Source organism: Somniosus microcephalus, unplaced genomic scaffold (assembly GCF_052327205.1).
Source record: "Somniosus microcephalus isolate GS21.2 unplaced genomic scaffold, FLI_Smic_1.0 unresolved_chr1, whole genome shotgun sequence".
Taxonomy (NCBI): domain Eukaryota; kingdom Metazoa; phylum Chordata; class Chondrichthyes; order Squaliformes; family Somniosidae; genus Somniosus; species Somniosus microcephalus.
Window position 1 is genome coordinate 164,337,723 of NW_028225179.1, and position 144,179 is coordinate 164,481,901.

Sequence of the window (144,179 nt, forward strand, 5' to 3'; positions counted from 1 at the left end):
GAGGGATACATATTGGCCCCAGGACACCGGGGAGAACTCCCTGGCGAAATAGTGGCCATGGGATCTTTTACATCCACCTGCGAGAGCAGGCCGGACCTCGGTTTAACGTCTCATCCGAAAGGCGGCACCTCAGACAGTGCGGCGCTCCCTCAGTACCGCACTGGGAGGTGTCAGCCTGGAGTTTTGGTGCTGAAGTCTCTGGAGTGGGACTCGAACCCACAACCTTCTGACTCAGAGACGAGGGTGGAACTGGTGGAAGAAACCTGGGCGGTCAAAGCAGGCTGCGCACCCTGCAATGCAACAGCAGCTTAAAATATCGAGCTTTGCAGAAAATATATTGCTTAAACATTAGTGCGAGATCAATATTTATATTTAAAACAAAATGTAACCTTATGGATCTCAACAGCGTCCTTTAACGGCCTGCATCGGTGGTCCCTGTGGTCCCTGCTCTCTCTGCAGACAACACAGATCAGCTGGAGATCAGTTTCACAGAAGAGCTTCAGCTCTTCCCGGTGTTCCTGGCACTGGAGCGCCGGCCCCGTCCCTGCTTCTTCGCCCAGGCTCAATGTGCGAGCGGTGTCAGCCAGGCTGGACAGCGCCTGGTTGACCCGCAGGCTTCTTTTGGGACACAGCTCCTCACAGTCGGGGCAGGCCTGCGTCTCCGTCTTCCCCTCCTCTCCCCACTTCCGAGTGACACAAAGCCAGCAGAAGCTGTGGCCACACTCCAGCGTCACCGGGCTGTCGAAGAGCCCCCGGCAGAGGGGGCAAAGCAGCTCTTTTCCAAAACACTCCGCCTGCCTGCTTACAGCCATGCCGACAGCTTGAACTTTGTCCCCCTCTCTCTGTCTGTCTGTCTGTCTCTCTCTCTCCTGTTCTCAGCTGCTCGCGTTTTCATGCATGACGGTCTAAAATTGGTTTCACTTCCACAAACTGAGCGGTCTCTTTAGCCACTAGGCGTCGCTAGCAAGGCGGATTTTAAAAAAAAATATTCCTTTTATGGGATGTGGGCGTCGCCTGCAAGGCAAACATTTCTTATTGAGGCCAGCATTTATTGCCCATCCCTACTTGCCCTTGAGAAGGTGGTGGCGGTGAGCCGCCTTCTTGAACCGCTGCAGTCTGGATTTGAACTGGTCTCACTGATTGTCAGTCCGCACTTCTGCATTACTAGGTCAATGACCTTTCGTCAGAACTCGGAAAAAGCAGGAAATGGAACAGATTTTAAGCAAGTGTAGGAGTTGGGAGAGGGGGGAAGGTCTGTGATAGGATAGAAGGCAGGAGAGGTTAAGAAACAATGGCCCAGAAATTCGGGTCGGGGGCTTCCCGCGGGTGCAAGCCCCCGACCTGCACTTACCTAGCGCGCCGGCCGTTGAGCTGTGGGCCCCCATGGAATTGCAATCCTGGGCCTCCTCCACGCGTTCCATCTCTGAACCCCTTCTTTCAGGGGAACGGAAGTGCCGGGTTCCCACGCATGCGCAGTGCCTACATGAAACCAGCACTTCCATTGGGCTTACGGGTGAGTACCCCATGCGTACTCACCCGTGGAGACCCGAATTCCTGTGCCATTAAGAGATATTCATAGCAAAAGGAGATGGTAATGGGACAGGTTAAGAAACAAAAGATGGCTCTAGATGAAGTGTAAATTGCGCTGTGCTTCCGACATGTCTTCCTTTTTCCTCGACCGAGACTTCCCCTCTACTGTGGTTGACACGGCCCTTGACCGTGTCTGTTCTATCTCCCACACTTCTGCCCTCACACCTGTCCCTCCCTCCCAGAACCACGATAGGGTTCCCCTTGTCCTCACCTTTCACCCCACCAGCGGAGTGGGCCTTTGGCGTAGCGGTAGCATCCCCGCCGCTGGGCCAGAAGGCGTAGGGTTTCGAACCCCGCTCCAGACAGTCCCGGCAAGTGGAGTCGGAGTTCCGGCTCTAAATTCTGGGTTGACATCCAGTGGGATACTTGCGTCCGTGGGTGTGGGTGCCCCCCCCCCCCCTCGTATGGGTTGTGGGAGCCCGTAAAACCCTCCCGCCATAGGACTAACCACCCTAATGGCTGGTACGAAGATGGTTACGGTCACAGAAGGAGCGTTAATCGCGGCCAGAAATCCTTCCACCACTTCATACAGTTCCCCAAAGGAAACAGTGTGAAGACACGTACGACGACGACCCCACCAGCCTCCACATTCAACGGATCATCCTCCGCCATTTCCGCCACCTCCAGCGTGATCCCACCACCAAACACATCTTCCCCTCACCTCCCTTTTCAGCATTCCGAAGGGACTGCTCCCTCTGCGATACCCTGATCCTCACATCACCCCCAACACCCCTTCCCCTTCGCCCGGCACCTTCCCGTGCAAGCGCAGGAGATGTAACACCTGCCCTTATACCTTCCCCTTCCCACTGTCCAGGGCCCCAAACACCCCTTCCAGGTGAAACAGTGATTTACTTGTACTTCTCACAATCTAGTATACTGTATTCGCTGCCCACGATGCGGTCTCCTCTACATTGGGGAGACCAAACGCAGATTGGGTGACCGCTTTGCGGAACACCTCCGTTCAGTCTGTAAGGGGGACCCCGAGATTCCGGTCGCCTGTCATTTTAATTCACCGCTCCATTCCCACTCGGACCTCACCGTACTCGGGCTCTTGCATTGTTCCACTGAAGCTCAAAGTAAGTTCGAGGAACAGCACCTTATCTTTCGATTAGGCACTTTACAGCCTTCTGGACTCAACATCGAGTTCAACAGTTTCAGTTCATAACCTCGGCCCCATCACTTACTTATTTTTCCACATTTTTTTTTCTTTGTGTTTTCTTCTCTCCCACATGGCAACTGTCTTTCATTCTGCCAGCACAATTTACTCTTCATCTAGAGCCATCCTTTGTTTCTTAACCTGTCCCATTACCATCTCCTCTCGCCTTGAATATCTCTTAATGTCTCTTAACCTCTCCTGCCTTCTATCCTATCACAGACCTTCCCTTTTGTTCTTTCAGCCCCTCCCACTTTTCCCAGCCCCTGCACTTGCTGAAAAATCTGTTCCATTTCCTGCTTTCACAGAATCACAGAAACCCCACAGTGCAGATAGAGGCCATTTCAGCCCATCGAGCCTGCACTGACACATATCCCACCCGATCCCCGTAACCCCTACACCAGTTCTGACGAAAGGTCATCGACCTGAAACATTGGCCCAGAAATTCGGGTCTCCACGGGTGAGTCCGCATGGGGTACTCACCCGTAAGCCCAATGGAAGTGCCGGTTTCCTGCATGCACTGCGGATGCATGGGAAACCGTGCACTTCCGTTCCCTTGAAAGAAGGGGTTCAGAGGTCGAACGCGTGCACGTCAAACTTATGGTTTTTTTGCAGGTTTTTCCAGGAGGGTAAGTCTCCAGGAGTTACACATATACAGGAAACTTTGGTTTATCCGGAGGTTGTATGGCCGGAAACCTCGATCTAACGGCAGAAATCAGCAGCCGTTTTGTTAGGTTTTTTTTCTTTTCCTCGCATTTTTTAAACAGTCAGTCTCTGGAAAGCCTCTCTGAAGCTGTTGCTAAGCTTCAGAGACGCTTCCAAGGTACGGGCCGACTGTTTACAAGCTGTTGCTAAGCAACAGTGTTTGTTGTCAGATACGGAGATGAAAACCTCCGTATCCTTCAACATTAGCGCTGGTCTGTCCAGAAGTTTTCATAGATCGGCATCACGCCGGTCCCGTTGGTGCCGGATATCGCGAAGTTTCCTGTAAAAAGCAGGCGCAAAGCCCCGTTAGAAAATGTAATTATTGTTTTCAAAAATTTAAATTATTGTTTAAAATAGTTATTTTATATAATTTATAGTTATTTTAAAAATGTGATTTAAAAAAAAAATGTATTTGAAGTTTTAGTGATGTTTTGGGGCTTATAGTATTTATAAGTTTGACAGCCCTTCCTGTCAATTTTATGAATGAAGCATTCCCTGCTACCATTGGCTCTCCATGGCCCACGTGATCCATGGGGACGCATCGAACTAACTGCGCCCCTGGGATACGCAAGCACTGCGCGCCGGCAGTTGGAGCAGGCCCAGGATCGCAATTCCACGGGGGCCCACAGCTCAACGGCCGGTGCACTAGGTAAGTGCAGGTCGGGGGCTTACACCCACGGGAAGCCCCCGACCTGAATTTCTGGGCCAATAACTCTTGTTTCTCTCCTCACAGATGCTGCCTGACCTGCTGAGTATCTCCAGCATTTTCTGTTTTTACTTCTGCATTACTAGTCCAGTAACATAACCACTATGCCATCATTCCCTTGGGACAATTGAGGTGAGCTAGCCTATTCCCCAGGGCAACTAAGAGTCAACCACATTGGGTAGCACGGTGGCATAGTGGTTAGCACTGTTGCCTCACAGCGCCAGGGCCCCGGGTTTAAATCCGGCCTCGGGTGACTGTCTGTGTGGAGTTTGCACATTCTCCCCGTGTTTGCGTGGGTTTCCTCCGGGTGCTCCGGTTTCCTCCCACAGTCCAAAGATGTGCGGGTTAAGTTGATTGGCCATGATAAAAAATTGGCCCTTAGTGTTAGGGGGGATTAAATATGTGGGGTTACGGGGTTACGGGGATAGGGCTTGGGTGGGATGGCTGTCGGTGTAGGGACCGGGTGCTAGGGTTTGGATGATCAGCCATGATCTCGTTGAATGGCGGAGCAGGCTCGAGGGGCCGAATGGCCTACTCCTGCTCCTATCTTCTATGTTTCTATGTGTGGGAGGAAAGCCACATAAGGACAACAAGATTCCTTCCCAAAAGTACATTTGAACAAAAGAAGAGAACTTGCTTTCACTAGGACATTCCAAAGCGCTTCACATCCAATGAAGTACATTCTTAAAGTGTAGTCACTGTTGTAATGTAGGAAACGTGGCAGCCAATTTGCGCACAGCAAGCTCCTACAAACAGCAATGCGATAATGACCAGATAATCTGTTCTAAGTGATGTTAGTTGAGGGATAAATATTGGCCCTAGGACACCGGGGATAGCTCCCCTGCTCTTCTTCGAAATAGTGCCATGGGATCTTTTACGTCCACCTGAGGGGGCAGACGGAGCCTCGGTTTAACGTCTCATCCGAAAGACGGCACCTCCGACAGTGCGGCACTCCCTCAGTAATGCACTGGAGTGTCAGCCTAGATTTATGTGCTCAAGTCTCTGGAGTGGGACTTTAACCCATGACTTTCAGACTCAGAGGTGAGGGCGCTACCCACTGTGCCAAGGTTAACACCTGAACTAGTTAAATTTTAACTAGGGCTCATGGGATTGGGGGTAATATAGTAGCAGGGATTGAGGATTGGTTAACAGACAGAAAACAGAGAGTAGGAACAAACGGGTCATTTTCGGATTGGCAGGCTGTAACTAGTGGGGTACCGCAAGGATCAGGGCTTGGGCCTCAGCTACTCACAATCTATATCAATGATTTGGATGAGGGGACCAAATGTAATATATCCAAATGAAGCTCAGCGTAAGCTCGAGGAACAGCACCTCATCTTCCAATTAGGCACTTTACAGTCTTCCGGACTCAATATCGAATTCAACAATTTCAGATCATAACCTCGGCCCCCATTTCATTTTTACTTATATTTTATCCACACCTTTGTTTTGGCCCTTCCCCCCCCCCCCCTTTTCTCTCTCCCACATGGCAGCTGTCTCCCATTCTGCCAGCGCATTTCACATCTAATCTAGAGCCATCTTTTGTCTCCACTAGTCCTATCACCATCTCGTCTGGTTTTGAATACCTCTTAATGTCTCTTCACTTCTCTTTTGTTCTCTCCCAGCCTGGCCTTTAGTCTTGACAAAGGGTTTGACCCGAAACGTCGACTCTATTTTCTCTCCACGGATGTTGCCTGGCCTGCTGAGTTTTTCCAGCATTTTCTGTTGTTATTTCGGATTTCCAGCATCTGCAGTATTTTGCTATTGTAATATATCCAAGTTCGCTGATGATACAAAGCTGGGTGGGAATGTAAGTTGTGAGGAGGATGCAAAGAGGCGTCCAGGGGATATAGACAGGCTAAGTGAGTGGACAAGAATATATGTGGAGAAATGTGAAGTTATCCACTTTGGTAGGAAAAATAGAAAAGCAGAATATTTTTTAAATGGTGAGAGATTGGGAAATGTTGGTGTTCAGAGGGACCTGGGTGTCCTTGTACACGAATCACTGAAAGTTAACATGCAGGTACAGCAAACGATTAAGAAATCAAATGGTATGTTGGCCTTTATTACAAGAGGATTTGAGTATAAGAGTAAAGACGTCTTACTGCAATTATACAGGGCCCTGGTGAGACCACACCTGGAGTAGTGTGTACAGTATTGGTCTCCTCACCTAAGGAAGGATATATTTGCTATAGAGGGAGTGCAACGAAGGTTCACCAGACTGATTCCTGGGATGGGGGGATTGTCCTATGAGGAGAGATTGAGTAGACTAGGTCTATATTCCCTGGAGTTTAGAAGAATGAGAGGTGATCTCATTGAAACATACAAATTTCTTACGGGGCTTGACAGGGTAGATGCAGGGAGGATGTTTCCCCTAGCTGGGGAGTCTAGAACCAGGGGTCACAGTCTCAGAATAAGGGGTCGGCCATTTAGGACTGAGATGAGGAGAAATTTCTTCACTCAGAGGGTGGTGAATCTTTGGAATTCTCTACCCCAGAGGGCTGTGGAGGCTCAGTCATTGAGTATATTATAGACAGAGATCGATAGATTTTTGGATATTGAGGGAATCAAGGGATATGGGGATAGTGCAGGAAAGTGGAGTTGAGGTCGATGATCAGCCATGATCTTATTGAAAGATGGAGCAGGCTTGAGGGGCCGAATGGCCTACTCCTATTTCTCACTAAAGCCTTCACATCCTTCCTAAAGTGTGGTGCCCAGAATTGGACACAATACTCCAGTTGTATTCATACTCCTGGGTGTATTCATTACGGAGGACTTAACGTGGTCCCATCACATCGACGTCGTAACCAAGAAGGCATGCCAACGCCTGTTCTTCCTCAGGAGACTGAAGAAATTTGGAATGGCCCCCCAGATTCTCACCAACTTCTACCAGTGCACCATCGAGAGTATCCTGTCCGGCTGCATCACTACCTGGTATGGCAACTGCACCGCCACAGACCACAAGGCTCTACAGATGGTGGTGAAAGCTGCACAACATACTGTAGGAATTAAACTACCTGCTGTGCTGGATATCTACCCCGAGAGGTGCCGGGGGAAGGCCCCGAGAATCATCAACGATGCGAGCCACCCCAGCCACAACCTCTTCACCCGGCTCCTGTCCGGTAAGAGATACCGAAGCATACGGTCTTGTACCAGGTTTCGAAACAGCTTCTACCCCCAGGCCATAAGACTCATGAACGAATAATTTATTATTATTATTACTGCTGTTTTATTTATTATTACTGTATTTCTATTAGTATTTTTATCATTGCTATGCCATATTTATTCCAATGTTGGGAGGACTCGTAAAATATCAACATTTCATTGTGCAGTACACACGTCTGCTGCATATATGACAAATAAAATTGAATTGAATTGAATTGAGGCCGTTCCAGTGTTTTATAAAGATTCATCAGCCTCGATAATGAACTCAAGTCGCTGGAGTGGGTCTGTGAACCCAGAACCTTCTGACTGGGAGGCAGAAGTGCTACTCACTGAGCCACGGTTAACTCCTGAGCCAGTTAGATTGTTACTATAACTCAACAGTTTAATGGTCATTTTTACTGAGACCAGCTTTTTATTTCTAGATTTGTATTTTTTTAAAAATAAACCGAATTCAAATTCTGCCACTGCCATGGCCCGTGATGAACTCATCCTCTGTGGATTATTAGTCCAGGCCTCTTTACGACTAGAAACTACAATGCCAAACTTAGGTCTCGGTGTACTGCGGTATAAAATAAATTCGAGACAGAATTAAAAACAAACTGCATCCAGGTCAGAACTCAGAACTCTTTTGTGGTCGATATTAAGGATGTACTTACACTACCAGTTTAGATGGGGAGGTCAGGCTTACTTTTAATTCAGAATCCGACCCTGGGGTTGAAATCTCCAAGGCCCCGCACCACCTAGCACATGGCAACTGCCTCATCAGAAAACCGAGGTGGGCGGACTATGATTTTTGTGGACAATGGCAGCAACGAATGGAAATATCTCAGCCCATGCACCCATGAATTTCTGACAGGCCACCCAGCTGGCGATTCCCTGTGGGTGGCACCGGGGTCTGGGAAAATTCAGCTCCCAGTGTTCGGCCCATGTTTTATACATAAACTGGGTCTACCAGTCTGTCGGAAACACCCAGCCTCGGCTAAGTAAGGAAAGGTTTAATGGTGCTGGCATAATCCAGTTCGGACAAAGAGTTCACCCTGAAACACAAGAACAGGAGGAGGCCGTTTGGCCATTCGAGTCTGTTCCACCAGTCAATTAGATCATGGTTGATCTGTAGCTTAATGTCATTTACCTGCCTTTCCTCCATATCCCTTGTTACCCTTACCCAACACAATCAATTCGAGTCTTGAAATTTCAATCGACTGCCAGCCCCCACAACCTATTTGGGAGGGGGGCGGTGGAGAATTCCATATTTTCACTACCCCGAGGAAAAAGATGCTTCCTGACCTTACCCTTGCTACAGCTACTATGGGTCAGCTGTGGCTCAGTGGGTAGCACACTTGCCTCAGAGTCCAAAAGTTGAGAGTTCATAGTCCCACTCTAGCGACTTGAGCACATAAAGCTAGGCTGATACGCCAGAACACTGCACTGTTCGAGTGTGCCATCTTTCGGATGAGATGTTAAACCGAGGCCCCATCTGCAAAAGATCCCATGGCACCATTGAAGAAGAGTAGGGGAGTTATCCTCGGTGTCCTGGCCACTATTTATCCCTCAACCAACATAACAGTTGACCTGGTCGTTATCACATTGCTGTTAGTGGGACCTTGCTGTGCGCAAATTGGCTGCTGTGTGGATAGTGTGGATAAATGCGAGGTTATCCACTTTGGTGTCAAAAACAGGAAGGCAGATTATTATCTAAATGGCAATAGATTGGGAAAAGAGGAAGTGCAATGAGATCTGGGTGTCCTTGTGCACCAGTCGCTGAAGGTAAGCATGCAGGTGCAGCAGGCGCTTAAGAAGACAAATGGTATGTTGGCCTTCGTAGCGAGAGGGTTTGAGTACAGGAACAAGGATGTCTTGCTGCAGTTGTACAGGGCCTTGGCGAGACCACATCTTGAGTAGTGTGTGCAGTTTTGGTCGCCTTATCTGAGGATGTTCTTGCCATGGAAGGAGTGCAGCGAAGATTCACCAGACTGATACCTGGGATGGCAGGAATGACATATGAGGAGAGATTGGGTCGATTGGGCTTGTACTCGCTGGAGTTTAGAAGAATGAGAGGGGATCTCATTGAAACTTATAAAATTCTAAAAGGACTAGACAGACTAGATGCAGGAAGGATGTTCCCGATGGTCGGGGAGTCCAGAACGGGGGACCCCAGTCTAAGGATAAGGGGTAAGCCATTTAGGACAGAGATGAGGAGGAATTTCTTCTCCCAGAGAGTGGTGAACCTGTGGAATTCTCTACCACAAAAGGCAGTTGAGGCCAATACATTAAATATATTCAAGGAGGAGTTGGATATATTTCTTAAGGCTAAAGGGATCAAAGGATATGGAGAGAAAGCAGTGACAGGGTACTGAATTTGGATGATCAGCCATGACCGCATTGAATGGCGGAGCAGGCTCGAGGGGCCGAATGGCCTACTCCTATCTTCTATGTTTCTATGTGTTTCCTACAACAGTGACTCCACTTCCGAAGTATTTAATTGGCTGTAAAGTGCTATGAGACGTCCAGTGGTCATGAAAGGCGCTAAAGAAATGCAAGTCTTTCTTTTGAACACTCGGGAACGCCCTCATATTCTGGATTTCACTAGCATAGAAACATAGAAGATAGGAGCAGGAGTAGGCCATTCGAGCCTGCTCCACCATTCAATGAGATCATGGCTGATCATCTAAATTCAGTACCCTGTCCCTGCCTTTTCCCCATATCCCTTGATCCCTTTAGCCTCAAGAAATATATCTAACTCTTTCTTGAATATATTTAATGAACTGGCCTCCACCGCCCTCTGTGGTAGAGAATTCCACAGGTTCACCACTCTCTGGGTGAAGAAATTCCTCCTCATTTCAGTCCTAAATGGCTTACCCCTTATCCTTACACTATGACACCTGGTTCTGGACTCCCCGGCCATCAGAAACATCCTTCCTGCATCTAGTCTGTCCAGGCCTGACAGAATTTTATAGGTTTCGATGAGATCCCCTCTCAATCTTCTGAACTCGTGAGTACAAGCCCAATCGACACAATCTCTCCTCATAAGTCATTCCTGCCATCCCAGGTATCAGCCTGGTGAATCTTCGCTGCACTCCCTCCATGGCAAGAACATCCTTCCTCAGGTAAGGTGACCAAAACTGCACACAATACTCAAGGTGCGGTCTCACCAAGGCCCTGTACAACTGTAGCAAGACATCCTTGTTCCTGTACTCGAACCCTCTTGCTACGAAGGCGAACATACCATTTGCCTTCTTAACCGCCTGCTGCACCTGCATGCTTACCTTCAGCGACTGGTGCACAAGGACACCCAGGTCTCTTTGCACTTCCCCTTCTCCCAATCTATTGCCATTCAAATAATAATCTGCCTTCCTGTTTTTGCCACCAAAGTGGATAACCTCACATTTATCCACATTATACAGCATTTGCCATGTTTCTGCCCAATCACCCAACCTGTCCAAATCGTACTGGAGTTTCCCGACATCCTCCTCGCATCTTACCCTCCCGCCCAGCTTTGTGTCGTCTGCAAATTTGGAGATATTACATCCAATTCCCTCGTCCAGATCATTAATATATATTGTGAACAGCTGGGGTCCTAGGACCGATCCTTGCGGTACCCCACTAGTCACTGCCTGCCACTCGGAAAATGACCCGTTTATTCCGAGGAGCTCATCATACGGAGGCAGAGGGCACGGCTGAGGTACTGAATGAGTACTTAGCACCTGTCTTCACAAAAGAGGATGAAGTTAATGTCGCAGTAGAGGAGGGGTGAGTAGAGAAATTCGATAAAAATGGATAGAAAGGAGGTGCTAAATAGGTTGTCATCACTCAAAGTTAACAAGTCACCCGGTCCAGATGGGATGCATCCTAGGTTGCCGAGAGAAGCTAGGGTGGAGACAGCAGAAGCAGAGGAAGTAGTTCCTCTATCTACCCTATCGAATCCTTTTAATCATTTTAAATACCTCTATTAGGTCACCCCTCAACCTTCTAAACTCAAGCCAGGTTTATACAATCGGTCCTCATAATCTAACCAAGTCAACCTCAGTATCATTCTGGTGAACCTGCGCTGTATCTCCCCCCAAAGCCAACATATGTTTCATGATTAGGTTAGCATTTTTCCTTTCTTTCTTTCGAGGTGCTGAACATTGCCAGTATTTCAGCATCTGCAGTCATTTATTTTTGTTCTACCAGGCTGTTGATGTGCTGTAAGAAATGTACGCGGTGAAAGGTGCCGTGGGCTCAGTCAGCTGGATTGTGAGATTGCATTTAAGGCATTTTCTACTGGTTGCAACGGTATCGGCGTAGCATCCATTGATTGGATTATCAGATAACTCATCACTGATCAAAGACTGAAGCTGGCACCTACTGGTCCATAGGGTTGAACACCATGGCGGTGGTAGGGTCAGACAGAGCAATTTGAATATAGTTCATCCATTACATTGGAGGGCCTTTAGCTGGTTGCCATCAAGTCTGGAAGAATTCAGCCCAAGAAAGCACAGCTCATTCGATCGTGTCTCATCTCACCTTTAATTCGCATTGAAAATATAGAGTAAAACATGATTTAAATAGACATGTAAGGAGATCTACATCCAATACAAGTAAACTGGTACACAATTACAGAGACCATTAAGATCCAGAGTTTCGTATAGAATATGAACAACTGTGTAATTTTAATCCGGATTCGGGATTCCAGCATCTGGGAGTCGGTTCCTGCAGGTTGTGCAGTTAAACTAATTTTCTTGAGCCCAGTGAGAGACTTGTAGATTGAGAAACCCGCGTCAACATTTGTGTCAGAGCCCCAGAAAAAGGCCAGGAGCCACTCCTGGATATCCCAGAATCTGAAGGGGACTAAGGATCAAACACAACTTTAATCCCAAAAGACCCCTCTTCCCATTTAGTCATCAAGCCCACCCTGAGTTTGAGGAGACCGTGCACCCAGTCACCCATTATTGCACAAATTGTTATTGCACACACGGAGTTTGATAATGTTAATTGTCTAATAGTCACAATAAACCATAAAGCACCTTAAAGTAGCAGAACATTAAGAATATATAGGCCAGCTGTTTGGAGCCAGCGTGGCAGTGGAAATAATGGCACTGCCCTCAGTGCCCCTGGATTAAAGATGGGGGATGGGCGAGGGGAGGGGACAAAGAGAGAGGAAGAGGAAACGAGAACATCAAGTCAGCCTGATCGCTACTTGGTGACCATTATTGGAGAACAGTCATGGACGGATGTCCAGTGGGGAGAGGACCAGGCTCGGCGATACTCCCACAGTCGAATAGCTGTCTGGGTTAGGCGAGATACTGGCGGGCAGTCAGCATTTGAAGACAGCACGTTCAGGGGGGAAAAGGGGGAAGGAATTGGAAGGGGAGGGGTAACCACTGGCAGCTGTTCATTGACCTCTTGCTGGCAAGTGTGTATGTACACTAGACAGGATTGGCTGACCTGTAATGCGAATGCACACGCAAGAGTTTTACTTTTGCTACACGGAGAATGGCTGCATTGTGCCATTTCCTGACAGTAATTGGCAATCGGACATTGTGAAAGTCACAATCGATTTTATAAAAAGTGCAAAATACCACCATCTACTGACAATAGACACATTTAGCCAAACTGAAAAGCCATTCACCACATAATATAGAAGCACGGCGCGAGCCTAAAGCCACTCAAAAGATGAGAACGAGAAAAATCCAGCACCATCCCAACTCCTGACTGGACAGAGATGGAAGCATACTTGGTGTTCCTCGTCTCCGCCCTGCCTGCAATGCGTGGCAATTGACTGATGCATGAATGGGCTTCATGCTCGTAAATGAACAAGGTGCTAAATAAAAAAGGACGCAAGGAACAAAAATCTACACTTCAGTTCTTTACAATTTAAAAAACGAGAATGTATTCAGTTGAACCTGCTTTCAGAATCAGTCCTCTGTATTTGAATAGCCTGGGCTACAACTGCAAGGCAAAAATGACAGGATTCAACCCATTGCACTACCCCAATCCCTTAGTCACAAGATCAATCACATTACCCAATAAAATGATCTCAATTTTGCTCCCACGTCAAGAACTTACACCCATCCCATAATTACACTTGCACACAATGTTGCAATGCAGGCCCGTGGACCACAAGGGAGATGCACAACCTGTACAATCTTTGGAAAAATGGAAAGGCAACTCTTCCTTGAAGCCACTTTCTCCCCGGACACGAGTCATGAACAAATCCCCTAAAGTAAACACCCATCAAAAACCACAGAAATTGTAGCTTTATATATAAAAAAAAGGGGCAAATTGCATACAAAAAATACCTAGCACCACCCACCCACGTGGCAGCAACCCCAAAACACTGAATAATGTCTCTGCAGAATGACCCACAATGGTTTGGATGTGATCAACCATTTTGACATGGTCACTGTTTATACCCCACCTTTTACTGGCTATTCAGACTCTGCATTAAGTTTAAAAATACAACGAACTTTAAAAAGTGTCAACTGCAGTATACAAGAGTCTTGGGTTTTTTTTTGATTTGAAATGAAGCAGCGTTACATTCAGCCTTCACATTTTGCACAGTCTTGCTCCGGAGTTGAGGGAGGCTAGTTCCAGGCCAGTTGACCATTGCTGGCTCCAGTCCAAAGCGAGTTGTCCGCTGACAGCAGGGCACCTGGCAGTAAAGATCTGTTATGGCAGTGGCGACTTCAACTGTCCAGCCCGACGGTGTCCACAGCAGCGAATCTTCAAATCCAGGGCGTGCGAGGTAGGTCCCCCATCCCTGTGCCCTTTGTAGAGAGGCACTAAAGCTAAGTCAGGACCCGTACTGCACTCAGAGTAGCGACTCATGCCAGTTCAACAACTCACAAAGTTCCATGACAAATCTACATGGGCCACTTAGTGCAAATAATACAGGAAACTTTCGATTTACCGGCAACTAAATAACCGGAAATCTTGGTTAACCGGCAAAATTCAGGAGTAGGTTCAGGTAAGTTTTACTTCATATTGTACTTGCCTTCCTCCATCTGTTGCTGTGCAAGGGTGTGGCTGCAGCTGTTGCTAAGCTACAGAGACATTTGGAACTTGTGGCCATTGTTCTGAACCTGTTGCTAAGCAACAGGGTTTGTTGCTTTATACGGAGCTCTCAGCTCCGTATCTTTTACTATAGCTTTCGGTTATCCGGAATTTTTGATGAACCGGCACCACGTCGGTGCCGGATAAAAAAAAAAGTTTCCTGTAGCAAGATGGAGGGGAGGAGAAGGCAGGGAAAGGTTTGTGCGCTATTTCTTGCAAAACCACAAATGAGTTAGTTATATTGTGCTCAAGTACAATAGGAAATTAAAGAGGGAATCCTCCTTTCTCCTCCTCCCCCACCAAACTAGGTTTGAGGCTCCAACAGAAGGGGATTACTTTACATTCTCTGGTTATTCAGCTTCTGTCTTTTTGCTGAAACTGACTCTTGGCACATTGTACTCAGGATCCATGGCACGTCTAAAAAAAAAAAGGGGAAAAAAATGATGAATGTTTTAGAATTTGAAATACAGGAAACTCTCGATTTACCGGCGCCTAAATAACCGGAAATCTCTGTTAACCGGCAAAAATTCAGGAGTAGGTTCAGGTAAGTTTTACTTCATATTAGTGGCCATTCCTGGATCTGTGGCCGTGTAACCGGGGTTCCTGCACCTGTTGCTATGCAACAGGGATGCCTGGATCTGTGGCCGGGGTTCCTGCACCTGTTGCTATGCAACAGGGACGCCTGGATCTGTGGCCGGGGTTCCTGCACCTGTTGCTATGCAACAGGGACACCTGGATCTGTGGCCGGGGTTCCTGCACCTGTTGCTATGCAACAGGGACGCCTGGATCTGTGGCCGGGGTTCCTGCACCTGTTGCTATGCAACAGGGACGCCTGGATCGGTGGCTGTGTACGGAGCTCTCTATACCTCTCTGTAATCCGGACTTTTTGATGGACCGGCACCACGCCGGTCCCGGATAAAAAAAAAAAGTTTCCTGTAATGATATTCAGAACTGGTCCATCTACAGCTGGAGGAAAAGGAGGCAGGCAGATTTGTTTTTCAACTGCAGGCCCATCAAGCAGAACGGTCCCATTGAAGGGTCTCCACCCTAAAAGCTCAACCTGCCCCTTTCTCTTTCAGACGCAGATATACCTGCTGTGATTTACAGCTTTAATTTAAAATTACATAAAGGTTTCTGGGTGCATTGCTGGATGGTACAGGTGAGGAGACTGCTCAGCTCAATGTGTTTATTTTTAATTTGTTTTTTATGGGATGTGGGCATCGCTGGCAAGGCCAGCATTTATTGCCCATTCCTAATTGCCCTCGAGAAGGTGGTGGTGAGCCGCCTTCTTGAACCACTGCAGTCCGTGTGGTGAAGGTACTCCCACAGTGCTGTTAGGGAATTCCAGGATTTTGACCCAGCGACGATGAAGGATCGGCAATATATTTCCAAGTCGGGATGATGTGTGACTTGGAGGGGAACTTGGAGGTGGTGGTGTTCCAATGCGCCTGCTGCCCTTGTCCTTCTAGGTGGTAGAGGTCGCGGGTTTGGGAGGTGCTGCCGAAGAAGCCTTGGCGAGTTGCTGCAGTGCTTCTTGTAGATGGTACACACTGCAGCCACGGTACGCCGGTGGTGGAGGGAGTGGAATGTATAAGGTGGTGGATGGGGTGCCAATCAAGCGGGCTGCTTTGTCCTGGATGGTGTCCAGCGTCAAGCTTCTTGAGTGTTGTTGGAGCTGCACTCATCCAGGCTTTAAAAGGGCTAATCAGAGTGTGGCACACTCAAATTTCCACCTAATATGGACTTTTCAACTTTTGAAATGTCATGAAGGGATTCCAATCAGTAATGCACAAGAAAGCTCGTTGCAGTATGCTGGATAGGCGAGGGGCAAGAGCGAGTGTGGACACCTGGTGATTGACCCTAGCTCACCTTTAGCCTCCAACCTCAAAGCATCTGCTTCATGTTGACCTTGAGCAATGTACCGTCGCGCAGCTGCACCTGAAGGCTGGAGAGGACTCGATCTTTTTCTCGTCCATCTTCCAACAAATTCTGCTCCAGGGAGGGGAGAGAGAAAAAAGAGACATGATCCATTTTAGCGCCGTGTTACGCAAATCCTCTACATCCGAGCTGCAGCCTCAGTCACAGCAACAACCCGGGAGTTTCAAAAAGAAGGGAGGGGGACCCTCAAAATTGCACCGTCAGTTTGTTTACGGTAATGAGTTCTGCTTGTTGGAATAGTGAGCCCTGATAACATTGGTGCACGGTCTTGGAGCTACTGTGAAGCAAGATATCACGGTCATGAACAGGTTAGGCTCCCCCACTTCAATGGGTCATCTGGTTTGATAAACGCAATGACTCCCAACTACTTTCCTGCATTCTGCTCATGGGCCTAGCGAAATCTTGCCCCCAGCTTTCTGTCAAACCCGATTCAGTGCTTTAGTCTTTGTTTGAATCTCCCTCACCACAGCCAGAAAGGAAGATATGGCAGACCACCCCGTGCCAAGCTCCTGGGCCCAGAGACGTCCCAACACAATGGATGCGAAGCATTTATTGATTACCCAAGACAGGATAACAAGCGATTTATTCTTCACAAAATGAAGGGAAAGATTTTGAAAGCTTGGCTCACTCGCATTTTAACCCATTTCCCAAACCTCAGCACTGTCACTCAGCTCAATGGAGCACAGGAATTCACTAGGCGAATGTATGGAAATCAGATTAGTCAAGGGTACACAATAAAACCAAATTCTCTCTTCCATCCCCTCCTGACGGCACCGATTCCATGGACACCAGCTACCCTCTGGGACCCTAATCAAATCTCCATTATTGATGCGCCAGCCTCGACAGTTGTGTGTTGCCAGGCTATTCAGCAATGAAGGAAGCCTCAGACACAGACTTGTCCAGTGACTCCTACAGGAACGAACAACAACCAGGAAAAGGAAATCCTGGCTGATATTTTCCCGCCCCAAACCTAGACGAATTTAGGCAAACGTGCCATTCCCCACCTTTGCCCAGTTGACCTCCGCTGCCTCCTCATGGGAACTTCCCAAATTGTTTAACAATCCATTTACCCACTGAACGAGCAGATGCTGAACCCAATCTGTGTCAGGGAATAAGCACGGTTAAACTGGAATTTTTTGAGGACGTAACTGGTAGAATAGATAAGGGAGAACCAGTAGATGTGGTGTATCTGGACTTTCAGAAGGCTTTCAATAAAGGTCCCGCATAAGAGATTAGCGTGCAAAGTTAAAGCACATGGGATTGGGGGTAAGGTACTGACTTGGATGGAAAACTGGTTGGCAGACAGGAAGCAAAGAGTTGGAATAAACGGGTCTTTCTCCGAGTGGCAGGCAGTGACTAGTGGGGTACCACAGGAATCGGTGCTAGGACCCCAGTTATTCACAATACATATTAATGATCTAGACGAGGGAACTAGATGTAATATCTCCAAGTTTGCAGACGACACAAAGCTGGGTGGGCGTGTGTGCTGTGAGGAGGATGCCGAGAAACTCCAGTACGATTTGGACAGGTTGGGCAATTGAGCAGATGCATGGCAGATGCAGTATAATGTGGATAAATGCGAGGTTATCCACATTGGTGGCAAAAACAGGAAGGCAGATTATTATCTGAATGGCAATAGATTGGGAGAAGGGGAAATGCAACGAGACCTGGGTGTCCTTGTGCACCAGTCGCTGAAGGTAAGCATGAAGGTGCAGCAGGCGGTTAAAAAGGCAAATGGTATGCTGGCCTTCATAGCGAGAGGATTCGAGTACAGGAGCAAGGATGTCTTGCTGCAGTTGTACAGGGCCTTGGTGAGACCACATCTTGAGTATTGTGTGCAGTTTTGGTCGCCTTATCGGAGGAAGGATGTTCTTGCCATGGAGGGAGTGCAACGAAGATTCACCAGACTGATACCTGGGATGGCAGGAATGACGTATGGAGAGAGATTGGGTCGATTAGGCTTATATTCACTGGAGTTTAGAAGAATGAGAGGGGATCTCATTGAAACTTATAAAATTCTGACAGGCCTACACAGACTAGATGCAGGAAGGCTGTTCCCAATGGCAGGGGGAGTCCAGAACCAGGGGTCACAGTCTAAGGATAAGGGGTAAGCCATTTAGGACTGAGATGAGGAGGAATTTCTTCACCCAGAGAGTGGTGAACCTGTGGAATTCTCTACCACAGAAGACAGTTGAGGCCAATTCATTAAATATATTTCAAGAAGGAGTTAGATATATTTCTTAAGGCTAAAGAGAGCAAGGGATATGGGGAGAAAGCAGGGACAGGGTACTGAATTTGGATGATCAGCCATGATCTCATTAAATGGCGGAGCAGGCTCGAGGGGCCGAATGGCCTACTCCTGCTCCTATCTTCTATGTTTCTACACAATCCTTATTTTAGGAAGGTTTGCCTGGGGTAACGGTTACACCAAAAAAGGTCAAATTCGGATCCTTCGCCCTCAGATTTATCACATCTCACTGAATTTGAAATATAAAAATCGACAAGAGGTTTGTACCAGAATCATTCGATCCTTATCGTCCAAGAGAGCCTTCAGATGTGCCAGCTCAGTGAAGTGCTCCTGAGCTTCAGTGGATTCCTGCTTGGTCCTTTTACCCATCTCTTTGTCTCTGGCAGTGAGCTGCTGGTTGACTACGCGGACTTCCTGGGCTTGCATGGCAAGTGTTTCCGTGTGACGATCCGACATTTCCTGGTTGGGGTGGTAAAAGAGAAGATTAAAAAGAAATTTTTAAAAAATGACATTATCACCGCAATACAGAATATAGCTTGCTGGTTGGAGAGAGCAATGAGGCTGCAATGTATTTGACTGTATTCAGTTCGGCACAGCAAGTATCTCAGCCACAAGATGTCCCGTGGTTTGTGTCGAGATAACTAACCTCAGTTAAGGAGGCAGCAAGGGAACTACAACTGCGGACCGTGCCCCCTGGAGTCGGGAGAGGACAGCTGCCCACGATTCCCATCTCTGATCGCTACGCAGTGACTCCTGCTGCCCGTGGACATCAGGTGGAAGAGGCTGGGGTGCGAGGCAGCTGGATAACCGGTCAACGCACACATTCCAGGATCCAACATGAATAATGCATGTTCAGGCGACGTGCTAAAGGGTGACTAGTCCCTGTGGATCTTTGCTCCATCAGTCAACAGCTCGAAAGCAAAATAAACTCTTTGGTTATCATGGGATATGTGTTAACAAGGCTAGAATGCCTACAGATTACATTATAGACCAACTTCCTCCCAGTAGCTACATACACTGGCATTAGAACTTAAGAGCATAAGAAATAGGAGCAGGAGTCGGCCATTCGGCCCCCCGAGCCTGCTCCGCCATTCAATAAGATCATGGCTGATCTTCGACCTTAACTCCACTTTCCCGCCCGATCTCCATATCCCTCGATTCCCCTAGAGTCCAAAAATGTATCGATCCCAGTCTTGAATATACTCAATGACTGAGCATCCACAGCACTTTGGGGTAGAGAATTCCAAAGATTCACAACTCTGAGTGACTAAATGTCTCCTCATCTCAGTCCTAAATGGCCGACCCCTTATCCTGAGACTATGCCCCCTAGTTCTAGACACTCCAGCCAGGGGAAACAACCTCTCAGCATCTCCCCTGTCAATCCCCCTCAGAATCTTGTATGTTTCAATGAGATCACCTCTCATTCTTCTAAACTCCAGAGAGTATCGGCCCATTCTACACAATCTCTCCTCATAGGACAGCCCTCTCGTCCCAGAGATCAATCTAGTGCATTTATAGTGTAGAAGCACTTAATAAAACACCTCAAAACCAAAAAAAAGTGTTGATTACTTATGGAAATTAGTGTAAAGCACAGGGCAAACACCTAAAAGGAAAAGGAAAGACAATAAACTGAAGCTACAGGTAGACTATCCTTTATCCAAAAACCTCGGGACCAGCCGTGTTTCGGTTTTCGGAAAATTTCGGATTTCAGAAGGTATTTTATAAGACTGGGAAATTTGTCGGGGGTGGGGGTCGGCATCGGCAGGGGGGGGGGGTGGCGGTCGGGGTCGTGCGCACGACTTACGCTGAACGAAAAAACTTTCGGTTTTTAGAGGGTTTCGGTTTTCGGAAGTTCGGATAAAGGATAGCCTACCTGTATTGCAACAATGCATGGCTGCAGTGAGGAAAGCAAACAGATGTTGCGATGTATTAAAAGGTCGCCGTTGAGCCGAAATACTGAAGTAATCCAGCCACTGAATAAATCATTGCTGCGACCTCACTTGGAACACGGCGTAGGTCGAGAGGTGATACGATTGCGGTTTTTAGGATTCGAATGTCTCTGGATAATGTCGACCACGACGAGCTGTTTCACCTTCACCAGGACAGTAGAACCAGAGGACATGGCCAGCGCTCGAAGGAATAGAAATTCAAATCTAATCCGCAGAAACAAGGTTTCAGTGAGCGAGAGGTCAATCTATGGAACAGGCCTCAGAAAAATGGAAGTAATTGATTCGTTCAAATACAAATTAGATTTCGGAGTCACAGCACGAGACATGACATAATGGGCCAGTAATTCCTGTCCCAACGCGCGAGTACGGCCGGGGTACTCACGCGTCTGGCCGGAGGAAATGCTGGTTTTCAGCATGCACAGCGCATGCGGGGAAAACCGGCATTTCCTGCCCTCTGAACGAAGGGGTTCAGAGGCAGAATGCGCGCGACTGCACAGGCAGCGCGTGCGCAGTAAAATTCCTTTTTTCCCCCCCCCCCCAAAGTTGCGCGCGTGTAAAGGCCTCCGGTCTTTACGCGTGGAAAAACAAGACGCAAGTATTTCGTTTTTCAGGTAAGTGGGCTTTTAGTACAATGTAGAATTTTTTTTTCCACAGGTTTGTTATTTTTAAAGAATTTACAGGATGGCAAGTTTAGTTTTAGACCCTATTTTTTAAAAATTTATTTTTTTCAAAAAATTGATTAATTGTTTAAAACATTTTTTAAAACTTATTTATAGTTATTACAATCAGTGGAATGTTTTTTTAAATTTTATTTAAAGTTAAAGTAGTGTTTTGGCAGCCCATACTTTTCATGAGTTTGACAGCTCTTACTGTCAAACTCATGAATGAGTTTCCCCTCCCCTGATTGGCTGCACAGTGCTCACCTGATCCCAGCCGGCACATCGCACTAACTACGCCGCTGGATCAGGTAAGCACAGCGCGCCGACAGCTGAACCGGGCCTGTGACAGGAAATGCGAGCAGGCCCGGGCTTCAGATGTCAGCGCGCAGGGTGAGTGCAGATCGGGGGCGTGCACGCGGCAAGCCCCCGATCTAATTTCAGGGCCATTGCAATTGTAGCATGCTTGGGAGGAACAGGCGAGTTTGGACCCATGGTTACCAAAGCTCTCCACCACGGTCTTGTCATTTCGGGGTCTGATCGGAACAGGTTGCAAGGATTAGTCATCGAACCATGTGACTGCCGGGATGGTAGAAGGCAAATTAGAGGAACCTTGGTCTTTCTTCAACTAGCAATGACTCTGTTCCTATTCAGATCTCCTAACTCCACTTCGACACCACTACCCAAACCAGTGACCTGTAACACGGTCATGGTAAACTTGACTGAATCTCCACTTAACTGAATCTAAGAGTGACCAAATGTACCGAGGACAAGAGACTGCTTGGCTAAAACATTTGTAAAGTAAGTGATGTGTCGGTGCTTTTCCTTCAGAAGATAAGATCTTGAAAATTCTGTGAGAACCACGAGTCAACAACCCTGCAGATGTGAAAAACAATGACTCGCTCCAAACCTTGAATATCTGGCCTCTTAACTAGCGTCAAAACAATCGGGAGAGAGAGGGAGAGGGGGGGGAAGAGAGAGAGAGAGAGAGAGAGAGAGAGAGGGGGGAGAGAGAGAGAGAGAGAGAGAGAGAGAGAGAGAGGGGGAGAGAGAGAGAGAGAGAGAGAGAGAAGGGGGGGGGGAAAAAGAGAGAGGGAGGGGGGGGGGGGGAAAAAGAGAGAGAGAGCGGGGCCGGAACACAGGGCCGGAGTGCGAAGCCTGAACGGCGGCCGGAACACGGGGCCGTAAACCAGGGAAAGGCCAGAGGAGCAGGGCCGAGACAGAGGCCTGGAGACCTCTGAGGGGGAGCGGAGCAGCCGGGAGACACCGGCTCCCAGATGCAGACCAGGACAGTGAGTACGGGGCCTGGGGAGGGAGCCTGAAGCCCGGGAACGGCCCGAGGAGCCGGGCCAAGACAGAGGCCCAGAGACCTCTGAGGGGGAGTGGAGCAGCCGGGAGACAGCAACTCCCAGATGCAGACCAGGACAGTGAGTACAGGGCCTGGGAAGGGCCTGGAGAGCGAGAGAGTCCAGGGCCTGGGAAAGTTCGCGAGCTGGGAGAGGGAAACACCAAACCCGGGGCCCCAGAAAAGCTTATTCTAAAAGGTCAACAATATTTTTTACCTCTACACTTAAAAAAAAAGAGCGAATCAGAGGAGCCGCAGCAGCTCCCGAGGCGCACTGAGAGCAACCTCTTCCAGATTCCCCCCAACACAAAAAAAAACAAACATCGCTCAAGAAACAGCAGCTGAGAGCAAAACCAGAAACTCTTTTTGCTGACTGGTACAAAAAGTATGAAAATGTGTAATCTCATTTTTTACTCAGATCAGTCAGCGGCTTGGATCGAAGCAATAAACATACACTATCCCAGGGTTAAGCATGAAAGAACCGCTAATGGGTCCAAACTGAAAATAAAGAAATCAGGGGACCCTGATCGTGCAACCACGACTGTCAACATGTACAGTAACGGAACAATATTGGTGCAAGGCAACCTCGATGACTTTGAAACGGCCTTCAAGACACTGAAAGAAATAACAGAGGGGAAGGAACAGCCCCAGAGTGACTAACAGGGAAAAAGCGACACACACTCCCCCCACCATTTACAACTCACCAGGAGTAAATCAGCCTGGTCAGGAGGTGAGCGAGCCACACAGTTCTAACCAGACACTCACCCCGGGGCCCCACAGCCACATGGTACAGTTGACCAACCCCAGCGTAATTACCAGGGAGGAAGCCACACATACTCCCCCTACCACTTCCAGCTCACCAAGAGAAGAGCAGCCTAGCCAGGAAGTGAGTGAGCCCTCCAGCTCCGACCGAACACACACCCTGGGATCCCACAGCCAGATACAACTAAAGGAGAAATTTAACCAGCTGGAGACAGAGCTGGTTAAACTTAGAGAGGAGGTCCTTAAACTGAAAACCGACCAGAAAACAGCATTTTAACAATGAAACATGAACAAAAGCAAGAGAGGGAGAGATACAGGAGAGAGCTGAATTTACTTGGGAATCAGGTGAAAGAGCTGCAGAGAAACAAAGAGAGCCATAGGGGAGAGATAGCACCATTAGCCCAGCAGCCAGAGGCTAGAGATAAGACAATACAGAGCCCGACTGAACAACAGCAGCAGACACACAATACAGGGGGAGCCACACAGACCGACCAGCACACTGAAACTCAGTCTTCCCCCACCACTGTGGAACCACAGGCGAGCCACTCACAAGCGGAGCGCACACACCAGACACGACCACCCCCAGTCTAACACACAACCTATGAGTCCAGGCGAAAGCCACCAGCCAGTAAACACCAACAAGGCTTGACATCGTAATACTCAGACTCAAATGGGAAATTTCTATGGAGAAAAAGCTCTTCCCTAGACATACAGTAAAAAAGATCCAGTGCCCAACAACAGACAGAGCCCTGGAATGGCTGACCAAAACCCGATTAGGCTCCCCCCAACATATAATAATACACTGGCACAAATTACTTAAAGGCCCAGCAGAAAAGGGTAGCAACATCGCTCGGATCAGTGATCGAGAAGGCAAGCAATACATTCCCAAACACTAGAATCACTGTTTCCACACGATTGCCGAGAACAGACTTTAACAACAAAACAATCCATGGGATAAATGCCAGCATAGCAAGAGACTGTGAATTAAAACACAAACGTGCACCTGGCCCAACACCCCACCCTCGATGTGGAATGTCTTCACGACCGCGTCCATATCCACAGGAAGCGAATATCGATCTTCGTTAAAGCCCCGAAGGACGTCGCTTTTAACCGGGTCCATACCCAGACTCCAGGAGGGACCCCCCCCCCCGACCACCAGAGACCAGCGGGGTACAGACCAGGACTACTACAGAGACCACCACCACACCAACTGGGACCACAGAGGATCCCCATGCACAACAATGTCAGACCTGCACCACTCCTGTCTCTACAGGGAACAGGACCGCCCCCAGCCAGACAGGAGGGAGAGATGCTCAGGGCGTACGCAATACCTCAGGCAGAGACAATCCATTAAGAGACATAATGCAGACGCGCAGCAGCATCTACTTCTGCCTTATGGATCAGAAAAAGAAAAAAAAAAGACTAGTTGCTAGAAAGAGTTGTAACCAATTAGTTTCAGCATTTATAGACAATTGAAATGTTCTTTTTTTCCCCCATTTAGACACCACAAACACATATCATACTTTAACCTATCATAATAAAAGATCAAACTTAACATGAAGTCCTTATATATTTCGACCTGGAATATCCCAAGGTCTACGCTCTTCTGTGCTCGACGTGAAGAGTAGGACCCCAGAGTTCATAGATGAAATTAAAGATCTGGATATTATCATTTTACAGGAAACTTGGTGTAGAGGAGAAGGACACACTGGCCGTCCCCATGGGTACACAGAGCTGGTGGTCCCCTCCAATAAATTGCCAGGAGTAACCCAGGGCAGAGACTCTGGACGCATACTGATTTGGTTTAAAACAGAGCTTAAGAATTGCATCAAATTTATAAAAAAGGGCAAAAACCACATATGGCTCAAAATTAAGAGGGGCATCATCTCTAACACTCAAGATGTTTTCATTTGCGCACTCTATATCCCCCCAATGGAATCCCCGTACTTTAAAGAGGACACCTTCTCCAACATTGAGGGGAGATTATCCAATTCCAGGCCCAGGGGAACGTGTTGATCTGTGGTGACCTCAATTCAAGAACTGGCAAAGAACCAGACTTCACCAATAATCAGGGAAACAATTACATATTCGGGAATAACCACTTCGATATCCCTTCCCATCCATACAGGCATAACTGCGACAAACAGACAAATGCTAACGGAAAACAGCTCCTGCAGCTCTGTCGAAGCCTGGGTCTGTACATTGTCAATGGTAGGTTCACGGGAGACCTCCTAGGAAGATCGACCTATTGCTCACAACCTCTTGGCTGCAGCACCGTAGACTATATGATTACGGATTTGGACCCATCCTCTTTCAGAGCATTCACAGTCAAACCACAAACAACACTGTCAGATCACAGTCAAATTACTAAAAGAGGACAGAAACAACCAACACAGAAACACAACCCAGTAAGCTGTCTACAACACCCAAAAAATCCTACAGATGGGCCAAAAACAGCACGGGAAAAAATACCAGAAAGCAATTAGCAATCAATCAACTCAAGCTCTCTTGGACACCTTTCTGGAAAACATATACACTCACAATAAAGAAGGCGTAAACCGGGCAGTGAATAACCTAAATAATATTTTGATAATTTGGCAACAATGTCAAACTTGAAAAGTTCGCAAGAATAAACCCAAAACAAAAAACTATGAAAAATGGTTTGACCCACATTGAAATAACATGAGGAAAAAACTCAGAAAAATATCAAACCAAAAACACAGACAGCCAGAAAACGAGGAATTACGCCTTACTTATTGTCAGACACTAACACAATACAGAAACACACTCAACCAAAAAAGAGCAGTATATTAAGAATACACTCAGCTCCATTGAGGAATCCATTGATTCCAATTGTTTCTGGGACAACTGGAATACATTACACAATAAAACAACACGACGAATTGGCCATCCAAAACGGAGACACATGGGGAAAACCACTTTGAAAAATTATACCAGAAAAACACACTAAGCCCAGGGCAATACCAAATATGCAAAAAACTGGAAAAGCTGAATTGGCCATAAAAGATAACAAAACCCACAAGACTCCATAATAACAGAAAAAGAGCTATTCAAGGACCTGCGACCAGGAAAAGCTTGCGGTGCAGACGGCATCCTAAGGGAGATGATTAAACACACGGACGATAAAATGAAATTGGCTATCCTAAAACTCTTCAACTTGGTTCTGAGTGTCGGTTACTTCCCTGCTATCTGGAACAAAGGACTCATAACGCCCATATACAAAAGTGGAGACAAAGTTGACCCAAATAACTATCGAGGCATCTGTGTAAACAGTAACCTGGGGAAGGTATTCTGTAGTATCATAAACAAAAGACTTATAAACTTCCTTGAGGAGCACAATGGCTGGAGTAAAAGCCAAATTGGATTCCTACCAAACTATAGAACATCAGATCATATCTTCACCCTACAGACCCTAATTGACAAACATGTTCATCAAAACAAAAGCAAAATTTTTGCCTGCTTTATAGATTTCCAGAAGGCTTTCAATTCCATCTGGCACGACAGTCTATTCTTGAAACTTATGTTTTTCCCCCTACACCACTTTCAATATGATGTAATTAAATCAATGTATACAAACAATAAATGTGCAGTTAAAATTGGAGACAAACAAACAAAATACTTCCCACAGGGGCGTGGTGTGACGCAGGGCTCACCCATCTCACCGACACTCTAATTAATATTTACATAAATGAATTGGCAAAACTACTTGAACAATCTACAGCACCTGGCCTCACCCTATATGAATCCAAGGTTAAATTCCTCCTCTATGCAGATGACCTGGTTCTACTGTCACCAACTAAGGAGGGTCTACAGCAGAACCTGGATCTGCTAGAGTCGTTCTGTCAGACCTGGGCCCTGAAATAAACCCCCAAAAAAACAAAGTCCTTGTGTTCCAGCAAAGATCCAGACATCAGGGACCCAAAATAAATTTCACACTAGGAACAACTAAAATTGAACAAACCACTAACTACACATACTTGGGCTTAAAAATCAGTTCTACGGGAAATTTTCATCTGGCTGTGAATGAACTGAAAGAGAAAGCAAGAAGGGCTTTCTATGCCATTAAAAAATCAATCCAAATAGAAATCCCAATTAGCATTTGGCTCAAAATGTTTTAATCAGTAATTGAACCAACTGCACTCTATGGCAGTGAGGTGTGGGGACCGCTAACACAACAAGAATTTGCAAAATGGGACAAACACCCAATTGAGATCCTACATGCAGAATTCTGTAAAAGTATCCTCCGGACTCAAAGGAAAACCATAAACAATGCATGCAGGGCAGAACTAGGCCAATATCCATGAATAATTACTATCCAAAAAAGAGCCACCAAATTTTGGAAACACCTAAAAATGAGCAACCCCCACTGCTATCATTACAAAGCCCTGAAATGCCAAGAGAGGACCATAAAGAAGAATACCCTCAGTCAACTAGTCCTGGGACTCAGTGAAGTTACTACTAACACTAACCAGCCCCAGGACAGTGACATCGTAACACAAAGAATTCGACCCAACACAATCGTCACTAAGCAAAGGGAAAAATATCTGTCATATTGGACAGAAACAACAAAAACCCAAAACAAACTCAATTGCTACTTGGCCCTAAACAGACAATACAACATGGCTGATTACCTGACCACGGTAAAGGATAACAAACTGAGAAAAACCTTGACAATGTACAGACTTAGTGAACATAGCCTGGCCATCGAAAAAGGCACACACAGGCAGACCCGGCTACCAAGAGAGGACAGGATGTGCTCTCACTGCAGTCAGGGAGTGGTGTAGACAGAGATGCACTTCCTCACAGCGTGTGGAAAATATCAGGGTACAAGGGAGAATTTCTACCCAAAATTCACAAAAATATGCCCGGAATTCAGAAATTTGAATGATGACCAAAAACTCCCATACCTACTAGGGGAAGAGAGAAATTGTGCAACCTTAGCGGCACACTATGTTACAGCTTGCCATAAACAGAGGGACAACCACTAAATCTAAGAAAAGAGTATATACAAATTATATGAATGTATATTTATACACTCAGGGATATATCTGTTTATATACACTGTATGGATAGATCTGCGTTTATGTGTTCAACCATAAATGTTTTTCGATGCTTTGGCAACATAAGATGTACCTGACCATGCCAATAAAGCGATTTGAATTGAAATTGAAAAAAAGAGAGGGGGGGGGGGGGGGGAAAGGAGAGAGAGAGAGAGAGAGAGCGGGGGGGGGCGGGGCGGGGAGGGAGAGCGGGGTGGGGGGAGGGGGGGGGGAGGGAGAGCGGGGGGGGGGAGGAGGGGAGGGAGAGCGGGGGGGGGGAGGGGAGGGAGAGCGGGGGGGGGGGAGGGGAGGGAGAGCGGGGGGGGGGAGGGAGAGCGGGGGGGGGAGGGGAGGGAGAGCGGGGGGGGAGGGGAGGGAGAGCGGGGGGGGAGGGGAGGGAGAGCGGGGGGGGAGGGGAGGGAGAGCGGGGGGGGAGGGGAGGGAGAGCGGGGGGGGAGGGGAGGGAGAGCGGGGGGGAGGGGAGGGAGAGCGGGGGGGGAGGGGAGGGAGAGCGGGGGGGGAGGGGAGGGAGAGCGGGGGGGGGAGGGGAGGGAGAGCGGGGGGGGAGGGGAGGGAGAGCGGGGGGGGGGAGGGGAGGGAGAGCGGGGGGGGGGGGGGGGGGAGGGGAGGGAGAGCGGGGGGGGGGGGGGGGGGAGGGGAGGGAGAGCGGGGGGGGGGGGGAGGGGAGGGAGAGCGGGGGGGGGGGGAGGGGAGGGAGAGCGGGGGGGGGGGGAGGGGAGGGAGAGCGGGGGGGGGGGGAGGGGAGGGAGAGCGGGGGGGGGGAGGGGAGGGAGAGCGGGGGGGGGAGGGGAGGGAGAGCGGGGGGGGGGGAGGGGAGGGAGAGCGGGGGGGGCGGGAGAGCGGGGGGGGCGGGAGGGGAGGGAGAGCGGGGGGGGGGAGGGGAGGGAGAGCGGGGGGGGGGGAGGGAGAGCGGGGGGGGAGGGGAGGGAGAGCGGGGGGGGAGGGGAGGGAGAGCGGGGGGGGAGGGGAGGGAGAGCGGGGGGGGAGGGGAGGGAGAGCGGGGGGGGAGGGGAGGGAGAGCGGGGGGGGAGGGGAGGGAGAGCGGGGGGGGAGGGGAGGGAGAGCGGGGGGGGAGGGGAGGGAGAGCGGGGGGGGAGGGGAGGGAGAGCGGGGGGGGAGGGGAGGGAGAGCGGGGGGGGAGGGGAGGGAGAGCGGGGGGGGAGGGGAGGGAGAGCGGGGGGGGAGGGGAGGGAGAGCGGGGGGGGAGGGGAGGGAGAGCGGGGGGGGAGGGGAGGGAGAGCGGGGGGGGAGGGGAGGGAGAGCGGGGGGGGAGGGGAGGGAGAGCGGGGGGGGAGGGGAGGGAGAGCGGGGGGGGAGGGGAGGGAGAGCGGGGGGGGAGGGGAGGGAGAGCGGGGGGGGAGGGGAGGGAGAGCGGGGGGGGAGGGGAGGGAGAGCGGGGGGGGAGGGGAGGGAGAGCGGGGGGGGAGGGGAGGGAGAGCGGGGGGGAGGGGAGGGAGAGCGGGGGGGGAGGGGAGGGAGAGCGGGGGGGGGGGAGGGGAGGGAGAGCGGGGGGGGGGGAGGGGAGGGAGAGCGGGGGGGGGGGGGAGGGGAGGGAGAGCGGGGGGGGGGGGGAGGGGAGGGAGAGCGGGGGGGGGGGGGGAGGGGAGGGAGAGCGGGGGGGGGGGGGGAGGGGAGGGAGAGCGGGGGGGGGGGGGGAGGGGAGGGAGAGCGGGGGGGGGGAGGGGAGGGAGAGCGGGGGGGGGGGAGGGGAGGGAGAGCGGGGGGGGGGAGGGGAGGGAGAGCGGGGGGGGGGAGGGGAGGGAGAGCGGGGGGGGGGGGGGAGGGGAGGGAGAGCGGGGGGGGGAGGGAGAGCGGGGGGGGCGGGGCGGGGAGGGGAGGGAGAGCGGGGAGGGGAGGAAGAGCGGGGGTGCGGGGAGCGAGGCGGTGGGGGGAGAGCGGGGGGGAGGCGGGGAGGGGGGGGCGGGGAGGGAGAGCCGGGGGGGGGGGCGCCGGGGAGGGAGAGCGGGGGGAGGGAGGGAGCGAGAGAGCGGGGGGCAGAGGGGGAGGGGGAAGAGAGAGAGAGAGAGAGAGAGAGAGAGAGAGAGAGAGAGAGCAGAAAACGCTGAGTAACAGAGTTAACGTTTCAGGTCGATGACCTTTCGTCACAACTGGAGAAGAGAACAGAGAGAATGAGAAAGAACATTAATCACACAGTTTGGGACATGAATGCTGTGGTGTGTTGCCAGGTTTTGGGGTACAAGTGTTATTGGACACTGACATTCGGAGCCATCGTCCATCGTGACCTGGTCAGTTGCCAGTTGAAGTCATACGTCTATCATCGTTGAATTGACCTCTCATCTGGTAATAGTATGTACGTGGTTTTGCTTATAATCACCTCAGCTTAAAGTAAATGATTTTAGATGCTTGCTTGTGATAAGAATATGAATTGAGAACAGTTTGTATTCTGGAAATTACTTGTAACCTCTTGTTGATTTTTAAGTAAAAGAAGTTTCACAGATTCACTGGGTTTTGTGTTGTCCATTCCACGAGTCTGAACTCTATAAACTGTCAGACAATCAGAACATCTTACAGACCTCTACCACCTAGAAGGACAAGGGCAGCAGGCGCATGGGAACACCGCCACCTCCAAGTCACACACCGTCCTGACTTGGAAGTATATCAGCTGTTCCTTCATCGTCGCTGGGTCAAAATCCCAGAACTCCCTCCCTAACAGCACTGTGGGAGTACCTTCACCACATGGACTGCAGCGGTTCAAGGCAACGGCTCACCACCACCTTCTCGAGGGCAATGAGGGATGGGCAATAAATGCTGGCCTTGCCAGCAACGCCCACATCCCATGAATGAATTAATAAACTCTACACACCCCGGCTCTGATCCCAGCATTGGCAGCAATCCAGCACAAGTCCAGGAACACGATTAAACAAGCCAAGCATTCCTGAAATATGGTATTTACAGTGAGCAGTGCTGGGGAGGTTTAATTAAAGCCACAGAAGGCTCCCCGCAGAGGCTACCCATTAGGCTGAAGTTATCAGAGCAAACGTTAGGACTAGGCCGCACCAAGACAGTGATGCCTATCGGCATACCTTGATAAACTGATCTTTATCATCGACGTTGTTTAAAAGCTCCTCGATGACCTTCTCATGGTCAGCGCACTGGCGTGTTCGCTCTGCGAGGACCTCTGACAGAAGCCGTTCCTTCTCCTTCAGCTGCAGGCACAGGCGTGCGGATGTGTCGGAGCCATCGGTCAGACCCTGGCTCAGCAGCGAGTCAGAGAGGGCCTGCAAGTGCAGATAGGAGAGTCAGTGCGCAACAGGTAGGCACCGACGGCAAACCTAGCCGACAGCCGGCCCAACTTCAGACAGTGTCCCTTAGTGGGCGGAATCCGCATTACGACTCTGGGAGGAGCTCTTCGGCCACAGGAGGAGGCTTCTTGCGATGACTTTCCCTGTGGCAGGAGTCGGGCGTGTTGGATACAGAGTGAACACTTACAATTCGTGAAATAAAAACAGAAAATGCTGCGAATACTCGGCAGGTCAGGCAGCATCTGTGGAGAGAGCGAGAGCGAGAGTTAAGGTGTCAGATCGATGACCTTTCGTCAGAATTGAAATGTGGTAATTACAGTGAGCGGTTCCGACGAAGGGCCACCGACCTGAAACGTCAACTCTCTTTCTCTCTCCACGGATGCTGCCTGACCTGCCGAGTATTCCCAGCATTTTCTGCTTGTGTTTCAGATTCCCAGCATCCGCATCATTTTGAAAAGAAAGACTTGCATTTATACAGCGCCTTTCACGACCACCGGATGTCTCAAAGCGCTTTACAGCCAATGAAGTACTTTTTTTTTGGTAAGTGTAGTCACTGTTGTAATGTGGGAAACACAGCAGCCAATTTGCGCACAGCAAGCTCCCACAAACAGCAATGTGATAATGACCAGATCATCTGTTTTTAGTTATGTTGGTTGAGGGATAAATATTGGCCCCAGGACACCGGGGAGAACTCCCCCCTGCTCTTCTTCGAAATAGTGGCCATGGGATCTTTTACGTCCACCTGAGAGAACAGACGGGGCCTGGGTTTAACGTCTCATCCGAAAGACGGCCCCTCCGACAGTGCAGCGTTCCTTCAGCACTGCACTGGGAGCGTCAGCCTAGCTTTACTGTGCTCAAGTCCCTGGAGTGGGACTTCAACCCACAACCTTCTGACTCAGAGGCGAGTGTGCTGCCCACTGAGCCACAGCGGATACAATTGTTTTTACAATTGTGTGATACTGAATGAATTCGCAGTGGGGGAGAAGAGCCCATTGAGTGGGAAAAGATCATCCTGCCATGGATTAAAAATAATAATTTTGGAGTATGGGTGTTGCTGGCACTTTTACAGAAGGTGTTGAATAACGAAGTGGCTTGTTAGGTCACTTCAGAGTCAAACACGTTGGTGTGAGACTAGAGTCTGATATATACAGTAAACTCTTGTTTAAACGGCACTTTATCATCCGGAATACTTTAATAACTGGCAAAAATAGACATCTCAATACAAAACAACACCTCAATAACCGGTAATCTTGCCGATTCTACCATACATTTAACGCTGAAGGTAAGCATGCAGGTGCAGCAGGCGGTTAAGAAGGCAAATGGTATGTTGGCCTTCGTAGCGAGAGGGTTTGAGTACAGGAACAAGGATGTCTTGCTGCAGTTGTACAGGGCCTTGGTGAGGCCACATCTTGAGTATTGTGTGCAGTTTTGGTCGCCTTATCTGAGGAAGGATGTTCTTGCCATGGAAGGAGTTCAGCGAAGATTCACCAGGATGGCAGGAATGACGTATGAGGAGAGATTGGGTCGATTGGGCTTGTACTCGCTGGAGTTTAGAAGAATGAGAGGGGATCTCATTGAAACTTATAAAATTCTAACAGGACTGGACAGACTAGATGCAGGAAGGATGTTTCTGATGGCCGGGGAGTCCAGAACCAGGGGTCACAGTCTAAGGATAAGGGGTAAGCCATTTAGGACAGAAATGAGGAGGAATTTCTTCACCCAGAGAGTGGCGAACCTGTGGAATTCTCTGCCACAGAAGGTAGTGGAGGCCAATTCATTAAATATATTCAAGAAGGAGTTGGATATATTTCTTAAGGCTAAAGGGATCAAGGGATATGGGGAGAAGGCAGGGACAGGGTACTGAATTTGGATGATCAGCCATGATCTCATTGAATGGCGGAGCGGGCTCGAGGGGCCGAATGGCCTACTCCTGCTCCTATCTTCTATGTTTCTATGTCTATGTTACATTCTGTAGGTGAGTACCCAGTTACACAGTACATTTCTTGATTTTTTTATTTTTGTTTGTGTTAAAAATTGCCTCGGTAGGTATACCTCTGTTACTCAGAATTTTTCCATCAACCGGCACTGCCCTGGTCCCATAAGTGCCAGAGAAGAAAGTTTGCTGTAATTGGTCAGACCAAGTAAGGGACAGCAGGTTTCCTTCCCCGAAAGGACATTAGTGAACCAGTTGGATATTTACGTTTACCGATACCAGCGGTTTTTAAATCTAAAATTTACATTCTAACTACCATGGCGAGATTTGAACTCGCGGTCTTGGGATTACTCAGCTAGTCACACCACCCTGCCATACCTCCACGTCTTTGGCGCTCTTCTGCAGCGCCGCTTGGAGCTGAGCGATGATGCTGTCCTTCTCCCGCAGGGCGCACGCTCGCTTTTCATCCCACTGGCCGCAAACCTGCTTCACGCTTCTGCACAGCAGCTCCAGCTGCCCAAGAACGGCGTCCTTCTGCTTCAGGGTGTGGTTCAACATCTGGAAAGTGAAACGGGGTGGGGCAGAGGCTGGCTGAGCACGTCGGACTCAAATATAACCTGCCCAGACTGACCTTGCAACAGGAATCACCACCCGCCCCCTGCCCAGGACAGCACACTTCTCAAACTAAAAAAGGGTGCGATATTCTACTTGCGAAAGGAGATCTAATTTTTATACATTGGCCCAGAAATTCGGGTCGGGGGCTTCCCGCGGGTGCAAGCCTCCGACCTGCACTTACCTAGCGCGCCGGCCATTGAGCTGTGGGCCCGCGTGGGATTCCGATCCTGGGCCTCCTCCAACTGCCGGCGCGCAGTGCTTGCGTATCCCAGGGGCGCAGTTAGTTCGATGCGTCCCCTGGGATCACGTGGGCCATGGAGAGCCAATGGTAGCAGGGAATGCTTCATTCATAAGTGTGACAGGAAGAGCTGTCAAACCTATAAATACTATCAGTCCCAAAACATCACTAAATCTTCAAATACATTTTTAAAAAATCACATTTTTAAAATAAACTATAAATTACATGAAATAACTATTTTAAACAATTTAAATTTTTGAAAAAAATAATTTTATTTTCTAACGGGGCTAAAAATAAACTTACCTTTCTTTAAAGTATTTAAAAATAATAAACCTGTGGAAAAAATGTTTTCATTTTAATTAATTCACCACTTACCTTGTAAAAAGCAGGCCTTGCGACGGCTTTTTACATGTCTAACTTCTGGAGACTTACCTTTCCGGGAAAACCTGCAAAAAAAACGTAAGTTCGATGCGCACGCGCAGCCTCTCCTGCACACGTGTTCCACCTTCTTTCAGGGGAACGGAAGTGCCGGTTTCCCGCACATGCACAGTGCATGCAGGAAACCGGCACTTCCATTGGGAGACCCGAATTCCTGGGCCATTACAATTCATTCGAGAAGATGGTCGAGCGCTTGCCCTGCTCCCAATACTGCAAGCAAGTGTCCCCCTCAATTGAGCAGAGCGCTACTCGTGTACAAGGTCATAGAGTCATAGAGGCCCATCGTGTCCGCGCCGGCCATCAAGCCCTGTCTATTCTAATCCCATTTTCCAGCACTTGGTCCGTAGCCTTGTATGCTGTGGCGTTTCAAGTGCTCATCTAAATGCTTCTTGAATGTTGTGAGGCTTCCTGCCTCTACCACCCTTTCAGGCAGTGAGCTCCAGATTCCAACCACCCTCTGGGTGAAAAAGTTTTTCCTCAAATCCCCTCTAAACCTCCTGCCCCTTACCTTGAAGCTATGCCCCCTGGTTATTGGCCCCTCTACTAAGGGGAAAAGTTCCCTTCTATCTACCCTATCTATGCCCCTCATAATTTTGTACACCTCAATCAGGTCCCCCCTCAGCCTTCTCTGCTCAAAGGAAAACAACCCCAGCCTGTCCAGTCTCTCTTCATAGCGGAAGCGCTCCAGCCCAGGTAACATCCTGGTAAATCTCCTCTGCACCCTCTCCAATGCAATCACATCCTTCCTATATAGTGTGGCGACCAGAACTGCACACAGTATTCCAGCTGTGGCCTAACTAGCGTTTTGTACAGCTCCATCATAACCTCCCTGCTCTTATATTCTATGCCTCGGCTAATGAAGGCAAGTATCCCATATGCCTTTTTAACCACCTGTCCTGCTGCCTTCAGGGATCTATGTACATGCACACCAAGGTCCCTCTGATCCTGTCCTTCCTAGGGTCCTACCATTCATTGTGTATTCCCTTGCCTTGTTAGTCCTCCCAAAATGCATCACCTCACACTTTTCAGGGTTAAATTCCATTTACCACTGTTCTGACCAACCCGTCTATATCGTCCTGTAGCCTGAGGCTTCCCGGATAAGACTGTAACGCAAGAGGAACGGACCAAGAATACAGCCCGGTGGCGCACCAGAGGTGACTATGCAGGGGAGGAGGAAGTGCCGGAGGCCTGTTTTATGACAGGTACGCGTGGACTGAGGAGAGAGCAACGGCGGAGGAGGAGGATGGAGTGGTTAAGACACACAGTCAAGGTGTTGTGGGCAGGGCAGAAACTGGACTGGAGGGGCTCTACCAGGGAGTGAAGTTGGAAAGAAAAAGGAACGGTTGGAGATTTGGCGCTAGATCAGTGCAAAATTGTGTGTGTGTGTGTGGCGGGGGAGTGGTTTGAGTGTATATCCCTTTGTAGAGGGTCGATAAATGGCAGTTTTGAAGGAGTCGAGGTAAGTTAACAGGGAGCAAGTCTCCCTCGAGGGGAAGCGTCAATCAGCACGGCGGAGAGCACGGGCGCAGTCCTCACATTGATCATCTCCTCGTTGCGGGTCAGAACGTCCCCCAGACGGTGCAGGTCGTGGTCCTTCTCCCGCAGGGCCAGCCACAACTGCTGAACTTCGCTCTCTTTCTCCTCGATGGCGGTGAATTTCTCATCGGCAGAGCGCTTGACGAAATGCAAAATAAATAAATCAGGGGCAGCCACTCAAATCGGGACAGGGCTGTCATAAATCTCATCGAGAAACTACCTATGAAATAACACTGGACGGCCAGCTGGTGGCGCCGTCCAAGGAGTATAAATACTCGGGCGTTGGCCCCAGCTTGCCAGGGACATTTTGTAAAGACAAGGAGCTAGTGAAGTACAACTAGACTTCCATGTTCTGAAACAAGTTGATTAAAGCCTTGCTTTATACTCAAACCAAGTGCGTACTGAGTTTTATTACATCAAGGGCATGCTGGAGACACGCCGGGCTTGTGTCCTTCCAATCCGGCCTGCATGTCTGGAGTTAGGCCTAGAGTTATACGGCTGCAACCTTGCCTCCACTCCAATACACCGACTATCATCCTGTATCCCACTCAGATGGCCATTTAAAAAACATTTTTTTTTTTTTTTAAAAAGTGATTATGATTTTACAGGCTATTCGACTGCAAGGGCATCACAAACAACCCCAATTCTCGCCCCATTTGAGACTCTGGGCTGCGATCAGAAGTGGGGAATCCTGTCCCGATTTCTCCACTCCCTCCCTCACCCAGGTTGCTGCAGCCGATTGGAACGCCCCCTTCCGCCAACCCCTGCCGTGAGCCACCAGCTTGGTGCAAGAGCAGGTTCTGAAGCCGGCAACGTCGGCAGTGGAAAGCTAAAGCAAACTTAACTGAGAAACGATAGCAAAATACTGCAGATGTTGGAAATCCGAAATAACTCAAATTTCTCTCCACGGATGTTGCCTGACCTGCTGAGTTTTTCCAGCATTTTCTGTTGTTAACTGAGAAACCTATTAGTTAGCTTCTTTGCCAACAAGTGCACTTAAAAAAGGCAGCCAGTTTCACGGTTTGAGAGATTGGAAGTACTTCATCTTCAATCTGCTCAGCCGCCTCTCAAACCCGAGCCGAGTTCCTGCCAGGGCCGCTTATCTATTTTCTGGGCTGCACTGATTCAATCACCAAGAATCCCAAACTAAGGCTCCTTCAAGTGCCAGTCTGGCTGTTCTAAATAGAGCTTTGCATGCTAGAAACCGCATGACTTACAGGGCTGGACAGGGTAAATGCAGGGAGGATGTTGCCCCTGGCTGGGGAGTCTAGAGCCAGGGGTCACAGTCTCAGAATAAAAGGGGTCAGCCATTTAGGGCTGAGATGAGGAGAAATTTCTTCACTCAGAGGCTGGTGAATCTTTGGAATTACATACCCCAGAGGGCTGTGGAGGCTCAGCCATTGAGTCTATTCAAGACAGCGATCGATAGATTTTTAAATATTAAGGGAATCAAGGGATATGGGGATAGTGCAGGATAGTGGAGATGAGGTAGAAGGTCAGCCATGATCTTATTGAATGGCTGAGCAGGCTCGAAGGGTCAAATGGCCAAATCCTGCTGCTATTTCTTATGTTCTTATGACACCCTGAATGGTCCCCAGGCTAAGTTGTTGCATTTATATTACAGCACAGCCCGAGGTGAACGTAAAAGAAGACCTGTCTCCAACAGCGCTGCTACTGTTCCTCAGCTCTCCTGGAATACGAGTAGGCCATTCAGCCTGCGCCACCACCGCGCACTCCCTCCACCCACAGCAAGCAAAACCCAAAGGCCAGAAACGCAAGGGTGGCAATCACAACCTTTGAGCCCACTGGGCACGCGGCCGGTCCCGTGCGAGGCTACTCCAGCGTCTCCGACACCGCACCAAGTGCCACACTGCAAGTGCAAAACGGGGAGAGCTCAGTGCCAGCAGCCTCGTCGATGGGTGGAATCTCCGGTGATGATGGGGCCGAGGCCAGGGGGTGGGGGTCCTAATTGGTAAGCTACGCTGAAATTTACATCTACAGGAAACTCTTTATCTGGCACTGACGGGTCCGGCATGGTGCCGGTTTATCAAAAAGTCCGGATTACAGAGGGTATAGCAAAAGGTACGAGAGCCCCGTACACGGCCACAGATCCAGGCGTCCCTGTTGCATAGCAACATGTGCAGGAACCCCGGCCACAGATCCAGGCATCCCTGTTGCATAGCAACAGGTGCAGGAACCCCGGTTACACGGCCACAGATCCAGGAACGGCCACTAATATGAAGTAAAACTTACCTGAACCTACTCCTGAATTTTGCCGGTTAAGAGATTTCCGGTTATTTAGGGAGTTTCCTGTATTGCTATACCCATTTCAACAGTGATTTATGCTGACATCTCCCCGACGACCTCCTTAGCGTACGCCAGAGCGTAAAAATCAGCGTAAACAGTCGGGACCCAAGGAAGTATGAAAGTTAGCCTGAAGCCATCTAGCCAGATAAGGGGCACAGTCTGTCAACATGTTTAAGAAAATACGATCGTGGAAGTTTTTTAGTTTTTAATGTGAATTGTCCTGATGCTATCAAGGTGCATTGAAGCAGTAATACAGTGGAGGTCTGATGAAAATATACAATGCACCCATCCCGCTGCGCCCAAAATTCTGGACTTCATGTCACAGCTGTTTTTGAACTAGTAACTGCGGGAAATTTGTGCGCACGGCACTTTAACCTGTGGGCCGACACTATCTTAATGTGCCACGATGAGTGTGGGCACAGTGATCGGTCTACAGATGTGAAAGATCGAAGATGACACAAAACTTGGAAGTATAGTTAACAGTGAGGAGGATAGTGATAGACTTCAAGAGGACATAGACAGGCTGGTGGAATGGGCGGACATGTGGCAGATGAAATTTAATGCAGAAAAGTGCGAAATGATACGTTTTGGTAGGAAGAACGAAGAGAGGCAATATAAACTAAACGGTACAATCCTAAAGTGGGTGCATGAACAGACAGACCTGGGGGTATATCTGCACAAATTTTTGAAGGGGGCAGGGCAGGTTGAGAAAGTGGTTAAACAAGCTTATGGGATCCTGGGCTTCAGAAATAGAGGCATAGAATACAAAAGCAAGGAAGTTATGATGAACCTGTGTAAAACACTGGTTCGGCCTCAACTGGAGTACTGTGCCCAATTCTGGACACCACACTTTAGGAAGGATGTGAAGGCTTTAGAGAGGGTGCAGAAAAGCTTTACAAGAATGGTTCCAGGGATGAGGGACTTCAGTTATGTGGATAGACCGGAGCAGCTGGGGTTGTTCTCCTTGGAGCAGCTGGGGTTGTTCTCCTTGGAGCAGAGAAGGCAGAGAGGATATTTGACAGAGGTGTTCAAAATCATGAAGGGTCTAGACAGAGTAGATAGAGAGGAACTGTTCCCATTGGCGGAAGGGTCGAGAACCAGAGGACACAGATTTAAGGTGATTGGCAGAAGAACCAAAGGCGACACGAGGAAAAACATTTTTTACGCAGCGAGTTATGATCTGGAATGCACTGCCTGAAAGGGTGACGGAGGCAGACTCAATCGCGGCTTTCAAAAAAGGAAAAACATTTGCAGGGCTACGGGGAAAGGGCGGGAGAATGGGACTAGCTGAAGTGCTCTTGCAGACAGCCGGCACGGGCTCGACAGGCCGAATGGCCTCCTGCTGTGTTGTAAACATTCTATGATTCTATAAAATTTGGGCGTAGTGTAATTAGATGAGTAACATGCTAGCTCGGGAGTTACCTCAATCTTTTACCGCAGGAATTGATTTTTGCCTCAATTCCGTGCATCTGTGGGTGCAAATTCACAGGCATTGCGACCCCCCCCAAGCCGCATGGCGGAACTGCTTCGACAACACAAAGTACGCCAGGAAAGAGTCTCCAGTTTACCTCCAGCGCTTCATCTCGCTCCTTCAGCTGTAAGCGGAGCTTCTCGATCGTATCGGCCTCCACATCAGCCATGGGCCTGGTGCCACTAGTCAGCTGCTTGACTAGCTCCACACACTCCTGAGAGAGGTGGATGGATGGATGGATGGATGGATGTGCAGGGCAAGGAACAGAACAGGGAAACACAAACAAATACACAGTGTGAGTAGATTGTTTCAAATACTGCTTCGGCTCCATCGTACAATAGAAAAAAATAGACAGATACAAAAACAGGGAGATTCCCAGTCACTCTGCTTCGTTCCCAAAGGGATCCACCACAGAACAGTGGAACTAAATCAAAATCAAATCAAATCAACTTTTATTGTCATTGTTAGTGCACAAGTGCAGTACAACGAAATGTAGGCTTGCGGCTCCCGAGAGTGTACATTTAGATTAAGACATTTAAACATTCAACATACATTTGGCTTGTAATACATTAACATAAACATAACCGTAATAAAGTGCATTGGCAGATGTGCAGGCTTTAGAGTTTATTTGTGGAGTTCAGTAGGACGACAGCCCTGGGAAAGAAGCTGTTCCTAAATCTGGTCGTACGGGTGCGAATGCATCTGTAGCGTCTCCCAGATGGCAGGAGGGCGAACAGACTGTGGCTGGGGTGGGTAGGGCCTTTGATGATGGTCCGTGACCTCCGTAGACAGCGTTTCTGGTATATGTGCTCTATGGTCGGTAGCCGGGTGCCGGTAATGCGTTGGGCAGTTTTGACTACCCGCTGCCGGGCTTTCCGGTCATAGTAGCTACAGCTGCCATACCATACTGTGATACAGTTTGTCAGGATGCTCTCTATTGTGCAGCGGTAAAAGTTAGAGAGGATCAGGGGTGACAGGTTACATCCCTTCAGCCTCCTTAGGAAATATAGGCGCTGCTGGGCCTTCTTCACCAGAGAGGAGGTATTGAGGGACCAGGAGAGGTCTTCCGTGATGTGGACTCCGAGGAACTTGAAGCTGTCCACCCTTTCCACCACAGCCCCATTGATGTGAATGGGGGTGTGACTACCGCCTTTAGACTTCCTGAAGTCCACAATGATTTCTTTGGTTTTCTAGCCAACAGCTTAAAAAAAAAGGTTTATAAACAAGCTCGACAGTTGGGGGGGGGGGGGGGGGGGGGGATGATCAAGTGTGGCCCCATTTGCAACAAAGTACCCCACAACATCTTGTGACAGTGAGGCTCATTCCTCACACACTCCTCCTGGTATAGAAGTCCACCGCTTTCAAATGGAGCAACCCCGTCTGAACCTTCTACGCTGACCCGCTCCTTTTCGGGTACAACCTCCATTTGCTGCAGCTTGTATTCCTCGTCACCGCCCAATCTCCATCCACTGCTAGCCCTTCTCCTGTAATGACTACTGTGCTGGCCTCTCCATTTATCACACAGCACAGAAGGAGGTCATTAGGTCATAGGCCTATACTCATTGGCATTTAGGAGAGGTGATCTTATTGAAACATAGATTCTGAAAGGGCTAAACAGGGTGGATGCAGGGTGGATGATTCCCCTCGTGGGGGAATCTAGAACGAGGGGGCCATAATTTCAGAATAAGGGGGCACCCTTTTAAATCGGAAATGAGGAGGAATTTCTTCTCGGAGGGTCGTGAATCTTTGGAATTCTCTTCCCCAGAGAACTGTGGAGGCTGGGTCATTGAATATATTTAAAAGGTGGAGAGAGACAGATTTTTGAACGATAAGGGAGTCAAGGGTTATGGGGAGCGGGCAGGGAAGTAAAGCCGAGGCCAAGATTGGATCAGCCATGATCTTACTGAATGGCGGAGCAGGCTCGAGGGGCCGAATGACCTACTCCTGCTCCCATGTCTCATGTTCTTATGTTCTAGGGCCATTGTGCCTGTGCCAGCTCGTTGATAAGAGTTACCCAATTAGTCCCACTCGCTTGCTCTTTGCCCATAACCCCGCAATTTTTTTTTCCTTTTTAAGTATTTATCCAATTCCCTTTTGAAAGCTACAGGAAACTTTCGATTTACCGGCACCCATATACAGGAAACTTTGTGCTGTCCGGCACCGACGGGACCGCGCTGTTGCTGTTCCCTCAAAACTGCCGGACAAACCAGCGCTAATGTTGAAACATAGAGATTTTCAGCTCCGTACCTGGCAACCCTGTTGCTTAGCAACAGCTTCTAAACAGTCGGCCGCACTCTCTGTAGCGTCTCTGTAGCTTAGCAACAGCTTCAGCGAGACCTTGCAGAGCTTGACTGTTGAAAAAAAAAGCAACGAAAAGAAATAAAACCTACGAAAAGAAAAAAAACCCTAACGAAACAGCTCCTGATTTTTGCTGGTGGCTCGAGCTTGCCGGACATTTAGCCTCCGGATAACACAAAGTTTCCTGTAACCGGAAAACTTGGTTAACCGGCAAAATTCAGGAGTAGGTTTTACTTCATATTGTACTTACGTTCCTCCATCTGTTGCTGTGCAAGGGTGTGGCTGCAGCTGTTGCTAAGCTACAGAGACGCTTGGAACTTGTGGCCATTGTTCTACACTTGTTGCTAAGCAACAGGGTTTGTTGCTTTATACGGAGCTCTCAGCTCTCCCTATCTTTTACTGTAGCGTTCGGTTAGCCGGAATTTTTGATGAACCGGCACCACATCGGTCCTGTCCGTGCCGGATAAAAAAAAAAAGTTTCCTGTACTATTGAATCTGCTTCCACCGCCCTTGCAAGCAGAGTGTTCCAGATCAGGACTTGCTGTGTATAAAAATCTCGTCCCTCCCTCTGGTTCTTTTGCCAATTATCTTGTATGCGTGCCCTCTGGTTACCGACCCTCCTGCCAGTGGAAACAGTTCCTCTTCACTTACTCGATCAAAACCGTTCCCGATTTTGAAACACCCACTATTAAATCTCCCCTTGACCTTCACTGCTCCAAGGAGAACAACCCCAGCTTCGAGTCTCTCCACATAACGGAGGTCCCACAGCCCCGGTTTTCTGCCACAGCGGCTTCTCACGGCCTCCTCACCTGTAATAGCTGCTCCTTGCGGTGCAGCTCAGATGCCAGGTGTTGCACCATTCGGTGCTGACACTGCTCTTCACGGCTGCGCTCGCCAAGGCTTCCCTTTTCCCTCGATTGTAAACTCGGCTCCTGCAGGAAGGACACAGGACAGAAAAACCGCAGCAGTGATTAACAGAACAGTGCTGACATTTGGGATGATTGCGACTTCCTTGGATTCATCTTTGAAACCAGGCGTCACGCAGGTTCCTTGCAAATGTGCTTTGTTAGCCGAAATTTGATTAGATTCAAATGTCAAAACAGAAAAATTCAGAGGCGGTGCTCAGTCAAGTGACTGTTATATTGGTTCATACTGCGACAGCTTGGCTCCGGGCTAGCCCTCGGCTCCGGGCTAGCCCTCGGCTCCGAATCAGGTCACGGGTTAAAGTCCCGCTGCAGGTCTTTAGCCCTACGCAAGCGCTCCAGTGCAGTACTGAGGGAGTGCTGCGTTTCAGATGAGACATTATGAGGCACAGGAAATCCCATGCCCGGTGTTTTAGCCAATATTCATTCCGCAACGACCACCACCAAACAGGTTAACTGGTCATTGTCGCATTGCTTCTGTGCATAATTTGGCTACCAGATTGCCTAGAAAACAAAAAAAGTGAATGTATTTCAAAAGCCATTTGTCAGTTGTAAAGCATTTTGGGAGGTTCCAGGGCATTAGATCATTGCAAACCGTTTTGCCCCTTTATACAGATCAGGAAGATCCCAGGTTTGGAGGGCAGCCTGTAGGTGATGGCAGCTGGGACTTGGATAGGGGCACTACATTTGGAGGAGTGGGGCGGGGGAGAAAATCTGCCAGGATTCATATTCTTCATTGCGGTCCAGTGAGCGTTTGGATTTCAGTAAGGAGTAAGGATTGTGATGGAATAAACTGCGACAAGAATCAGCCATTCATGTGGAAATGACTTACGAAATAATACTGGGCGGCCTGCTGGTGGCGCTGTCCAGGGAGAGTATAAATACTCGGGCATGGGCCCAGCTTGCTCAGGACATTCTTTTACAGGAACTAGTGAAGGACACAACTAGACCTCCATGTTGTAAAACAGTTGATTAAAGCTTTGTTTAAGGCTTAGACCAAGTGCCTAGTAGTTTTTTTACATCACTCTCCACTTGCCTGGATGAGTACAGCTCCAACAACACTCAAGAAGCTCGACACCATCCAGAACAAAGCAGCTCGCTTGATTGGCACCCCATCCACCACCTTAAATATTCACTCCCTACACCACCGGCATACCGTGGCTGCAGTGTGCACCATCTACAAGATGCACTGCAGCAACTCACCAAGGCTTCTTCGGCAGCACCTCCCAAACCCGCGACCTCTTCCACCTAGAAAGACAAGGTCAGCAGGCGCATGGGAACACCACCACCTCCAAGTTCCCTACCATCCTGACTAGGAAGTGTATCACCGATTCTTCATCGTCGCTGGGACAAAATCCTGGAACTCCCTGCCTAACAGCATTGTGGGAGTACCTTCACCACACGGACTGCAGCGGTTCAAGGCGGCAGCTCACCACCACCTTCTCAAGGGCAACTAGGAATGGGCAATAAATACTGGCCTGGCCAGCGACGCCCACGGCCCATAAACGAATAAAAAAATTAGGCTTAGATGCGATGCCTCTACAATTGAATAGCCACTAGAGACGCTCACAGAGATGGCCAGCTAATGATGCCTGTGGAACCCCACCAAAGCAAGAGTCAGCACAAGGAGGATAAAGACAACATAGATAGGAGCAGGAGTAGGCCATTCAGCCCCTCGAGCCTGCTCCACCATTCAATGCGATCATGGCTGATCATCCAAATTCAGTACCCTGTCCCTGCTTTCTCCCCATAGCCTTCAGAAATATATCCAACTCCTTCTTGAATATATTTAATGAATTGGCCTCTACTGCCTTCAGTGGTAGAGAATTCCACAGGTTCACCACTCTCTGGGTGGAGAAATACCTCCTCATAACTGTCCTAAATGGCTTACCTCTTATCCTTAGACTGTGACCCCTGGTTCTGGACTCCCTGACCATCGGGAACATCCTTCCTGCATCTAGTCTGTCTAGTCCTGTTAGAATTTTATAAGTTTCAATGAGATCCCCTCTCATTCTTCTAAACTCCAGCGAGTATAAGCCCAATCGACCCAATCTCTCCTCAAACGTCATTCCTGCCATCCCAGGTATCAGCCTGGTGAATCTTCGCTGCACTCCTTCCATGGCAAGAACATCCTTCCTCAGATAAGGCAACCAAAACTACGCACAATACTCCAGATGTGGTCTCACCAAGGCCCTGTACAACTGCAGCAAGACATCCTTGTTCCTGTACTCAAACCCTCTCGCTACGAAGGCCAACATACCATTTGCCTTCTTAACCGCCTGCTGCACCTGCATGCTTACCTTCAGCAACTGGTGCACAAGGACGCCCAGGTCTTGTTGCACTTCCCCTTCTCCCAATCTATTACCATTCAGATAATAATCTGCCTTCCTGTTTTTGACACCAAAGTGGATAACCTCGCATTTATCCACGTTATATTGCATCTGCCATATCACCCAACCTGTCCAAATCATCCTGGAGTTTCTCTGCATCCTCCTCACAGCACACACGCCCACCCAGCTTTGTGTCGTCTGCAAACTTGGAGATATTACATCTAGTTCCCTCGTCCAGATCATTAATATATATTGTGAATAGCTGGGGTCCAAGGACTGATCCCTGCGGTACCCCACTAGTCACTGCCTGCCACTCGGAAAAAGAGCCGTTTATTCCAACTCTTTGCTTTCTGTCTGCCAACCAGTTCTCTATCCAATTCAATACCTTGCCCCCAATCCCATGTGCCTTAACTTTACACGCTAGTCTCTTATGCAGCACCTTAATCGAAAGCCTTCTGAAAGTCCAAATACACCACATCCACTGGTTCTCCCTTATCTATTTTACCAGTTACATCCTCAAAAAATTCCAGTAGATTAGTCAAGCACGATTTACCTTTTGTAAATCCATGTTGACTTTGTCCGATCCGGTCACTGTTTTCCAAGTGCTCTGCTATTACATCTTTTATAATGGACCCTAGCATTTTCCCCACTACCGATGTCAGGCTTACCGGTCTGTAATTCCGTGTTTTCTCTCTACAGGAAGCTTTGTGCTATCCAGCACTGACGGGGCCGAGCTGCTGCCATCCCATCAAAACTGCCGGACAAACCAGCACTAATGTTAAAACATACGGAAGCTTTTGAGCTCCGTATCTAGCAACAAACCTTGTTGCTTAGCAACAGCTTCTAAACAGTCGGCCGTAGCTTGCAAGCGTCTCTGTAGCTAAGCAACAGCTTTAGCTAGACCTTGCAGAGCCTGACTGGTGAAAAAAAAGCAACGAAAAGAAAAAAAACTTACGGAACCGACTCCTGAATTTTGCCGGTGGCTCGAGCATTCTGGACAGTTAACCTCTGGATAAACCAAAGTTTCCTGAACCACCTTTTTTGAACAGTGGGGTAACATTAGCTACCCTCCAATCCATGGGTACTGTTCCAGTACAAATGAAGGGGGAAGCAGGAGGAGGAGATGGAGATAAACTGATTGAAACAAATTATTTTTTTACCTCCACCTTTGCCCAAACTCCCACAAAGCTTCAAAGCACCATTAACAAAACATTGCTGCATCTAAAGGATTTGTAAAAAGTGTTTAAATACTGCCAGTATAATTGTAAATGGGGCTTCAAACTTAAAACAGCAGTGCCCGGGTCTGTTGCTATCAAGGGTTAAACCGAGCCTTCGCGTCACACAGAAACAAGCATTGCCAACGTTGAGCAAAGGTGAAACACGAGACTGTTCTGACAGATCCCTGCACGAACCGGTCTGTTCAGTGCCAGGAATAGTTCACTTAGCACTGGGTGTGGTGGCGTTCACTGAACCTTAGAGAGTCAACAGAGGGAGCAGAGTTTTGCTGCGTTTGTCCTGTTGGCACTGCAATATCATGAGCTTCTGGACTTTGACACGGACTCTCCTGCTGGCTATTTCCAACAGGCGAGTTCACCTGAAAGCAGACTGGAGCTCAGGGCCCTAGACTGGGGTTTGAATATACTGTCGGGACGGTCTCAGTATTTTCTTTTTCTTCGGCAGTCCCTCGGAACCTGAGGATGACTTGCTTCCACATTAAAGGGTGGAAGATGCCTGTGCGTGAATTCTTTTAACGTGGGGTGGCCGTTGCACACCAGCTACCACACGGGCTTGACAGAGTAAGGTCTTGGTCCAATGGCAAGGGGATCCAAGACGATTGGAGACCAGGCTCTGCTACAACGACCTAGCACACACACAAACATACTGCTACTGTCCTCCTCCCTCCTTCCCGCAGATCCTCTCTGCTTGGGTTTCGTAGGATGCATTGTGGTCCTCCCGACCTCGCTGTTGGCCCGTGCCGCACCTTCCCTGGGCCCCGACCCCACTGCTGGTCCACGCTGCGCCACTCCTGGGCCTTGACCTCGCTCCTGGGTCCCGGCCTCGGACATGAATGATGTCGTCTCTCACAGGATCAAGTTAGCACTGATATTCTCACGATCCCTGGCCCCGAGCTCCACTCGCGATCCACTAGATCACTAGTCTAGTGGAGAAGCGTAGTCTTGACGGCAGAGCGGTCTGGGAGTTTGGGAGCTAAGTTTAAGTGAAGAGCCAGGGCTCACTGAGAACAAAGAACAGGCAATGTCAGGGGATGGGCAGTGGGCTCAGGTAACTTTAACCTTGCAGTTAGGGATAAAAATGCACCCACTATTAGAGCCAGGGGAACTTAAACAGCAGAAGAGAGGAGACTGGGGAGAAAGAGAGCAAAGGATGGCAACGGATGGTCAAGGATGGCAAAGGAGCTCCCTAGTGTATCCTGTGTATATTACAACACAGAAGGCAAGCATTTCATTAAAGAGAGAGAGGCTCCAGCTAGAAAACACTCCCATCGCTGGGGAATCTAGAACACGGGGTCAGTCTCAGAATAAGGGATCAGGGTGGGGGGTGGGGAAAGTAGTGCCCGCCCAATTCTCCTGTATTGGCCACATCCAAGCGCAGGAATCGCAAACTCTGCCGCCAATTCTCCCGACAAGCATTTACTCCAGACTCTGCGCGAATGTGGATCAGCTCAAACCGGGCGCAAGAGGATTCCTGAACTGACCTGCTCATTGGCGACGGTGTCGGTCAGCTTGCCCTCGAGGGACCGGATCCGGGTCCTCGCTGCCTCCAGTTGTTCGTTCAGCTGCCCGACTCTCTGTTGCAACCCATTGGGCGTGTGTTCATGTTTAAGAAACTTCTGCAAGAAGGAATGGTATGTGGGGGCTGTTTAGAAATTAGTCAATGCTGAACAGCACAGAATACCTGCATACCAACAGACCTGGCCTAACAAGTGACAGAAGCAGATGATGACAAAGACAACAACTTGTATTTATATAGCGCCTTTATAACATAGTAAAACATCCCAAGCCACTGCACAGGAGTATTGTAAGACAAAAGAAAAATGACACTGAACCACAAAGAGAAATTAGGGCAGGTGACCAAAAGCTTGGTCAAAGAGTTGGTTTTAAGGAGCGTCTTAAAGGAGGAAAGAGAGGTAGCGAGGCGGAAAAGTTTAGGCAGGGAATTCCAGAGCTTAGGGCCGAGGCAACAGAAGGCACGGCCACCAATGGTTGAGCGATTATAATCAGGGATGCTCAAGAGGGCAGAATTAGAGGAGCGCAGATATCTCGGGAGGGGTTGTGGGGCTGGAGGAGATTAGAGAGATAGGGAGGGGCGAGGCCATGGAGGGATTTGAAAACAAGGATGAGCATTTTGAAATCGAGGCGCTGCTTAACCGGGAGCCAGCGTAGGTCAGCGAGCACAGGGGTGATGGGCGAATGGGACTTGGTGCGAGTTAGGACACGGGCAGCAGAGTTTTGGATGACCTCAAGTTTACGTAGGGTAGAACGTGGGAGGCCAGCCAGGAGTGTGTTGGAATAGTCAAGTCTAGAGGTAGCCCAGAGGCATGGATGAGGGTTTCAGCGGCGGATGAGCTGAGGCAAGGGCGGAGACGGGCGATGTTACAGAGATGGAAATAGGCGGTCTTAGTTATGCTGCGGATGTGTGGTCGGAAGCTCATCAACAACAACAACTTGCATTTATATAGCGCCTTTAACATAGTAAAACATCCCAAGGCGCTTCACAGGAGTGTTAGCAGACAAAAAATTGACGCCAAGCCACATAAGGAGAAATTAGGGCAGGTGACCAAAAGCTTGGTCAAAGAGGTAGGTTTTAAGGAGCGTCTTAAAGGAGGAAAGAGAGGTAGAGAAGTTTAGGCAGGGAATTCCTGCCAGAGATAACTGTACTCATTAGAGCTAGGATATGTCAGACCACCCCGAATGCACCAAAGGGGAATGGTAGCACAGCGGTTATGTTACTGGACTAGTAATCCTGAGGCCTGGACTAATGATCCGGAGACGCGACTTCAAATCCCATCCACGGCAGCTGCAGGAATCTAAATTCAGCTAATTAAATAAATTTGGAATTAAAAAGCTAGTATCAGTAATGGTGACCATGGAACTACCGGATTGTTGTCAAAACCCATCTGGTTCACTAATGTTCTTTAGGGAAGGAAATCTGCCGCCCTTACCCGGTCTGGCCTACATGTGACTCCAGACCCACAGCAATGTGGTTGACTCTTAACTGCCCTCTGAAATGGCCGAGCAAGCCACACAGTTACACCAAACCGCTACAACACGGTCAGCACTGTGGGAGTACCTACACCTCAAGGGCTACAGTGGCTCACCACCACCTTCGAGGGCAATTAGGGATGGGCAATAAATGCCGGCCATGCCAGCGATGCTCACATCCCGTGAATGAATTAAAACCCCGAATGCGCCAGTCAGCGAGGGGGGGTGGGGGGGGGTTTGCGTCTGGGAAATTCTGCTCAACATAAAATGTTGACTCTTGGAAACGACACACCTTCACTTTTTGGATAACCAGATGTAGCAAGGTTAGATGCAGATCAAGACTCCCTTCAGCGAGCTTAACTTTTGAAGGGTACAGAGTTAGATTCTTGGTGCTTCGAATGGTTCATTCATCTACCTGACTATCTGTTGTAACTCTATGGGTATATTCTCTGGAAACTGAATAAAAGCTAGAACCACAGTTTTGAGCATTTGAATTCAGTTTTTTTTTAAATCTGGAAATAGAATGCTACCATCAGTAAAAGTGATCGTAAAGCTGTTGGATTGTCCCTAGATCTCAATTGGTCCACCTAATGGCCCAGAAATTCGGGTCGGGAGCTTCCCGCGGGTGCAAGCCCCCGACCTGCACTTACCTAGCGCGCCGGCCGTTGAGCTGCGGGCCCGCGTGGGATTCCGATCCTGGGCCTGCTCCAACTGCCGGCGCGCAGTGCTTGCGTATCCCAGGGGCGCAGTTAGTTCGATGCGTCCCCTGGGATCACGTGGGCCATGGAGAGCCAATGGTGGCAGGGAATGCTTCATTCATAAGTTTGACAGGAAGAGCTGTCAAACCTATAAATACTGTAAGCCACAAAACATCACTAAATCTTCAAATACCCAGTGTGTACTCATGCGTTGGGACCCGAATTTCTGGGCCAATAATTATCTATTTGGGAAATAAACCTGCCGTGATAATGAGGGACTTCAATTATCCTAATATAGACTGGGATAGTAACACTGTAAATGGCAGAGAGGGGGAAGAATTTCTGGAGTGTGTTTAGGGGAACTTTCTTGATCAGTTTGTTTCTGGCCCAACGAGGGAGGAGGCATTGCTGGATCTGGTTCTGGGGAATGAGGTGGGTCAAGTGGAGCAAGTGTCAGTAGGTGAACATTTAGGGAACAGTGATCACAGTATCATAAGGTTTAGATATGCTATGGAAAAGCACAGGGAGCAATCTAGAGTAAAAATACTTAATTGGAGGAAGGCCAATTTCAGTGGGTTGAGAATGGATCTGGCCCGGGTAAATTGGAATCAAAAGATTGGCAGGCAAAACTGTAATCGAACAATGGGCTGCCTTTAAAGAGGAGATGGTTCGGGTACAGTCAAGGTACATTCCCATGAGGGGGAAAAGTAGGGCAACTAAAGCCAGAGCTCCCTGGATGACAAAAGAGATAGAGTAAGATGAAGCAGAAAAAGGAGGCGTATGACAGATGTCAGGTTGAGAATACAAGTGAGAACCAAGCTGAATATAGAAGGTTCAGAGGGGAAGTGAAAAAGGAAATAAGAGGGGCAAAGGGAGAGTATGAGAATAGACTGGCAGCCAACATAAAAAGGGAATTCAAAAGTCTTTTATAGGGATATAAACAATAAATGGGTAGCAAGAGGAGGGATGGGGTTGATTAGGAACCAAAGAAGAGACCTATGCAGGGAGGCAGAGGGCATGGCTGAGGTACTAAATGAATACTTTGCCTCTGTCTTCACCAAGGAAGAAGATGCTGCCATAGACAGTGAAGGAGGAGGTAGTGGAGATACTGGATGGGATAAAAATTGAGAGGTGCTAAAAAGGCTGGCTGTACTTAAAGTTCATAGGTCACCAGGACCAGATGGGATGCATCCTAGGGTGCGGAGGGAAGTTAAGGAGGAAATTGCGGAGGCACTGGCCACAATCTTCCAATCCTCCTTCGATACAGGGGTGGTGCTAGAGGACTGGAGAATTGCAAATGTTGCACCCTTTTTTGAACATGGGTGTAAGGACAAAACCAGCAACTACAGGCCAAGTCAGTTAAACCTCGGTAGTGGGGAAGTTTTTAGAAATGATAATCCGGGACAAAATTAACAGTCACTTGGACAAGTGTGGATTATTTAAGGAAAGCCAGCACTGATTTGTTAAAGGCAAAGTGTGTTTAACTAACTTGATTTGAGTTTTTTGATGAGGTAACAGAGAGGGTCGATGAGGACAATGCGGCTGACGTGGTGTACACGGACTTCCAAAAGGTGTTTGATAAAGTGCCACATAATAGGCTTGCCAGTAAAGTTGAAGCCCATGGAATAAAAGGGACAGTGACAGCATGGATACAAAATTAGTTAAGTGACAGGAAACAGAGAGTAGTGGTGAACGGTTGTTTCTCAGACTGGAGAAAAGTACACAATGGTGTTCCCCAGGGGTCAGTACTAGGACCACTGCTTTTCTAGATATATATTAATGACTCGGACTTGTGTGTACAGGGCACAAGTTCAAAATTTGCAGATGACACAAAACTTGGAAGTATAGTGAACAGTGAGGAGGATAGTGATAGACTTCAGGAGGACATAGACTGGCTGGTGGAATGGGCGGACACGTGGCAGATGAAATTCACTGCAGAAGAGTGCAGTGATACATTTTGGTAGGAAGAACAAGGAGAGGCAATATAAATTAAAGGGTACAATTCTAAAGGGGGTGCATGAACAGACAGACCTGTGGGTATATATGCACAAATCGTTAAAGGTAGCAGGGCAGGTCGAGAAAGCCGTTAAAAAGCATACGGGATCCTGGGCTTCATAAATAGAGGTATAGAGTACAAAAGCAAGGGAGCTATGATGAACCTTTATAAAACGCTGGTTCGGCCTCAGCTGGAGTATTGTGTCCGCACTTTAGGAAGGATGTGAAGGCCTTCGAGTGAGTGCAGAAAAATGGTTCCAGGGATGAGGGACTTCAGTTACGTGGATAGACTGGAGAAGCTGGGGTTGTTCTTCTTGGAGCAGAGAAGGTTGAGAGGAGATTTGATAGAGGTGTTCAAAATCATGAGGACTCTAGACAGAGTAGATAGAGAGAAACTGTTCCCATTGGCGAAAGGGTCGTGACCCAGAGGACACAGATTTAAGGTGATTGGCAAAAGAACCAAAGGCGACATGATAAAAAAAATTTACGCAGCGAGTGGTTAAGATCTGGAATGCACTGCCTGAAAGGGTGGTGGAGGCAGACTCAATCGTGGCTTTCAAAAGGGAATTGGATAAGTACTTGAAGGAAAAAAATTTGCAGGGGGCTACGGGGAAAGGGCGGAGGAGTGGGACTAGCTGAAGAGCCGGCACGGGCTCAACAGGCCGAATGGCCTCCTTCTGTGCTGTAACCATTCTATGATTCCGGAACACCTGGTCCACCATCCTGCACTGCACCCCCCTACCCCCGTACCATCCCTCACCCCTTCCTACATGTGACTCCAGTCCGACACCAACCTGGTTGACTTAACCATCCTCTGAAGTGACCCAACCAATCACTCGGACCCCAAACGGTGCTGCCTGTATCCTAACTCACACCAAATTCCACTCACCCAGCACCCCTGCCCTTCATTGCCTCGCAGTCCCCCCCCCCACCCAACACCTCCAGATTTAAAATTGGCATCCTCCTGTTCGAATCCATTCATAGTTTCACCACTCATCTCGAACCGCCTCCATAGAAACATAGAAGATAGGAGCAGGAGTAGGCCATTCGGCCCCTCCAGCCTGTTCCGCCATTTAATGAGATCATGGCTGATCATCCAAATTCAGTACCCTGTCCCTGCCTTCTCCCCATATCCCTTTAGCCTTAAGAAATATATCCAACTCCTTCTTGAATATATTTAATAAATTGGCCTCAACTGCCTTCTGTGGTAGAGAATTCCACAGGTTCACCACTCTCTGGGTGAAGAAATTCCTCCTCATCTCTGTCCTAAATGGCTTACCCCTTATCCTTAGACTGTGACCCCTGGTTCTGGACTCCCCCGCCATCAGGAACAGCCTTCCTGCATCTAGTCTGTCTAGTCCTGTTAGAATTTTTTAAGTTTCAATGAGGTCCCCTCTCATTCTTCTAAACTCCAGCGAGTACAAGCCCTACAAGCCTCCCTGAAAATTCTCTCAAAACTCTGACTCCTTGAACTTCCCCCACACTCTTCACCTCACCAGTCTTCAGACGACAAGGCGCAAAGCTGGGAATTCCCACCCTAAACCTTCCGCCTCTCTCCCCTTCTTTAAGATGCTCTTTAAAATGTACCCCTTTCACTAAACTCCAATCACCCCTCCTAATATGGTCTGGAGGTCAATTTATTGTCTGATTGCACGCCCGTGAAGCACCTTGGGTTGTTTTTTGTCCTACATTACAGGCACTCTATAAAACGGAAGTTGTTGTCTGCTTTTGTCCAACCGTTCCTCATAATGGCCCAGAAATTCGGGTCGGGGGCTTCCCTCGGGTGCAAGCCCCCGACCTGCACTTACCTAGCGCGCCGGCCGTTGAGCTGTGGGCCCACGTGGGATTCCGATCCTGCGCCTGCTCCAACTGCCGGCGCGCAGTGCTTGCGTATCCCAGGGGCGCAGTTAGTTCGATGCGTCCCCTGGGATCACGTGGGCCATGGAGAGCCAATGGTAGCAGGGAATGCTTCATTCATAAGTGTGACAAGCGCTGTCAAACCTATAAGCCCCAAAACATCACTAAAACTTCAAATAAATTTTTAAAAATCACATTTTTAAAATAAACTATAAATTACATGAAATAACTATTTTAAACAATAATTTAAATTTTTGAAAAAATTAATTACATCTTCTAACAGGGCTAAAAATAAACTTACCTTTCTTTAAAGTATTTAAAAATAATAAACCTGTGGAAAAATGTTTAAATTTTAATTAATTCACCACTTACCTTGTAAAAAGCAGGCCTTGCGACTGCTTTTTACATGTGTAACTTCTGGAGACTTACCTTCCCGGGAAAACCTGCAAAAAAAACCGTAAGTTCGATGCGCACGCGCTGCCTCTCCCGTGCACGCGTTCGACTTCTGAACCCCTTCTTTCAGGGGAACGGAAGTGCCGGTTTCCCGCGCATGCGCAGTGCATGCACGAAACTGGCACTTCCATTGGGCTTACGGGTGAGTACCCCGTGCGGACTCACCCGTGGAGACCCGAATTTCTGGGCCATTGTGTATTTTTTTTTTTAAATAGCGTCAAGTGAAAAGGTGCAGTGCAACAGGATAGGTCTGTTGGCAAGGTTGAGATAAGCAAATAACAAAGATGTTACAATCAATGGGTGGAGACCAGTTTGGACACAGCTACCATACAGCGAGAGGGGGAGGAGAGGGCAAAAATGTAAATCACCATCTGCCTAGCCCAATAGTTAGTAGTAGCAAGTAAGGAAGGGGAACGTGGCAAGAAGCAAGGTGGTGGTCCCTGTGCTCGCCGCAGATTCGCACTGCATTTGGACATTACACAGACTGGTGACTCAAGAGTAGACGGCGACAAGCTTTCCCCAATACCTTCACGGTATTCACTCTCAAATCGTCCGAAAGTCCGCCACATGGATCCAGTCCCGTACTAAGCCCATCATCTCCACACCGACCGTCAGTGTGGATATTAAATTCAAGCATCTACAATCAACCAATCCCAGGCCTTACCGAACCCCACTGGTGACCCAGAAAGCTGTGGAAGCTACATCATTAAATACATTTAAAACAGAAAGACAGTTTCCTAGAAGTAACGTTACGGGGAGCGGGCAGGAAATTGGACATGAGTCTAGGTTCGGATCGGTCATGGCCCTGTGGGTAGCGGAGCAGGCCCAGGGGCCGTGTAGCCTGGTCCTGCTCCTACTTCGTGTGTTTTAATTCTGTGTTAGATTTCAGGAGATGGTTCTATTCACAGGGATTAGTGGAGACCTCGGGAACAGGCTGCCAGCTAGGTGTCCTTCAAGAGTAAATTGGGCCTGTTCCTGGCTGGGGTGGAGATCGCCTTTACAGAAGGTAAGTACTGCAGGAAATACAGGGACAGAGTGATCTCCTGGACGAGTTTCGATCGCCTAGATAGGTCGGAGAGGAATTTCCCAGATTTTTTTCTCCCAAATTGGCCATTGGGTTTTTTATCTGGTTTTTCGCCTCTCCCGGGAGATCACATGGGTTCGGGTGGGATGGAGGGTGACAGTAGATTTGAGGTTAGGATCAGATCAGCCATGATCTTATTGAATGGCGGAGCAGGCTCGAGGGGCCGATTGGCCTACTCCTGCTCCTATTTCTTATGTTCCTCCAGCACCCCACAGTCCTGGGGCTCTGGTCATCGTCCATTCACTCTCCCTGCCCTTACTCCATTCTAAACCCCTCTACCTTTACAGGCCTTCTCTGAACCAAGCGGTTTGACCAAGCACTTGCTCACCCCTTCTAGTCTTCCTTTTATGGCTAGTGACCGTTTCCTTATCCATTTCCATTTGTGAAACGCCATGTGATTTTTATTTTACCTTTAGGGCAGTACATAACTGCAAGTGGTCATTGCATCATAGAAACGTGGAAGATAGGAGCAGGAGTAGGCCATTCGGCCCCTCGAGCCTGCTCTGCCATTCAATGAGATCATGGCTGATCATCCAAATTCAGTACCCTGTCCCTGCTTTCTCCCCATATCCCTTTAGCCTTAAGAAATATATCTAACTCCGTCTTGAATATATTTAATGAATTGGCCTCTACTGCCTTCTGTGGTAGAGAATTCCACAGGTTCACCACTCTCTGGGTGAAGAAATTCCCCCTCATCTCTGTCCTAAATGGCTTACCCCTTATCCTTAGACTGTGACCCCTGGTTCTGGACTCCCCGACCATCGGGAACATCCTTCCTGCATCTAGTTTGTCCAGTCCTGTTAGAATTTTATAAGTTTCGATCAGATCCCCTCTCATTCTTCTAAACTCCAGCGAGTACAAGCCCAATCGACCCAATCTCTCCTCATAAGTCATTCCTGCCATCCCAGGTATCAGCCTGGTGAATCTTCGCTGCACTCCCTCCATGGCAAGAACATCCTTCCTCAGAAAAGGCAGACATTGAAGGCTGCAACATTGCGCACACGTTTCCCACAGCGCCCCATTGTGCTATAAAGTGAACGTAACGTGCAGGAATTGTTAAAGCTCATGGCCAAAGTCATGATCAAAACCTCTTTCAGCATTACAAATCAATGCAGCTAATTAAAACCCAGTTTTTAAAGAGGTGGGGGCAGGGAGGGGGGGGTAACTGAAGAGATGTAGAATATTCAATGGCTGTATGTAGTTTGAGGAACTTCTTCACTCAGAGGGTTGTGAATCATTGGAATTCTCTACCCCAAAGGGCTGTGGATGCCGAGTCGTTGAGTTTATTTAAGGCGGAGTTAGCTAGATTTATGGACCCAGGGGAATCAAGGGACATGGAGATCGAGTGGGAAAGTGGAGTTGACGTGGAAAATCAGCCATGATCTTATTGAAAGAAAGACTTGCATTTATATAGTGCCTTTCACGGCCACTGGACGTCTCAAAGCACTTCACAGCTAATGAAGTACTTTTGAAGTGAAGTCACTGTTGTAATGTGGGAAACGCAGCAGCCAATTTGTGCACAGGAAGCTCCCACAAACAGTAATGTGATAATGACCAGATAATCTATTTTTGTAGGATTGGTTGAGGGATAAATATCGGCCCCAGGACACCGGGGATAACTCCCCTGCTCTTCTTCAAAATAGTGCCATGGGATCCTTTACATCCACCTGAGAGAGCAGACGGGGCCTCGTTTTAACAACTCATCCGAAAGATGGCACCTCCAACAGTGCAGCACTCCCTCAGCACTGCACTGGGGGTGTCAGCCTAGATTTGTGTGTTGGAGTGGGACTTGAACCATTAACCTTCGGACTCAGAGGCGAGTGTGCTACCCACTGAGCCACAGCTGGCACAACTGAATGGCAGAGCAGGCTCGAGGGGCCAAATGGTCGACTCCTGCTCCTAGTTCTTATGAGGGAAGTCGGGGGGGGGGGGGGGGGGGGGGGAGGGGTAGGAGGGAAAAGGATGTAAAATTCACGCTAGGAACAAGAAACATTCCACACACCGTCCAACGCTCGAGAAATGTTCAAGCAACAGGACTAGCTGAACCCAGCAGGTTGTCCACAGCTCGGAGCTTCCCTTCAACCCCACATCTTTAACAAGCTCAAAGCAATCGGTGCTGTGGCTCAAGGCACAAGCACGCAACTGGCTTAACATAGCTTCATACAAATCAAAAAGGCAAATTTATGGTGAGTGCGATGTGTTGAGAGCAGATCTAGAGATTGCAGGAACAATGGGGCGCGAATGAATGGAAAAGAAAAACAAGCACACAATAGAAAAAAGGTGGCAGCAATAGAATCCACACGAAAAAATATTGAGCCCTGAATTATGCCAGCAGCTAGAAACTGGCTGTTCATCATCATCTTATTCAGTGTCAGCCGTGGCTCAGTGGGCAGCACCCTCGCCTCGGAGTCAGAAGGCTGTGGGTTGAAGTCCCACTCCAGAGACTTGCGCACATAAAATCGCTGACACTCCCAGTGCAGTGCTGAGGGAGTGCTGCACTGTCGGAGGTACCGTCTTTCGGATGAGACGTTAAACCGAGGCCCCGTCCGCTCTCAGGTGGATGTAAAAGATCCCATGGCACTATTTCGAAGAAGAGCAGGGGAGTTATCCCCGGTGTGCTGGGCCAATATTTATCCCTCAAATCAACATCACTAAAAACAGATGATCTGATCATTTTCGCATTGCTGTTTGTGGGAGCTTGCTGTGCGCAAATTAGCTGCCGTGTTTCCCACATTACGACAGTGACTACACTTCAAAAGTGCTTAATTGGCTGTAAAGCGCTTTGAGACGTCCGCTGGTCGTGAAAGGCGCTGTATAAATGCAAGGCTTTCTTTCTTCACGAAGATAGGCTCAGAAATGGCTGGTGTGGGAAATGAACAAACCGGTCGGTGCAATAGGAGGCGCTGAGAGGTGGCAGCCGAGACACATTGCTGGGCAGTGTGGAGCGAGCATTACTCTGCATCCAACTATGCCACATCTCACTTGGGAATGCTTGATGCGGACACGGGACTTCTGAAATTCCCCGTTAACCTCCTTCACTTTAAGGACATCATTTTCAAATGCTAGTCTGGGGGGTGAACGTTGGCAGATTATTCAACCCTGATTATTGCCCCTTCGTACCCCAGGGGAGCCGCGACCAACTGTTGCACTCCCACCACCAGGAAGCAAAGAGTTGGAATAAATGGGTCTTTTTCAGAGTGGCAGGCAGTGACTAGTGGGGTACCGCAGGGATCGCTCCTTGGACCCCAGCTATTCACAATATATATTAATGATCTAGACGAGGGAACGAGATGTAATATCTCCAAGTTTGCAGATGACACAAAGCTGGGTGGGCGTGTGTGCTGTGAGGAGGATGCCGAGAAACTCCAGGATGATTTGGACAGGTTGGGTGATTATACTGCATCTGCCATATGTAGATAAATGCAAGGTTATCCACTTTGGTGGCAAAAACAGGAAGGCAGATTATTATCCGAATGCACTTCCCCTTCTCCCAATCTATTGCCAAAGAGACCTGGGTGTCCTTGTGCACCAGTCGCTGAAGGTAAGCATGCAGGTGCAGCAGGCAGTTAAGAAGGCAAATGGTATGTTGGCCTTCGTAGCGAGAGGGGTTGAGTACAGGAACAAGGATGTCTTGCTGCAGTTGTACAGGGCCTTGGTGAGACCACATCTGGAGTATTGTGTGCAGTTTTGGTCACCTTATCTGAGGAAGGATGTTCTTGCCATGGAGGGAGTGCAGCGAAGATTCACCAGACTGATGCCTGGGATGGCAGGAATGACGTATGAGGAGAGATTGGGTCGATTGGGCTTATACTCACTGGAGTTTAGAAGAATGAGAGGGGATCTCATTGAAACTTATAAAATTTTAAAAGGACTAGACAGACTAGATGCGGGAAGGATGTTCCCGATGGTCGGGGAGTCCAGAACCAGGGGTCACAGTCTAAGGATAAGGGGTAAGCCATTTAGGACAGAAATGAGGAGGAATTTCTTCACCCAGAGAGTGGTGAACCTGTGGAATTCTCTACCACAGAAGGCAGTAGAGGCCAATTCATTAAATATATTCAAGAAGGAGTTAGATATATTTCTTAAGGCTAAAGGGATCAAGGGATATGGGGAGAAGGCAGGGACAGGGTACTGAATTTGAATGATCAGCCATGATCTCATTGAATGGCGGAGCAGGCTCAAGGGGCCGAATGGCCTACTCCTGCTCCTATCTTCTATGTTTCTATGTAAAGCGCTTCAGCTATAAAGTGCTTTAGTAACACCGGAGGTCAAGAAAGGCACTATACAAATGCAAGTTCTTTCTTTCTATGTGCCTGCCACACTACATATTTAGCAATATAGAGAGTTTCTGAACCAACTGCTCAAAGATACAGCCCACCAGCCCCTCAAGGCACCAGCAGTCGTCAATAAACGAAGCTTTGCCAGCATTGCAAATTGAATTTTGAGGGGGTGACTAGGTGTGTGGATGAAGGTAGTGCAGTTGATGTAGTCTACATGGACTTCAGTAAGGCTTTTGACAAAGTCCCGCATGGGAGTCTGGTCAAGAAGGTAAGAGCCCATGGGATCCAGGGCAATTTGGCACATTGGATCCAAAATTGGCTTAGTGGCAGGAGGCAGAGGGTGATGGTCGAAGGTTGTTTTTGTGACTGGAAGCCTGTGTCCAGTGGTGTACCGCAGGGATCGGTGCTGAGTCCCTTGCTGTTTGTAGTGTACATTAATGATTTAGATATGAATGTAGGAGGTATGATCAGTAAGTTTGCAAATGACACAAAAATTGTTGGAGTGGTAAATAGCGAGGAGGGAAGCCTCAGGCTACAGAGCGATATAGACGGGTTGGTCAGATGGGCAGAACAGTGGCAAATGGAATTTAACTCTGAAAAGTGTGAGGTGATGCATTTTGGGAGGACTAACAAGGCAAGGGAATACACAATGAATGGTAGGACCCTCGGAAGGACAGAGGATCAGAGGGACCTTGGTGTGCATGTACATAGATCCCTGAAGGCAGCAGAACAGGTAGATAAGGTGCTTAAGGCGGCATATGGGATACTTGCCTTCATTAGCCGAGACATAGAATATAAGAGCAGGGAGGTTATGATGGAGCTGTACAAAATGCTAGTTAGGCCACAGCTGGAATACTGTGTGCAGTTTTGGTCGCCACACTATAGGAGGGATGTGATTGCATTGGAGAGGGTGCAGAGGTGCTGGGGTTGTTTTTCTTAGAGCAGAGAAGGCCGAGGGCAGACCTGATTGAGGTGTACAAAATTATGAGGGGCATAGATAGGGTAGATAGAAATGAACTCTTCCCCTTAGTAGAGGGGTCAATAACCAGGGGGCACAGTTTCAAGGTAAGGGGCAGGAGGTTTAGAGGGGATTTGAGGGAAAACTTTTTCACCCAGAGGGAGGTTGGAATCTGGAACTCACTGCCTGAAAGGGTGGTAGAGGCAGGAACCCTCACAACATTCAAGAAGCATTTAGATGAGCACTTGAAACGCCATAGCATACAAGGCTACGGACCAAGTGCTGGAAAATGGGATTAGAATAGACAGGGCTTGATGGCCGGCGCGGACATGGTGGGCCGAAGGATCTCTTTCTGTGCTGTATAACTATGACTATCGCCTTGAACAAAAATGCAAGCATCTGTTTTTCTAAGATTTAACCTTCAGAAATCATCTGCCTGCTGAATGAATAAAGGAGAAAGATGCTTGCCTCCAGATTGAAGGGGAGATACTCGGAAGAGAATTCGCTCGTCAACTCCTGAAAGGACTCCTCGTCTCTGTGGAAATGGAGCTGTCGCCTCGGCGTGGCCGGGCTGCTCACCGCCGATCTTGCCCCGTTCCAGACGCGGATTGGGATCTTGCTGCTCGGCAGGGTGTGGACTGGCCGATACACGATGCCCCTGAGCCATTGCATCACGGCAGCCAGTGACTGGTCCAGGGTCGAAGAGTCATCGAACGCTTGATCCTCAACCTCTTTCTCAGAGCCTGGGACCGTCCCGAGCGAAGAGACCGACAGCGAGCGGGAGCTGGGTCGCGAGCTTGCCGTGTACAGCGACTGCACGGAGCTGCTGCTGGAGGCCCTCCGCTCCGGGGTCCGAAGCCAGTCGAGGGGCATGCTCTGCGACTTGTCCCTTGAAAGCTGAAAGAGGTCCCCTTTGGACAGCGCCCTGGCCAAGCGACGCGGGATCTTGCACACAGACTCGTAGTTGGAGTCCGAGACGCGCATGGCATTGCATCCGAAGCAATTCCTGTTCTGGCAGAGGCAAGTGTTCAGATCGCTCCCGCTGTGCTCCGACCAGCACTCGAACTCCGACATGACCAGATCATCCTGCAGCAGCGCGCTATACTGGCCGTGAGGGAGGTCAACAATGTCCACCGTGGAGTCCTGGCCTTTGGCCGACGGGTGGTGCTGCCCATGGAGGTAGCACAGGCACTGAGCCAGCCTGTCCTTGTCCGTCAGAAGGCGTTGGATCTTCTCGATGGAGAGGGCCTGGACGCGGGCAATGACGGTGTCGAAACGGTAGACCCTCTCCAGCGCGAAGGCGCACTTGCCGCACAGGAACTCCCCTCGCCCGTCGCGGGTGACCCGCTGCCCCAGAACGTGCGAGAGCACCACCTGCAGGTTGACGGCTGCCCGCGAACTGAAGATCCATCGCCGCTGGTTCCCCTTCAGCTGCGTCGCACAGACGCGGCAAACCTCCTGCATTCTGACAACTCGTCACATTCAACCACGGGCAGTCGGTGGGGAGAATCTCAGCCAAGTCAGTCTAACCTCCAAGGTTCAGTACCCTCGTTAGCCTGAGGTGGGGGGAAAAAAGATCACTTTAGAATCCAAGGAAAGCCACGTGTTAAATAGGTTTCCTTTGAGGAAGGATCCAGGGTTGAAATGTTAGTAGGTCTCAGTCAGCTAGGGTGACAAATTACATCTGCGACTCTTCCCACAGAACCTCATCTCTTCCTACCTTGACTCTATTTTTTCTCCTTGTCCAGGATCTTCCCACCTACATCCGTGACGCTCCCTGCACCATCATCCCTTTTGTCTCTTAATCTGTCCTGCACTTCCATCCAATCAATCACAGACCTTCCCCTTTGTTCTTTCCGCCCCTCTCTCCCTGCCCCTATACCTGCTGAAAAACCTGTTACATCGCCAGCTTTTTCCAGTTCTGACAAAGGCTCATCGACCTGAAACGTCAACTCTCTTTCTCTCTCTCTCTCTCTCTCTCTCTCTACAGATGCTGCCCGACCTGAGCGTTTCCAGCATTTTCTGTTTTTATTTCAGATTTCCAGCATCTGCAGTATTTTGCTTGTGACACAAATTTGGTGGTAAAGTTAGCCTCCGGCCTAAACGGTGTTGAGGAATAATTGGCAAGTGATCCCACTCTTGATTGGTCTGCTTGAGTTGAAACATAGAAGATAGGAGCAGGAGTAGGCCATTCGGCCCCTCGAGCCTGCTCCGCCATTCAATGCGATCATGGCTGATCATCCAAGTTCAGTACCCTGTCCCTGCCTTCTCCCCATACCCCTTGATCCCTTTAGCCTTAAGAAATATATCCAACTCCTTGAATATATTTAATGTATTGGCCTCTACTGCCTTCTGTGGTAGAGAATTCCACAGGTTCACCACTCTCTGGGTGAAGAAATTCCTCCTCATCTCTGTCCTAAATGGCTTACCCCTTATCCTTAGACGGTGACCCCTGGTTCTGGACTCCCCCGGCCATCGGGAACATCCTTCCTGCATCTAGTCTGTCCAGTCCCGTCAGAATTTTAAACGTTTCAATGAGATCCCCTCTCATTCTTCTAAACTCCAGCGAGTACAAGCCCAATCGTCCCAATCTCTCCTTGTACGTCATTCCTGCCATCCCAGGAATCAGCCTGGTGAATCTTCGCTGAACTCCTTCCATGGCAAGAACATCCTTCCTCAGATAAGGCGACCAAAACTGCACACAATACTCAAGGTGTGGTCTCACCAAGGCCCTGTACAACTGCAGCAAGACATCCTTGCTCCTGTACTCAACCCCTCTCGCTACGAAGGCCAACATACCATTTGCCTTCTTAACCACTCGACTGCTGGAGTTGACCCCGATCCCTTGCTCCCCCCCCCCCCACCGTGGCAACTTTCCCAGTGGGGGTCAGTGGATAGTGTTGTGGAACTGGAACCTTGGCCAATTTTTCCAACTGTTGGTCCAGGAGTAGAGAACGATTATCACACCCCTAACACCCCAGTGGGGATCATCCAACTCAAAGGCACTTGCATCTTTTACAACCTCAAAAGCGCCTTTAAACCAATGAATTATTTTTTTGAAGTGTGGTTACTGTTGTAATGTGGCAGCCAAATTGCACATGAGGTTCCATCCACAAACAGCACTGGCATAATGATAGCGATGCTGGTTCAGTGTTAAATATGGTTTAACATCTCATCTGAAAGATGGCACCTCTGACTCGTGCAGCACTCCCTCAGCACTGCACTAAAGTGACAGCCGAGATTAAGCACTCAAGTCTCTTGAAATCCATAAGCTCTGATTTAAGAGCAAAGTGTTGCCACCGAGTCATGGCAGACACCCAGAACAGACCAAAGGTAAAAGCGAGGACCACCCCGGGCTGCACAGCTCAGTAACACATACATACACAGCCATTGGCAAGTTCATCAAAGGCACACCCTGACCGAAAACCGCACTGACTGAAAAATCATCCACCAATTTTTGATTATAGCTTTGAGACCTCAACTGAAATCCAGACAATATAGCTCAGAGATTCAGCTCCTGATTTCAAAAGGTGGGTAATAATTAAACCAGAAGGAAGGCCACGCCTGTGCCGTGCCACCCACGTTGGCAGGTAGCATTATACTAGGCTCTGTGCCATCACATTCCATCTTCCACCACAGTGCAGGGACACACCCCAGCTCGACGGTTAGCCGCTGATCCAGTAACATAGCAGCCCAGCTGAGCCACCAACCTTTCATGTCCCGCCCCGCCAAACCAAGAAGCCGGTCTCAGCTTTAGCTGGGAGTCAACATAGAAGATAGGAGCAGGAGTAGGCCATTCGGCCCCTCGAGCCTGCTCCGCCATTCAATGCGATCATGGCTGATCATCCAAACTCAGTACCCTGTCCCTGCTTTCTCCCCATATCCCTTTAGCCTTAAGAAATATATCCAACTCCTTCTTGAATATATTTAATGAATTGGCCTCTACTGCCTTCTGTGGTAGAGAATTCCACAGGTTCACCACTCTCTGGGTGAAGAAATTCCTCCTCATCTCTGTCCTAAATGGCTTACCCCTTATCCTTAGACTGTGACCCCTGGTTCTGGACTCCCCCGGCCATCGGGAACATCCTTCCTGCATCTAGTCTGTCCAGTCCTGCCAGAATTTTATAAGTTTCAATGAGATCCCCTCTCATTCTTCTAAACTCCAGCGAGTACAAGCCCAATCGACCCAATCTCTCCTCATACGTCATTCCTGCCATCCCAGGGATCAGGCTGGTGAATCTTCACTGAACTCCTTCCATGGCAAGAACATCCTTCCTCAGATAAGGTGACCAAAACTGCACACAATACCCAAGGTGTGGTCTCACCAAGGCCCTGTACAACTGCAGCAAGACATCCTTGTTCCTGTACTCAACCCCTCTCGCTACGAAGGCCAACATACCATTTGCCTTCTTAACCGCCTGCTGCACCTGCATGCTTACCTTCAGCGACTGGTGCACAAGGACACCTAGGTCTCGTTGCACTTCCCCCTTCTCCCAATCTATTGCCATTCAGATAATAATCTGCCTTCCTGTTTTTGACACCAAAGTGGATAACCTCGCATTTATCCACGTTATATTGCATCTGCCATGCTTCGGCCCAATCACCCAACCTGTCCAAATCATCCTGGAGTTTCTCGGCATCCTCCTCACAGCACACACGCCCACCCAGCTTTGTGTCGTCTGCAAACTTGGAGATATTACATCTAGTTCCCTTGACTCGATCATTAATATATATTGTGAATCAGGAGGATTAAATCAATCACCGGTTCCAGCAGGAGGCCCATCACCAGCTTCCCAGGGCAATTAGGGGTGGGCAATAAATATCAGCTTTGCCAGGGGTTGTGCTTCAACTGTATAAAACACTAGTTAGGCCTCAGCTAGAGTACTGCGTGCAGTTCTGGTCACCACATTACAGGAAAGACGTGATTGCACCAGAGAGGGTACAGAGGAGATTTACAGGGATGTGGCCGGGAGTAGAGAATCTTAGCTATGAGGAAAGACTGGATAGGCTGGGTCTGTTTTCCTTGGAACAGAGGAGGCTGAGGGGAGCCCTTATTGAGGTGTATAAAATTATGAGGGGCCTAGATAAACTGGATAGAAAGGACCTATTTCCCTTAGCAGAGGGGTCAAAAACCAGGGGGCACAGATTTAAAGTAATTGGGGGAAAGTTTAGAGGGGAAATTTCTTCACCCAGAGGGTTGTGGGGGTCTGGAACTCGCTGCCTGAAAGGGTGGTAGAGGCAGGAACCCTCACCACATTTAAAAAGTACTTGGATGTGCACTTGGGATGCTCGAACCTGCAGGGCTACGGACCAAGAGCTGGGAAGTGGGATTAGGCTGGATCGCTCTTTGTTGGCCGGCACGGACATGATGGGCCGAAATGGCCTCCTTCCGTGCTGTAACTTTCTATGATTGTATGAAATGACCGCGTGCCGAGAATGATTTTTTATTTTTTTATTTTTTTAAAGTCAACTAGTAATGTGTTGATTTTCGGACCCGTTGGCATATCACGGGCAGAAGCATCAGGCCGTGTTGAATAAATCCATGTACGTGTCTGAGGGTGCAATGTGGCAGCTCCCGTCTGACTACCTCTGGCACATCCAAGACAATGGGCCTTTGTTATTATATAAATAAAACAGCTCGAGGCAGCAGTGATAGAACAGGCATGTGTTGCACCTTGCAGGGTGCACCTGCCTCTTGCTCATACTACAGGCTGGTCCTGGGGGGAGGTGGGAGACATATTTGTTGCCTGAAGCCATGATTCGCAATATTGATGCCCCAAATCATCACATAGAAACATATAGAAACTAGGAGCAGGAGTAGGCCATTCGGCCCCTCGAGCCTGCTCCGCCATTCAATGCGATCATGGCTGATCATCCAAATTCAGTACCCTGTCCCTGCCTTCTCCCCATATCCCTTGATCCCTTTAGCCTTAAGAAATATATCCAACTCCTTCTTGAATATATTTAATGAATTGGCCTCTACTGCCTTCTGTAGTAGAGAATTCCACAGGTTCACCACTCTCTGGGTGAAGAAATTCCTCCTAATTTCTGCCCTAAATGGCTTACCCCTTATCCTTAGACTGTGACCCCTGGTTCTGGATCACCCGCCAGGAAACCTCTTCCCACCCATCTTATTGATTGGATGGTCGAGATGTTTGACGCCTTCCCCAGGACAGTGAGCACCTAGGAACACCGCATTCTCCCTCAGGAATTAACAGGATTTCCCAGCTTCACAGACCCTGCACGAATCTTACAGCACAGAAGGAGGCCATTTGGTCCGTTGCGTCTGCTCTTTGAAAGATGTCCAATTTCATCCCACACCACACTGTAAGCCCTCACACACCGCCCCCCCCCCCCCCACCCCACAATAACCCTACCAATTAGTCCTCTTCAAGTACGTGTCCAAATGCCTTTTGAAAGTTCCTATGGAATCAGAGCCCCCATGTGCTCAGGTAGTGTGTTCCAGATCATCACAACCCTCTGAAAAAATTCTCCTCTAGTTCTTTTGCCAATTATTTTTAAGTCGGAGCTCTGGTTACTGACCCACCTGCCAGAGGCAACCCTTTCTCCCTACTTGCTCTACTGAGACCCCTCAATTTTGAATTCCTCCATTATGGCCCCCTTTAACCTTCTCTGCTCGGAGGAGAACAATCCCAATCTCTCCACATAACTGAACTCCCTCATCCCTGGTATCATCCCGGTAAATCTGCTCTGTACCCTCTCCAGGGCCTGGCCATCCTTCCTAAAGTGCGGTGCCCAGAATTATACACAGTACTCCAGCTGAGGCCTAACCAGTAATTTCTAAAGGTTTAGCATAACTGCCCTGTTTTCGGATTCAATGGCCCTATTCACAAAGCCAAGTGTCCCATCCGCTTTAACAGCCTAATCAACTTGCCCTGCTCCCTTCAAAGATTGGTAAACATGCACCCCAGGTCCCTCTGCTCTTGCACCCCCTCAAAATAGTATCTTTAGATTATACTACAGGAAACTTTCTGGTATCCGGCACTGACGGGACCGAGCTGGTGCCAGTCGATCAACACTGCCGGAGAAACGAGCGCTATAGTTAAAACATACGGAGCTCAGAGCTCCGTCTGAAGCAACAAACCCTGTTGCTTAGCAACAGCTTCAAAACAGTCGGTGCAGCTTGCAGGCGTCTCTATAGCTAAGCAACAGCTTCAGCTAGACGCTCGCAGAGCCACGACTGGAGAAAAAAAGCAACGAAAAGTAAAAAAAGTTATCTGAACTGACTCCTGAATTTTGCCGGTGAATAGAGCATTCCGGTTATTTAACCTCCGTTTAAACGAAAGTTTCCTGTATCTCACCATGGTGTTTCTTCCAAAGCGCATCACTCGTGCTCATGTGGAGCATAAACACCGGCATGGACCCATTGGGCAAAATAGCCCATTTCTGTGCTGTTAAATTGCATGCGCCATCTGCCTGCCCATTTCACCAGTCTGTCTATGCCCTCCTGAAGTCTGCTACATTCAAGACATGAGCAGTTAGAAGCAGAGACCTAGAATCATAGAATAGTTGCAGCACAGAAGGCGGCTGTTATAAATCTCATCACCATAAAGAAACTACACATGAAGTAACAACAGAAAATGCTGGAAAAACTCAGCAGGCCAGGCAACATCCGTGGAGAGAAATTAGAGTTGACGTTTCGGGTCGAAACCCTTCTTCAAAACTGGAAAGGAAATAAAATAGATCGAAGTCAGGGCTGCGATAGAACAAAAGAAGTAAAAGAGACATTAAGAGGTATTCAAAACCAGACGAGCTGCTAATAGGACAGTGGAGACAAAAGACGACTGAGATTAGGTGTGAAGTGTACTGGCAGGATAAGAGACAGCTGCCATATGGGAGAGAGAAGAGAAAAAAAGGTGGGGGGGGGGAAGGGAAGACCTAAACAAAGGGGTAGGGAAAAAATAAGTAAAAATGTAATGGGGGCCAAGGTTATGATCTGAAATTGTTGAACTCGATATTGAGTCCGGAAGGCTGCAAAGTGCCTAATCAGAAGATGAGGTGCTGTTCGAGAAGTAATGCTGGACGGCCAGCTGGTGGCGCCGTCCAAGGAGTATAAATACTCGGGCGTGGGCCCAGCTTCCCCAGGGGCATTTTGTAAGACAGGAACTAGTGAAGTACAACTAGACCTCCATGTTCTGAAACAAGTTGATTAAAGCCTTGCTTTATACTCAAGCCAAGTGCGCAGTGAGTTTTATTCCGTCAAAGGCCATTTGACCCGTCGAGCCAGTGCCAGCTCTCTAAGAGCACTTCAGCTAGCCCCACTCCCCCGCCTTTTCCCGTAGCCCTGCAAATTTTTTCCCCCCCGCGTCCTGCCATTCCGTTCAATCACTAGCCGCCCAGCTAAAGGCATTTTAGACAAGAGTGTATGATACAGACCCTGTAACCACTGGATAATTATCAACCAGTGTGACATGGTGCCTGTAACTTATAAAAGGAGGAACCATCCTCCCTGAGCTACAGTCTTCTCCCCTCGCCTACATGGAGAGAAACAAGCTGCTCTCAGGCCAGTCAGAGACTAGAGGGCCAGCCCATCCCATTCAGGAGTGCAGGGCACAGTGAACCGACCAAAGTGAACAGAAGCACAAATTGCCCACACTGAGCGAATGCACGAGGGCTGCTGGGCTGCACCTAAACGACACGAACTTGTCAACTTCTCAGTTTAAAGGGCAGCCGTGGCTCCATACTCACTGCGTCTCGACAGGGAGTCAGAGAGGGGGGGGGGGGGGGGGTGACTAAAAATAAACATTTCCTGGCATTTAATCCAACTGTCTACAGGATCTCTGGCACCTGGTGGCTGCCAATTCCCTGGGGAAAAAAAATCAAAACGCCAGTGGATCCTTCACACCAGAGCAAAGGAAAGTGCTAACCCCCTGCCCCACAAAGAGCCCAGGGGTAGGGAGAGGGAAGGCCACCGGAGCCCCTCGGTGTGGTGTCTGGTTACACCGAGCATCGGCAGAGGCATGTACATAGATCCCTGAAGGCAGCAGGACAGGTGGATAAGGTGGTTAAGAAGGCATATGGGATACTTGCCTTCAACTGAACTGGACCAGCCATATAAATACTGTGGCTACAAGAGCAGGCCAGAGGCTGGGAATTCTGCAGCGAGTGTCTCACCTCCTGACTCCCCAAAGCCTTTCCACCATCTACAAGGCACAAGTCAGGAGTGTGATGGAATACTCTCCACTTGCCTGGATGAGTGCAGCTCCAACAACACTCAAGAAGCTCGACACCATGCAGGATAAAGCAGCCTGCTTGATTGGCACTCCATCCACTACCTTCAACATTCACTCCCTCCACCACCGGCGCACTGTGGCTGCAGTGTGTACCATCTACAAGATGCACTGCAGCAACTCGCCAAAGCTCCTTCAACAGCACCTTCCAAACCCGCGACCTCTACCACTTAGAAGGACAAGGGCAGCAGACGCATGGGAACATCACCACCTACAAGTTCCCCTCCAAGCCACACACCATCCTGACTTGGACCTGTATCGCCGTTCCTTCACTGTCGCTGGGCCAAAATCCTGGAACTCCCTTCCTAACAGCATTGTGGGTGTACCTACACCATATGGACTGCAGCGGTTCAAGAAGGTGGCTCACCACCATCTCCTCAAGGGCAATTAGAGATGGGCACTAAATGCAGGCCTAGCCAGCGACGCCCACATCCCATCAATGAATAAAACAAAAAAAAATTAGCCGAGACATAGAATACAAGAGCAGGGAGGTTATGATGGAGCTGTACAAAACGCTAGTTAGGCCACAGTTGGAATACGGTGTGCAGTTCTGGTTGCCGCACTGTAGGAAGGATGTGATTGGAGAGGGTGCAGAGGAGATTCACCAGGATGTTACCTGGGGCTGGAGCGCTTCAGCTATGAAGAGAGACTGGACAGGCTGGGTTGTTTTCCTTAGAGCAGAGAAGGCTGAGGGGGGACCTGATTGAGGTGTACAAAATTATGAGGGGCACAAAATTATGAGGGGCATAGATAGGGTAGATAGAAAGGAACTTTTCCCCTTAGTTGAGGGGTCAATAACCAGGGGGCATAGTTTCAAGGTAAGAGGCAGGAGGTTTAGAGGGGATTTGAGGAAAAACTTTTTCACCCAGAGGGTGGTTGGAATCTGGAACTCACTGCCTGAAAAGGGTGGTGGAGGCAGGAACCCTCACAACATTCAAGAAGCATTTGGATGAACACTTGAAATGCCATAGCATACAAGGCTACGGACCAAGTGCTGGAAAATGGGATTAGAATAGACAGGGCTTGATGGCCGGCGCGGACGCGACGGGCCGAAGGGCCTCTTTCTGTGCTGTATAACTCTATGACGCCTGGAAACGGGTTAGATACTCATTCTCGGTCAAAAAGAAAAGACGACTTGCATTTATATAGCGCCGGACATACCAAAGCACTTTACAGCCAATGAAGTACTTCTGAAGTGGAGTCAATGTTGTAATGTGGAAAATACGGCAGCCAATTTGCACACAGCAAGGTCCCACAATCAGCAATGTGATGATGACCAGATCATCTGATTTTGTTACGTTGGTTGCGGGATAAATATTGGCCCAGGACACCAGGGATAGCTCCTTCAAAATATGGGATCTTTTACATCCACCTGAGAGGGCAGATGGAGCCTCGGTTTAACGTCTCATCCGAAAGACGGCACCTCCGACAGGGCAGCGCTCCCTCAGTACTGCACTGGAGTGTCAGCCTAGATTTACAGTGCTCATGTCTGTGGAATGGGACTTGAACACACAACCTTCTAACTCGGAGGCGAGAGAGTGAGCTACCCACTGATCCACGGCTGACTCACCCTCGGCCAGGGAGCATGGTATAGGAAGAGAGAGAAACCAAACCATGAACCCGTGCGGTGCCAGCCTGTCATCCCTGCACAGTTACGATTGATTAGGCGCCGAACACCTCGAGTCTCTTCACCGGGAGCAAGCGGAAGCCAAGCGCAGGCAGTGCAAGTCAACCCAAGCACCCCACCCACCCGCCCCTTCAACCACCGTCTGCCCCACCTGTGACAGAGACTGTAGGTCCCACATTGGACTCATCAGTCACCTGAGAACTCATTTTTAGTGTGGAAGCAAGTCATCCTCGGTTCCGAGGGACTGCTTAAGAAAAAGGACAATTGATTAGAAACCGCCCGAGATCAAGCTCCGATTTTGTAACGAAAATGGAACACACACACACATATATATACACACACAACATACTATAGGAATTACCTACTGTGCAGGATATCTACCCCGAGGTGTGCCGGGGGAAGGCCCGGAGAATCATCAAAGACACGAGCCACCCCAGCCACAACCTCTTCACCCTGCTCCCGTCCGGTAAGAGATACCGAAGCATACGGTCTCGTACCAGCAGGTTTCGAAACAGCTTCTACCCCCAGGCCATAAGACTCACGAACGAATAATTTATTATTGTTGTTTTATTTATTATTACTGTATTTCTATTAGTATTTTTATCATTGCTATGCCGTATTTATTCCAATGTTGGGAGGACTCGTAAAATATCAACATTTCATTTTGCAGTACACACGTTTGCTGCATATATGACAAATAAAATTGAATTGAATTGAATTGAACATATTCCTGACCAAGGGTGACCATCTCACTGCTTTCTGCGGTGAAGTTCCACTCCAGCAGTCTATAAACTCGTTCGGCTGCAGGTATGACAAAGCAGGAGCTGACGTCTGTGTGTCCCTCCCCAACCCCTGGGGGGGTAGAAATGTCCTCAACCCTGCACACCATCCCCCCCCCCCCTCCTAAAACTTCAGCTGGAGATTGGGATCCCTGTTGGAGGCGATCGTCCAGCCATTCAGCCACGGAAACAAGGGCAGAAGAACCGAAAGTTTCCCCAACTTCCTTTCACACTCAGTCGCACCCATACAACCCCGAACACACCTTAATCTCGGTCCGGTGAAGTTCCACTCTGGCAGTCTGTGAACTCTCGCTCGGTTTTACAAAAGCACCAGAGAATTTAAAAACAAACCCGTTTCAGCTCATTTAACTTTCATGTAGAGACTATTGCCCTCCCCACACACACATATATTTTAATTCACCCTCTCCCCGCAGGCGAAACTGGCCCGGGAATAAATTCACTTCCAACGTGAACTGTTTCTGACGAATTCAAAAGTTCCCAAAACAGACCTGGCCGACTGGAGTTACTTGTGGAAATCGGGTTGGACTCCTCGGGCCGACTCGTTAAATCGTGTTGCAAAAAAAACTACCTCCAAACTGTGTCGCCAGGAACCAGGCCAATCCAAATCCTGCCCTGTACTTTCTGCAATAGACAGCAGAGCCCCAGGGAGCGGGACAGATTCACCTTATACCGTGTTACCTGCCCGGTGAATCACAGATTCAACCACTGACTGATGGAAGGGTATTCCTGCCCAGCACAATGCTTGCTTTTTTTAAATTTTATTTTACAGGGGCAAGTCCATCAATACTACCCCCAAGTCACACGACCCGTTGAATCAAAAAGTTAGATGAGAATTTTTATGTCACCAGGTAGTTATTCACATTCCCCAGTTTTCCACTTGGTACAGTCTGGTCTTGTTTAAACACTGACATTGGCAACAAACAACCGATAGAGGCGTGACTAATCATTTCAGAGCTTGTCACAAGTTAAGGTTGTAACACGAGGCTCCCCAGCAGGCAATGTCTCTGTATTCTTCATTTAGAAAGACACAGGTTAATCAGGGACTGTCAGCATGGATTTGTCAAGGGAAGGTGGTGTCTTGACTAACTTGATTGAATTTTTTGAGGCGGTGACAAGGAGGGTCGATGAGGGTAGTGTGTTTGATGTCGTCTCTATGGATTTTAGCAAGGCTTTTGATAAGGTCCCGCATGGCAGACTGGTCACGAAAAGTAAAAGCCCATGGGACCCAAGGCAAAGTGGCAAGTTAGTTCCAAAATTGACTGAGAGGCAGGAAACAAAGGGTAAAGGTCGAAGTCTGTTTGCGTGACTGGAAGGCTGTATCCAGTGGGGTTCCGCAGGGCTCAGTACTGGGTCCTCTGCTTTTTGTGGTATATATCAATGATTTGGACTTGAATGTAGGAAGTATGATTAAGAAGTTTGCAGATGATACAAAAATTGGCCGTGTGGTTGATAATGAAGAAGAAAGCTGCAGACTGCAGGAAGATATCAATGGACTGGTCAGGTGGGCAGAACAGTGGCAAATGGAATTCAATCTGGAGAAGTGTGAGGTAATGCATTTGGGGAGGGCTAACAAGGCAAGGGAATACACTATAAATGGTAGGACACTGAGAAGTGCAGAGGATCAGAGGGACCTTGGAGTGCATGTCCACAGATCCCTGAAGGTAGCAGGACAGGTAGATAAGGTGGTTAAGAAGGCATTCTTGCCTTTATTAGCTGAAGCATAGAATATAAGAGCAGGGAGGTTATGCTTGAACTGTATAGAACACTAGCTGGAATACTGCGTGCAGTTCTGGTCACCACATTACAGGAAGGATGTGATTGCACTAGAGAGGGTACAGAGGAGATTTCCGAGGATGTTGCCTGGTGTAAGATTTGAAATTTTCAATAATGATCACGCAGGAAAATAGGGTTAATAAGACAGCTTTATTGACCAAAAGAAGCTTGTACAGAAAAACCTTTGATAAAAGGGCACACAAAATGGCCGCCGGACCTCGTGACCAGTTTCTGGGACCATTTGATTTCTGTTACTGCATGTCAGACAGGCTTGTGGATTGAGGACATTAAGCCCGCGAAAACCAGTTTCAGGAAACCGAAACTCAGGGAACTGAGCATACATATTAATTAGATTCTAAGTACAGGACAGTTTTGGGTAGCAGGATGAGGCCCATCAAGAAATGGGCAGACAATTGAATGAACACTTAAACCCATTTACTGTACAAAGAAAAGCCGTTTAACAGCCATCAAGGGCAATCTCCAGACCGATCAATATACAAACCAAGTTACGGTGACAAAGCAAAGACATTATCGGCCCAGGAAGGCCAGTTAAGCTATCACCGGCTCCCGTTACAAAGACAAAACGCCCCTGCGGAGAATTCTGCCCGCCAAAAATATTACAAAGACTGGACTATGATCTGGCGGGAGATAAGACTGTCCCAAAAAGGTATAACTGTGGATTGAAAGGTCCATCAGTACGCTTCGAAATTCAGTAGGCTTCGAGATTTAGTACGCTTCTTCTTTTGGGAATGCTGCGGGACAGACTCTTCGGTTAAGGCAGCACTTCGGTTTCGGAACGTGGTCGGCCAGGCAAGGCTCGGCCACGACGAGAAGACAAAGGAGGGTGGCCCGGGTACTTTTGTCGGGAGATCATCGACGACCCAGGCCGAAGGAGAAGACACCCTCGGGAAAAACGACGCTCCAGGCCAGAGAAAAAGGACACTCCGGGCCCAGCACTCCAGTGCCTCAACATCCCATCGGTAACACAGGTGAATTCAGTGCAACATCAGGCCGGTAGCAAAGCCTCCAATGTGCATCCAGTTCTTCAACATCAGGCCGGTAGCAGAGCCTCCAATGTGCATCCAGTTCTTCAACATCATGTCGGTAGCAGATTCATCCATGACGAGCGCTCACCAAGGCTGTATCGGCTGCCTCATCGCATGAGAAAAACAAGCTGCGCCAGAAGTTTCCAAATCCACGTGACGACGGAAAGCTGTGCCAAAAAGGCTGCGAACCCCCTTTTCGCGATTCTGAGAGTGGTGAGCATGATCCCGAGTTCCTCAAGTCGAAATTTAGTTTAGGTCTAGGGGAGGGGGTTAAGGGTAATCGTAATGTGTTTCCCCTTTTACGATGTGCCGTGTGTTCCCCATTTCCATAGAGTTAAGTTTATAGATATGTGCATGCTTGTAGTTACTTTAATCTGTGCTTATGACATGTATTTTATAATGCTGCAAACTGCTTAATAAAAGCATCCATTTCGTGCTATTCGACCTGGTCTATTGAGTCTTTCTCTGCACTACAGTTCCCTGCACCTAAGTCCAAGGTCTAGAACCGTAGGGAAGAGTGGGTCGAACCACTCAAGAGTAATTATTGCACGAAGCCTGGTAGGAGACCAGAACGAGCAAGAGAAACCCCCTACACTGGGCTGAGGAATTTTAGCTATGAGGAAAGATTGGAGAGGCTGGGGTTGTTTTCTTTGGCACAGAGGAGGCTGAGGGGAGACTTGATTGAGGTATATAAAATTATGAGGGGCCTAGATAGAGTGGATAGGCAGGACCTATTTCCCTTAGCAGAAGGGTCAATTACCAGGGGGGCATAGGTTTAAAGTAATTGGTTGGAGGTTTAGAGGGGATTTGAGGAGAAATTTTTTCACCCAGAGGGCGGTGGGGGTCTGGAGCTCACTGCCTGAAAGGGTGGGAGAGGCAGAAACCCTCATTACATTTAAAAAGTATTTGGAAATGCGCTTGAAGTGCCGTAACCTGCAGGGCTACGGACCAAGTGCTGGAAAGTGGGATTAGGCTGGATAGCTCTATGTCAGCTGGCACGGACATGATGGACCAGATAGCCTCCTTCTGACTTTCTATGATTCAGGGTGAAAGCTTGCTTTCCTTTAAAGAGGTGCTGATCATCTGCTGGTTTTGTGGGTTGAGGTGTCACATAGCGTGGGACTCAGGTGTACACGTTCATACATTACAACAGCGACTACAATTCGAAATGACTTCATTGGCTGTAAAGCGCTTTGAGCTGTCCTGAGGTCGTGAAAGGCAAGTCTTTCTTCTTACAGAACAAGATAATCTCTGGCTGAATTACCGCTCGATGTTGAGTTGGTTGATCTCAGGTAGGGTGGCTGTGGGGGGTGCTGTAACTGGGCTCTGTCTCCAAGTAAGGACAAGGGGAAAGCTGGGGCTATATTCTTCATCGTGTTTTTAAAAATTCATTTATGGGACCTGGGCGTCGCTGGCAAGGCCAGCATTTATTGCCCATCCCTAATTGCCCTTCAGAAGGTGTTGGTGAGCCACCTTCTTCAACCGCTGTGGTCCGTGTGGTGAAGGTACTCCCACAGTGCTGTTAGGGAGGGAGTTCCAGGATTTTGACCCAGCGACAATGAAGGATCGGTGATATATTTCTAAGTCAGGATGGTGTGTGACTTGGAGGGGAACTTGGAGGTGGAGGTGTTCCCGTGCACCTGCTGCCCTTGCCCTTCTAGGTGGTAGAGGCCGCGGGTTGGGGAGGGGCTGCCGAAGAAGCCTTGGCGAGTTGCTGCAGTGCATCTTGTAGATGGTACACACTGCAGCCATGGTACGCCGGTGGTGGAGGGAGTGAATGTTTAAGGTGGTGGACGGGGTGCCAATCAAGGAGGGAGTGCAGCGAAGATTCACCAGGCTGATACCTGGGATGGCAGGAATGACGTATGAGGAGGGATTGGGTCGATTGGGCTTATACTCGCTGGAGTTTAGAAGAATGAGAGGGGATCTCATTGAAACTTATAAAATTCTAACAGGACTAGACAGACTAGATGCAGGAAGGATGTTTCCGATGGCTGGGGAGTCCAGAACCAGGGGTCACCGTCTAAGGATAAGGGGTAGGCCATTTAGGACAGAGATGAGGAGGAATTTCTTCACCCAGAGAGTGGTGAACCTGTGGAATTCTCTACCACAGAAGGCAGTAGAGGCCAATTCATCAAATATATTCAAGAAGGAGTTAGATATATTTCTTAAGGCTAAAGGGATCAAGGGATATGGGGAGAAGGCAGGGACAGGGTACTGAATTTGGATGATCAGCCATGATCTCATTGAATGGTGGAGCAGGCTCGAGGGGCCGAATGGCCGACTCCTGCTCCTATCTTCTATGTTTCTATTAAGGAGGCTGCTTTGTCCTGGATGGTGTTGAGCTTCTTATGATCTCTGCTGGAAATGTGTTGTGTATGTGTGTGGAGATTAGGTTTGCCAACTCATGTTGGACCGTAATCCGGGAGGGTCCATCACATAATCACCCACCTCCAACAGCTCCCGGCCCCAGGCTCCCGCCGTTGGACACCCAATCTCGCCATGCTCCTGGTAAAGGGTCAATAATGGAGGCTGCAATGGCCACAATCCTCTGCCCTCCTGAAACTGCTCCATCTAGTGGTTTACTGGTGAGAGTGCACCATGTCTGCATTGCCGGCCTGCTGTTGTGCCAGGCCCACTGGAGAAGTAACTGCCTCCTGTGGTATTCCTCGCCAGTTGCTCACAGGAGTGGCCAGGTGATCAGTCTTCAATTCCGGGAGGCTCCAGGAAGATGGTTTGATGAAGCATTTGGATGAGCACTTGAAATGCCATTGCATACAAGGCTATGGACCAAATGCTGGAAAATGGGATTAGACAGGGATGGATGGGCGGCGCAGACACGATGGGCCGAAGGGCCTCTTTCTGTGCTGTAAAACTCTATGACTCTATGGTTGTGGTGGTTGAAGGTCAATCATCACAGCCCCAGGATATCGCTGCAGGAGTTCCTCAGGGCAGTGTCCTAGGTCCAACCATCTTCAGCTGCTTCATCAATGACCATCCCTCCAACATAAGGTCAGAAATGGGGATGTTCGCTGATGACTGCACAGTGCTCAGTGCCATTCACAACTCCTCAGGTAAGAAGCAGTCCATGCCCGCATGCAACAAGACCTGGACGATGTTCAGGCTTGGGCTGATAAGTGGCAGGTAACATTCGTGCCACAGAAGTGCCAGGCAATGACTATCTCCAACAAGCGAGAGTCTAACCGCCTCCCCTTGGCATTCAATGGCATTACCATCGCCGAATCCCCCAGCATCAACATACTGGGGGTCACCATTGACCAGAAACTTAACTGGGCCAGCCACATAAATACTGTGGCAACAAGAGCAGGTCAGAGGCTGGGTATTCTGCAGCGAGTGTCTCACCTCCTGACTCCCCAAAGCCTTTCCACCATCTACAAGGCACAAGTAAGGAGTGTGATGGAATACTCTCCACTTGCCTGGATGAGTGCAGCTCCAACAACACTCAAGAAGCTCGACACCATCCAGAACAAAGGAACCCGCTTGATTGGCACCCCATCCACCACCTTAAACATTCACTCCCTCCACCACCGGCGTACCGTGGCTGCAGTGTGTACCATCTACAAGATTCACTGCAGCAACTCGCCAAGGCATCTACAGCAGCACCTCCCAAACCCGTGACCTCTTCCACCTAGAAGGACAAGGGCAGCAGGCGCATGGGAACACCACCACCTCCAAGTTCCCCTCCAAGTCAAACACCACACTGACTTAGAAGTATATCGCCGATTCTTCATCGTCGCTGGGTCAAAATCCTGGAACTCCCTACCTAACGGCACTGTGGGAGTACCTTCACTACATGAACTGCAGCGGTTCAAGAAGGCGGCTCACCACCACCTTCGCAGTATAATGTGGATAAATGCGAGGTTATTCACTTTGGTGGCAAAAACAGGAAGGCAGATTATTATCTGAACGGCAATAGATTGGGAGAAGGGGAAGTGCAACGAGACCTGGGTGTCCTTGTGCACCAGTCGCTGAAGGTAAGCATGCAGGTGCAGCAGGCGGTTAAGAAGGCAAATGGTATGTTGGCCTTCATAGCGAGAGGATTCGAGTACAAGAACAAGGATGTCTTGCTGCAGTTGTACAGGGCCTTGGTGAGATCACACCTTGAGTATTGTGTGCAGTTTTGGTCGCCTTATCTGAGGAAGGATGTTCTTGCCATGGAGGGAGTGCAGCGAAGATTCACCAGACTGATACCTGGGATGGCAGGAATGACGTATGAGGAGAGATTGGGTCGATTGGGCTTATACTCGCTGGAGTTTAGAAGAATAAGAGGGGATCTCATTGAAACTTATAAAATTCTAACAGGACTGGACAGACTGGATGCAGGAAGGATGTTCCCGATGGCCAGGGAGTCCAGAACCAAGGGTCACCGTCTAAGGATAAGGGGTAAGCCATTTAGGACAGAGATGAGGAGGAATTTCTTCACCCAGAGAGTGGTGAACCTGTGGAATTCTCTACCACAGAAGGCAGTGGAGGCCAATTCATTAAATATATTCAAGAAGGAGTTAGATATATTTCTTAAGGCTAAAGGGATCAAGCAGGGACCGGGTACTGAATTTGGATGATCAGCCATGATCTCATTGAATGGCGGAGCAGGCTCGAAGGGCCGAATGGCCTACTCCTGCTCCTATCTTCTATGTTTCAAGGGCAACTAGGGATGGGCAATAAATGCTGGCCTTGCCAGCGGCGCCCTGATCGCATAAACGAATAAAAAAAAATGTTTTAAATCCCAGGAGGGTTGGCAACCCGAGTGTAGATACAACAGAAACTTGCATTTATAAAGTGCATTGTGCTTAGAGAAAGTCCCAGGTTGCTTTTACAGAATGGGGACAAAAATGCCTAAAAGAGATGAAGGAATGGACGCCCAGCCTTGATGAGAGAGTTAGGAGAAGTGACAGAAAGCTTGGCAGAACAAAATATATTCAAGAAGCAGTTGGATATATTTCTTAAGGCTAAAGGGATCAAGGGATACGGGGACAAAGCAGGGACCGGGTACTGAATTTGGATGATCAGCCATGATTGCACTGAATGGCGGAGCAGGCTCGAGGGGCCGAATGGCCTACTCCTGCTCCTATCTTCTATGTTTCTATACTGAGAGAAGCGGAAGGGTTTAGGGAGACAACTCCAGAGAAGGAGGCAGAGGCGGCTGATGGCTCTAACATCATGGGTGGGGAGAAGGAAAGGCGAGATGCTGAGAAGGCGAGAGCTAGAGGAGCAGGAAGGGATATAGGATGCAGGAGGCTGCAGAGGTAGGGTGGGGTGAAGCTACACAGAGATTTGAGGGCAAGGACCAGATTATTCATCTAATATGAAGCTCAACGCAAGCTCAAGGAACAGCACCTGATCTTTCGATTAAGCATTTTACAGCCTTCTGGACTCAACATGAGTTCAACAATTTCAGACCATAACCTCTGCCCTCATTTTTTTTGGACGGCAACTGTTATTCCCATTTACACCTCCTCTAGATCCATCTTTTGTTTCTTTACTTGTCCCATTATCAACTTCTTTTGCCTTGCACCATCATCCTTCTGTCATTTAACCTCTCCCGCCTTCCACCCTATCGCAGACCTTCCCTTTTGTTCTTTTCCCCCCCTCCCCGCTTTCCCTGCCTCTGTACCTGCTCAAAACCTGCCAGGGAGGGGAATGGAGTCAATGGCAAGGAAGCAGAGTTCATAGCAGGGCCCAAAAATGGAGGCCTTGGTCTTGACAATGTTCAGTTGGAGAAAATGTTCCTAACCTCGGGAAAGCTCAAGGAAACTTCACAGCCAGTGAAGTACCTTTGAAGTGTGCGCACTGTTGTAATGTCGGAAACGTGACCGCCAATTTCTGCACAGCAAGATCCCACAATCGGCAATGAGATGAACGACTAAATAACCTGGTTATAGTGATGTTGGCTGAGGGATAAACATTGGCCCCAGGACACCGGGGAGAACTCCCCTGCTCTTCTTCCTCGGTTTAACTTCTCCTCTGTAAGACGGCATCTCTGACAGTGCAGCGTTCCCTCAGTACTGCATGACATATCAGCCTGGATTATGTGCTCAAGTCTCTAGAGCGGGGCGTGAACCCATGACCTTCTGGCAGCAGAGGAGAGAGTGCCACACACCGAGCCACAGCGAACTGATTAAAGACAGCCATTTCCAAAACACTGGGGGCCAGAAATTCAGTGGGCTTTGCGCCCAGTTACCGCCCAAAGAGGGCTTCTGCGCCAGTAGAGGAGTTTGCGCTGATATTCAGCGCTGCGGTAATGGCGGCGGTAGCCGGTAGCACTGTGCCGGCATCGATGACGTCATCGGTGTGCGCAGTGCCCCGGTTCCGCCCCGCTACCGGCCCGACCCCCATATTTAGTTGCGGCCGCCTCTTCCGCAGTGGCTGCAAACAACAATGTGAAGACCGGGCCGTGCTGCAGCCTTAGTGGCGCTAGTTAAGGCAGAGGTGCGGCCGCTTTTTCGGCGGCTGCCTGCCCGCACCTCCTTCCCTGGCCTCCTCCACCCCCCCCCCCCCCCCACCCCCTGCGGCATTGCCGGCTGCTTTCCGGGAGCCCGGCACTTCTCCGTGGTGCCGGGCTCATTTGCCGGCACTAGTGAGCGGCGATCTCCGAGTTGCAGGCACCTCCCCCTTAAGAGGAGGAGGAGGCCTGCAGTACCGCAGCCTGCCACTCCGCAGCGGGTGGCGCTGCGGCACCTACAGCGCTGAAATTCAGTTTCAGCGCCCCAAGCGGGGGCGGGCACACCCTGGAATAGCGCCCGGTTCCGACTTGGGGCGCAAAAACTGAATTTCTGACGGGCGCAACTGGCTCCGCGCTCAGCGCTAACTTTTGGGCGCTAGCCAGCTGGCGGGGCCAAAGTGAATTTCTAGCCCTAGGTCCACAAAATGTAAACATCAAAATCCAGTGAATAAAGATTGGAAGTACAAATAGGAAGGAGGACACAAGGAGTCTGCAAAGGGATATAGATAGGTTAAGTGAGTGGGCAAAAATTTGACAGATGGGGTATGATGTGGGAAAATGTGAGGTTATCCACTTTGGTAGGAAAAATAAAAAAGCAAATTATTATTTAAATGGAGACTACAAAATGCTGAGGTACAGAGGGACCTGGGGGTCCTCGTACATGAAACACAAAAAGTTAGCCAGCAGGTACAGCAAGTAATTAGGAAGGCAACTGGAATGTTGTCCCTTATTGCAAAGGGGGACAGTGTATAAAAGTAGGGAAGTCTTGCTACAACTGTACAGGGCGCTGGTGAGTCCACACCTGGAGTACTGCATACTGTTCTGGTCTCCTTATTTAAGGAGTGATATACTTGCATTGGAGGCAGTTCAGAGAAGGTTCACGGGGTTGATTCCTGAGATGAGGGGGTTGTCTTATGAGGAAAGGTTGAGCAGGTTGGGCCTATACTCGTTGGAGTTTAGAAGAACGAGAGGGGATCTTATAGAAACATATAAGACGCTGAGGGGGCTTGACAGGGTAGATGCAGAGAGGATGTTTCCCCTCGTGGGGGAATCTAGAACAAGGGGGCATAGTTTCAGGATAAGGGGTCGCCCATTTAAAATGGAGATGAGGAGGACTTTCTTCTCTCAGAGGGTCGTGAATCTTTGGAATTCTCTTCCCCGGAGAGCTGTGGAGGCGGAGTCAGTGAATATATTCAAGGTGGAGATTGACAGATATTTGAACTACAGGGGAGTCGAGGATTATGGGGAGAGAGCGGGAAAGTGGAGTTGAGACCAAGATCAGATTAGCCACGATCGCACTGAATGGCGGAGCAGGCTCGAGGGGCCGAATGGCTGACCCCTGCTCCTATTTTTTACGTTCTTATGAGAGAGTAGCAATGGCTAATCCAGGAAGCTGGCTACTTGTGTTCAGAAAAGAAGCCAGAAAGAACTTGCATTATATAGCTCCTATCATAACCTCAGGACGTCCCAAAGCACCAAAGGCGAGGATTTCAAGCACACTAAGAATATTCCATTATTTTTAGTTTTTCAAATTCACATCTGATTTTCCAACTTTCTGGATTTGTGGGCTGTTCCTTTGCAGTGAGAAGCTTTCTCCAATTTCAGGCTTTCAGTAAGAACGGGGGGTGCGTGCGGACAAATCTTTGAAGGCGGCAGAACAAGTTGAGAAGGCTGTTAAGAAAACATATGGGATTCTCGACTTTATAATCATAGAATGGTTACAGCATGGAAGAAGGCCATTCGGTCCGTCAAGCCCGTGCCGGCTCTCAGCTAGTCCCACTCCCCCCGCCCTTTCCCGCAGCCCTGCAAGTTTTTTTCTTTCAGGTACTTATCCGACTCCCCTTTGAAAGCCACGATTGAGTCTGCCTCCACCACCCTTTCAGGCAGTGCATTCCAGATCCTAACCACTCGCTGCGTAAAAAATATTTTCCTCATGTCGTTTTGGTTCTTGTGCCAATCACCTTAAATCTGTGTCCTCTGGTTCTCCACCCTTCCGCCAATGGGAACAGTTTCTCCCTATCTACTCTGTCCAGACCCCTCATGATTTTGAACTCCTCTATCAAATCTCCTCTCAACCTTCTCTGCTCTAAGGAGAACAACCCCAGCTTCTCCAGTCTATCCATGTAACTGAAGTCCCTCATCCCTGGAATCATTCTCGTAAATCTTTTCTGCACCCTCTCTAAGGCCTTCACATCCTTCCTAAAGTGTGGTGCCCAGAATGGGACACAATACTCCAGTTGAGGCCAAACCAATTTTTATAAAGGTTCATCATCATTTCCACACTTTTGTACTCTATACCTCTATTTCTGAAGCCCAGGATCCTGTAAGCTTTTTAACTGTTTCTCAACCTGCCCTGCCACCTTCAATGATTTGTGCACATATACCCCCAGGTCTCTCTGTTCATGCACCCCCTTTAGGATTGTACCCTTTAGTTTATATTGCCTCTCTTCATTCTTCCTACCAAAATGTATCACTTCACACTTTTCTGCGTTAAACGTCATCTGCCACATGTCCGCCCATTCCACCAGCCTGTCTATGTCCTCTTGAAGTCTATCACTCTCCTCCTCACTGTTGACTATACTTCCAAGTTTTGTGCCATCTGCAAATTTTGAAATTGTGCCCTGTACACCCGAGTCCAAGTCATTAATATATATCAAGAGAAGCAGTGGTCCTAGTACCGACCCCTGGGGAACACCACCTCCAGACTGAAAAAGAACCGTTCACCACTACTCTCTGTTTCCTGTCACTTAGCCAACTTCGTATCCATGCTGCCACTGTCCCTTCTATTCCAAGGGCTTCAACTTTGCTGGTAAGCCTACAGTGTGGCACTTTGTCGAACGCCTTTTGGAAATCCATGTACACCACATCAACCGTATTGACCTCGTCAACCCTCACTGTTACCTCATCAAAAAACTTGATCAAGTTGTTTAAACATAATTTGCCTTCAACAAATCGGTGCTGGCTTTCCTTAATTAATCCACACTTGTCCAAGTGCCTGTTAATTTTGTCCCTGATTGTTTCAAAAAGCTTCCCCACTACTGAGGTTTAACTGACTGGCCTATAGTTGCTGGGTTTATCTTTATACCCTTTTTTGAACAAAGGTGTAACATTTGCAATTCCCCAGTCCTCTGGCACCGCCCCCGTTTCTAAGGGGGATTGGAAGATTATGGCCAGTACCTCCGCGAGTTCCTCCTTCACTTCCCTCAGTGTTCTAAGATGCATCCCATCCGGTCCTGGTGACTTATCTACTTTAAGTACAACCAGCCTTTCTAGTATCATAGCAAAATACTGCGGATGCTGGAAATCTGAAATAACAACAGAAAATGCTGGAAATACTCAGCAGGCCAGGCAGCATCTGTGGAGAGAGAAAGAGTTAACGTTTCAGGTCTGGGACCCTTCATCAGAACTGGAAAAGGCTGGAAATGTAACAGATATTGATGAAGGGTCCCAGACCTGAAACGTTAACTCTGTTTCTCTCTCCGCGGATGCTGCCTGGCCTGCTGAGTATTTCCAGCATTTTTTGTTTTTATTTCAGCCTTTCTAGTACCTCCTCTTTGTCAATTTTTATCCCATCCAGTATCTCCTCTACCGCCTCCTTTACTATGTCCCCTTGACATTCAATGGCATTACCATCGCTGAATCCCCCACGATCAACATATTGGGGGTTACCATTGATCAGAAACTGAACTGGACCAGCCACATAAATACTGTGGCTACAAGAGCAGGCCAGAGGCTGGGAATTTGGCGGCGAGTGTCTCACCTCCTGACTCCCCAAAGCCTTTCCACCATCTACAAGGCACAAGTCAGGAGTGTGATGGAATACTCTCCACTTGCCTGGATGAGTGCAGCTCCAACAACACTCAAGAAGCTCGACACCATTCAGGATAAAGCAGCCCGCTTGATTGGCACCCCATCCACCACCTTCAACATTCACTCCCTCCACCACCGGCGCACTGTGGCTGCAGTGTGTACCATCTACAAGATGCACTGCAGCAACTCGCCAAAGCTCCTTCAACAGCACCTTCCAAACCCGCGACCTCTACCACTTAGAAGGACAAGGGCAGCAGATGCATGGGAACAAGTTCCCCTCCAAGCCACACACCATCCTGACTTGGACCTGTATCGCCGTTCCTTCACTGTCGCTGGGCCAAAATCCTGGAACTCCCTTCCTAACAGCATTGTGGGTGTACCTACACCATATGGACTGCAGCGGTTCAAGAAGGCGGCTCACCACCATCTTCTCGAGGGCAATTAGGGATGGGCACTAAATGCAGGCCTAGCCAGCGACGCCCACATCCCATCAATGAATTAAAAAAAAGCCATATCCTCTGCCTCCATGCGTAAGTCCCCCTTTTGGTCCCTAATCAGCCCCACCCATAGAGCCAGAGTACAAAAGCAAGGAGGTCATGCTAAACCGATATAAATCACTGGTTAGGCACCAGCTGGAGTACTGTGTGAAATTCTAAGCAGCACACTTCAGGAAGGCTGTCAAGACCTTGGAGAGGGTGCAGAAGCGATTTACTAGAATGGTACCAGGGATGAGGGACTTCAGATATGTGGAGAGACTGGTGAATCTGGGACTGTGCTCCTTAGCGCAGAGAAGATTAAGAGATTTGATAAAGGCGTTCAAAATCATGAATGGTTTTGATAAAGTAAATTTCCAGTGGCAGAAGGGTCGTTAACCAGTGGACACAGATTTAAGGTGTTTGGCAAAAGAACCAGAGGCGACATGCGGAAACGTTTCTTACTCAGCGAGCAGTTGTGATCTGGAATGCACTGCCTGAAAGGGTGGTGGAAACAGATTCAGTAGTAACTTTCAAAAGGGAGTTGGCTAAATACTTCAAGAGCTTTAGGAAAAGTGCACGGGAGGAGTGGGATTAATTGGAAAGCACTACAAAAAAGAGACAGTGCAGGTACGATGGGCCAAATGGCCTCTTTTTAAAAATTCATTCCTGGATGTGGGCGTCGCTGGCAAGGCCGGCATTTATTGCCCATCCCTAATTGCCCTTCAGAAGGTGGTGGTGAGCCTCCTTCTTCAACCGCTGCAGTCCGTGTGGTGAAGGTACTCCCACAGTGCTGTTAGGGAGAGGGTTCCAGGATTTTGACCCAGCGACGATGAAGGATCGGCGATATACTTCTAAGTCAGGCTGGTGTGTGACTTGGAGGGGAACTTGGAGGTGGTGGTGTTCCCATGTGCCTGCTGCCCTTGTCCTTCTAGGTGGTAGAGCTCGTGGGTTTGGGAGGTGCTGTCAAAGAAGCCTTGGCAAGTTGCTACAGTGCATCTTGTAGATGGTACACACTGCAGCCACCGTGCGCCGGTGGTGGAGGGAGTGAATGTTTAAGGTGGTTGTGGTGTATGTAACCGTTCCACCTTTAAGAGAACTATTTTAAGAGCTGCACTACTTTATCTTGGCTGCTGTATACTGTAATACCGGTGGTGACCACACCGGTATATAAGTGCTGTGTAATGATTTATTGGGCAGTTCCGCCCTGACCTTCGACTAGTAAAGACCTGTTAAATTTTACTCTTGTGGTCTGTGTACTAATTCTCATTATAACACACAGACTTAACAGTGGCGACGAGGATGGGATCTTACCCTGCGGCAGAGATACATCCAAGGCAGTTTAACGGGCGTCGAGAGGAGGCATCCGCCCTCATCATTCTGCTAAGAAAAGACTCGGGTCTGCAGAGCAAAGGAAGAATTCTGACACGAAGCCTTCCATCAGCAACAGGCAGTGATCATCCCTTCTATCACGGTGGTGGGTAAGCCGATCAGCGACGAGCAGCAAGTCGGCCACGTTGGCTGTGAAGTAGGGGAGGGAAAAACGGAGGATATAAGGGCGGAGAACTCGACCACGGCCGGGGAAAAGAGCCGGACAGAAGTCGGGGCCAGAGGCGCTGAGACGGGGGCAGCGTAAGGCACGGGAGCTGCGGTGAATGCAAACGCAGCCGGTGTAAAAGACCGGGCTGCAAGCGGGCTGGGAGATGCAACAGCGTCGAGAGAGAGCTCGACCGCGACCGGTGAGAAAGGCCGGGCAGCTACCGAGGCCGCGAGGCGCAGCGACCGGGACAGCGTAAGGCGCGGAGAAAATTAAAAAGAAAAACCGCGGAGAACTCAGCCGCAGCCGGGGGAAAGGACCGGACTGCAAGAGGGGCTGGGAGGCACGATTTGAAAACCGCTGGGGAGGGCGAACGCAGCAATACGGCAATCGCCGTTACAGCCAGCGGGGGAGAAAGGCAAATGAGGGAAGCCGCCATTTTCGGAGGCAGGGAAGAAGACAAGCGTGGGAAACCGCCATTTTGAAAAAAAAAAGTTAAAGAAAAAAAAAAAATTCTTTTTGTTTCTCAAGAAGATTGCGAGGATGCCTAAGTGTGGTAACATCAACGATTTCGATCCCAATGTTGAAGATTGGGCCACGTATGTAGAACGCATAGAGATATATTGTAAGGCAAATAAAATATCAAATGAAGATAACGCACTAACCTTACTAAACTCAATGGGTGCGAAGACATACGGGCTATTGAAGCATCTTCTATCACCAGCTAAACTGGCGGATCAGACTTTCGCTAATATTGTTGCTGTCCTGAAGAATCATTTGAACCCCACACCGCTGATGTTAGCGGAACGATTTAAATTTTATGCGAGAACGCAACTGAAAGAGGAAAGCAACGCGGAGTATTTAATTGAACTGCGTAAGCTAGCGAAATACTGTCAGTTTGGGGAAAGCCTGACAGAGGCACTGAGAGACAAATTCGTGTGTGGATTGTCGAAAGAAGGAACACAAAAGCGGCTGCTTGAAGAGAATGATCTTACACTTGATAAGGCTGTCACTATTGCAGCATCGCACGAAGCCGCAGCGAGAGGCACTGCGGAAATGCAGCTGAAGGCAGCGGTACTCAGCGTAGATCAAATGGCTTTGGGTACAACGAAATGTTATCGTTGTGGAAAGACAACACACGATCAGAACCAATGCTGGTTTAAAAACCAGGAATGTAGGAAATGTGGCAAGCTTGGTCACATAGCTAAAGTATGCCAGTCAGGAAAGAAGACCAGAAACAAAAAGTCACCGCAGGAAAAGTGCAGAAAGGTACATAAGGTGGCTGAGAAGAGTTCGGATGAACAGAATTCGGATTCAGACTCCAACAGCAAGGAACTGGGTAGTCTGAGAATTCACAATGTGAGTAAGGAAGCTGACCGACAAACTATCTGGGTCACACTGCAGATTGCGGGAGTCCAAGTAAAGATGGAATTGGACACCGGATCGGCGTTGACGGTCATGAATAAGCAAGATTACAAAAAGTTATTCAAACATATTCCCCTACGGGATACGGAGATAGTATTGCAGACATACACGGGGCAAAAAGTATACCCCATCGGAAAGATAAAAGTCAAGGTGATACACAAGGGCAAAGAACACCAAGGAATGGACTTATATGTACTACCTGAGGGAGGTCCACCACTTCTGGGACGGGAGTGGATCAGGAAAATAAATATGGACTGGCACTCCCTAAACGCAATAACGGTAGATTCCGGAAAAAAAGATGTCAAACCTGAACGATTGTCCAGAATATTGGATGAGGCTAAAGAGGTGTTCCAACAGGGACTGGGAACACTGAGAGGAATTAAGGCTAAAATCAAGATTGCAGAACATGCAAACCCAAAATTTTTCAAAGCCAGACCGGTACCTTATGCGATACGACCTGCTGTGGAAGCTGAGCTGGAAGGGCTTGAACGTTCAGGAGTACTGTCTAAGGTGGACTGGAGTGAGTGGGCCACGCCCATTGTTCCCGTCATGAAGCGTTCATCAAGTAACAAGCCAGGGGAACCGGGGAAGGTCCGCATCTGTGGAGACTTCAAGATCACAGTTGATCCGGTGCTTCACACGGTGCAATATCCGCTTCCGCGGATTGAGGATATCTTTGCTTCATTGTCTGGTGGGAAACGCTTCACCAAGATAGACCTGGTGCAAGCGTACTTACAGATGGAAGTTGAGGAAGAGTCGCGCCAGTATCTCACAATCAACACGTACAGAGGCTTGTATCGATATAATAGACTGGTTTTTGGAGTGGCTTCGGCTCCAGCAATTTGGCAGAGGGCCATGGAGCAGGTATTACAGGGAATTCCAAGCACTCAATGTTACTTGGACGATATCCTGATTACAGGAGATGACGATGAGGAACACCTTGCAAATTTGAAACTGGTGCTCACCAGGTTGAAGGAATATGGCCTTCGAGTTAATCGCCAGAAATGTGAGTTCTTTCAGAAACGGATCTCGTACTGTGGTCATGTCATTGACCAGGAGGGGCTGCACAAGTCACCTGACAAGATCGAAGCTGTTGTGAAGGCTCCCGCTCCGGAAAATGTATCCCAGTTGAGGTCGTTCCTAGGGTTGATTAACTATTACCATAAGTTTCTGCCAAATCTATCCACGGTGCTGCACCCGCTGAATGCTCTGTTGCAGAAAGAAGTACCATGGAAGTGGAGCGAGGGCTGTAAGAAGGCCTTTCGCAAAAGCAAGGCATTGATCACCTCAGAGGAAGTGTTGGCTCACTTCAACCCAACGCTACCTATTCGTTTAGCTTGTGATGCTTCTCCTTATGGTATTGGAGCAGTACTCTCACACAGGTTGCCAAATGGCTCGGAAAGGCCAGTCGCATTTGCATCCAGATCATTGACCTCCGCTGAGCGCAACTATGCTCAGATAGATAGGGAGGCTCTCAGCCTGGTGTGGGGAGTAAAGAAGTTTCATCATTACCTGCAGGGCCAGAAGTTTACACTGCTGACAGACCACCAGCCGTTGGTATCCATATTCAACCCTAAAAAGGGCGTTTCCATTATGACAGCGCAAAGGCTACAGAGGTGGTCCCTTTTCCTAGGGGCACACCAATATGACATAGAATACAAAGGATCAAAACAGCATGGGAATGCTGACGGTTTATCGCGCCTACCGTTGCCAACGGTAGAAGAGGCGCCTACAGTGGACCCACTGAGATGTTCCACTCAACCATAGTGGAATGTCTACCAGTAACAAATTCTACGATCGAAAAGGAAACAAGAAATGACCCGACTCTCTCACGAGTCTACGATTTAACGGTGAAGGGATGGCCAGCACATGGCGAACCACTGTTGCCAGCATTTTCGCAAAGAAGAGAACAGCTGTCAGTGTGCCGAGGAACTTTGATGTGTGGATCCAGAGTGGTGATTCCACCCAAACTCCAGGATAAAGTGCTAAAGGAGCTTCACGAGGGGCATCTGGGTGGAGTGAAAATGAAGAACCTAGCCAGAGCGTTTGTGTGGTGGCCAGGTATCGATGGAGACATCGAAGAAATGACCAAGAGCTGTCTAGGATGCCAGAAGGTCCAAAATGCCCCACCACAAGCTCCTCTACATCCATGGGAGTGGCCCTCATCTCCATGGCAAAGGGTACATATCGACTTTGCTGGTCCATTTATGGACTCAATGTTCTTAATCGCGGTGGATGCACACTCCAAGTGGCCGGAGGTAATAAAGATGTCCTCCACCACCACGGAAAAAACCATCACAGTATTAAGGACCATATTTGCCAGGAATGGGCTGCCGGAACAGATCTGTTCTGATAATGGACCACAATTTGTGTCCGAAGAATTCAGGAAGTTCTTAAAAAACAATGGGGTTCAGCACTACACGTCCGCCCCATACCATCCCGCCACCAATGGATTAGCTGAAAGGTTTGTCCAGACCTTCAAGAAGGCCATAAAGGCCATGGGTAAGGAAGACATAAATCTACAACATAAGGTAGATAACTTCTTGTTGGCGTACAGGAATGCAACACATGCGGTTACAAACCAAACTCCCGTCATGATGTTTTTCAATAGAAGACTAAGATGCCGGCTGGATTTGATCAAGCCAAACATCAGAAGGGACGTAGAGAACCGGCAATTTCAAGGCATGAATGAAAGGCCAACTAGAACCTTCCAGATAGGTCAACAAGTTTTGGCCCGGGACTACCGTACCGAGAAATGGCAGCCTGGAACTATTTGCACACGACTAGGACCGCTGATGCATACCGTGGACGTTGGTGAAAGCATAGTAAGGCGCCATGTTGACCAGATCATAGAGTCATCCGAAAAGGGACAACCTACTCCACAACTCTATACGCCTAATGATGAAGCAGAGATACCCATAGGACCTACCTCCGATCCGGTGATACTGGAATTAGATGAACCCGACACTGGCACTCAAGCCGAATCGACCTTGCCTAAAGAACCTACTACACCACCGAAAACTACTGCACCACCGAGGCGTTATCCGGACCGAGTCAGGAAGCCTCCAGAGAGACTGAATCTGTGAACTGTTTTTACATGCAGTTGTGTATATATGTTATTATGTTATGTTAATGGGGAATATATACTGTTAAGCTAAAAAGGGAGGATTGTGGTGTATGTAACCGTTCCACCTTTAAGAGAACTATTTTAAGAGTTGCACTACTTTATCTTGGCTGCTGTATACTGTAATACCGGTGGTGACCACACCGGTATATAAATGCTGTGTAATGATTTATTGGGCAGTTCCGCCCTGACCTTCGACTAGTAAAGACCTGTTAAATTTTACTCTTGTGGTCTGTGTATTAATTCTCATTATAACACACAGACTTAACAGTGGTGGATGGGGTGCCTTTCAAACGGGCTGCTTTGTCCTGGGTGGTTTTGAGCTTCTTGAGTGTTGTTGGAGCTGCACTCATCCAGGCATGTGGAGAGTATTCCATCGCACTCCTGACTTGTGCCTTTTAGATGTTGGGAAGGCTTTGGGGAGTCAGGAGGTGAGACACTCGCCGCAGAATACCCAGCCTCTGATCTGCTCCTGTAGCCACTGTATTTATGTGGCTAGTCCAGTTAAGTTTCTGGCCAATGGTGACCCCCAGGATGTTGATGGTGGGGGATTCGGTGATGGTAATGCCGTTGAATGTCAAGGGGCGGTGGTTAGACGCTCTCTTGTTGGAGATAGTCATTGCCTGGCATTTGTGTGGCGCGAATGTTACATGCCACATATAAGCCTGAATGTCGTCCAGGTCTTGCTGCATGCGGGCATAGACTGCTTCATTATATGAGGCATTGCGAATGGAACTGAACACTGTGGAATCATTAGCGAACATCCCCATTTCTGACCTTATGTTGGAGGGAAGGTCATTGATGAAGCAGCTGAAGATGGATGGGCTTAGGACACTAGCCTGAGGAACTCCTGCAGCGATGTCCTGGGGCTGATATGATTGGCCTCCAACCACCACAACCATCTTCCTTTGTGCTAGGTATGACTCCAGCCAGTGGAGAGTCATTCCCCCGATTCATAAGAACATAAGAAATAGGGGCAGGAATAGGCCATTTGGCCCCTCAAGCCTGCTCCACCATTTAATGAGATCATGGCTGATCTGATCTTGGGCTCAGCTCCATTTCCCTGCCCGCTCCCCTTAACCCATCACTCCCTTATTGTTCCAAAATCTGTCCATCTCCACCTTAAATATATTCAGTGACCCAGCCTCCACAGCCCTCTGGGGCAGAGAATTCCACAGATTTACAATCCTCTGAGAGAAGAAATTCCTCCTCATCTCCGTTTTAAATGGGCGACCACTTATTCTGAAACTCTGCCCCCAGTTCTAGATTCCCATTGACTTCAATTTTACTAGGGCTCCTTGATGCCACACTCGGTCAAATGCTGCCTTGATGTCAAGGGCAGTCACTCTCACCTCACCTCTGGAATTCAGCTCTTTTGTCCATGTTTGGACCAAGGCTGTAATGAGATCTGGAGCCGAGTGGTCCTGGCGGAACCCAAACTAAGCATCAATGAGCAGGTTATTGGAGAGTAAGTACTGCTTGATAGCACTGTCGACAACACCTTCCATCACTTTGCTGATGATTGAGAGTAGACTGATGGGGCGGTAATTGGCCGGATTGGATTTGTCCTCTTTTTTGTGGACAAGACATACCTGGGCAGTTTTCCACATTGTCAGGTAGATGTCAGTGTTGTAGCTGTACTGGAACAGCTTGGCTAGAAGGCGCGGCTAGTTCTGGAGCACAAATCTTCAGCACGACAGCCGGGATATTGTCAGAGCGCATAGCCTTTGCTGTATCCAGTGTGCTCAGCCATTTCTTGATATCACGTGGAGTGAATCGCTTTGGCTGAAGACTGGCTTCTGTGATGGTGGAGATGTCAGGGGGAGGCTGATATGGATCATCCACTCGGCACTTCTGGCTGAAGTTGGTTGCAAATTCTTCAGCCTTGTCTTTTGCACTCGCACGTTGGGCTCCGCCATCATTGAGGATGGGGATGTTCATGGAGCCTCCTCCTGTCAGTCCACCACCATTCATGACTGGATGTTGCAGGACTGTGAACTTTGATCTGTTCCGTTGATTGTGGGATCGCTTAGCCCTGTCTATAGCATGCTGCATCCCTTGTTTAGCATGCATGTAGTCCTGTGTTGCAACTTCCCCAGTTTGGTACCTCATTTTTAGGTACGCCTGGTGCTGCTCCTGGCATGCTCTTCTACACTCCTTATTGAACCAGTGTTGGTCCCCTGGCTTGGTAGTAATGGTAGAGTGAGGGATATGTCAGGCATTGAGGTTACAGATTGTGGTGTAATACAATTCTGCTGCTGATGATGCCCCACAGCGCCTCATGGGTGCCAGTTTTGAGGGGTTAGATCTGTTCTGAATCTATCCCATTTAGCATGGTGGTAGTGCCACACAACACGATAGAGGGTGTCCTCAGTGTGAAGACGGGACTTCGTCTCCACAATGACTGTGTGGTGGTCACTGCTACCAATACTGTCATGGACAGATGCACCTGCGACAGGTAGATTGGTGAGGACAAGGTGAAGTAGGTTTTTCCCTCGTGTTGGTTCTCTCACCACCTGCTACAGGCCCAGTCTGACAGCTATGCCCTTCAGGACTCGGCCAGCTTGGTCAGTAGTGGTGCTACTGAGCCACTATTGGTGATGGACATTGAAGTCCCCCACCCAGAGTATATTCCATGCTCTTGCTACCCTCAGTGCTTCTTCCAAGTGGTGGTCAACATGGAAGAATACTGATTTAACAGATGAGGGAGGGCGGTAGGTGGTAATCAGCAGGATTGCCCATGATTGACCTGATGCCATGAGACTTCATGGGGCCCGGAGTCAAGAAAGAGTTAGATATATTTCTTAAAGCTAAAGGGATCAAGGGATATGGGGAGAAGCAGGGACAGGGTACTGAATTTGGATGATCAGCCATGATCTCATTAAATGGCGGAGCAGGCTCAAAGGGCCGAATGGCCTACTCCTGCTATCTTCTATGTTTCTATGTCAATGTTGAGAACTCCCAGGGCCACTCCCTCCCGACTGTATACCACTGTGCCGCCACCCCTGGTGGGTCTGTCCTGCCTGTGGGACAGGACGTACCCAGGGATGGTGATGGAGGAGTTTGGGACATTGGCTGAAAGTTATGATTCTGTGAGTATGACTATGTCAGGCTGTTGCTTGACTAGTCTGTGGGACAGCTCTCCCAATTTTGGCACAAGTGCCCGGATGTTAGTGAGGAGGAATTTGCAGGGTCGACTGGGCTGGGTGTGCCGTTGTCGTGTCTGAGGTCGATGCCGGGTGATCCGTCCGGTTTTATTCTTATTGATTCTTGTAGCAGTTTGTTACAACTGAGTGGCTTGCTCGGCCATTTCGGAGGGTAGTTAAGAGTCAACCACATTGCTGTGGGTCTGGAGTCACATATAGGTCAGACCATAAAAGGATGGCAGGTTTCCTTCTGTAATGGACATTCTGTGCTGTATGATTCTTTGAACAAGCAGAGAGTGTTATATCATTAGCTGCCAACAAATGGTGATGTTGCACTGCTGTACTGGGTCCTGTCGCCCAGTGATTCACAGCGAGTTGTTCTATTTGAAAACAAAAAGAAAATACTGCAGATGCTGGAAATCTGAAATAAAAACAGAAAATGCTGGACATACTCAGCTGGTCAGGCAGCATCTGTGAAGCGAGAAACAGAGTTAACGTTTCAGGTCGATGACTTCAAATCATCAAATCAAATCAACTTTTATTGTCATTGTTAGTGCACAAGTGCAGTACAACGAAATGTAGGCTTGCGGCTCCCGAGAGTGTACATTTGGATTAGGACATTTAAACATTCAACATTCATTTGGCTTGTAATACATTAACATAAACATAACCATAATAAAGTGCATTGGCAGATGTGCAGGCTTTAGAGTTTATTTGTGGAGTTCAGTAGGATGACAGCCCTGGGAAAGAAGCTGTTCCTAAATCTGGTCGTACGGGTATGAATGCATCTGTAGCATCTCCCAGATGGCAGGAGGGCGAACAGACCGTGGCTGGGGTGGGTAGGGTCTTTGATGATGGACCGTAACCTCCGTAAACAGCGTTTCTGGTATATGTGCTCCATGGTCAGTAGCCGGGTGCCGGTAATTCGTTGGGCAGTTTTGACTACCCGCTGCAGGGCTTTCCGGTCATAGTAGCTACAGCTGCCATACCATACTGTGATACAGTTTGTCAGGATGCTCTCTATTGTGCAGCGGTAAAAGTTAGAGAGGATCAGGGGTGACAGGTTACATCCCTTCGTCAGAACTGGAAGAAAGCAGGAAATGGAACAGATTTTTAAGCAAGGGCAGGGGTTGGGAAATGGGGGAGGGGATGAAAGAACAAAAGGGAAGGTCTGTGATAGGGTCGAAGGCAGGAGAGGTTAAGAGATATTCAAGGCGAGATGAGATGGTAATGGGACAGGTTAAGGAACAAAGGATGGCTCTAGATGAAGTGTGAATTGCGCTGGCAGAATGGAAGACAGCTGCCATGTGGGAGAGAAGAAAAAAAGACACAGACAAAAAGTGTGATGAAAAATATATATATGATAGGGGCCGAGGTTATGATCTGAAATTGTTGAACTCGATATTGAGTCCGGAAGGCTGTAAAGTGCCTTATCGAAAGATGAGGTGCTGTTCCTCGCGCTTACGCTGAGCTTCAGTGGAACAATGCAAGAGCCCGAGTACGGTGAGGTCCGAGTGGGAATGGAGCGGAGAATTCAAGTGACAGGCCACCGGAAGCTCAGGGTCACCCTTACGGACTGAACGGAGGTGTTCCGCAAAGCGGTCACCCAATCTGCGTTTTTTCTCCCCAATGTAGAGGAGACCCCATCGTGAGCAGCGAATACAGTATACTAGATTGCAAGAAGTACAAGTAAATCGCTGTTTCACCTGGAAGGGGTGTTTGGGGCCCTGGACAGTGGGAAGTGGGGAGGTAAAAGGGCAGGTGTTGCATCTCCTGCGCTTGCACAGGAAGGTGCCGGGTGAAGGGGAAAGGGTGAAATAACAACAGAAAATGCTGGAAATACTCAGCAGGCCAGGCAGCATCCGTGGAGAGAGAAACCGAGTTAACGTTTCAGGTCTGGGACCCTTCATCAGAACTGGAAAAAGCTGGAGATGTAACAGATATTAAGCAGGTGTAGAGACGGTGGGGGGGGGAATAGAAAGACCATCCTGTAATTTTGTAAGAGGCAGGAAAGATAAAATGTTGCAAATGGAAATGGCAAAAATCATACTGCATGAAAAATGGGGGCAGGGATAATTATCTGAAATTGTTGAACTCGATGTTGAGTCCGTCAGGCTGTAAAGTGCCCAATCGAAAGATGAGCTGCTGTTCCTCGAGCTTGCGTTGAGCTTCATTGGAACAGTGTAATAAGCCGAGGACAGAGAGGTCAGAGCGGGAGTGAAGCGGTGAATTAAAGTGACAGGCGACCGGAAGCTCGGGGTCACCCTTACGGACTGAACGGAGGTGTTCCGCAAAGCGGTCGCCCAATCTGCGTTTGGTCTCCCCAATGTAGAGGAGACTGCATCGTGAGCAGCGAATACAGTATATTAAATTGCAAGAAGTACAAGTAAATCGCTGTTTCACCTGGAAGGGGTGTTTGGGGCCCCGGACAGTGGGAAGGGAGGAGGTAAAAGGGCATGTGTTGCATCTCCTGCGCTTGCACGGGAAGGTGCCAGGTGAAGGAGCAGGGCTGTTGGGGGTGATTGAGGAGTGGACCAGGGTGTCGCAGAGGGAGCGGTCCCTTTGGAATGCTGAAAGGGGAGGTGAGGGGAAGATGTGTTTGCTGGTGGGATCACGTTGGAGGTGGCGGAAATGGCGGTGGATGATCCATTGAATGTGGAGGCTGGTGGGGTGAAAGGTGAGGACAAGGGGAACCCTATCGTGGTTCTGGGAGGGAGGGGCAGGGGTGAGAGCAGAAGTGTGGGAAATGGAACGGACACGGTCGAGGGCCGTGTCAACCACGGTAGAGGGGAATCCTCGGTTGAGGAAAAAGGAAGACATGTCAGAAGCACTAGTATGGAAGGTGGCATCGTCAGAACAGACGCGACGGAGAAACTGGGAGAATGGAATAGAATCCTTGCAGGAAGCGGGGTGGGAGGAAGTGTAGTCCAGGTAGCTGTGGGAGTCGGTGGGCTTGTAGTGGATGTTTGTTGAAAGCCGATCGCCAGAAATGGAGACGGAGAAGTCAAGGAAGGGAAGGGAAGAGTCGGAGATGGACCATGTGAAGGTGAGGGAAGGGTGGAAATTGGAAGTAAAGTGCATGAAATTATTTAGTTCAGGGCGAGAGCAGGAAATGGCACCGATACAGTCATCAATGTACCGGAAAAAGAGGTGAGGGAGGGGACCTGAGTAGGACTGGAAGAAAGAGTGTTCCACATATCCCACGAAAAGGCAGGCATAGCTAGGCATGCGGGTTCCCATAGCAACGCCTTTGATTTGGAGGAAGTGAGTGGAGTCAAAGGAGAAGTTGTTCAATGTGAGATCAAGTTCAGCCAGGTGAAGGAGGGTGGTGGTGGATGGGGGCTGGTCAGGCCTCTGTTCAAGGAAGAAGCGGAGCGCCCTCAGGCCATCCTGGTGGGGGATGGAGGTGTAGAGGGATTGTACGTCCATGGTGAAAAGGAGGCGGTTTGGGCCAGGAAACTGGAAACTGTTAAAGTGGCGGAGGGCGTCGGAAGAGTCGCGGATGTAGGTGGGAAGAGACTGGACAAGGGGAGAAAAAATAGAGTCAAGATAGGAAGAGATAAGTTCCATGGGGTAAGAACAGGCTGAAACGATGGGTCTACCAGGGCAGTCCTGTTTGTGGATCTTGGGAAGGAGGTAGAAGCGGGCTGTGCGGGGTTGAGGAACTATGAGGTTGGCGGCCGTGGGGGGAAGATCTCCAGAGGAGATGAGGTCAGTGACAGTCTTGGAAACGGCGGCTTGATGTTCGGTAGTGGGGTCATGGTCCAGGCGGAGGTAGGAGGTGGTGTCGGAGTTCAGCTTCCGCGAGGTAGAGGTCGGTTCGCCAAACAACAACAGCACCACCCTTGTCAGCAGGTTTAATGACAATGTCAGGGTTGGATCTGAGAGAATGGAGTGCTGCAAGTTCAGAGGGAGGTAGGTTGGAGTGAGTGAGGGAAGCAGAGAAATGGAGACGGCCGTTGTCACGCCGGCAGTTTGCAATGAAAAGATCTAGAGAGGTTAAGAGGCCAGAGGGAGGGGTCCAGGTAGAACGAGAATTCTGAAAGCGGGAGAAAGGGTCAACCGTGTGGGGGGGGGAAGACTCCTGGCCAAAGAAGTGGGCACAGAGACGAAGGCGGCGGAAAAAGAGCTCAACATCGTGCCGAGCTCGAAATTCATTGAGGTGGGTGCGTAAGGGGATGAAGCTCAGGCCTTTGCTAAGGACTGATCGTTCGGGGTCAGAGAGGGGAAGGTCAGAGGGGATAGTGAAAACGCGGCAGGGGGTGAAATTGGGAGAAGGGATGGGGTCAGAGGAAAGGGAAGGGGAAGAAGGTTCCGGAGGGGCATTGGTGTCCAAGAGTTGTTGAAGCTTGCGATCCTTGACACCTGAAAGGAAGAAAAAAAGTTTTTGTTAAAGCGCCGGATGAGGCGAAGGATGAAATGGAACTGCAGACCAGGACAGCTTTGAGATAGAGTGAGTCGGTGCTGCTGAAGAGAGAGGTTGAGAGTGTTCATGTGGTGCCGCATGGCGTTGAGCATGGATCTCAAGATGCAGCGAGAGCAGTAGTTCGAGGAACGATGAATATCTTGGAGATATCTGTAGTCCTGGGTGGATCCAAAACACGAAGGGTGGAATTTCAGTTGGAATCCACGTGGAGTAAGTTGGAGCCGGAGACAGTTGCTGAGGAAAGTTGCTGTTTTATTTGTTGGGTGGAAATCAAAAGATACTTACCGATGAGATCATTATTCTTCCATCTAGAATAACCCTACTCTTCCACCCCCCCCCCCACCCACCATTGCTGCAACTAATTGTTTCTTAAATGATTCCAGGGTTTTTGTTTCCACCACTCTGCCCAGGATTCCATTACAGGTGTTGACCACTCTCTGCCTGAAGAACTCCCTGGTTATCAATCCGAAAATCACTTTTTACCAGCTTGGACCTGTGTCGCCTTGCCCTACAACCACAGTTTTTCACGGCTACGTTGTTCACTTAAACTGACCACCTTGAAGCCCCCATGACCATGACTTTTAAAATTGGATGCCTTCCCAAGTAACATCTCCCACATTGAGAGCCCCGCACCCCAAACACGATGTGCAAGATCGCGCACCCACCTCCCTTCATGGAGCACTATTACCATGATCTACCGCTTCCCTTCCACTCCAACCTCCACCCCATCCCTCCCCTCCACTCTGCCCACCTTACTGCTCTCTTCAATCTCCACCCTACTCCCCTCCCACTTCCTCTTAGTCATAGAGTCATAGTCATAGGGGGAGAAATTCGGTATTGCCCCGTTTGGGGGCGCTAGTCCTGGCGATGTGCAAAGTTTAGCGCCAGGCGCACTTTCTCGCCACCTCGAGCGATATTGGGTTGCAGCGCCCCTGAAGGTGATTGCGGCGCTAAATCAGTAGTCTTAAGGCACTAACCCGGCGGCGCGACCCAATTTCCCCGCGGGCGGGCGCAGCGCAGGTGCCGTCAATTATCGATTTCACCCAGACACGCCGGCGCCCGCCAGCTCTTAAAGGGGTGGATTGATTATCATCTGCAGCCACACTCTGCGCCTTGTAGGCCTCAAAATCGGCAGCTACCTACCTGTGGCGGGCAAAACTTCAACCACATGGAGAGGGCCAGGGAGGGGGCGCAGCGCTTCAGCGAGGGGGCATTGGATGCTCTGGTTGATGCAGTGGAGCACCGGCGATCTGTGCTGTACCCGGAGAATGGCAGGAAGCCTCAACAAACCGAATAATGCAGAGCTTGGAGGGAGTTTTCCCAAAGAGTCACCTCCAGCAGCATGGTTCCGAGGACTCCTGTGCAATGCAGGAAGAAGTTCAACGACCTCACTCGGGTCGTCAGGGTGAGTGCCTTTTTCAGAATCATCTTCATCCCTCCATCTGCACCTCACTTTATGGCCAGAGGGTCTGCAAAGCCCCAATGGCCAGCTGTCATCCAGAACCCATGGTCCTTTCTAGAAACACACACGCACATTCAGCTCAGGGCATAATGTAAGGGCTATTCGACCATGGGAGGCATGTGATACCAGATCAGGGCAGCATGTTTCATCACACCCCGTCCTTTCTCTTGCAGGCCAAGCTGGCGAGTAACCGCAGGCAGCAGCTTCGGACCGGAGGAGGCCGGCCTCACCTGCAGACCCTTACAGACCTGGAGGAGCGAGTCCACCAGATCGTCACAAGCCAGATGACTGGCCCCGTCGCCTCTGGAGATGCCGACCCCATTGTGGACAGCGATGGTAAGGTCATCACCTTTTTGACCTCTCTCCTTCCAGTTGTTCCCCACACCAGCATGCTTTTTCACTCTCGACCCAATTCAGAGCATTGCAGCACTCATGCATCCCTTGCTGCCACCCTGTCCTTTCGCTAAAGCCACTCTTGAACCTCCCTGCTTTCAGATGCTGCATCACCAGCTCGGGAGGCGGGCCCTCAAGCTGCCACTGCGACTGACTCCGGAGGCGACGAGGAGGAGGAAGCCGAACCATCCGTTCAACCCTCAGGTGAGCCAGCCCATCTGCAGACTGGGGAGACTACTTCCCTGGAGAGGAGTGGGGGGCGGTGGGGGGGGGGGGGAATGCTCTGAGGAGGATTCAGCTCCAGGAACCAGTGGCCTGCAGCAATGCGAGGGGGGTAGGGAAGCTCGGGGGCCGTCTCCCCGGAGGGCGAGTCGGGCCGCGTGTGCTGCTGCACAGAACGCAGAAGAGCAGAAGAGGTGCGTGCCCTCGCTGAAATGAGCACCCAGGCTGGGCTGAGGCACACTGAGCTCATGGCTGCAGTGGGAAGGATGCCCGAATCCATTGAGACACTGGCAAGGAGTGTCCAAGACTTCAGCACAGCACAGGCAAGGAGTGTGCAGGACTTAGGCACAGCACTGGCAAGGATTGTCCAGGGCTTCAGCGAAGCAATGGCACCTGCCACACAAGTGCTGAGTGCTGCCACGCAGTCTCTCGCTGGTCTCATGCAGTCGCAGATTGAGGCCACGCGAGCACTGACTGCTGCCACCCTCGCTGGATCGGGCAGGATTCCCCGGGACCCTTGCAGCACCACAGCAGGCCAGCAATCTGTGCACCAGCCGATTGCTACACATGCTGCGGTGCTGCCCCGTCAGAGTGCCAGTGTGTCGGCCGACTAGGGAGCTGCTGTCCGCTCTCAGGATGACAGCATTCCTGATGCCACCACTGGCACTTTTCTACTGCAGCTGCCACCACCTGTAGGACAGACTGCTTCCGCCCATGCAGAGTCGGAGCAGTCAGCAGCCGGGCCCTCCATGCCCAGAGCTCGTCCAGGCCGTCCTTCAGGGGCATCTGCGGTTTCGGACAGTCAGCAGGCCTCCACCAGCCTTGCTGCAGCCACTGGGGTCCCATTACGGAGGAGCTGCAGGGCGGGAAGGGGCCAATGCCGAAAGGGAAGCAGATCACCATCGAGGGGGAAAAAGTAGAAGGTGCTGCTGATTCCTGTTATTTGTTTCATTCAAGCCGAGGATGCTGGTCTGAATGTTAGTTATGTTTTGGACAGTCTCCTGGGTGTGAGAGTCACTTATGTGGCAGTCTGTTTGTTTTGCTTTTTGTTGCCATTGCTTTGTCATGCGGGAAGGAAGCACATTTTGTTAAATAAACAACTTTCTTTATTCACAATGGCCATGTCTGTTCTTTGCACAAATTTTGCCCTTGACCGGCTTAGGGGTATCAGAATGGTTCCATTCATGTTCTTGGAATGGCAGCAAGCATTCCCTCAGAGGGGCCTAGAAGCGACTTGCTATAAGCCTCTGACAGACGGCCCTTGCAGTTTGTGCCTCCCTCCCGTCTTGGTGCTGCTCCTCCTCCTCCTCCTCCTCCTCTGCTGGTTCTTCAATGTCTGGTGGCATTGGCTGGGTCCTGAGAATTGCCAGGTTATGCAGCATGCAACACACAACCATGAAGTGGGAGACTCGCTCAGGCGAGTACTGAAGGGCTCCTCCGGAATGATCCAGACAGTGGAACCGTTGCTTCAGCACGCCGATTGTGTGCTCAATGATGTTCCTGGTCGCTTGATGGCTCTCATTGTAACGTTCTTCAGCAGGGGTGCTGGGCGAACGGAGCAGGGTCATCAGCCAGGGGCACAGAGGATAGCCCTTGTCCCCAAGAAGCCAGCCTCCTGGGTGAGCCGGGGCCTCAAAGGTCTGCCACAGAAGTGTGGCGCAGGATGAAGGCGTCGTGGCTGCTGCCTGGAAAGTGGGCATTCACAGCGAGTATCAGCTGTTGGTGGTCTCAGACCAGCTGCACATTCAAAGAATGGAACCCCTTTTGGTTGCGGAAATCCTCCGCATTCTCTAGAGGCGCCCGCAAAGCCACATGCGTGCAGTCAATAGCGCCCTGCACCATGGGGAAGCCCGCTATCGCTGCGAAGCCCTCTGCACGCTCTCGCTGCTTGTCCGGGGTCATCGGGAACGAGATGTACTGCCGTCTCCTTCTAAAGAGGGCATTAGTCACTTGACGGATGCAGCAATGCACCGGGAACTGTGAGATGTTGGCAATGTCTCCAGTAGCGGCCTGAAAGGAGCCGCTTGCATGGAAGTTTAGAGCCACAGTGATCTTCACAGCCACCGACAGAGATGGATGCAGAGCATTCTGAAGGGGGAGGGGGATCAGCCAGTTGTCGTGGTACATGTAGGTACCAACGATGTAGGTAAAAAGAGGGAGGAGGTCCTACAAGCTGAATTTAGGGAGTTAGGAGCTAAATTGAAAAGTAGGACCTCAAAGGTAGTAATCTCTGGATTGCTACCAGTGCCACGAGCTAATAAGTTTAGAGAGAGTAAGATAGATAAGCTAAATACGTGGCTTGAGCAGTGGTGCAAGGGAGAGGGATTTAAATTCTTGAGGCATTGGAACCAGTTCTTGGGGAGGAGTGACCTGTACCAAGGGGACGGTCTACACCTGAACTGTGAGGGAGCCGATGTCCTCGGGGTAATATTTTCTAGGGCGGTTCGGGAGGATTTAAACTAATTTGGCAGGGGAATGGGAACCTAGGTAGTGGAAAAGAGGGAAGTCATATGAAGTCAGAAATAGATGGTAGAAAGGTGAGAAGCAATAAGCAAAGGAGAGAAACACAAAGGGCCAAACTAATTCATAATGAGAGTGTGAAAAAAGCAAGCCTGAAGGCTTTGTATCTTAATGCTAGAAGCATTAGGAACAAGGTGGATGAATTAGTTGTGGAAATAGAGGTAAACAAGTATGATTTGATTGGGATTACAGAAACGTGGCTGCAGGGTGGGCAAGGCTGGGAACTTAACATCCAGGGATATACAATATTTAGGAAGGATCGGCAAAAAGGTAGGGGAGGTGGGGTAGCATTGCTGGTAAAGGAGGGGATTAATGCAATGGAAAGGAAGGATATTAACTCGGATGAAACGGAATCTGTATGGGTAGAAATGAGAAATAGCAAGGGGAGGAAAACGTTAGTGGGTGTGATATATAGGCCTCCAAATAGTAATATGGAGGTGAGGGAAGGCATAAAAAGGGAAATTAGAGAAGCGTGCGATAAGAGCACAGCTGTCATCATGGGTGACTTTAATTTACATATTGATTGGACTACCCAAATTAGTAAAAATTCTGAGGAGGAGGAATTCCTGGAATGTTTTCGGGACGGTTATCTGGACCAATATGTCGAGGAGCCGACTCGAGATCAGGCCATTTTAGACTGGGTATTGTGCAATGAGAAGGGACTTATCAGCAATCTTCTTGTACGAGGCCCCTTGGGTCAGAGCGATCATAATATGATCGAGCTCTCAGTCGAGATGGAGAGTGAGGAAATTGAATCAGAGACTAAGGTCCAGAACTTAAATAAAGGGAATTACGAGGGTATGAGACGGGAATTGGGTAAGATTGATTGGGTGGTGTTTCTGGGGGGATTGACAGTGGAGAGACAATGGCAAGCATTCAAAGATAGAATGGAAGAATTCCAGAACATGTTTATACCGGTTTGGCATAAAAATAAACCTAAAAAGGTGACTCAACCGTGGATAACGAGGGAAATTAGGGACAGCATAAAATCAAAAAAAAGGGCATATCAACTGGCAAAAAAAAGCACCAGACCGGAAGATTGGGGGCAGTACAGGATACAGCAAAAGAGGACAAAGGGATTAATCAGGAAGGGGAAAATAGAATACGAAAGTAAACTTGCAGCAAACATAAAGACAGACTGCAAAAGCTTTTATCGGTATATCAGGAGGAAAAGACTGGTAAAATCCCAAGTCGGTCCCTTGCAGTCCGATTCGGGAGAATATATAATGGAGAATAAGGAAATGGCAGACCAATTAAACTCATACTTTGGTTCTGTATTCACAAAGGAGGACACAAATAACCTCCCAGGAATATCGGCAAACATAGGGACTAATGAGAGGGAGGAGCTGACAGAAATTAGTATCTCTAGGGATATGGTGTTGGGTAAGTTGAGGGGACTGAAGGCCGACAAATCCCCGGGGCCTGATAAACTACATCCTAGGGTACTTAAGGAGGTGGCCCTGGAGATAGCAGATGCTCTAAGGATCATCTTCCGGAACTCCATTGACTCGGGAACAGTACCCGTGGATTGGAGGGTAGCTAATGTTACCCCAATATTTAAAAAGGGGGGTAGAGAGAAAGCAGGGAATTATAGACCAGTAAGCCTTACATCGGTTGTGGGCAAAATGCTAGAGTCCATTATTAAGGATAAAATAGCGGAGCACTTGACAAATGGGGAAAGGATCGGACAGAGTCAACATGGATTTACAAAGGGTAAATCGTGTTTGACTAATCTGCTGGAATTTTTTGAGGAAGTAACTGGTAAAATAGATGGGGGAGAGCCAGTGGATGTGGTGTACCTTGACTTCCAGAAAGCCTTCGATAAGGTTCCACACAAAAGATTATCATGCAAAATTAAGGCTCATGGGATTGGGGGCAAAGTATTAACGTGGATAGAGAACTGGCTGGCGGATAGAAAACAGAGAGTTGGAATAAACGGCTCGTTTTCGGAGTGGCAGGCAGTGACCAGCGGGGTGCCGCAAGGATCTGTCCTGGGACCCCAGCTGTTCACAATATATATAAATGATCTGGATCAGGGAATTGGATGCAATATTTCCAAATTCGCTGACGACACTAAACTAGGAGGAGGGGTGGGCTCTGATGAGGATGTCAGGAGGCTACAGTGCGATTTGGACAGGTTGGGGGAATGGGCGGATACGTGGCAGATGCACTATAATGTGGATAAATGCGAGGTTATCCACTTTGGGGGTAAAAACAGGAGGGTAGATTATTATCTAAATGGCAATAGATTGGGAGATGGGGAAGTGCAGAGGGACCTGGGTGTTCTTGTGCACCAGTCACTGAAGGAGAGCATGCAGGTGCAACAGGCGATTAAGAAGGCAAATGGTATGTTGGCCTTCATATCAAGGGGGTTCGAGTATAGGAATAGGGATACCTTACTACAGCTGTACAAGGTGCTGGTGAGACCGCATCTGGAGTATTGTGTACAGTTTTGGTCGCCCCATCTGCGGAAGGATGTTCTTGCCATGGAAAGAGTGCAACGGCGATTCACCAGGCTGATACCTGGAATGGCGGGAATGACCTACGAAGAGAGATTAAATAGTTTGGGCTTGTACTCACTGGAGTTTAGAAGATTGAGAGGGGATCTCATCGAAACATATAAAATTATGGCAGGCCTGGACAGGCTGAATTCAGAGAGAATGTTTCCAATGGCCGGGGAGCACAGAACCAGGGGCCACAGTCTAAAAATAGCGGGCAAATCATTTAAAACAGAGATGAGGAAGAATTTCTTCACTCAAAGAGTGGTGAGCCTGTGGAATTCCCTGCCACAGAGGGCTGTGAAGGCTAATTCAATAAATATTTTCAAGAGAGAATTGGATATATTTCTGAAGGCTAAGGGGATTAAGGGTTACGGAGAAAAGGCGGGGACGGGGTACTGAACTGGTAAGATCAGCTATGATCTCAGACGAAGATCAGCCATGATCTCATTGAATGGCGGAGCAGGCTCGAAGGGCCGAATGGCCTACTCCTGTTCCTATCTCTATGTTTCTATGTCCTGCACCTTAGTTGAGGCTGCAGATCTGGCTGAAGCAGGTGGCAGAGCTCAGTGACCACCTCCTTACTGAAGCGCAGCCTTCGGAAACACTGCTCCTCCGACATGTTGATATATGAAAACTGCTGGCGGAAAACCCTGGCAGCGTAAGGTCTCGAGGGGCGACGTCTGTAGGCCCTCCTCTGTCTGGCCATGCCTGCCATTCTATCCCTGCATCTCTGTGCCCTGTCAAAATGATTGAGAAGCACGACGTTCGCATCCAATGCAGCCCCCATAGTAAGTGTGCACTGAAAGTTATGCCGTTTGAGAAGCTCACCAACTGCAAAGTGATGTTCAGAAGGCTAAAGTTCCTCTGCCAGCGCTGGCTCACTGCAGAAATGGCTCTCCGTGTGTAGCTGAGCAACTCTCTCTCTCAAAGAAGTTGTGGTCCAAAAATGGCTGCCAATAATAATCCAGAACAGTCCCCTTTAAAGAGCCCCCCCCGAGCCCGACAGCGACTGGGAAACGTTCCAGGTAACCTGTCCTTGTTAGCGCCAGGCGGAACGGAGGGGGGCGCCACTGAATTTCCGGTCCAGGGCGCCCCAAAGGCGTTGCACACTGAAATGACATCATGATCTGCGTGCGCCAGTGAGCGGGCACTAAGGTTTAGCACTGGCGCTAAATGTCCGCTCAATATGGGAAGAGGCGCAGGGTTCGCTGCGCCCGGGTGCTAGTTGGTTAGCGCCCCACTTCTCGGCCTCTTTAGGCGCTAATGGGAGGTGCAACCAACCGAATTTTTCCCCCATGTGGTAAACCACTGTTATTGTTGTTCACCGTTGTTGTTGTTGTTGCACACTGTTGTATCTATGCATGCCTCAGCATGCCCCTGCTGGCTCCGCCCCTGGCTCCTCCCACAGGCCCAGGTATAAAGGTGACTGCTCTGCAGCCCCCTGCCTTCTTGGAACCCAGTCAACCACGAGAGGCATGCTCTGTTCTTTGCTAATAAAAGCCTTTTAGTTACTCTCCTAACTCTCCGTCTTTTATGAGTAATTGATAGCGCATCACCCCATAGAGTCATAATGGCACAGAAGGAGGTCATTCGGTCCATCGAGTCCGTGCCGGCTCTCTGTAGAGCGATCCAGTCAGTCCCATTCCCTGCTCTATCCCCGTAGCCCTGCAAGTTTATTTCCCTTAAGTGCTTATCCCGTCTCCCTTTGAAAACATTGAGTGTCTCCGCTTCCACCACTTCCGTCAGCAGCGAGTTCCAGGTCCTCACCACTCGCTGCGTAAAAAAGTTTTTCCTCACGTCCCCCTTGTATCTCTTGCCCAGAACCTTAAATCTGTGTCCCCTAGTCCTTGTACCATCAACTAGTGGGAACAGCCTTTCTCTGTCTAGTCTATCCAACCCCGTCATAATCTTGTACACCTCGATCAAATCACCCCTCAACCTCCTTTGCTCCAATGAAAACAAATCCATCTTCTCCAACCTGTCCTTGGAGCTAAGATTCCCCCATCCCCGGAACCATTCTGCTACATCTCCTCTGCACCCTCTCAAGGGCCTTCACATCCTTCCTAAAGTGTGGTGACCAGAACTGGACACAATACTTCAGTTGTGGCCTGACCAGCACTTCATAAAGGTTCAGCACAACTTCTCTGCTTTTGTACTCAATACCTTTATTTATGAAGCCCAAGATCCCATATGCTTTGCTAACCACTCTCTCAATATGTCCTGCCACCTTCAGGGACCTATGCACATTAACTCCCAGGTCCCTCTGTCCCTGCACACTCTTTAAAACTGTGCCATTAAGTGTATATTGCCTCTCCCTGTTCCTTCTGCCAAAATGCATCACCTCACACTTCTCCATATTAAATTCCATCTGCCACTTGTCTGCCCATTCTGCTAGCCTTCCTATGTCCTGTTGCAGTCGATTGGTATCATCTTCACTGTTTGCCATACCCTCAGGTTTGGTGTCATCGGCAAATTTAGAAATTCTACTCTGTATTCCAATATCCAGGTCATTTATATATATCAAAAAAAGCAGTGGCCCCCGCACTGACCCTTGGGGACCATTGTCTACCATCCTCCAGTCTGAAAAACTGTCGCCATTTTTCTCATCTTCCTCCTACATCCTCCCCCTCCCCTCTGCAAGACATGCCAGATCATCAACACAGATACCATCATCACACGTGAGGACACCACCCACCAGGTACATGGTACATACTCATGTGACTCGGCCAACGTTGTCTACCTCATACGTTGCAGGAAAGGATGCCCCGGAGCATGGTACATCGGCGAGACCATGCAGACACTGCGACAACGGATGAACGGACACCGCGCAACAATCACCAGGCAGGAGTGTTCCCTCCCAGTCGGGGAACACTTCAGCAGTCAAGGACATTCAGCCTCCGATCTTCGGGTAAGCATTCTCCAAGGCGGCCTTCGAGACACACGACAACGCAAAATCGTCGAGCAGAAACTGATAGCCAAGTTCCGCATCCATGAGGACGGCTTCAACCGAGATCTTGGGTTCATGTCATGCTACATGTAACCCCACCTGACGCAGGGTCATCCAGACTCGAGTCAACATTGGCTTGTTCTCTCTACACAGATGCGGCGGGACCTGCTGTGATTTCCAGCAAAAAAAAAATGTTTTTTGTCTTTTTTTGTTTTTCATACAGACCCCAGCATCTGCAATATTTGACCCCTTGTGACCCCACCTCATTGTTCTTTGATGTAATGTTTTCCTGACTGACCTGTTTGGACACCATTCACACCTTTGATTGCTGTGATTATCTCTCTGCCGAGGTGTGATAAATGGCAGTTAGAAAGATTACCTGTAATCATCTGACATTATTCTCTGACTATATAAGCTGTGTCTTTATGCATCTCTCCACTTCACCTGACGAAGGAGCAGCGCTCCGAAAGCTTGTGATTTCAAATAAAGCTGTTGGACTATAACCTGGTGTTGTGTGACTTCTTACATTTGTCCTAGAATCATAGAATGATACAGCACAGAAGGAAACCATTTGCCCCGTCATGCCTGTGCTGGCTCTTTGGTCGAGCTATTCAATTAGCCCCATTGCCCTGCTCTGTCCCCATAGCCCAGCAAATTTTCCCCCTTCAAGTATTTATGGAATTCCGCTTTGAAAGTTACTATTGAATCTGCTTCCACCACGCGCTGCATTCTAGATCATGAAAACTCGCTGCATAAACTAAATTCTCCTCATGCCGCTTCTAGTTCTTTTGCCAGTTCCCTTAAATCTCTGTCCTCTGGTTACTGACCCTTCTGCCACTGGAAACAGTCTCTCCTTATTTACGCTCTCAAACCCCTTCATGATTTTGAACACCTCTTTTAAATCGCCCCTTAACCTTCTCTGCTCCGTGGAGAACAACCCCAGCTTCTCCAATCTCTGCACGTAACTGAAGTCCCTCATCCCCGGTACAGGAAACTCTCGATTTACTGGCACCTAAATAACCGGAAATCTCAGTTAACCGGCAAAATTCAGGAGTAGGTTCAGGTAAGTTTCACTTCATATTACTGGCCGTTCCTCGATCTGTGGCTGTGCAATCGGGTGTGGCTGCAGCTGGTGCTAAGCAACAGGGACGCTTGGATCTTGTGGCCATTGTTCCCTGCACCTGTTGCTAAGCAACAGGGTTTGTTGCTGTATACGGAGCTCTCAGCTCTCATACCTTTTACTATAGCTCTCGGTAATCCCGACGTTTTGATAAACCGGCACCACACCGGTCCCGTCAGTGCTGGATAAAAAAGTTTCCTGTAACATTCTAGTAAATCGCCTTTGCGTGCTCTCTAAAGCCTTGACATTGTTCCTAAAGTGTGGTGCCTATAATTTATTTGATTACTCGTTCATGGGATGTGGGCCTCGCTGGCAAGGCCAGCATTTATTGCCCATTGCTAATTGCCCTTGAGAAGGTGGTGGTGAGCCACCTTCTTGAACCGCTGCAGTCCGTGTGGTGAAGGTACTCCCACCGTGCTGTTAGGGAGGGAGTTCCAGGATTTTGGCCCAGCGACAATGAAGGATCGGCAATATACTTCCAAGTCAGGATGGCATGTGACTTGGAGGGGAACTTGGAGGTGGTGATGTTCCCAGGCGCCTGCTGCCCTTGTCCTTCTAGGTGGAAGAGGTCGCTGGTTTGGGAGCTGCTGCTGACCTTGGCGAGTTGCTGCAGTGCATCTTGTAGATGGTAAACACTGCAGCCACGGTACGCCGGTGGTGGAGGGAGTGAATGTTTAAGGTGGTGGATGGGGTGCCAATCAAGTGAGCTGCTTTGTCCTGGATGGTGTTGAGCTTCTTGAGTGTTGTTGGAGCTGCACTCATCCAGGCAAGTGGAGAGTATTCCATCACACTCCTTACTTGTGCCTTGTAGATGGTGGAAAGGCTTTGGGGAGTCAGGAGGTGAGACACTCACCGCAGAATACCCAGCCTCTGACCTGCTCTTGTTGTCACAGTATTTATGTGGCCGGTCCAGTTATCCTTCCTCAGATAAGGCGATCAAAACTGCACACAATACTCAAGATGTGGTCTCACCAAGGCCCTGTACAACTGCAGCAAGACATCCTTGTTCCTGTACTCAAACCCTCTCGCTATGAAGGCCAACATACCATTTGCCTTCTTAACCGCCTGCTGCACCTGCATGCTTACCTTCAGCGACTGGTGCACAAGGACACCTAGGTCTCGTTGCACTTCCCCCTTCTCCCAATCTATTGCCATTCAGATAATAATCTGCCTGTCTGTTTTTGCCACCAAAGTAGATAACCTCACATTTATCCACGTTATATTGCAACTGCCATGCTTCTGCCCAATCACCCAACCTGTCCAAATCATCCTAGAGTTTCTCGGCATCCTCCTCACAGCACACACGCCCACCCAGCTTTGTGTCATCTGCAAATTTGGAGATATTACATCTAGTTCCCTCGTCTAGATCATTAATATATATTGTGAATAGCTGGGGTCCAAGGACCGATCCCTGCGGTACCCCACTAGTCACTGCCTGCCACTCGGAAAAAGACCCGTTTATTACAACTATTTGCTTTCTGACTGCCAACCAGTTCTCTATCCAAGTCAATACCTTGCCCCCAATCCCATGTGCCTTAACTTTACACGTTAATCTCTTATGCGGAACCTTATTGAAAGCCTTCTGAAAGTCCAAATACACCACGTCCACTGGTTCTCCCTCATCTATTTTACCAGTTACATCCTCAAAAATTTCCAGTAGATTAGTCAAGCACAATTTACCTTTTATAAATCCATGTTGACTTTGTCCGATCCTGTCAGTGTTTTCCAAGTGCTCTGCTATTACATCTTTTATAATGGACTCTAGCATTTTCCCCACTACCGATGTCAGGCTTACCGGTCTATAATTTCCCGTTTTCTCCCTACCACCTTTTTTGAATAGTGGGGTAACATTAGCTACCCTCCAATCCACGGGTACTGTTCCAGATTCCATCAAATGTTGGAAGATGATCAGCAATGCATCTACTATTTCTAGGGCCACTTCCTTAAGTACCCTAGGATGTAGATTATCAGGCCCTGGGGATTTGTCAGCCTTCAATCCCATCAATTTCCCTAACACCATTTCCCTACAAATACTGATTTCTTTCAGTTCCTCCCTTTCATCAGACCCTATGTTCCCCGACATCTCTGGGAAGTTATTTGTGTCCTCCTTTGTGAAGACAGAACCAAAATATGTGTTTAATTTGTCTGCCATTTCTTTGTTCCCCATTATAAATTCCCCTGATTCTGACTGCAAGGGACCTACGCTTGACATCACCAATCTTTTTCTCTTCACATATCTATAAAAGCTTTTACAGTCAGTCAGTTTTTATGTTCCCGCAAGCTTACTCTCATATTCTATTTTCCCCTTCTTAATTAATCCCTTTGTCCTCCTTTGTTGAATCCTAAACTGCTCCCAATCCTCAGGTTTACTGCTTTTTCTGGCCAATTTATATGTCCTTTCCTTGGATCTTATGCTAGCCCTAATTTCCCTTGTTAGCCACGGATGAGTCACCTTTTTTGTTTTATTTTTATGCCAAACTGGGATGAACAAATTCTGTAGTTCATCCATGCGGTCTTTGAATGTTTGCCATTGCCTATCCACCGTCAGCCCTTTGAGTGACATTCCCCAATCAATCCTACCCAACTCGCGCCTCAGACCATCATATTTTCCTTTATTTAAATTCAGGACCCTAGTCTCTGAGTCAACTACTTCATTCTCCATCTTAATGTAGAATTCTATCATATTATGATCGCTCCGACCCAAGGTGCCTCGTACAACAAGATTGCTAATTAATCCTTTCTCGTTACATAATACCTAGTCTAAGATGGCCTGATCTCTGGTTGGTTCCTCTACATATTGGTCCAGGAAACCATCCCGTAAACACTCCAGGAATTCCTCCTCCACAGTATTGTTAGCCCAATCTATATGTAGATTAAAGTCACCCATGATGACTGCTGTGCCCTTATTGCACGCTTCTCTAATTTGCCTTTTAATGTCATCCCCAACCTCCACATTACTGTTTGGAGGTCTATATACCACTCCCACTAACATTTTCTGCCCCTTGGTATTTCTCCGTTCTACCCATACAGATCCCACATCATCAGAGCTAATATCCTTCCTTACAATTGTGTTAATCCCTTCTTTAACCAGCAATGCTACCCCACCTCCCTTTCCTTTTTGCCTATCTTTCCTGAATATCGAATACCCCTGGATGTTGAGTTCCCAGCCTTGGCCACCCTGGAGCCATGTTTCCGTAATCCCAATCAAATCATATTCGTTTACCTCTATTTGCGCAGCTAATTCATCCACCTTATTACGAATGCGCCTCACATTAAGACACAAAGCCTTCAGGCTTGTTTTTTTAACGCTCTTAGGCCTATTAGAATTATTATTTACTGTGGCCATGTTTGATTTAAACCGTTGATTTCTCTGACTGCCACCTTTGCTTTTCTCCTTCCTGTCTTTTGCTTCTATCCTTGTTTACCTTTCCTCTGTCTCCCTGCTCAGGTTCCCAACCCCTGCCATTTTATTATAAATGCTCCCCCAGAGCACTAGCAAACACTCCCCCTAGGACATCGGTCCCGGCCCTGCCGAGGTGCAAACCGTCCGGTTTCAACTGGTCCAACTTCCACCAGAACCGGGTCCAATGTCCCAGGAATTTGAATCCCTCCCCCTCGCACCATTCCTCTAGCCACGTATTCATCTGAAATATCCTTCTATTTCTACTCTGAATAGCACGTGGCACTGGTAGCAATCCTGAGATTACTACCTTTGAGGTCCTATTTTTAAATTTACCTCCTAACTCCCTATATTCAGCTTTTAGGACCTCATCCCGTTTTTTACCTATATCGTTGGTACCTATATGCACCACGACAACTGGCTGTTCACCCTCCCCTTCCAAAATGTTCTGCAGCCGCTCTGAGACTTCCTTGACCCCTTGCACCAGGGAGGCAACACACCATCCTGGAGTCTCGTTTGTGGCCGCAGAAACGCCTATCTATTCCCCTTACAATAGAATCCCCTATTACTATAGCTCTACCCCTCTTTTTCCTCCCGTCCTGTGCAGCAGAGCCACCCCTGGTGCCAGGAATTTGGCTGCTGCTGCCTTCCTCTAAGCCATCACCCCAACAGTACTCAAAGTGGTGTATCTGTTTGCGAGGGAGATGTCCACAGGTGACCCCTGCACTACTTGCCTGCACCTAGTACTCTGTCTGTTGGTCACCCCTTCCCTTTCTGCCTGTCCAACCTTTGCCTGCGGTGTGACCAACTGATCAAACGTGATATCCACGACGTCCTCAGCATCGCGAATGGTCCAGTATGTATCCAATCACAGCTCCAGCGCCGCAATGTGGTCTGCCAGTAGCTGCAGCTGCACACACTTCCTGCATACATAGTTCCCACATAGCGCAGGAGGAGCATACCACGGGGCTGAGCTCTCCTGTCATGACTTACCCTTCAGTTAATTGAAATTAAATTACATCAAATCAATCCCACCAATTACACTACAGTTAAATGGTATATTTAAGGGCCCTGGTTTACCAACAGTCCCCGCTACACCACAGAGAGCTTAAAAACTATAAACCACAGAGTTAAAGTTTAAAAAGAGAGAAATACCAACCAATCACTTACCTGCTTTCTGGTGACGTCACACTTCGATTACTTTTTACTTCTCTCCCTCCCTCTGAGTTCGGAGATTGGAGATTAGTATGCTCTGAGGCCTACCTGGTCTCTAGATATTACAGAATCACAGAATCTACAGTGCAGATAGAGGCCATTTCGGCCCATCGAGCCTGCACCGACACATATCCCACCCTATCCCCGTAACCCCACGTATTTAATCCCCTAACACTAAGGGTCAATTTATCATAGCCAAATCAACCTAACCTGCACATCTTTGGACTGTGGGAGGAAACCGGAGCACCCGGAGGAAACCCACGCAAACACGGGGAGAATGTGCAAACTCCACATAGACAGTCACCCGAGGCCAGATTTGAACTCAGGTCCCTGGCGCTGTGAGGCAACAGTGCTAACCACTATGCCCCTAGATTACATCTAGTTCCCTCGTCTAGATCATTTATATATATTGTGAATAGCTGGAGTCCTAGGACCGATTCCTATGGTACCTCACTAGTCACTGCCTGCCACTCGGAAAAAGCCGTTTTTTCCAACTCTTTCCTTCTTGTCTGCCAACCAGTTCTTTATCCAAGTAAGTACCTTACATCCAATCCCATGTGCCTTAACTTTACACGCTAATCTCTTATGCGGGACCTTATCGAAAGCCTTCTGAAAGTCCAAATACATCACATCCACTGGTTCTCCCTTATTTATTCTACCAGTTACATCCTCAAAAAATTCCAGTAGATTAGTCAAGCACGATTTACGTTTCGTGAATCCATGTTGACTTTGTCCGATCCTGTCAGTGTTTTCCAAGTGCTCTGCTATTACATCTTTTATAATGGACTCTAGCATTTTCCCCACTACTGCTGTCAGGCTTACTGGTCTGTAATTCCCCGTTTTCTCTCTACCACCGTTTTTGAATATGGGGTAACATTAGCTACCCTCCAATCCATGGGATCTGTTCCAGAGTCTATGGAATTTTGGAAGATGACCAGCAATGTATCTGCTATTTCTAGGGCCACTTCCTTAAGTACCCTAGGATGTAGATTATCAGGCCCTGGGGATTTATCAGCCTTCAATCCCGTCAATTTCCCTAAAATCATTTCCCTACAAATACTGATTTCTTTCAGTTCCTCCTTCTCATTAGACCCTATGTTCCCCGACATCTCTGGGAAGTTAGTTGTGTCCTCCTTTGGGAAGACAGAACCAAAGTATGTATTTAATTGGTCTGCCATTTCTTTGTTCCCCATTATAAATTCCCTTGATTCTGACTGCAAGGGACCTATGCTTGACTTCACCAATCTTTTTCTCTTCACATATCTATAAAAGCTTTTACAGTCAGTCTCTATGTTCCCTGAAAGCTTACTCTCATACTCTATTTTCCCCTTCTTAATTAATTCCTTTGTCCTCCTTTGCTGAATCCTAAACTGTCCCCAAGCCTCAGGTTTACTGCTTTTTCTGGCCAATTTATATGTCTTCTCCTTGGATCTTATGCTATCCCTAATTTCCCTTGTTAGCCACGGTTGAGTCACCTTTTTTGTTTCATTTTTATGCCAAACAGGGATGAACAAATTCTGTAGTTCATCCATGCGATCTTTGAATGTTTGCCATTGCCTATCCACCGTCAACCCTTTGAGTGACATTCCCCAGTCAATCCTACCCAACTCGCGCCTCATACCATCGTAGTTTCCTTTATTTAAATTCAGGACCCTAGTCTCTGAGTCAACTACTTCACTCTCCATCTTAATGAAGAATTCTATCATATTATGATTGCTCCGACCCAAGGGGCCTCGCACAACAAGATTGCTAATTAATCCTTTCTCATTACATAAAACCCAGTCTAAGATGGCTTGATCTCTGGTTGGTTCCTCGACATATTGGTCCAGGAAACCATCCAGGAATTCCTCCTCCACAGTATTGTTACTAATTTGGTTAGCCCAATCTATATGTAGATTAAAGTCACCCATGATAACTGCTGTGCCCTTATTGCACGCGTCTCTAATTTCCCATTTAGTGCCATCCCCAACCTCCTCATTACTGTTTGGAAGTCTGTATGCCACTCCCACTAACGTTTTCTGCCCCTTGGTATTTCTCAGTTCTACCCATACAGATTCCACATCATCAGAGGTAATATCCTTCCTTTCAATTGTGTTAATCCCCTCTTTAACCAGCAATGCTACCCCACCTCCTTTTCCTTTTTGCCTATCTTTCCTGAATATTGAATACCCCTGGATGTTGAGTTCTCAGCCTTGGTCACCCTGGAGCCATGTTTCCGTAATCCCAATCATATCATATCCGTTTACCTCTATTTGCGCAGCTAATTCATCCACCTTATTACGAATGCTCCTCGCATTAAGGCACAAGGCCGTTAGGCTTATTTTTTTAACACTCTTACACCTTTTAGAATTATTATTTACTGGTGGGGGATTCGGCAATGGTAATGCCGTTGAATGTCAAGGGGCGGTGGTTAGACTCTCGCTTGTTGGAGATAGTTATTGCCTGGCACTTGTATGGCGCAAATGTTACCTGCCACTTATCAGCCCAAGCCTGAATGTCGTCCAGGTCTTGTTGCATGCGGTCAAGGACTGCTTCATTATCCGAGTAGTTGTGAATTTCAATGAACACTGTGCAGTCATCAGCGAACATCCCCATTTCTGACCTTCTGTTGGAGGGAAGGTCATTGATGAAGCAGCTGAAGATGGTTAGGCCGAGGACACAATACTCCAGCTGGGGCATAACCAATAAAATGTAACTGTTTAGCAAAACTTCCTTGCTTTTGCACTCTCTGGGCAGGAACTTAACTCAGGTGTCGGGTTGGAGGCGGGACTACAACTTTCGGGGTTGTAGTCCCGCCTCCATCGAGATGCGGCCAATCCACGCAATCTTAACTTGATTGACCTTGTTGAGCCCGCCCAGGCCAATTAAGGGCCACCCGGCAACAGGTGATGTCACAGACTGAAATTTCATCTGTCAAGAGCTTTTGACAGATGAAATATCAGTGTTTCACAGCTGTTTGAAGCTGTCAAACACTGACAGTCTGATTTCTAACCTGAGTCCTTCTACACAGACTCAGTTAGAAATCTCTCCTGCACAGTAAGCTGAAGGCTGTCACTTTTGACAGCTCGCAGCCATTTTGCTTTCTGTGCCGGTGAGATGAGGGACTCCCAGAACCTAAAGGAAGGCTGAAAAGGTAAGAAAATGTATGTAAAACTTATTTAATCACTTTAGACACACCAAACACACTTACCTTTGCACTCATGCACACATCACTCACCTGAACACCAACATCTCGACTCCTCCAAGTCCTTCAACCCGACGGCCCGCCTACTCTATCTTGGCGTGGTTTCGATCCATTGGGAATCCCACAATTCAGCATCAAATATAGGGACTGGGCCAAAAACTGCCTGTTAACTACCTGTTAACAGGCAGTTAATTGGCACTAATCGCTTCCCGCCTCGGGTAGGCGGGTCCCAGTGCGGGGCGGGTACCCGCCTCCTTTGAAACAGGCATGGAGGCGGGTTTGGGTGTGGGAAGGGGTCGGCACCCCTGATTTCGGGATTTTAACCCACCCACGCCACCAATCCCGACTCCACGGCACAATGAAAATCCTGCCCGTTGCCTCTATTTATAAAGCCAAGGATCTCGCATGCTTCTTAACTTGTCCTGCCACCTGTAGGGAATTGAACTCAACTCCAATTGGATAGAATGATATTTTATTTAAGAATTGTAAAACTGAACAGATTACAGTACACGAGCGATAGTTTACAGAACCAAGCAGAACGTTGCTGCAGTGCATCTTGTAGATGGTACACACTGTGGCCACGGTACGCCGGTGGTGGAGGGAGTGAATGCTTAAGGTGGTGGATGGAGTGCCAATCAAGCATGCTGCTTTGTCCTGGACGGTGTCGAGCTTCTTGAGTGTTGTTGGAGCTGCACTCATCCAGGCAAGTGGAGAGTATTCGATCACACTCCTGACTTGTGTTACCATGGAGGGAGTGCAGCGAAAATTCACCAGACTGATACCTGGGATGGCAGGAATGACGTATGAGGAGAGATTAACATAGAAGATAGGCGCAGGAGTAGGCCATTTGGCCCCTCGAGCCTGCTCCGCCATTCAATGCGATCATGGCTGATCATCCAAATTCAGTACCCGGTCCCTGCCTTCTCCCCATATCCCTTGATCCCTTTAGCCTTCAGAAATATATCCAACTCCTTCTTGAATATATTTAATGTATTGCCCTCTACTGCCTTCAGTGGTAGAGAATTCCACAGGTTCACCACTCTCTGGGTGAAGAAATTCCTCCTCATTTCTGTCTTAAATGGCCTACCCCTTATCCTTAGACTGTGACCCCTGGTTCTGGACTCCCCGACCATCGGGAACATCCTTCCTGCATCTAGTCTGTCCAGTCCTGTCAGAATTTTATAAGTTTCAATGAGATCCCCTCTCATTCTTCTAAACTCCAGCGAGTACAAGCCCAATTGACCCAATTGCTCCTCATACGTCATTCCTGCCATCTCAGGTATCAGCCTGGTGAATCTTCGCTGAACTCCTTCCATGGCAAGAACATCCTTCCTCAGATAAGGCGACCAAAACTGCATACAATACTCAAGATGTGGTCTCACCAAGGCCCTGTATAACTGCAGCAAGACATCCTTGCTCCTGTACTCAAACCTTCTCGCTACAAAGGCCAACATGCCATTTGCCTTCTTAACCGCCTGCTGCACCTGCATGCTTACCTTCAGCGACTGGTGCACAAGGACACCCAGGTCTCGTTGAACTTCCCCTTCTCCCAATCTATTACCATTCAGATAATAATCTGCCTTTCTGTTTTTGCCACCAAAGTGGATAACCTCGCATTTATCCACGTTATATTGCATCTGCTATGCTTTTGCCCAATCACCCAACCTGTCCAAATCATCCTGGAGTTTCTCGGCATCCCACTCACAGCACACACGCCCACCCAGCTTTGTGTTGTCTGCAAATTTGGAGATATTACATCTAGTTCCCTTGTCTAGATCATTAATATATATTGTGAATAGCTGGGGCCCAAGGACCGATCCCTGCGGTACCCCACTACTCGGAAAAAGACCCGTTTATTCCAACTCTTTGCTTTCTGTCTGCCAACCAGTTCTCTATCCAAGTCAATACCTTGCCCCCAATCCCATGTGCCTTAACTTTACACACTAATCTCTTCTGTGGGACCTTATCGAAAGCCTTCTGAAAGTCCAAATACACCACATCCACTGGTTCTCCCTTATCTATTTTAGCAGTTACATCCTCAAAAAATTCCAGTAGATTAGTCAAGCACGATTTACCTTTTGTAAATCCATGTTGACTTTGTCCGATTGGGCACTTGCTGGAGTTTAGAAGAATGAGAGGGGATCTCATTGAAACTTATAAAATTCTGACAGGACTGGACAGACTAGATGCAGGAAGGATGTTCCCGATGGCTGGGGAGTCCAGAACCAGGGGTCACAGTCTAAGGATAATGGGTAAGCCATTTAGGACAGCGATGAGGAGGAATTTCTTCCCCCAGAGAGTGGTGAACCTGTGGAATTCTCTACCACAGAAGGCAGTGGAAGCCAATTCATTAAATATATTCAAGAAGGAATTAGATATATTTCTTAAGGCTAAAGGGATCAAGGGATATGGGGAGAAGGCAGGGACAGGGTACTGAATTTGGATGATCAGCCATGATCTCATTGAATGGGGGAGCAGGCTCGAGGGGCCGAATGGCCTACTCCTGCTCCTATCTTCTATGTATATCACCCACTCCATCCTGGATAGAAGTCTGCCTCTTGATGTTATGCGATAGGTCTGTTCCCTTCATCTTGGATGCTTCACCTCGCGCCTCGAAATTCTTTTACACTAAGCAGCCTCGAGCGCTCATCCAGAAAAAGGAACTACGCACAGCCTAATCCAATCAGAATGCACCACACTTACTTCCCTTGTTCCTGATCATGTCCTGTCTTCCTAGCTTTGCAGCTGAGGTTTGTTCCGGCTTCAATAACAGGACACAGTTTGCTGACTTTGTTGTTCTCTACACAATCGCTGCTAACTATGTCAGTTAATTAGTTATAAATGCTATTGCCAAGCTGTCGAGCAAATTAGCCCGTTCTTACACACCTTCAAGGATTTGTGTATGTATACCTCTAGGTCTCTAAGGAAGATTGTGGCCAGAGCGTCTGCTATCTTCACCCTTACTTCCCTAAGCATCCCATCCGGAATGGGTGACTTTTCCACTTTGAGTGCTGCCAACTTTTTAAGTACATCTTTTTTATCTATTGTTAAGCAATCAAATGTTTCTACTGCCTCCCTGTTTACTGTGACATTGCCAGCATCCTCTTCTTTAGTGAAGGCAATAGCAAAGTACTCGTTTAGTAGTTCAGCTATGCTCTCTGCCTCCACAAGATCTCCTTTTAGGTCCCTAAATCAGCCCCACCCTTCTTTAGACTACCCTTTTACTATAGAAACAGGGAAGAAACATAGAAAAATAGGAGCAGGAGTAGGCCATTTGGCCCTTCGAGCCTGCTCCGCCATTCAACATGATCATGGCTGATCCTCTATCTCAATACCATATCCTCGCTCTCTCCCCATACCCCTTGATGTCTTTTGTGTCTAGAAATCTATCTCCTTCTTAAATATATTCAGTGACTTGGCCTCCACAGCCTTCTGTGGTAGAGAATTCCACAGGTTCACCACCCTCCGAGTGAAGAAATTTCTCCTCATCTCAGTCCTCAATGTCCTACCCCGTATCCTGAGACTGTGACCCCTCGTTCTAGACCCCCCAGCCAGGGGAAACATCCTCTCTGCATCCAGTCTGTCTAGCCCTGTCAGAATTTTGTGTGTTTATAAATGACTTTTGAGTTCCTGTTTTATGCTTCCTGGTAATTTTTTAAAAATTCGTTTATGGGATGTGGGCGTCGCTGGCAAGGCCAGCATTTATTGCCCATCCCTAGTTGCCCTTGAGAAGGTGGCGGTGAGCCGCCTTCTTGAACCACTGCAGTCCGTGTGGTGAAGGTACTCCCACAGTGCTGTTAGGTAGGGAGTTCCATGATTTTAACCCGGCGTCGATGAAGGATCAGCGATATACTTCTAAGCCAGGATGGTGTGTGACTTGGAGGGGAACTTGGAGGTGGTGGTGTTCCCATGCGCCTGTTGCCCTTCTAGGTGGAAGAGGTCGTGGGTTCGGGAGGAGCTGCCGAAGAAGCCGTGGCGAGTTGCTGCAGTGCATCTTGTAGGTGGTAAACACTGCAGTCACGGTATGCCGGTGGTGGAGGGAGTGAATGTTTAAGGTGGTGGATGGGGTGCCAATCAAACGGGTTGCTTTGTCCTGGATCGTGTCGAGCTTCTTGAGTGTTGTTGCAGCTGCACTCATCCAGGCAAGTGGAGAGTATTCCATCACACTCCTTACTTGTGCCTTGTAGATGGTGGAAAGGCTTTGGGGAGTCAGGAGGTGAGACACTCGCCGCAAAATACCTAGCCTCTGACCTGCTCTTGTTGCTACAGTATTTATGTGGCTGGTCCAGTTAAGTTTCCGGTCAATGGTGACCCCCAGGATGTTGATGGTGGGGGATTCGGCAATGTCAAGGGTTGGTGGTTAGACTCTCAGTTGTTGGAGATAGTCATTGCCTGGCACTTGTGTGGCATGAATGTTACATGCCACTTATCAGCCCAAGCCTGAATGTCATGCAGGTCTTGTTGCATGCGGGCATGGACTGCTTCATTATCTGAGCCGTTGTGAATGGCGCTAAACACTGTGCAGTCATTAGCGAACATCCCCATTTCTGACATTATGTTGAAGGGAAGGTCATTGATGAAGCAGCTGAAGATGGTTGGGCCTAGGACACTGTACTGCAGAACACCTGCAGCAATGTCCTGGGGCTGTGATGATTGATCTTCAACCACCACAACCATCTTCCTTTGTGCTAGGTATGACTTGCTCCCACTGCCACTGGATGCCAGAGAATTGACTTTCTGAACACAGCGCTGTAAAAATAGCTGACGTGTCCCAACGGGGAGTAAGCATTCCATTGTACTTGTACTGGTTACATATGGCAAATAAATTGAATTGAATTGAATTGACTCCAGCCAGTGGAGAGTTTTCCCCTTGATTCCCATTGACTTCAGTTTTACTAGGGCTCCTTGATGCCACACTCAAGTCAAATGCTGCCTGATGTCAAGGGCAGTCACTCTCACCTCACTCTGGAATTCAGCTCCTTTGTCCATGTTTGGACCAAGGCTGTAATGAGGTCGGTCTCAGAGTGGTCTTGGCAGAACTCAAACTGGACATCAGTGAGCAGGTTATTGGTGAGTAAGTGCCGCTTGATAACACCTTCCATCACTTTGCTGATGATTGAGAGTAGACCGATGGGGCAGTAATTGGCCAGATTGCATTTGTCCTGCTTTTTGTGAACAGGACGTACCTGGGCAGTTTTCCACATTGTCGGATAGATGCCAGTGTTGTAGCTGTATTGGAACAGCTTAGCTAGAGGCGCGGCAAGTTCTGGAGCACAAGTCTTCAGCACGATAGCCTTTGCTGTTTCCAATGCGCTCAGCCATTTCTTGATATCACATGGAGTGAATCGAATTGGCTGAAGACTGGCTTCTGTGATGGTGGGGACCTCAGGAGTAGGCCGATATGGATCATCCACTTGGCACTTCTGCCTGAAGATGTTTGCAAACGCTTCAGCCTTGTCTTTTGCACTCACGTGCTGGGCTCCGCCATCATGGTGGATGGGGATATTAATGGAGCCTCCTAATCTGTTCATATACATTCTCTTTGCCCCTTATTTCCCTTTTCAGTTATTCTCTGCACTTTGTATTCGGCTCAGTTCGCCACTACATCACAGAGCCTGACATTTGTCATAAGCCTCCTTTTTTTGTTTCATTTCAACCTCAATATCTTTAGTCATCCAGCTTTCCAGGCCCTTCCTTTTCCCCTTGTGGGAATGTCTCCAGGCTGTACCCGAGCTACCTCCTCTTGAAGGCCTCCCACTGCTCATTTACTGCTTTGCCTGCCAATCTTTGATTCCAATCCACCTGGGCCAGATCCTCTTTTAAACTCACTGAAATTTAGTCTTCTCCGGTTGAGTATTTTCATGGTTGATTGTTCCTTGTCCTTTTCCCTAACTACTCTAAACCTAACGATATTGTGATTACTGTTCCCCAAATGCTCCCCCTACCCCCCGAAACATGCTGCACTTGCCACACTTCATTCTCCAGAACCAGGTCCAGCACTGCTTCCGCCCCTCTTTGCCCTTGACACTGTGTTTTGCCAGTCTATGCTAGGATAATTGAAGCCCACCATCATCACTACTGTATAGTTCTTGCATCTTTCTGAAATTTGCTCCTTTACCCCTCCACCCTTCATCTCTCTTTTCGCTCTCCAAGCTCTTCCTCTTCTTCCATCCTCTCTTTCAACCTCCTGCTCCAGTCTCAATCTTTTCACCTTTCTCCCTCCATTTCCCTCTCTTTCTACCCTCAAGGGATATGGAGATCGGGCGGGAAAGTGGGGTTGAGGTCGATGATCAGCCATGATCTTATTGGCTCGAGGGGCCGAATGGCCGACTCCTGCTCTTATTTCTTATGTTCTTACCCTCCCCTTCTTCCAAATCCATTGTTCTCTCTCCATTCTCTATCTACCCCTTCCTGCAACCTTCCACTTTCACTCCTCCATAATCCTCTCTCCCCTTCACATCTCCCCATAACCCTTGGGGTCTTCCATTATCACTGCTCCTGCTAAACCACCCTCAGTCCCCGCCCCCCACCCCCATTGTCTTCCCGATGGAGCATTGTGCAAAGATTTGGGCATCCCATTATAGGAAGGATTTACAATTCAGAGCAAGGATTGATTAACTGGAATGTTACCCGGGATATGGAGTTAAGTCCTAAAGAGACGTGAGGGACTGGGGTATTTTTCACTAGAGCGGAAGGGTCCAGGAATGAGCTGATAGGGCTCTATGAGATTAGGAAGGGTGACGATCAGGTGAATAGTGATAGATTGTTTCTCTGATTGGTGAGACAGTAATGAGAGAGCACTTTTAAAATAATCAAAAAAGATTAAAGGGGAGTTTGAAAAAAAAAACTTCAGAGGGGTTGGTTAGAATGTGTTAACAGAATCCAAAAAATCTTTTCAAATAGACAAGCGCTTTAAAAACATGAACATTAGTGGACATGGGGTGTAATGAGACTGTTGGTTGATGTGGAGAAATATAAGAAGTCACACAACACCAGGTTATAGTCCAACAGCTTTATTTGAAATCACAAGCTTTCGGAGCGCCGCTCCTTCTTCAGGTGAAGTGAAGAAATGCATAAAGACACAGCTTATGTAGTCAGAGAATCATGTCAGATGTTTACAGGTAATCTTTCTAACTGCCATTTATCACACCTCGGCAGAGAGATAATCACAGCAGTCAAAGGTGTGAATGGTGTCCAAACAGGTCAGTCAGGGAAACATTACATCAAAGAACAATGAGGTGGGGTCACAAGGGGTCAAATATTGCAGATGCTGGGGTCTGCATGAAAAACAAAAAACATTTTTTTTTTTTGGCTGGAAATCACAGCAGGTCCGGCCGCATCTGTGTAGAGAGAAGAAGCCAATGTCGACTCGAGTCTGGATGACCCTGCGTCAGGTGGGGTTACATGTAGCGTGACATGAACCCAAGATCTCGGTTGAGGCCGTCCTCATGGGTGCGGAACTTGGCTATCAGTTTCTGCTCCACACCATGGAGAAATATCAGCAGCCTGGGCTTCATGGTGCAAAGGGCCAGTTTCTGTGTTGGCTGCTACTCTACAATTTTTCAATAAATATCTGCAACTTTTTAGCAGGGACATCAGACAGAGAATGTTTAATTCCTCAGAAATAGTGCTGTGGCACTCTTGCTTCTGGGCCTGTCGCCAAGTGATTTACAGTGAGCAGATGTGCTGTTTACTGCCTGGAAGTTGGTCAGAAATAACTCTGCCAGTCTCAACGAGCTTCATCTGAATTGTGTTATTCGTTGATCTCGAATTGCTATCATCAGTTTCCATCTTTTGGTCCTTGGGGCAGAGGCCAATTGCTGATGTCCTTGATACCATCCAACCAGAGATGAACTAACTCACCAGAGACCCAGGATTGTGCCCGATTCTTCCTGCTCCATACAGCCCAGAACTGAACTGGGCTGTGTCATTACCCACAAAATCATCGGCGCAGATCAATGGTCTCCAGGAGTGTGTGGAGAGGGGAGGGTTAATGGCAAAATTTCCTATTCAGAGCCCAAGAGGCAAAGTTACATCCAATCATCTCAAACACCATCACCTCCAAATTCCCCATCAAATCCAACACCACCACCTCCAAATTCCCCATCAAATCCAACACCACCTCCAAATTCCCCATCAAATCCAACACCATCACCTCCAAATTCCCCATCAAATCCAACACCACCACCTCCAAATTCCCCATCAAATCCAACACCATCACCTCCAAATTCCCCATCAAATCCAACACCACCTCCAAATTCCCCATCAAATCCAACACCATCACCTCCAAATTCCCCATCAAATCCAACACCATCACCTCCAAATTCCCCATCAAATCCAACACCATCACCTCCAAATTCCCCATCAAATCCAACACCATCACCTCCAAATTCACCATCAAATCCAACACCATCACCTCCAAATTCCCCATCAAATTCAACACGACCAAGTCACAAACCATCCTGACTTGGAAATATATCAGCTGTTCCTTCATCGTTGCTGGGTCAAAATCCTGGAACTCCCTCTCTGTCAGCACGGTGGGAGTACCTTCGCCACACGGACTCACCAACGCCTTCTCAAGGGCAATTAGGGATGAGTAATAAATGTCAGCCTTACCCCCGACGCCCACGTTACAAACAATACCAAAAAATGCAAAATATCTGATCAGAGTTTGCATTTAAAGTGTAAAACAAAATAATGTAAAATAAAGCTTCAAATTTCTGTAATAAAACACTACTCAAATCAACCTCATTGTTTCCACGGATCTGTTTATTCACTCTGTATGAAGCCAGCGACATGGAAACACCGATAGGCGTGGTCTTCATTTGTAGCATTAGCAGATTTATAAAATATATTTTACTGAAAGAAGCCTTTACAAACATTAGCAGTTTAATATAGAGTGATGGAAACCCGGCAATAATCCCTCGGAGACGCTGGACCCCAGGGCTGACATCCCTGGGGTTGGCCACTCTATGTGTCGCTCCCAAAGTAGAGATTAGCCCAGTGCTGGAATAATGCTGTTACAGCAATAATATAAAACACTGCTAGCAGAAACACGAGTCCTGGTGACCTCACCCTCAAAACTGCCTCCGAACAATTCCCTGCCCAGAATATAATCATGGGAGAGAGCACGGGGCTGATACAACAGGACTGAGTTACAGACACTTCACTCCGGATCGGGACTGAGTTAGAATCACTTCACTCCGGATTGGGACTGAGTTACAGACACTTCACTCCGGATCGGGACCGAGTTACAGACACTTCACTCCGGATCGGGACTGAGTTACAGACACTTCACTCCGGATCGGGACTGAGTTAGAATCACTTCACTCCGGATCGGGACTGAGTTACAGGCACTTCACTCCGGATTGGGACTGAGTTACAAACACTTCACTCCGGATCGGGACTGAGTTACAGACACTTCACTCCGGATTGGGACTGAGTTACAGACACTTCACTCCGGATCGGGACTGAGTTACAGACACTTCACTCCGGATCGGGACCGAGTTACAGACACTTCACTCCGGATCGGGACCGAGTTACAGACACTTCACTCCGGATTGGGACCGAGTTACAGACACTTCACTCCAGATCGGGACTGAGTTACAGACACTTCACTCCGGGTCGGGACCGAGTTACAGACACTTCACTCCGGATCGGGACCGAGTTACAGACACTTCACTCCGGATCGGGACTGAGTTACAGACACTTCACTCCGGATCGGGACTGAGTTACAGACACTTCACTCCGGATCGGGACTGAGTTAGACACTTCACTCCCGATCGGGACTGAGTTACAGACACTTCACTCCGGATCAGGACCGAGTTACAGACACTTCACTCCGGATCGAGACCGAGTTACAGACACTTCACTCCGGATCGAGACCGAGTTACAGACACTTCACTCCGGATCAGGACCGAGTTACAGACCCTTCACTCCGGATAGGGACTGAGTTACAGACACTTCACTCTGGATCGGGACTGAGTTACAGACACTTCACTCTGGATAGGGACTGAGTTACAGACACTTCACTCTGGATCGGGACTGAGTTACAGACACTTCACTCTGGATCGGGACTGAGTTACAGACACTTCACTCTGGATAGGGACTGAGTTACAGACACTTCACTCTGGATAGGGACTGAGTTACAGACCCTTCACTCCGGATAGGGACTGAGTTACAGACACTTCACTCTGGATCGGGACTGAGTTACAGACCCTTCACTCCGGATAGGGACTGAGTTACAGACACTTCACTCTGGATCGGGACTGAGTTACAGACACTTCACTCTGGATAGGGACTGAGTTACAGACCCTTCACTCCGGATAGGGACTGAGTTACAGACACTTCACTCTGGATCGGGACTGAGTTAGACACTTCACTCCGGATCGGGACTGAGTTACAGACACTTCACTCCGGATAGGGACTGAGTTACAGACACTTCACTCTGGATCGGGACTGAGTTAGACACTTCACTCCGGATCGGGACCGAGTTACAGACACTTCACTCCGGATCGGGACCGAGTTACAGACACTTCACTCCGGATCGAGACCGAGTTACAGACACTTCACTCCGGATCGGGACCGAGTTACAGACACTTCACTCCGGATCGGGACCGAGTTACAGACACTTCACTCCGGATCGGGACCGAGTTACAGACACTTCACTCCGGGTCGGGACCGAGTTACAGACACTTCACTCCAGATCGGGACCGAGTTACAGACACTTCACTCCGGATCGGGACTGAGTTACAGACACTTCACTCCGGATCGGGACTGAGTTACAGACACTTCACTCCGGATCGGGACTGAGTTACAGACACTTCACTCCGGATCGGGACTGAGTTACAGACACTTCACTCCGGATCGGGACTGAGTTACAGACACTTCACTCCGGGTCGGGACCGAGTTACAGACACTTCACTCCGGATCGGGACCGAGTTACAGACACTTCACTCTGGATCGGGACTGAGTTACAGACACTTCACTCCGGATCGGGACTGAGTTAGACACTTCACTCAGGATAGGGCTCAGTTAGAGACTTTGCTCTGGATCGGGACTCAGTTAGACTCTTCACTGCGGATAGGGGCTCAGTTTGAGACATCGTTCCGGATCGGGACACAGTTAGACTCTTCACCCCGGAATGGGACCGAGTTGGACAACTCATTCTGGATCAGCTCTGAGAATCTGAAATCAGAGGTAAATTGACGGAGACAGTGTCACCCTGACATTGAACATTGCAGATTGTCAGCGGGGTGGAGCTTCTCTCAGCGATATTCCATCCCAGACTGAAGAAGGGAAAGATTCTCTTAGTGAAAGTGTGGGTGAAAGTGTGGAGATGGGACATGTTGTCCGCATTGTAAAATGACACCTGTCTGCCCTCATAGTCCAGGTACACCCCGATCCTCCGGGGCTTCACACTCGGGGTGAGGGGGGTCCGTGAGGGGGAGGTGAGGGCAAAATATCCTCTTCCGGCGAACAGCCCCACAATCCAGTATCCGGTCTCGACTAGCTCTTTTCCCTTGACAGGCTCTTGGGCCACTCCCACAAACCACTGCATCCTGTTCTCCACCCTGACCTCCCAGTAGTGTCTCTTTGATGTGAATCCTTCCGATCCCAGGACACAGAACCAGGAATGCTCCTTCACGGCGTCAGGGTGCTCCTGTGGTTCCTTTCCGAGTCTCTCACTGGGCTGGTCCTCAAAACAGTCGAGCCAGAGATGCACTGTGTCCTCAGCCTGAATCACAGGCTCTGCAATAAAAATATAAAACTGAGTCCGGCAGCTGGAGCTCGAACCATCACCGATCAGGAGCAAAAACCGGAGCAGCCGGATCCCAGCTCGCAGACCCACATTTACACCTGGTCCAATCCCGGTACGGACCGGCTCAATGTACCTGCAGGTCACACACGGACCCAACTCCACATTCACACCCGGTCCAATCCCGGTACGGACCCGCTCAGTGTACCTGCAGGTCACACACGGACCCAACTCCACATTCACACCTGGTCCAATCCCGGTACGGACCAGCTCAGTGTACCTGCAGGTCACACACAGACCCAACTCCACATTCACACCCGGTCCAATCCCGGTACGGACCGGCTCAGTGTACCTGCAGGTCTCACACAGACCCAACTCCACATTCACACCCGGTCCAATCCCGGTACGGACCGGCTCAGTGTACCGGCAGGTCACACACGGACCCAACTCCACATTCACACCCGGTGCAATCCCGGTACGGACCGGCTCACTGTACCTGCAGGTCACACACGGACCCAACTCCACATTCACACCCGGTCCATTCCCGGTACGGACCGGCTCAGTGTACCTGCAGGTCACACACGGACCCAACTCCACATTCACACCCGGTCCAATCCCGGTACGGACCGGCTCAGTGTACCTGCAGGTCACACACGGACCCAACTCCACATTCACACCCGGTCCAATCCCGGTACGGACCGGCTCAGTGTACCGGCAGGTCACACACAGACCCAACTCCACATTCACACCTGGTCCAATCCCGGTACGGACCGGCTCAGTGTACCTGCAGGTCACACACAGACCCAACTCCACATTCACACCCGGTCCAATCCCGGTACGGACCGGCTCAGTGTACCTGCAGGTCACACACAGACCCAACTCCACATTCACACCCGGTCCAATCCCGGTACGGACCGGCTCAGTGTACCTGCAGGTCACACACAGACCCAACTCCACATTCACACCCGGTCCAATCCCGGTACGGACCGGCTCAGTGTACCTGCAGGTCACACACAGACCCAACTCCACATTCACACCCGGTCCAATCCCGGTACGGACCAGCTCAGTGTACCTGCAGGTCACACACAGACCCAACTCCACATTCACACCCGGTCCAATCCCGGTACAGACCGGCTCAGTGTACCTGCAGGTCACACACAGACCCAACTCCACCTTCACACCTGGTCCAATCCCGGTACGGACCAGCTCAGTGTACCTGCAGGTCACACACAGACCCAACTCCACATTCACACCCGGTCCAATCCCGGTACGGACCGGCTCAGTGTACCTGCAGGTCACACACAGACCCAACTCCACATTCACACCCGGTCCAATCCCGGTACGGACCAGCTCAGTGTACCGGCAGGTCACACACAGACCCAACTCCACATTCACACCCGGTCCAATCCCGGTACGGACCGGCTCAGTGTACCTGCAGGTCACACACAGACCCAACTCCACATTCACACCCGGTCCAATCCCGGTACGGACCGGCTCAGTGTACCTGCAGGTCACACACAGACCCAACTCCACATTCACACCCGGTCCAATCCCGGTACGGACCGGCTCAGTGTACCTGCAGGTCACACACAGACCCAACTCCACATTCACACCCGGTGCAATCCCGGTACGGACCGGCTCAGTGTACCTGCAGGTCACACACAGACCCAACTCCACATTCACACCCGGTCCAATCCCGGTACGGACCGGCTCAGTGTACCTGCAGGTCACACACAGACCCAACTCCACATTCACACCCGGCCCAATCCCGGTACGGACCGGCTCAGTGTACCTGCAGGTCACACACAGACCCAACTCCACATTCACACCCGGTCCAATCCCGGTACGGACCGGCTCAGTGTACCTGCAGGTCACACACAGACCCAACTCCACATTCACACCCGGTCCAATCCCGGTACGGACCAGCTCAGTGTACCTGCAGGTCACACACAGACCCAACTCCACATTCACACCTGGTCCAATCCCGGTACGGACCGGCTCAGTGTACCTGCAGGTCACACACAGACCCAACTCCACATTCACACCCGGTCCAATCCCGGTACGAACCGGCTCAGTGTACCTGTAGGTCACACACAGACCCAACTCCACATTCACACCCGGTGCAATCCCAGTACGGACCGGCTCAGTGTACCTGCAGGTCACACACGGACCCAACTCCACATTCACACCCGGTCCAATCCCGGTACGGACCGGCTCAGTGTACCTGCAGGTCACACACAGACCCAACTCCACATTCACACCCGGTCCAATCCCGGTACGGACCGGCTCAGTGTACCTGCAAGTCACACACAGACCCAACTCCACATTCACACCCGGTGCAATCCCGGTACGGACCGGCTCAGTGTACCTGCAGGTCACACACAGACCCAACTCCACATTCACACCCGGTCCAATCCCGGTCCGGACCAGCTCAGTGTACCTGCAGGTCACACACAGACCCAACTCCACATTCACACCCGGTCCAATCCCGGTACAGACCGGCTCAGTGTACCTGCAGGTCACACACAGACCCAACTCCACATTCACACCCGGTCCAATCCCGGTACGGACCGGCTCAGTGTACCTGCAGGTCACACACAGACCCAACTCCACATTCACACCCGGTCCAATCCCGGTACGGACCAGCTCAGTGTACCTGCAGGTCACACACAGACCCAACTCCACATTCACACCCGGTCCAATCCCGGTACGGACGGGCTCAGTGTACCTGCAGGTCACACACAGACCCAACTCCACATTCACACCCGGTCCAATCCCGGTACGGACCGGATCAGTGTACCTGCAGGTCACACACAGACCCAACTCCACATTCACACCCGGTGTAATCCCGGTACGGACCGGCTCAGTGTACCTGCAGATCACACACAGACCCAACTCCACATTCACACCCGGTCCAATCCCGGTACGGACCAGCTCAGTGTACCTGCAGGTCACACACAGACTCAACTCCACATTCACACCCGGTCCAATCCCGGTACGGACCGGCTCAGTGTACCGGCAGGTCACACACAGACCCAACTCCACATTCACACCCGGTCCAATCCCGGTACGGACCGGCTCAGTGTACCTGCAGGTCACACACAGACCCAACTCCACATTCACACCCGGTCCAATCCCGGTACGGACCGGCTCAGTGTACCTGCAGGTCACACACTGACCCAACTCCACATTCACACCCGGTCCAATCCCGGTACGGACCGGCTCAGTGTACCTGCAGGTCACACACTGACCCAACTCCACATTCACACCCGGTCCAATCCCGGTACGGACCGGCTCAGTGTACCTGCAGGTCACACACAGACCCAACTCCACATTCACACCCGGTCCAATCCCGGTACGGACCGGCTCAGTGTACCTGCAGGACACACACAGACCCAACTCCACATTCACACTCGGCCCAATCCCGGTACGGACCGGCTCAGTGTACCTGCAGGACACACACAGACCGGACCCAGTCCAATAATCACTTTCAGACCATTTCTCTCGGGGTCTCTCCTGTCTGCGGACCGGCCCATTCAGCCGCTTTGACCCTGAACCCCACCCCGCGAGCAGGAGCAGACGCTCACCCTTACAAACAGATTGAGAGTCAATGATTGTAGGAAAGGGACAAGTAAAATACACACACACCAGGGACAGGCTGAGATGATTTTAAACATCTCCATCATATAAGCATGCGGCTGTTTACCCCGTTTCCTACAGGTGCTGTGTGACTCTTGATGTTTATCTGTCACTTCCTCCCCCATCATATTTCAGACAGTATCACAGTGTCAAAGCTAAATCCCTACACTGTGACTGCAGTGTGAGCAGGAGTGAACCGAACCTGCAGCCTGGGACTCTGACTATCAGGCACTGAGAGGGGCTCTGTCCATCCAGCTCCCTACAGGGAGCTTCAAGCCCAACAGCCTAGGCTGGGAGCAGGGATCTGGGAGCAGGAATCTCACTGAATCTGCCGGGCCCGACCCCCAGCTGGATTGTGTGACCTCAGGCTGTGCCTTTAGAATTGAGAAAGAGATGAATCTTTATATTAATATCAGTGGCATGTGCTGTTACAGGGAGAAATAGACAACAGCTCTGTCGGGAATGAGTTACCACCTTGACCCTGTGGCAGAGTCCCCTCTCACTCACTGCAGTATTTATAGACAGACGGTGTTTCAGACAGGACTTGTGGAAATGCTGATGTTTTAATTATTGACAGGGCTCCCCCACGGATGTTAAACACTCCGCACAGACCAGAACCTGAACTTCACAAGATAGAAACCGGCACAGCCCCAGGATCTGAAGTCTCTCACCTGCAAACATCCAAAGCCTTTCCCGCTCTGAAAAACAGATTAAAATAACATCAATGGCGCCGTCACATGATAAAGTGTAAATACTGAGCATAAATGGATCACAGAACCGGGCGACACAATGATTGTCATTTATTTACATTGACCCGGACACCACCGACATATCTCACCGAGAGCTGTGCATCACACAGGATCCACCACACTCGGGACTGTCCACTTCTAGACGGGAACCTTAAAGGAGCCGGATCCACTCACTGTGAGAAGATGCTTATCTCCATCAGTAAGACCATTCTGTGGGAACGAGGTCGGACAGTAATTGTGGATCAGGAGGGAGCAGCTTGTGGTGTGTGACCCTGTGTAAAAACCTTCGGGAAAACTTACAGCACAGCTGCTGTTCAGCGGAGACATCACACAGAGCAGATAAATATCACCAGAATTCATCACAATACTTAGCGACAAAATACAATCCAGCTCCACTGATACTGGGCATCATCCCTTTCAATAATTACACACTGCATGGAGGGGCCATGGAACCACAGCTGAGATTTTCTCATAACTCTTCTTACCTGAGTCTGTTAGCTGCTTCTGTAGACCTGGAAGAGAATAGATTTTCATTAGAAACAACCTCCAGTTTCCTGACTGGTCTCAGTGATTGTCATGGGGCTTGGAATAACTTTCATTAATGAGTTAAAGAGAAGAATCAAATTCAGACAGCAGTGTTTGGATGGGACAAAGGAAGACTTGTTTTTAAATAGCGAGTGATCACATCGCCCTTCTCCGCCTCACCTCAACACATAGGCTGCTGAAACCTTAAATCCATGCCTTTGTTACCTCCAGACCTGACTATTCCAACACACTCCTGGCCGGCCTCCCATCTCCCACTCTCTGTAAACATGAGCTCATCCAAAACTCTGCTGCCCGTGTCCTAACTCGCACCAAGTCCCGTTCACCCATCACCCCTGCGCTCGCTGACCTACATTGGTTCCCAGTCTGGCAACACCTCAACTTTAAAATTCACATCCTTGTATTCAAATCCTTCCATAGCCTCATCCCACCCTATCTCTGTAATCTCCTCCAGCCCCTACAACCCTCCCTATCTCTGTAATCTCCTCCAGCCCTACAACCCTCCCTATCTCTGTAACCTCCTCCAGCCCCACAACCTTCCCTATCTCTGTAACCTGCTCCAGCCCTACAACCCTCCCTATCTCTGTAACCTGCTCCAGCCCTACAAACCTCCCTATCTCTGTAACCTCCTCCAGCCCCACAACCCTCCCCATCTCTGTAACCTCCTCCAGCCCCACAACCCTCCCTATCTCTGTAACCTCCTCCAGCCCCACAACCTTCCCTATCTCTGTAACCTCCTCCAGCCCCACAACCTTCCCTATTTCTGTAACCTCCTCCAGCCCCACAACCCTCCGAGATCTCTACATTCCTCCAATTCTGGCCTCCTTCGCAGCCCCAATTGGCGGCCGTGCCTTCAGCTGCCTGGGCCCTAAGCTCTGGAATTCCTTCCCTAAACCTCGCCACCTCTCTACCTCTCTCCTCCTTGAACATGCTCCTTAAAACCTCTTTGACCGAGCTTTTGGTTACATGCCCTAATATCTCATGTGCCTCAGTGTCACATTTTGTCTGATAACACTCCTGTGAAGCACCTTGGGGCGTTTTACTATGTTAAAGGCGCTGTATAAATACAAGTTGTTGTTGTTGGTGTTGTATAGCGACTACTCACATTCCCAGGATGTCCCAAAAGCGCACCACATCCGAACAATTGCTGTTTGAAGTGCAGTGACCGTTATGTAAGCAACAGCGTCAGACGTATTATGCACAGCATGATCCCACCCACAGCAAAGTAATGAACGAGTTCAGTCTGGTTTTGGTGGTGTTGGCCCAGATAAAGTTTAAGTGAAGGCTCAAGGGCAAACATTCAAAGACGGCATGGATGAACGACAGAATTTGTTCATCCCAGTTTGGCATAAAAATAGAACAAAAAAGGTGACTCAACCGTGGCTAACAAGGGAAATTAGGGATAGCATAAGATCCAAGGAGAGGACATATAAATTGGCCAGACAAAGCAGTAAACCTGAGGATTGGGAACAGTTTAGGATTCAACAAAGGAGGACAAAGGGATTAATTAAGAAGGGGAAAATAGAATATGAGAGTAAGCTTGCAGGGAACATAAAAACTGACTGTAAAAGCTTTTATAGCTAGGAGAAGAAAAAAGATTGGTGAAGTCAAGCGTAGGTCCCTTGCAGTCAGAATCAGGGGAATTTATAATGGGGAACAAAGAAATGGAGGACCAATTAAATACATATTTTGGTTCTGTCTTCACAAAGGAGGACACAAATAACCTCCCAGAGATGTCGGGGAACATAGGGTCTAATGAGAGGGAGGAACTGAATGAAATCAGTATTTGTAGGGAAATGGTGTTAGGGAAATTGACGGGATTGAAGGCCAATAAATCTCCAGGGCCTGATAATCTACATCCTAGGGTGCTTAAGGAAGTGGCCCTAGAAATAGTAGAAGCATTGCTGATCATCTTCCAACATTCGATGGAATCTGGACCAGTACCCATGGATTGGAGGGTAGCTAATGTTACCCCACTATTCAAAAAAGGTGGTAGAGAGAAAACGGGAAATTATAGACCGGTAAGTCTGACATCGGTAGTGGGGAAAATGCTAGAGTCCATTATAAAAGATGTAATAGCAGAGCACTTGGAAAACAGTGACAGGATCGGACAAAGTCAACATGGATTTACAAAAGGTAATTCGTGCTTGACTAATCTACTGGAATTTTTTGAGGATGTAACTGATAAAATAGATAAGGGAGAACCAGTGGATGTGGTGTATTTGGACTTTCAAAAGGCTTTCGCTAAGGTCCCGCATAAGAGATTAGCGTGTAAAGTTAAGGCACCTGGGATTGGGGGCAAGGTACAGGTAGACTACCCTTTATCCGGACTTCCGAAGACCGAAACCCTCTAAAAACCGAAGGTTTTTTCGGTCAGCGTAAGTCCAGCGTAAGTCGTGCGCATGACCCCCCGCGGACCCCCGCCGGCCCCGACCCCCGCCGACCCCCCCGCGGACCCCCGCCAGCCCCGACCCCCCCGCGGACCCCCACCGACTTACGCTGAGCGTTAGCGTAAGTCGTGCGCACGACCCCCCGCCGGCCCCGACCCCCGCGGACCCCCGCCGACCCCGACCGTAAGTCGGCGGGGGTCCGGCGCCGGCGGGGTTCCGCGGGGGGGTCGGCGCGCACGACTTACGCTGCGCGTCAGCGTAAGTCGTGCGCACGACCCCCCGGCGGACCCCTGCCGACCCACCTTCCGAAATCCGAAATTCTCCGAAAACCGAAACACGGCTGGTCCCGAGGTTTTCGGATAAAGGATAGTCTACCTGTATTGACTTGGATAGAGAACTGGTTGGCAAACAGAAAGCAAGGAGTTGGAATAAACGGGTCTTTTTCTGAGTGGCAGGCAGTGACCAGTGGGGTACCGCAGGGATCGGTCCTTGGACCCCAGCTATTCACAATATATATTAATGATCTAGACAAGGGAACTAGATGTAATATGTCCAAGTTTGCAGATGACACAAAGCTGGGTGGGCGTGTGTGCTGTGAGGAGGATGCCGAGAAACTCCAGGATGATTTGGACAGGTTGGGTGATTGGGCAGAAGCATGGTAGATGCAATATAACGTGGATAAATGCGAGGTTATCCACTTTGGTGTCAAAAACAGGAAGGCAGATTATTATCTGAATGGCAATAGATTGGGAGAAGGGGAAGTGCAATGAGACCTGGGTGTCCTTGTGCACCAGTCGCTGAAGGTAAGCATGCAGGTGCAGCAGGCGGTTAAGAAGGCAAATGGTATGTTGTCCTTCGTAGCGAGAGGGTTTGAGTACAGGAACAAGGATGTCTTGCTGCAGTTGTACAGGGCCTTGGTGAGACCACATCTTGAGTATTGTGTGCAGTTTTGGTCGCCTTATCTGAGGAAGGATGTTCTTGCCATGGAGGGAGTTCAGCGAAGATTCACCAGGCTGATACCTGGGCTGGCAGAATGACGTATGAGGAGAGATTGGGTCGATTGGGCTTATACTCGCTGGTGTTTAGAAGAACGAGAGAGGATCTCATTGAAACTTATAAAATTCTGACAGGACTGGACAGACTAGATGCAGGAAGGATGTTCCCGATGGTCGTGGAGTCCAGAACCAGGGGTCACGGTCTAAGGATAAGGGGTAAGCCATTTAGGACTGAGATGAGGAGGAATTTCTTCACCCAGAGAGAGTGGTGAACCTGTGGAATTCTCTACCACAGTTGAGGCCAACTTATTAAATATATTCAAGAAGGAGTTAGATATATTTCTTAAGGCTAAAGGGATCAAGGGATATGAGGAGAAAGCAGGGACAAGGTACTGAATTTGGATGATCAGCCATGATCTCATTAAATGACAGAGCAGGCTCGAGGGGCCGAATGGCCTACTCTTGCTCCTATCTTCTATGTTTCTATGAAAGCCAGCATGGATTTGTTAAAAGCAAATCATTTTAACTAACTTGATCGAGTTTTTTGATGAGGTATCAGAGAGTGTTGATGAGGGCAATGCGGTTGACGTGGTGTACATGGACTTCCAAAAGGCGTTTGATAAAGTGCCAAATAATATGCTTGTCAAAAAAGTTGAAGCCCATGGAATAAAAGGGACAGTGGCAGCATGGATACAAAATTGGCTAAGTGACAGAAAAGAGAGTGGTGGTGAACGGTTGTTTCTTGGACCGGAGGAAAGTATACAGTGGTGTTCCCCAGGGGTCAGGACTAGGACCACTGCTTTTCTTGATATCGATCAATGACTTGGACTTGGGTATACAGTGCACAAGTTCAAAATTTGCAGATGACACAAAACTTGGAAGTAGAATGAACAGTGGAGGATAGTGATAGACTTAAAGATAAAATTTAACGCAGAAAAGTGTGAAGTTTTGGTAGGAAGAATGAGGAGAGGCAATATAAACTAAACGGTACAATCCTAAAGGGGGTGCATGAACAGAGAGACCTGGGGTTATATGTGCACAAATTGTTGAATGTGGCAGGGCAGATTGAGAAAGCAGTTAAAAAAGCATACGGGATCCTGGGCTTCACGAATAATAAAGTATAGAGTGCTGAAGCAAGGAAGTTATGATGAACCTTTATAAAACAATGGTTCGGCCTCAACTAGAGTATTGTCTGCAATTCTGGGCACCACACTTTAGGAAAGATGTGAAGGTCTTAGAGAGGATGCAGAAAAGATTTACGAGAATGATTCCAGGGATGAGGGACTTCATTTACGTGGATAGACTAGAGAAGTTGGGGTTGTTCTTCTTAGAGCAGAGAAGGTTGAGAGGAGATTTGATAGAGGTGTTCAAAATCATGAGGGGTCTAGACAGAGTAGAGAGAAACTGTTCCCACAGATGGAAGGGTCGAGAACCAAAGGGCACAGTTTAAAGGTGATTGGCAGAAGAACCAAAGGCGACATGAGGAAAGACCTTTTTTACACAGCGAGTGATTATGATCTGGAATGCACTGCCTGAAAGGGTGGTGGAGGCAGACTCAATCGTGGCTTTCAGAAGGGAGTTGGATAAGTACCTGAAGGAAAAAAATTTGCATGGCAACGGGGAAAGGGCGGGGGAGTGGGGCTGACTGAAGTGCTCTTGCAGAGAGCTGGCCCGGGCTTGACGGGCTGAATGGCCTCTTTCTGTGCTGTAACCATTCTATGATTCATCTGCAAGCCCTGGTTTGATTACTGACTACACGACCCCCTCCCAGCCCGCCCGACACACCCCAATCCTGCTCCACCTGAAGATTTCTTTTGGTTTTGACTTCACGTGCGGAATGCCAGCGGGAGACTGAGTAGACTTAAATAAATGTTTAAATTGAATTGAAATAGCAAACAAAGGAATTACATACGACGCAGTTAACCATTCCTCCTAATGTCACTGACAGCAATTTCAGGGCAGTTTCTGTTCATAGCATTTCTAGTGCAGCAAGCATCAGTTTTTCAAAATGATGGAAAACGTGTATCTAAAATGTAACCTGTAGTAATTTCACATGTAAGGATTTTTTCCTGTGTTAGGGGACATGAAGCAGGTAGAGCTGAAGGCATGGCGGATGCAGTATAATGTGGATAAATGCACTTTGGTGGCAAAAACAGGAAGGCAGATTATTATCTGAATGGTAATAGATTGGGAGAAGGGGAAGTGTAATGAGACCTGGGTGTTCTTGTGCACCAGTCGCTGAAGGTAAGCATGCAGGTGCAGCAGGCGGTTAAGAAGGCAAATGGTATGTTGGCCTTTGTAGCAAGAGGGTTCGAGTACAGGAACAAGGATGTCTTGCTGCAGTTGTACAGGGCCTTGGCGAGGCCACACCTCGAGTATTGTGTGCAGTTTTGGTCGCCTTATCTGAGGAAGGAGGTTCTTGCCATGGAGGAAGTGCAGCGAAGATTCACCAGACTGATCCCTGGGATGGCAGGAATGACGTATGAGGAGAGATTGTGTCGATTGGGCTTATACTCGCTGGAGTTTAGAAGAATGAGAGGGGATCTCATTGAAACTTATAAAATTCTAACAGGACTAGATGCAGGAAAGATGTTCCCGATGGCGGGGAGTCCAGAACCAGGGGTCACAGTCTAAAGATAAGGGGTAGGCCATTTAGGACAGAGAGGAGGAGGAATTTCTTCACCCAGAGAGTGGTGAACCTGTGGAATTCTCTACCACAGAAGGCAGTAGAGGCCAATTCATTAAATATATTCAAGAAGGAGTTAGATATATTTCTTAAGGTTAAAGAGATCAAGGGGTATGGGGAGAAGGCAAGGACAGGGTACTGAGTTTGAGTGATCAGCCGTGATCACATTGAATGGCAGAGCAGGCTCGAAGGGCCGAATGGCCTGCTCCTATCTTCTATGTTTCTATGTATCCAGCACAGAGAGACTGTGAAACTCCACTGGAATATGGAACAGCAATTCAGAGTTCTGCAGCCCAATGCAGGCTGTCCCAATCCCGGATCAGTAAGTGATGGTTTGTACTGTGATGTACTTTAGTGAAATGGAACGCAGTGATATTAAATCACTGTTCCTGCGAGATTATAGATCCTCTTATTTCTGTACAATTATAACAAAAATGATTTTCTGTATATTTCAGTGTTTACACAATTCAAGATTTTAAACATTTTTTGTAAGCTGTTACCTTTCCATTCTTTCCATGTATAGAAAACACCGTTCCATCGTTCTAACCAGTAGAGAACAGCGGCAATTATTAGAATAGCAGTGAGAAGCGTGAGTATCCAGAAAGCCACACTCCATCCTGAAACTCCCGTCTCCGGAGGGAAAAACTCATCTGTAAATAAACAAACAAACTTATTTGTTGTAGAACTAAGATACCATTGATATGTCAAACAATAAATCTATCAGACTGATGATTGTGTTCATGTGAATATTTCATACACATGTCATAAACCCTCTGTTGAGGAGGGCTCGTCACTGACCTGCTATCTCAATAATCCCTTCTCTTTCCTCGGAGAGCAATCTGTTCCTTATCAGACAGGAGTAACTTTCCCGAAGATCCTTTGTGATGTTGATGTGACTTTCGATAGTGACAGCTCCGCTGGACTCTGCTGTATTCAGGGTTTGAGACAGTGCAGAAATGTCCGGTCCATCTGTGTATCTCCAGGATACCTCAGGGGCTGGGTACCATCCACTGGATTTACACACAAGACTCCCCCCTCGCTCATGGAATCCTTCAACATGGATCTCAGGTTGACTCCCAGACACTACAAATATGGAAAATAAGCTGCATATTATTTTATTCTACCAATATATCTATTGGATAAATACGGTCCATGCAGTGTGTAATTATTGAAAGGGATGGTTCAGGAGAGGCTTTTAATAGGGTTTTGTTCTAGAACGGATCGCTGTTCTTGACCTCTGCCATCAGTTGGTACAGATGTAGGACTGGATCTAAATTGTGATAATTGCAGTGGGACGTTTTTGCTGGTCCTGACCCACAAATTAATAGATTATTATTGAATTCAGTTTCAATAACTGTCTTGGAGAGAGGAGGCGGGGGATTTGAACTCTCAACCTCTGGTTACCAGACCAGTACATAAACACCAGGCTACCATATCCAGACAGATTCACTCATCTCTTCGCTGAACAGAATGTTACAGTTTACCAGAGAAAATAATGTTTATTTCAGTGGCATGATCCATTTACTTTCACAAACTACAAATTTATGCTCACTGGCAGAAACATTAATCTGTGTGTATTAACAAACTTTTATATTTCAGATTCTGATGTGTGTGACTGGAAGGATGAATGAAGAGAGGCAATTTTTAAAAATGGTACAATTTTCAAGGGGTACCGAAATAGAGAAACCTGGGGTTCACACACACAAATCCTTGAGGGTTGCAGGACAAGCTGATAAGCCTGTTAAAAAACCATACGGGACCCTTGGCTTTATGATTAGAGGCAGAGAGTACAAAAGCAAGGAAGCTATGCTAATCCTTTATAAAACACTGGTTAGGCATCAGCTGGAAAATTGTGGCCAATTCTGGGCATCACACTTTAGGAAACATGTCAAAGCCTTGGAGCGTGTGCAGAGGAGATTTCCTAGAATGGCACCAGGGATGAGGGACTTCAGTTATTTGGAGAGACTGGAGAAAAAGAGTGGGAGAGCAATAGTGGTAGGGGATTCTATAGTAAGGGGAACAGATAGGCGTTTCTGTGGCCGTAGACGTGAATCCAGGATGGTTTGTTGCCTCCCTGGTGCCAGGGTCAAGGATGTCACTGAGCGGCTGCAAGGCATTCTGGAGGGGGAGGGTGAACAGCCAGTGGTCGTGGTCCACATTGGTACCAACGACATAGGTAAAAAGAGGGATGAGGTCCTGCAGCAAGAATTTAGGGAGCTAGGTGAAGGATTAAGGAGCAGGACCTCTAAGGTTGTAATCTCTGGATTACTCCCGGTGCCACGTGCTAGTAAGTATAGGAATAGGAAGATAGAACAGATGAA

The 144,179-nt window shown here is 48.9% G+C and overlaps 2 protein-coding genes and 1 pseudogene across 4 annotated transcripts in view; all 3 read right to left on the minus strand.

The window, feature by feature from the left end:
* Positions 1 to 943, minus strand: part of LOC147096460 (zinc-binding protein A33-like) — a 20,760-nt gene extending 19,817 nt beyond the window's left edge. The window contains exon 1 of the mRNA XM_085975239.1: positions 390 to 943. Within this exon, the coding sequence (XP_085831365.1) occupies positions 390 to 812 (423 nt within the window). The 5' untranslated portion in view covers positions 813 to 943. The remainder of the gene's footprint in view (positions 1 to 389) is intronic.
* A 10,866-nt stretch (positions 944 to 11,809) lies between these two features.
* On the minus strand, positions 11,810 to 73,713 carry LOC147096461 (uncharacterized). Of its 2 annotated transcripts, none has more exons than XM_085975236.1 (11): positions 73,480 to 73,713; positions 61,702 to 62,789; positions 48,402 to 48,536; positions 43,242 to 43,364; positions 40,232 to 40,348; positions 36,357 to 36,494; positions 33,908 to 34,087; positions 31,378 to 31,572; positions 18,808 to 18,999; positions 16,224 to 16,343; positions 11,810 to 14,771 (listed from the first exon to the last, which is right to left on the minus strand). In XM_085975236.1, the coding sequence occupies exons 2-10, from the start codon at positions 62,695 to 62,697 to the stop codon at positions 16,239 to 16,241; spliced, it is 2,181 nt and encodes a 726-aa protein (XP_085831362.1). In that variant the 5' UTR covers positions 62,698 to 62,789; positions 73,480 to 73,713; the 3' UTR covers positions 11,810 to 14,771; positions 16,224 to 16,238. The 2 variants fall into 2 exon arrangements, with proteins under 2 accessions (XP_085831362.1, XP_085831361.1); XM_085975235.1 differs by having other exon boundaries at positions 73,400 to 73,713.
* Positions 73,714 to 127,849: 54,136 nt separating this feature from the next.
* The window catches only part of LOC147096462 (butyrophilin subfamily 1 member A1-like), a 22,243-nt pseudogene continuing 5,913 nt past the window's right edge, over positions 127,850 to 144,179 (minus strand). Inside the window, exons 3-7 of the transcript XR_015074916.1 lie at positions 142,657 to 142,941; positions 142,359 to 142,508; positions 135,730 to 135,756; positions 135,167 to 135,193; positions 127,850 to 130,849 (exon numbers count right to left, since the gene is read on the minus strand). The product of XR_015074916.1 is annotated as a butyrophilin subfamily 1 member A1-like (transcript). The remainder of the gene's footprint in view (positions 130,850 to 135,166; positions 135,194 to 135,729; positions 135,757 to 142,358; positions 142,509 to 142,656; positions 142,942 to 144,179) is intronic.

Coding starts and splice junctions, on each gene's coding strand:
- LOC147096461 (XM_085975236.1), bottom strand. CDS start 62,697: ATGCAGGAGGTTTGCCGCGTCTGTGCGACGCAGCTGAAGGGGAACCAG. Junction 48,537..61,701: donor ATCTCCCCTTCAATCTGGAG/GCAAGCATCTTT, acceptor TCCTTCTTGCAG/AAGTTTCTTAAACATGAACA. Junction 43,365..48,401: donor ACACCGTCGCCAATGAGCAG/GTCAGTTCAGGA, acceptor TCCTTCCTGCAG/GAGCCGAGTTTACAATCGAG.